This window comes from Gallinula chloropus (assembly GCF_964237585.1).
Source record: "Gallinula chloropus genome assembly, contig: HAP1_SCAFFOLD_94, whole genome shotgun sequence".
NCBI lineage: Eukaryota > Metazoa > Chordata > Aves > Gruiformes > Rallidae > Gallinula > Gallinula chloropus.
In genome coordinates, this window is record NW_028168154.1 from 233,162 (window position 1) to 362,427 (window position 129,266).

At 45.0% G+C, this 129,266-nt stretch overlaps 2 protein-coding genes and 1 long non-coding RNA gene across 3 annotated transcripts; all 3 read left to right on the forward strand.

Moving 5' to 3' along the window:
- Window positions 1-37,950: 37,950 nt before the first annotated feature.
- Window positions 37,951-63,847, forward strand: LOC311204750 (nischarin-like; the record flags this gene model as incomplete). The annotated part of the gene is given in 17 exon segments (XM_084281117.1): window positions 37,951-38,235; window positions 43,046-43,129; window positions 43,878-44,060; window positions 48,378-48,426; window positions 49,967-49,977; window positions 49,981-50,130; window positions 51,686-51,781; window positions 53,285-53,380; window positions 53,928-54,080; window positions 54,655-54,723; window positions 55,124-55,309; window positions 55,510-55,638; window positions 56,042-56,155; window positions 56,959-57,067; window positions 60,243-60,364; window positions 61,207-61,262; window positions 62,494-63,847. Coding segments are annotated over 17 exon segments (2,784 nt in total). The 3' UTR covers window positions 63,386-63,847.
- A 3,720-nt stretch (window positions 63,848-67,567) lies between these two features.
- Window positions 67,568-86,330, forward strand: LOC311204754. Its single transcript, XR_014618110.1, has 3 exons — window positions 67,568-67,613; window positions 72,589-72,724; window positions 86,224-86,330. It is a non-coding gene; the product is annotated as an uncharacterized lncRNA (long non-coding RNA).
- A 22,516-nt stretch (window positions 86,331-108,846) lies between these two features.
- LOC311204751 (nischarin-like) lies at window positions 108,847-122,713 on the forward strand (the record flags this gene model as incomplete). The annotated part of the gene is given in 12 exon segments (XM_084281118.1): window positions 108,847-108,996; window positions 110,553-110,648; window positions 112,154-112,249; window positions 112,791-112,943; window positions 113,514-113,582; window positions 113,980-114,123; window positions 114,125-114,169; window positions 114,370-114,498; window positions 114,902-115,015; window positions 115,819-115,935; window positions 120,074-120,132; window positions 121,360-122,713. Coding segments are annotated over 12 exon segments (2,064 nt in total). The 3' UTR covers window positions 122,252-122,713.
- Between the last annotated feature and the right edge of the window lie 6,553 nt (window positions 122,714-129,266).

The window sequence follows — 129,266 nt, forward strand, 5'->3', positions numbered from 1 at the left end:
TTAATGAGGCAAGCGATGGCATTTCTATAGCATGCAAGTGACAGCCTGCTGCTCCGGCTGAACAACACACATTAACAAGGCGAGGTACCTGCTAAGGGCACAACTAAGCCCTGCTGAATCAAGTCACCATGACATACCTTGCCTTGACAGGACTCATTTAGCAGCATTCCCACACCACGTATTTGCTGCAGGGTGTATCCAAGCCTTGGTGCATCACTATTAATTCTGGAGCCACGACCATTTACACCAGCGCTGACTTGGGCTTGGCCATTTGATCTGCCCAAAAACCCGCTGTCAACGGGAGAGCACAGAGCCTACAGCCACCACACACCGGGCAGCTCAAGCATCACTTCTCCTTGCTAATGTAAACACCCTGAATTGAGAGCACTCAGGATGAAATCAACATTTATTAGGCTTTCTAAATTCCAATTAGAAGCCTCAGATGTGATGTTACCGGGGCTACAGATAAATGTTTAATAAGCCAAAGTCACTATATCAATAAGCGACAAGTACATTGTTACATTATGAATCGCTCCTGCACAGCAATCCTCTTTCCCACAGTTTTTATAGAGGTATTTTGTATGCTCAGCTGATGCCATCCCTGCAAACACAACTACTTCACTTCACAGTTCTGGAGACCTCTGACTCATATGCTGCTTGAAATTACCATCCTAGAGCAAATCAGGGGACTGGCTTGATGTATATTCAGTAAATAAGGAACCACTGGGAAGCACGACAGTGTTTGGATTAGGATGCCTACAACAGTGATGAAGCTGAAAGGGCAGCCTCCACCTGCTACAAACTACAGTCGTGTTATAAATGGAATTTGTAGAGCATCTTTCTCCAGTCAGTTTAGAAATCACTTATTTTTATTGCATACTGACTGACAGTACACTAATTGCTCTCACTCATAATAAGAGGAGGACACACTAATACACATCATATATCCAAATAGCCTAAAGCAAGCAACAAATATGCACCATAAATATCGAGTGAGGGTTGACTCTGAAGCCATACAGCACTTTCACATTACTTGGCACCCTACACCACAGCTCAGCATCGCTTCACCCTGAGGTAAGCGGAAGGCTCCTTGCAGAATCCAGTCTACAGCTGCACCACGCAACAAGGCAACTGGATTGGGGTCCAAAGTTCCCCAAAGTCAACAAATACAATTCGAAGTCACTGAACAGATCTGCACTACCAGCGTAAACTCAGACAAGTGTCACTACCAGCCTCCTTCCCTCACTTGAGCAAGGGGCAGATTCATACGACATGAGCCTGTACAGACACCACCAGCTAGATAAACCACAGCTCACACAGAGAAATGGCTGCATGGAACAAGCAATTTACTCAAATAGAAAAAAGGTGAGCAGCATTTGTGGCTAAACACTAGAAGATTCCCAAGAGCTGAGGGTGGAGGGGGGGCATCTATCTCACACCTGGGCTCAGCAGCACCTGTGAGCAGAGACAGTCTGATCTACCCTGTAAGGCAGAAATCAGCAATTGCAATGCAGACACTAGAAGCAAAACAGCCTATTTCCAAGCTAAGACGGCCCCGATATTAAGGCAGGTACTAAACAAAGCCTGAAAAAGTTTACCTTAAAGGATGCAGTTTCTTCCTCCAGCATCACAGCTCCCTTGCAGCTGGCACTGCCTTGCCAAAGGGGCACTGCCACAAGCACTGCGATGCCACTGGAAGAAGCTCAGACAACAGCTCACTTGAACACACAAGTGCTGCTGTGACAACAGCAGCCACAGAACACAACCCCATCCTGAGCCCAGGCACCGACACACAGCCAGGGAGTCTCAGCAAGCAGGGAAACTGGTGCAGCACCTCGCAATGAAGAGGACAAGCAGCGAGCCAAAGACACAAGCACAGGTTGTAGGGCACAGGTTTTAGAGCTGCTCAAGCAAAAAGGGTCACCTTGAGAAACAAAGCCAACTAATGACACCAGCCCTTTCCATGGAGGACAACACAGATTGTTTGAAGTACTATGTGCCATGCAGGGGAAGCAGCTGAACAGCCAGACTGCCGCAGAGATCCCACAACTTTCTCCTCCACAACACGGATGCTTTAAGAATTCAATTACTGTGACTGTAATAAGATTAAAGCATTTGCCCAAAAAACCCCAACAGTTACCAGTTTTGGTTTCAGGGCTATTTAAACTGCAGCTTATTTCTTTAGCATTGAGAAATTAATAGTTCGCAATCACTTCTAATAATTTCCAACGGGCTTCACATTAGGAAGGAGGAGGTTGAACTTAATCACCTGAAGTTATAGTGTTGCTACAGCAAAAGGACCAAAGCATTACCTCCATATAAACTGGCTCTGTTATCACCAGATAAGAATCCTGTCCTCAGTTCCTCTGCCATCAACTATCCCAGTTGCTTCAGCCTTATCTAAACAGCATTTCTATTGCCTGAAAAATAATTTCTAGGTCCATAATCCCTTGTTGAGTGCTACAAAATTAAGCTACAAAATTAAGGGGGAAATCCGTTCTAAGATAACCTTTTAGCAATGCTTAACAAAGGCAAATAACCGTTCCTACAGCATCTCAGATAAATACTTCAAGTTTTCATGCATTGAGAACTCACTGGAACGAGCTCCGATGTTTAGGTACAGACCAGGCATCTCATTTGGGCAAACACACAGGTACCAATATTTAGTCTGTAAATCCCCCAAGGCGTTTCCGTGCTTCCCAGAAAAAATCCGGGGAGCATCATCACCCCAGCGGGGATGTAGCACTGCCAAGGAACTCCTGGACCTCACACACAAGAGGCTCCAACCTTTGCTTCCGAGGCTGCCTCCGCGACACTGGAGCAACGCCCAGCCACGGGCTTACTCCGAGGTTACGCTCGGGGGAGCCCCGGACCACCCGTCCCACCGCCAGCCCAGCGCACAGCCGGTTATCCCCACCACCCAGGAGCGTTTCGAGAAGTTGGGGAGGAAGCCCAGGAGCTCCTAGAAAACCATCGCTCCTGCCGCAAGCTCAACCCCGCGGGCTGCGGGCGGAGGCTAGAAAGGTCGCCCGGGGCTCGGGTGGGGAAGCGGGGGGGCTCCTACCTCGCTCGTTACCGGCGCCCGCCCCGGGAAGCGCCCGGCCGCGGGCAGCGGGGCCGGAGGCGGCGGGGCCCGTCGGGGCGCTCCGCGGGGATGGCCGCCGGCACCACGGCGCCACCCGGGGGCCGCGGGGGGAAGCGCCGGCTCCCTTCGCAACCGCGGCGGGACGCGCCCCCGGCCCCCGCCGACGGCCCCGAAGCCGCGGCACGGGAGGAACCCGGAGCCGGGAGGAACCAGGGGGGAAGGAGCCGCGTCTGCCCCGCGGGCGGCACTTCCACCGCTCGCTCTCCGCGCTCCGGAACGCGGGGCTGGGGAGGGGGTAACAACCCTCCGAGCCCGTCCCACCCCGCCGGCGGCTCCCACCTGTTACCGCGCCCAGGCGGGGGGTCCGCGGAGGGCGGCGGCAGCATCCGGAGGGCTGCCTAGCCCCGAGCGAGCGCGCCCCGCGGAGCGGACGGCAGCAGCGGCGAGAGGCGCGGCGCCCGCGGGCTCTCTCCCCCTCAGCCCGGGCGGGGACGGCGTCGCTCCGCAGGGCGCGGGAACCTCGCGGGGCAGGGCGGTGCGCAAAGCCGCTGCGGGGCGCTCCCCCGCGGCACTCACCTGGGAGGGAAGCGGGGCGGCGGGGCGCGGCTGCCCGGGACGGGAGCGGCGGCGGCCGAGGACGCGGCGCGGGCCGGGCCGGCCCTATTTCTGCTCTCTGGGCCGGAGCCGCCTGACGTCAGCGCCGCATTTGCATATTCCACCCAATCGCCGGCACCTGTGCGGGCACGCGGGACCGCCCCCTCGGGGCACGCGGCGGGAGGGGGCCGTCGGGGCGCCGCGGGGCGGGGGCAGCGCGGGGAGCGGCGGGGGGAGCGGGCAGCGGGGCACCAGCTCCTTTCCCTTCCGCTCCCCTCCCCTGGCGGCACCGACTGCCGGGTGCGGGGTTGCGAGAGGGGCTGGGGGGACTGCTTGGACACCCTACCCCGCCGGGAGCCTGAGGCCGTCGGTGGGCTAAAGACCCGGGGGTACCCCCTTGGGGTGCGCAGTACCTCGGGGTGCTGCTGCCGATCCCCCCCCCCCTTCCCGGCAACCCCAGCGTCCGTCCCCGGGAGAGCCGCTCAGAGCAGTGCGGGACCCAGGCTCATCTGGGGCCGGGCGAGAGGCGACCACCGACCCCTCGCGATGTGTCTCTAAAACTGGGGTGTCCTTGTGGGGCACCGAATTTCGCCCGGTGGGACCCTGTAACCCCCCCACGACCGTGCACGGCAACCGCGCAGCGCAGAACACGCAGCTTGCAAAGCGCTCCTTCTTTCCCCACGGACCCCTGGCTCCACAGGAAGGCAAACACACCGCTGCCCATCCATTCTCCTGTGCAGCATCACGTCTGCATCCAAAAACACAATCAAAATAAAGTAAAATACCATTTCCCCATTTTTTTTTTTTTAAAAGGGATGTTTCCAGGAAGGGAGGGCACAAGGGGACTGCAGAAGCGAAGAGGATTTTTGGGGGGGTCCTTGATTGCAGAGGCAGGAGGTGAGCAGTCTAAAAGCCCTTATAAAACACACTGGGTTTTGTGTTTCTTCCCTATAAAGACTCTTAACAGCTGGATCCCGATGAATTAAATGGGATTTGACATTGGCTTCGGCGTGAAAAGGATGGGACCCATCAGATGAGGGCTTAGAAAGACACAGAAACCACGTCCAGTCCAGAAGAAAAGCCATGCCATGAAGTTACAATCGAGATTTTTCTTTGCCAGGAGCACCAAGTGATCAGACAGGTGGTTTTTTCCATGATTTTTCACACCTTTGGGTCCAGCCTGTTAAATGCAGCACCTCCAAAATACTTTCAGTGTATTAAGAAAATGTAAAAAAAAAATTAGCTTATTCTAGCCAAACGGCTTGTAGAGACTGTTTTAGGAAGGCAACGATCTTGAAATTGCTGATTTAAGGTTTGGATTAAAAAGAAATCACAAATGTAATAAACCGGGGAGTATCCAGGGTGAATTGTGGGTGGGTAATATAAGGGAGGGCTCTGCAGTGTCTTGACAGAAGAAATGAGTGCATATTTCACAGCTGGCCTGTAGGTTTAAGAGGTCTGAGGCTTTAAAAAAATGAAATAAAATAAAGCTGAAATCTAATCAGAGACAAATAGGTTATTTTCAGTGAGATCTTTCTCCCGAGAGAAAAAAATTGGAGATGGTATCGGCGGAGACAACTCTTCCCCATTTCCTGAGGTGAAGGAAGAAAAGTCTGCCCGCTTACCAACATCACTTACGCTATGAGAAGATGTTTGTGCTGTCAATTTAGCCATTTCTCTGTCTCTCTTGAAGGCAGACACAAGCACGACGTGTGCATTAGCAGACATCTGAGGTACCCGCACAGCCCCTATTTATTTATACCCACGCCTGCTTGGGGATGCAGAGTCGGGAGGCGACCGTGTTCCGCCGCCACCGCCAGCTTGCAGAGGTGATGCTCGCGACTGCATTTGTAGCAGTCGGCATATTTTCCTCGCTTTACACCGTCTGATGCAGGCTGAAGTGCCCAGGCTGGACTTGCTGTGCTTCTGCCAAGACAAAGCTCGGCATGGCAGTGCTGGAAGGCTGCTGCGACCTCTTCATGTCATCAGCTGAGGGGTCCCTGGTCCCGGCGTTGAGTCCCCGGGCTCACCTACCTGCAGCTGGGATCGCAGGGAGAGGGATGGCTAAACGAGGAGAGCACTTACCCTGCACAGAGGGTGCGTGGGGCGGTTGGGCTCACGTAAAGCGCCCGTCTGCTCCCCCATCAGTTATCAGATGCCAAAGGCGACCATGTTCCTAAGCCAGGTCTCCTGGATGCACACACCTCCTTTTCCCACCGTGAGCACAGTCAGGTACCAACAGTCATTTTAGCATCTTCTCTCGCACGCTTGGGTCCTATGTGATCCCCTGGTCTTTTGGTTGTGATGTGTTCCAACCTCCTGAGAATACCATTTATAAAAATCAATCAGCAAGCATCCCCTCCTCACCCCCTCACCCTCCATCCAACTCCACCCCCCTCCTCTTCAAACACCTTTTTAAAGGTCCTGAGACCTTCTAAAAGCCCTGTGGAAGCCTGGATGCATCCCAAGGGCAGTTTCTGAAAGGGAGCTGTGGGAGCTTTGCTGAGGGATGATGTCTGCTGTCCCCCCACCGTGCTGGTTCACCCACCTGCAAAGGCTGGGAGAAGCCAACAGCTCTGTTATAGGACTGGGGAAATAAACTGCTTGCTCCAGAGCAGGCTGGCAATGAAAAACTGATAAATTCCTCATCTAAAAGCCTGGGTGAGCTTGAAGCAAAATAATTGTTGCTTTCCTTTGAACTGGGAATTGGAGGGGCCCAAAAAACAGTGATTGGAGGCAGAAGGAAAAGATAAATGAACGATTTTAAAGACAGATTTGAGGAGAAGATTCCTATGCAGAAAAAGGGGGAAATCAAGTTTTCAAGTTTTTTTCTCTCAAAATACAGGATAACCAGTTTGCTGAAAGGGGAATTAAGCATCCTCTGCTCCTCTCAGTTTAAAAATAGATATTAAAACCAGAAAACAAGCAAGAAAGTAAAAAAAAAACAAAACCCCACCCTGGAAGTTTAGAGGGATGGAAGCTGCTGAAGTATGTTTCATGTAACAGAAGCAAACCCAAGGTCTGTGAAGAAGGAGAGAGACCTCCTGGGCCAGCCGCGGTCTCGCGTTCTTGGGTGAGAGGAGCTGGAAATGTGCAACTTGTTGTCAGCTTTGACTGATGCGACTTCAGGAAGTTGATGAGAAATTTTAAACAACAGATTGGCAAGGCAGAACTCCGTGTCACTGAAGATACGATAGCATTCGAGGGTGACCACGGCGGTTAGTTTAAGGGAAAGAGTTTTGAAGAACAGATGGTCTTCTCTTATTGGGCTTTTTTTTTGTTTTTAATTAAAAAACCCCTCCAAACAAACTCACAACACAACAGAGCGATGCACTAAGACTCCCTGATTTCTACCAGTAAAGGAATTAACTGGCAACCCTCTGAGCCTCCTGAAGTACTTCCAAAATCTTCCTCAGAAGGGGAGGAGAAGGGTTCATCTTCAAAAATTCAAACTTTGAATGACAGCGGATCACCCACCCACCCCTTGTCCAGTCCTGCTCTCTAAATGCAGTAATTAAACACGAGTTTTTAAAAGAACATTGTATTCACTGCAAGCAAGGAGCTGAGGAGGTAATAGGACAACAAGATTCATGCTCATCACTTTTAGTTATTTGAACCGAGAACCTAAATCAGACCTGATTAAAATAGGAACTCAAACCCAGATTCAACCAAAACTGGAGATATTAAACAAATACAGATGTGACAAGAGTCGTGATTCAATTATTAGGAGTCCATCTTTTAATTGCTCATTAAGATGACAGTGTGTATCTTTGCCTACATACATTTAGCAAAGCCTTTTCACTTTGACAGCGCATAAAATTACCCACGCCAACTGTATATCTCTTACTCTTTATGTCAACTTTAGAGTCGCTGGTTTTTCATTATCCTCTTGGCCACAAATTAATAAGGAGGAACAAATTTAATAGCAGCCTCAAACCTTTAGAGATTATCTCAGCCTTGTGTATCTGTGCCAGTTAAATTGCCATTTCTTTCTGCTTAAATTTAATGTGGTCATCTTGATACAAACACACACATATTTAACGCTGCTCTCAGGGCACAGTACTGGCACACCGAGGGGCTGCTCTGAAAAGCTGACGTGGAGCTCCAACTTGAACTTCTCCAACCTCATCACCCTCCCTTTAAGATGTGACAAATGGTCCTGGAGCACCTCCCCTACAAAGAGAGGCTGAAGGAACTGGGTTTGTTCAGCCTAGAGAAGAGAAAGCTGTGGGGGGACCTCACTGCAGCCTTCCAGTCCCTGAAGGGAGCAGAGAAACAGGACTTGGTGCAGGAGTTCCTGGACACAGGTTTTCTTCCCATAAACAAGGTATGTTGGGAAACAACCTTTTATTTCAACATCATCTGCTGAAATGCAATTCAATTCCCTAAGCTGGCAGAGAAACTCTGGGAGGTTTGCTGGTCCACAGTACAACACGGAGCTTGCTAACACTGACGGGTACTGTTGAGAGCAACGCATGTGTAAACAGGAATAAAAGTCTTGCAGGTTCTGGGGGTCTGAAACAACAAACAAGCAGTTGTCACCATTTGTCAGCTTCAGGGTTAAACAGATTTCTGGCAGGAGAAAGCCAAGTTCCAGAAGATCAGTATATGGAAAAGACAGCACCAGCTTCAAGGCAGAAGGGATGTGCTGGCAATTTCCTCTCAATTCCTGACAAGGCATCTCAAACACAGCTGGCAGATCTTCAGTCAAAACCAAACAGGAAGCAAACTGCTTGAGGCCTTGATGAATGTGAATAGAGAAACTCCAGAGAATTTTGACTATTGCAACACTCTCCACTGCTCCCTGGTCAGAGGGCCGAGGATCTGAAGTAGTGCTGAACTCAGGAGTCTCATCTCCTTCGTGAAGCCCCATTTCAAAAGAGCCATCTTCTTTGTCTGTGGTCTTGGTGTCACCCAGAGGGCTCCCTTTCTCCTCTGTAAAGCAGGAGGGGGGGGATCTCTGCACAGTCTGCACTATCAAGGCAGAAAGGTGCTGGGTAAAATCTTGGTTTGTGGCAGTGTGTGACATACAATGAAAAGGCAAGATGACAGTGTTACAGGGGTCAGGCACTGCACGCTGTTCTTCCTCTGAAGGATCCAAACTGCAAAAGAGATAACAAGGCAAAGTACGAGCCTGAGTTTCAAAACAGTCACAGCTACCTACAGCTCATGGTGCTGCTGCTGCTGCTCTGAACTTTGAGGTATAATCTTGTTACTGCAGTTACATCAGCCTAATTTCATAAAACATCTTAAACAGTCAAGAATGCATAGGTTGCAGTTGTATTCATTTCTGTATTTCTTTTATACATTTACAGCATTTAGTTGATAGAAATATTCCTAATTCATATTATTCCTTTGTCCTGCCACTGAATTTTCAAGATGCTTTCAGATCATCTTGTGTCTATACATTGTTTTGTCTGTACATAGTAACTATTTAATTTGTTAGATCAAAAATAGCATGGCCAGTAGGTCTGGGGAGGTGATTGTGCCCCTGTACTGGGCGCTGGTGAGGCTGCAGCTCGAGTGCTGGGTCCAGTTCTGGGCTCCTCACAGGACATGGAGGTCCTGGAGCAAGTCCAGAGAAGGGCAACCAGGCTGGGGAAGGGGCTGGAGGGCAAATCCTCTGAGAAGCAGCTGAGGGAGCTGGGGGTGTTCAGCTTGGAGAAGAGGAGGCTGAGGGGAGACCTTCTCCCCACCTCCACTGCCCAGCCAGGAGGGTGCAGAGAGGTGGGAGATGGTCTCTTCAGCCAGGGGACAGGAGATGGGACAAGAGGCAATGGGCTCAAGCTGTGCCAGGGCAGGGTCAGAGCAGATGGGAGGGCAAAGTTCTTCCCTGGCAGAGTTGTGGGGCTGTGCACAGGCTGCCCAGGGAGAGGCTGAGTCACCTTCCCTGGATGGGTTTATAAAAAAGGGTAGATGAGGTGCTCAGGGATCTGGTTTAGCTTGGGACAGGAACAGTTGGACTTAATGATCTTAAAGAGCTTTTGCAACCTTGTGATTCTGTGATCTTCATACTGTGCACAGCCACTGGTTGAGAGGCTGGGAGTGTGCAATTTATCAGAAGTTAAAAATAAAGTGTTCAGCTCATCTTCCATTTCCCAAACCCAACAGGCACTTTGCAAATCACTGGCTTGAAGCCACTGACTTTATTCCAGGGTTCAAAGGTTACAAAGACTTTATACTCTTACCACTGATTTCGCTTGAAAACAACTAGAGGCAGCGTGCAACCAGACACACTGGTTTGCCTTAAAGCCGGGTTTGAAATGCACCATCCACTATTGGGACTCAAAAAGCTGATGGGGGTTTAAGCCAGAGCTCAGGAGTCTCACTTACCACATCTGGGGTCACTTCCATGTGCTTTACAGGAATCCAACAGAGAGGCAGGTGCCTACAGAACAAAGAACCATCAGGCAGTGGCAGCTGCTGCCAGATTTCAGCAGAAGTGAAAAGCAAAGTTAACGTTGGCTCCTGCTTTTTAAGGCCAGCAGCTCCCTGCTGAGTCCTGACTGCTGTACCCGTGGGCAGCTGAGCAGCTGACCTGTGAGGATGCTGACACACCAGGATTTTAGTTCAGGCTGGGCACTCTGAGGCAGCCAGGAACGCAGTGAGAACAGATGTGGCCTGTAGGCCTTTCAGCACACTACAGACTTCAGCAGCAGCGCACAGCCAGGCGAAAAGGCAAAGGCCCTGGAGAAAGCCCAGCCACGCTGGCAGCAGAGGCAGAGTCCCTCAGGGCTGGCTGTCTCATGCCCTGAAGCCAGGCATATGAAGGGCATTTCCTATATCAAAAATGACATCACAACGCAGAAGTTAAACAGCTGGAGTTTGAAGGAGACCAATTAGGCCAACACCTATTGCCAGAGAGAAGGTTCTTCCACTCTCTGAGGAAGAGACCTGTCTTCCAAAAGGTGCTGAACTGCTCAGTTCAGAGAGCAGTTCAGCATCTCAGAGCACACTGAATGAGACACTAATGCCAGGTAAACATCTCAGTCCTGACAGCGACAATTCTCTGGTGAATTCAGATCATGCACTCACTTTACAAGGTGGACCAAACCCACCACTCAAATTTGGGGCTACCTCCTTTCTCAATTATAACAGCTCAGAGAATGAAAATACCTTTGCTGTGGATTACTATAACAACACAAGTTTAATATCAGAAATTAGCTTGAAAAAAACCCCCAACCCTACCACATTAAAAATGCCATAAAATAAACACAAGTGTAGCAATTACCTGATTTTTACATCCAGAGTCTGGTATTTCAAAACATCTCTGGGGAACTGTATAGTCTGTAGGAGTCAAACTACCAGATTGCAAAAGACTGCTGGGCTAGGACTGTTTCTTCACAAATTATTTCTAGAAGAAATAAAAAGACCTTTTAAAATTGCTGAAGTAAAACCAAAATGAATGTCTAATAGTGTCTGTCAAACAACTAGAATTAAGATTGTATCATCAAAATGTGACCATCAGTCATTAAAGCTGCAGGGTCTCTTCACAGAACAGCCAGGACAGAACAAAACCAGGCACAATTTTAATATCCTTAAGTGCACTGAAAGGTGCACTGAAGACTGCTAAAGCTCATTTTTTAAGCTAACCACCAATTTAAATCTCAACATCTTGTGTGAGAATTCTCCATGTGATTTAGTTTTAACAGAACTGGTCCATTTCCTTGAAACTTGCCCTGAGTGTTATCAAAGCATTGCCAGGCTGGCAAAGCCACAGCAGAGCAGTCTGTGAGCTTCACAGCATTCACTCCCATTTTTGCAGGCGCCAAGCAAACAAGTAGAAGATCTGTAAAACCTTTAACCTGGTTCAGGAGGTCCTGTCCCTCAAATGCCACTCAAGGAAATGATCTTCCCTTGATCAGAACCTTTCTGAAGGATCCCAGCCTGACTCGTCATTACAAACTGATCAGGAATGCAGTATACTGAAATATTCTCAGGGACATTGGGCTTTTTGCCTGTTTGATATTCACAGCCTGGCAGGAATGCAACCCAGCACCCCAGTTCTCAGCATCAGCACAGAGCCGGCCCGCTCACGCGTGTACAATGTACGTGCAAATAAACAACAGAATCCCAATCACAGAATCCCAGCCTGGGCTGGGCTGGAAGGGACCCCAAGGGTCACAGAGCTCCAACCCCCTGCCACAGGCAGGGACACCAACCTCCAGGCCTGGAGCTACACAAGGTTGCCCAGGGCCCCAGCCAACCTGGCCTTGAACACCCCCAGGGATGGGGCACCCACCCCCTCTCTGGGCAGCCCCTGCCAGCCCCTCACCACTCTCTCTGGAAAGAACTTCCCCCCAATATCTGTCCTAAACCTTCCTTCCTTTAGCTTTAATCCATCCCCCTTGTCCGGCCATTGTCTGCCCTTTCAAAAAGCTGATTCCCCTCCTGTTTCTCTGCTCCCTTCAGGGGCAGGAAGGCTGCAATGAGGTCCCCCCACAGCCTTCTCTTCTCCAGGCTGAACCATCCCAGCTCCCTCAGCCTCTCTCCGTAGGGGAGCTGCTCCAGCCCTCTGATCATCTCCGTGGCTCCTCTGACCCCTCTCCAACAGTCCCACATCTTTCTTGTCCTGGGGCCCCAGCTCTGGGCACAGGACTCCAGCTGGGGCCTCCCCAGGGCAGAGCAGAGAGGGACAATCCCCTCCCTGTCCCTGCTGCCACCCCTTTTCTGATGGGAGTCCAGGATACCATTGGCCTTCCAAGCTGCAGGAGCACACAGCTGGCTCATGCTGGCAATGCATGTGAGCTGCTTCCTCAGGCATAAGAACTCCTGCCTGTATCTTTCTGGATTGATGGCAAAGTTTAGTAGATGACACCAAACCATCTCTCAGGCAGAGGAAGCACAAGAGAGATTTACTGCTTGAACAAAGCAACCGTGTTAGCCAGAAGGAAACTCAAATTGACAAGAAAACCAGAACAGGGCAGCATTATTGCTGGATTTCTCTTCTCTATATATGTTTAATCTTTGCCATAAGCCATTTGGAAGACATGTTTAAGTTGAATAAAATGCTAGTGAAACAGATGGTGTCTAGAGAAAGTGCAGAGAAAACAATTCACAGAAATAGTGCATCAGAAAAGGAATTCCATTATTCCTGATTTCAGGTCTAACAATGAAATAAATTGCCCAGCATAGTTCCTTTTTTAAAAAAATAGACTTCTCAAAATCAGTATTTTGAAAACAACCCTTGATAGCTAGGTATGTAGCAAAGAATTCATTTCTGTTGTTAAAGCTGAGGAATGTCCTAATCCTGTCCTACTCCTTGCTATCCCACTATATATTAATACATTTATAAATATCCCACTATATATTTATATCCCACTTTTATATTTATTTTTATAAATATAAAAGCCCTTCCTCAAGACTCTACTACAGGAATCTTATGGAAAAGGACCACAGTCAGTAACCCCAGTCTTACACCAGTTTTCCTGTAAAATTCCCAAGTAGTTCAGAAAGATCTTGGTATTTTTTCCAAGACTCATGTGCTCCTTAAACATCTGCAATAATGGAAAAAGATGCTTGACCAATAAGTAACACCTAAACAGTCACAGCCACTGCTAGCATGCATCTTTACAGCTAGCCCTGCATAAAACCACAGGCTGCCCTATAGCCAAGCTGTCTCACTCCTGCAACTTCAATGCTTGATGCTTTAAAGCCAGCGTTGGCTTAATTTGGGAGAACCTGGCATTTCACCTGCAGGTGAAAAGTTATCCAGAAGGGCTCCAAAGGCAAATCAAGCACATAAATAGCAACTAAACCTGCATCTAAATTGCTTCTCCTTTAATTTAAACGCTGTCACTTCATTTTTACTGAGTGATCTAAGACCTCTACTGATTCTGCAGAAATGCCAGGAACAGACTCTTTCCAAAGACCTCTTCCCCCACCCACCAATTCACTGCTAAGAGTAAGCTGTTTCGCCCCAAATTATGGAGACTGTCATCACTTTTCTAAATGGTTACAAAGTCATCCCCAACCAGATATACCCTACTGCATTTTAAGCTTTCATTCAGGCAAAAGCAAAAGCATCTTTATCTCTTCTCAGACACACATGAATTTCCCAGTCAGTCAGTCCCACGGGCCCCTGCAGAAGATGCAGGACACGCCACTGTTCTACGTTCTAATGCAGTGGGTACCCTTGGTTGAAGCATCCAGTGAAATGGGATTTTCAGGTAAGGTCAGCAGGTGCTGTGGAACACAACAGTGTGCTGAAATCACAGGCTCAGTCTGAACCCAAACTCCAGAACTGCCTCTTACTCATCTCCTTTTCCGACCTCCATTCTGGCCTGACAGAAACACAGCCCTTGCCAACAGCAGTAATGGAACAGATGCTCCAGCTCCCCTTGTGCAGACCAACAAGCAGAGAAGCAGTTTTAGAACGTGCCTACAGATGCCACAGTTCCCTTGAAGGCATGTATCTAGACTAGCAAGAGAGATACAGTCCTCTGCTGCTGCTTTCTGCAGTAAAAGCATCCCCGTGCCCCAACTTCTGTTCGAGTTAATTAACACCACAGTGAACATCAGGTCAGCTTTGCCAGGTCACATGTCACTTGCACTACGCCAAAGCTGCCGGGTCTGTCTGCTCTGTCTTGATAAGCCCCATATCCCTACACAGAACATCCAGGTACATCAGTGCAGCCCAGAGACGCAGAACCCAGAGGCTCAGCCCAGCAGCACGATACATACATGATTACCTTGGCTGGAGCTGACAGGACGAGGCAGAGAGGGAGAGGAAGGACGAACAGGAACAGAAGAACAGTTTGGTTTGGAGCTGGCAGAAGTGAGCCTGAAGTCCTCACTGATCTAATAAAGAAAGTAGGCAATAATTAAAGAGAAATCCTAAACACACGGGACACGTCAGAACCTGAACTGCACTAAGTCTACAAAGATTTCCCAGTTTGAGTAAAAAGAACGTTAGTACCAAATGTGTTGGGTTTCTGAGGGGTGCCACACGTTGGTGCTCACACCCTCTCAAGTTCCCATTTCCCACTAAGCAGAATTCCACTAAGAATTCGTTTAGAGAAGTCATTCTGATCACTGATCCCTGCACTGACAAAACCAGCAACAAGTTTCACAAACCACAACGACAACAGGATTCTTAGGCTGCAGGGGCATCACAGCTCCTGATAATACAACTTATTTCCAGAACAAGATTAACCCACTGCACAGCAGACAGGAGAACAGGACAATTCAGACTTCTGATCCTTTCCCATTGCTCAATACTCGCAAGAAGAAAGTCTGGGAAAATCATTTCAGTCCTCTGCAACACAAGCACTGATCTCACACCTCAGCACTCTTTGTATAAGATGGAAAATACGGCTGTTGAGGTCAGCTGCATATTTATTGTGTGTACCATTAGGCCATTTTCTCTTTTCCTCCCACTTCCTCTATCCCAAGCCAGCAGAAAAAGGAACATCCTGAAACTGCATTGAAATCTAAATAGGAGAAAGAGGTGATGTTCAAACCTCACACTGCAGTAAAGCACAAACACTGCACTCACTTCCATGACAAGTGAGTTTAAGGAATTCTGCTCAAAGCCAATCTGGAGAGGACTCACAGGCTTCTTTTGCACACAGCACGTTCTGCTCTCACAGCACCCAACTCACCTTTTTATCAGAGCTGCTCAGTTTGTGTTTCACCTCCTTGGCTTTCTGAATGGCTTTCAGCACTTCCACTGTGTCTGGTTCCTTTTCTGTGGTGATAGTGTTATCCAGACAGACCTAAAAATGTTAAAAACATCCAGAAATACAGAAAACAAGGCAGCTCTGTAACTTATTGTTACTTATGTCATAAATAAATAGTTTGATGCAGATGCTGTGCATGTCTGTAACCCTGTAAACAAGGTAATGACCACGTCAGACCTCATGACTTGAATGCAAACTCAGAAGGGCTTGGGAAGCTCCACACCCCACTGGCACAGGCACCTTCCAACAGGAACACCCTGTTACCCAATGAAAGCAGGGCAAGCTCTCCCTTAGATCTGAGGAGCACACCCAGCAGCGTATACATGGTTCCATTCCCTACAGATGTACTCCAACCCCCACTAAAAACTCCTCAGGCTTGTAGAGCATTCACACAACTTTCCTTACCAGGCTTTAGAAAGAAAAAGCTGTTCTTACATACCTCTGAAGCCCTGTCCCCAAACTGAGCCAGTACTTTGGTCCCATAGTCAGGGAAGATGCTCAGTGGGTTGCTGGATAACACCACCTTTTCTAAGCACGGGAGGTTTCCTATATTTTTTACTTCATCAATCTGAAAGTTTTTCAGTAAAAGGATGAATACACAGATTGGCTAAATGAGAACACCACCACAGTCTAAGCATTTCTTGACTAAATTACATACAAACAGTAACCAGGAAAAAAAATTCTCTCCAGCCACTTTATTTGCACTTTCACCCTCTAACAGAAATCACTTGTGTTCTAAAGCAATCTGACACTAAAATCAGTAGTTACCTGTTCGATTTTGTTGTTGCTCAGATCCAAGTTGACTAAAGAGTACAGCTTGTTAAGACCACACACCTTTCCAGCTGATTTCCTGCTAGATTCAGAGTTTTGATGTTTCCCAGTCTTGTGTGAACACCTTCCAGCGATGTCAGCTTGTTGTAGGATAAGTCCAGGTGAACAAGGTTGTAAAGATGCTACGAGAGCACAGAAAATCCAGGTCACACACCAATTTGCTAAAATTGAACCATATCAAAGGCTTGTCCATTTGCTCATGCTGGATGCTGCCCAGCTGACAAACACAACACGAACTTGCTCATTACACAGGATTAAGCCTGCAGGGAAGGGAACTTCCTCCACTCTATTTTTCCCAAGCCATTGACACAGCCAGCAACGACTGAATTTAGTGAACTACGTGTTGCATGTCGGTGTTGGCAAGTAAGAAATGCACCCTTACGAGGGCTTGATGCTAGGAAGCTATTTGGGCTTAAACTCTTCTCTGCAAGATGAGTGGCAAAATCCTTTAGCAAAAGGATTCTGTGTTGGAAGGTCCTGGGCAGCCTGGCAAACATCACCTTCAAAAGCATCCCTTACCTGTAAGTTTTCTACCAGAGACACCCCATTGTGACTCAGGTCCAGGAACTCAATCTTGGGAATTAATTTCTAGAAGGGAAAAGGTGCACATGTTAAATGCGTTTTAGCTTAGAAACCTGGCTGTACTTCCTTCACCAACCAACTAACAACTAACAGGCAAAGGGAAGGGAACTCTCCAAGGCACAGACCCTCTTCTCAGCTTTCAGCAGTAAAAAGCGTTCTGCACCCATTCTAGTGCAGCCAGAGTGCAGACTCCTGCTCGTGAGAGAACCAGATTACTCTGATGAGCACGGTCACGTTTGCATTTGAAACCTGGGTTCTCACTGAAGACAAGCAAGTTGCCCCCAGTTTAGCCCCACTAACTACAGATCAAACTCATTAAGAGGCCTTTCCAGCTCATCAAACAGGCCTGTCTGTATTACACAGAACCCTGGATAAAGATTACAGAAGCAAAAACCAGAGTAAGTTGAGCAGTGCATTGATCTCCACATCATTACCTTGTGGAGCTCAAGCACGGACAGTGCAAGGGGAAATCTTTCAGAAGAGAGATACATGAAGAAATTGCAAAATCCCTGCTGAGTCATGTGCCACAGAAGACCAGCCATCCTTTCCCCCCACACACAAATGAAGAAAGATTTCTTACCACTGAATCATCAATTTGAGAGATGCTGTTGTGACTCATATCCAAGGTTGTTAATGTTCTCCAAGTTGGGATAACTGCTGTCACTGGACAGCTTGAAGTTGCATCCTCTGGCTCCCACTGATCAAACTCAGAGGCCTCTGGCACCAGGATTTCCTGTTAAAGACAAGCACCCTAAAAATATGGTACCTGCATCTTCGGTGAAAGCCCATGGTTTCACAAGCAATCCAAATGACCTTATGAAAGAAAGATCCCTAAGCCTTATCATCACCCAGATTAAAGGTCTTAAAGCAGGAGCTGAGTGTGTCAGAATTATTTTAGATCCACAGGGAGGGAGTCCCAAACACTGGCAGCCAACCCAGGCTGGAGAATGGGAAGGAAGAGAGGGACTGTGAAAGGTACGCTCCTCAGACCCTTGCCAAATCACAGCCCAGAGAAGAAGCCACACGCATTCAGCTCTCGAGGAGTAACAGAAGCACATTCCAATCAAAGCATCAGAAACATCCCTGTGAAGGGACACATCTCATCACTTCAAGTCTGTTCTGAGAGGCCAGCAAACCCTTTCTGCTTCCCAGCTTTAAGAGCAGAACCTGCAACAGGCAGGACAGAAAAGGACCAGGGCTCCACATGGGGATTCCCCCACCACAGGCGTGATTCTCGCACGCGCTTCGAACGCCCATCAGAAACTCCCTCTCACCTTCATCCATGTTGCCGAAAACCGAACACTCGTTGTGGCCAGAGCATGTTTGGATGAGGTCAGCCCTTTGAGAAGCTTCCCCCCACAATGACTGAGCTATTGGAAAAACATGACAGTCAGAAATGGCAGAACAAACACGGGACACAGCAGAGGCAACTGAAAGCTTCAAGGACGGATTCCCTCCCAGTCCGGAAAGTAGTTACAGCACTGCCTTCAAATCTGGGACTATCAGGTCAGACAGCCCAACATTTGGGAAAGCTACAGCAAGAAATTAGGGGCACAACTACAGAAAAACTAATTCCCAAATATTTCTTTGCACAAAACATCTTCTCTAGGCACTTTCTACCCTCCCTGGGCATTCCCCCAGGTTCAACCGCCCAGGCAGTTGAACAGGGCGCAGTGTTTGACTGTCACCAACCGCAGAGGTGGGTACCTCAAGCTGTGCAGCTCGACCTGCAAACACAGTTACTGCTGTATCCCACCTTCTTTACTGCAAAGAATAAACAACAACTGTCCGGGGAAGGGAAGATGCCCAGCTCAGCAGTTCATACACCAATGAGCTCATTACACAGACTAAGTTTGACATTATAAAAGTCTTTTCTGCAGTTCAATGTGACTCAAGCTCTGTCTAGCAAATGGGTCCTTCTCTGGGCACATTGTGCAACAACAACCAGTTCCCACAGAACTCCTGCTGCCCCTGGAAGCATCTCTCCAGATCACCACTGTTTGGTTTTGGGCAGCAGTTACGATGAGATGAAAATGCAGGTCTGCTGCCAGCCCATCCAGAACTTTTCAGGAACCCACAGGCACAAAAGTCTTCAAAACAAAAACCTTTTTTATTCTCCCCACACTAAGCAAAGCTACTCCTGAAATTATCCATGCTAGACACACTCCCAACACCAGCCCACTGAAGTTTCCTTCCCACGCTAAGATGTCAGGAAGTCCCTGACTTGGGGACTGCACTGCAGCTCTGAACCAGCACAGCCTCTCCTATCAGTGAGACAGCAGGCATGTCCAACAAAAGGTCCTGAACCCAACAGAAGGGAGCACAGGGTAAGGGCTGTGTGACACAACCAGGCATTCCCACTCTGGAAAGATCTGAAAGGGATGAAAGAGGTTTGGAACACTCCCAGTGGAAGCCCTGTGATCCACACTGAGAGCAGAGCAACAAAAAAATGCCGCAAATTCTCAAGCCAGAAGCGCTGCACTCAAGTGAACCTTCTCAAGCAAATTCACATCAATTCAGAAATCCCTGCTGCTTCCCCAACAAGAAGTACTTTGTAATAAGAGCTCCCATTAGAACCCATCTGTTGGAGCTTCACAGGGACAGAAAGCCACCCTGGGGTAGCTTCTGCATACACTGGAAATGACACACATCCTTTGGGAAGACATGCACAAGCTCTTCTGAATATTTACATCTGGCATCCGTATTGCCAAGTCCTGAGAAAAACCCCACACTGTTTCCCAAATAAAATACTCCTCCTGAACACTGCATGCCCCAACCCCAGCACCAAAGCAAAGCAATTACCAAGCCTAAGAGACATGCACCAGACCTGGCATTTACAGAGCCCCTCAAATTACAGGCAGTAGCTCAGTTGTACCTCTGTTTGATGAAGAGATTTGAAAATTGACAGGTCAAACGGCAACAGATGCTCCTGAATCTTACTGGTTCCAAAAGGTCCCCCTGTTCCAGTGACCTGGTCATCAACAAGGAAGAACAGTCAGTGTACACAACCCAACCTGTGCTCACTTCAGACAGCTGTGCACGGGCAAGAGCACAAGTACAGCAGCTGGGACAGCCACAGCTCCAACCCCTTTGTCAAACACGGGATGATACAGGAAACTTGCAGATTAACTCTTCAGCAGAGAAAACCCAAACCATCAGTTACACTCCAGCTAAGTGCTTTGAACTGCAAATGAAGGATTCTTTGTCTCCATCTCTCTCCAAGAGTACAGTCCAAACTGGACTCTAATCCAGTCTATTGGAACACTATTTTACAGGACTGGGTCAGCACACCTTAAGACCTTCTTTGACTTTTTTTTTCCATTGATGAAAATTGTAGTGGCTTTAAATATTTCAAGCCTGTTGAGGTTCATGGGACTATGGTAGTTCAGGACAAAGGAAGCCTCTCTATGGATATGGATTTGTCTGAACTCAACTGTCCTGAACATTTCAGTAACATTGTATATAGGAGGACTGGAGCTAGTGCAAGTGTGAGAACTGAATTTGTAATGGAACATGCAAATCATCTGATTTTATTTTGCACTGGATTGAGAACTCTACCAAGGTAAGCAGGATGGTATGATAGTGCTGTGACGTGTTGTACCAGGTTTATGTGAGATCTGGTACAGCATCACTCTGCCAAGTCATGCATCTCCTTTATGTGATGATGCATCCTTGTAGGCTACAGATGGGAACCAAAGTTCAGTTGCCTTCTTATGTATTCACAATCAAGTTCATCTATACATGTATTAAATTTCACAACATTTTAAGATCCAAAGTACAGATACTCCACCTTCTCTGACATCGAGCTATATCAGTTTTCTATACACAAGTAAGATTATACTTAATGATATCAATACAACAAAGATGAAAGGAAGCAAAAGCAACACATTGCACCTCAAAATAGAAATAATAGAACTCATTGAGTATATGATATTAAAATTGGGATATATGAAATAAATTTACCATTGTTCTTTAATGTCGTTAACCTATAATAATAAATGCCACTTTACTAAAATAGTAACAGTTACCTAATACACAAGCTTATACCATTGTTCAAAGTAGAGATGCACAAATGGCATTAGCATATGCTATGGAGTAAGCCTCTATATTAAGCTTCAGTGACGCTTTGCTTTTCCGGAGCTAAAACCAGGATTACACACAGACATAAACTTAAAATGTAATATAATGAAGGAGACTTGGATAAATCATCCCAAGCATTTGGCCCCGTCCACTACAGCAATGTTCTTGGTTTTTAGCAACAAATATCCTTTACCTAAATGTGGCAACACTGCAATTTTATAGCAGTCCATTTTTGGCAATTAGTACTCTTTTTTGGCGTTAATGTTTCCTAAGGTCCTGTTGATTTCTTTTCAGAGAGAGGCAAATCCATGTTTTCTCTATATTAAAAAATGTGGAAAGGAACAAGTTGGGAAAAAAGAAATCTCCCAAAAGCACAATGTCCAGTCAATGATTATCGTTCATATTTAAAGAAAAGATCATATGGAAAAACCTCATTTAAGGGAATGAAAGATAATTGTGAAGATGAATAACACATTAGACAAGAGGAGGAATCACAAAGGATGACAGATTCAAAAGGACTGATGTCTTCATAGCCTTCTCCAAGGATGCAGAGCAAGACCGGTTGTAATTTGCTGACTCTCACGGTGGCAGAGGAGCAGCTTTTAAAGTTGAAGAAGAGCTTAACAAGAAAGTATTAAGACAGAACTCTAATTTAACAGTATCTTCCTTTCTCACACACAGGATTCATGTTCCTAATTAATGCAAATTAGAGTTGAACTCAGTACTATACAGCAATTACTTTTTTTGGCATTACAAAGAGAGTTCTATCTAAGTGCACACAAGGACATGCCTACTGTTTATGCATAATACTATGCTGAAAGGCAATTTTTTAATGTCAGTGTCAGCCCTGCCCTAAAAGTGATTTCAGAAGCTACACATCAGATTCCTTCTACAATCATATTGGTATAGATCTTACATAAGGGTATTAGTACATGAGAACACCCCAAACTGCTTTTTCTTTAACATGATTTGCATGTTCACGTAAATAAGATTTTAAGATTTCTGAGACTTGAAAACTCTGACAATCTGCTAGTGAAAATCACTCATCCATGGGTGAAAGTTGAGGTTCCTTCCTGTCAGTGCTGCGCTGATCCAGAGCTTAGATATCATACTTTAGCTTGATGGACCTTTCATTCTCAGGAAAGTACTTAACAGGTGACTGAAAATAGGATGCAGGCTCTCTCTTCACAAGCAGTCACATGGAGGTGGAAGTTACACCAAGAGATGTTTTAGTTCAATGCAAGAAATACATTTTTTTACAGTGATTTACTTGACCAACCTTCCCAGGGATGTGTCAGAGTCCTCATAACTGGAGGCTTTCAAGATGCAAAAGGAACATCCATCTCCATGCCAATCCGGTTATGATGATGAGATACTTGGTAGATAGAGGTGAGAGGCTCCCTGAATCAGCCACAAATCAGTAGGCTCAAGCTGGTAAGTACAACTGGGGTGCTGTCACACAGCTTGTATTTGAGACAGATCAATCATGCCAGTCTGCAAAAGAGCACACAGACACGTCCTCTGAGCCCTCACAATATGCTTGAGTGGAAGAGAACTGTATGCTTCATGGTTGTAGAAGACACAGGCAAGGCATGTTACATGGGATCGTTAAGAATGGGCCTAGGAGAGCTTCATGGAATTAAAGAGATAAAACTAGGGAGAAATAGGAAGACCTGTCAGAATTTAATCTATTATTTAGTATTATTTCTACCTTTATTCTAAATGAAGTAAAAGAACAGCACAAAGCACAAGGAATAAAGTAAAAGCAACAAGGTTTCCACAGCTAGTTTAAGACAGAGTGCGTTATGAGTTCTGCCCCCTGCCAAGAAACCAAAATTATATATTGATGTACACATCCTTGCTTTTGCAGGAGTAGGATTCTGATGAGCATAAAACATCAGTAGCAGTGAACTGTGTAGGCAGGATGACAGTGTGTCATTTTTGAATTCTTGGTAAACAACTACATATGCTGCCCTCTTGTATACATGAAAATAAATCCCCGTGTCTAAGGTATAGAGGAATCCTTCCTGTGGAAGCAGAACTGGTCTCATCACGTAATAACATCATTATTTTGAAAAAGTTAAATTACTTTTTGATTTACAAGATGAGAGGCCAAAAAGGAATCTCACAAACCGTTACTTTTTCAGAAGCTATAGCTCAGAAATAGTCAAGTGGAATGTTTTTTTAATTTCTATTAATTCCACATTGAATCCTGTACATCCAATTTTAGCCTAGCGCATTTTTACAGCTGAATGTACAGCTGGGACCTCTGGAAATAAGAGCTTTTATTATGGAAATGCTGGCATAGTTTTAGCTAGGGTCGGCACACGTAGCCTACTGTAATGTGCTTTAAAACTTGAGATGGAGACCAGAAGTCTGAGGCTTAACAGTAGCAAACCCTGTATGCCTGAAACACAAGCCTCCCCAAAAATGTCATGCAAGACTGCTGCTCCTGGCATAACTCTCATTGAGTTAAAAGGTCAAAATGAACCTCATTGTGCTTGCTTCAAAAGTAGACAGTAACAGGAAATGTATTGATTTGCAGATACAAATAAAAATTTTCAGAATGAGAAGATGTTGAAGAGCATAACAAGTCACACCTGGGTACATATGAAACTATGTGATTGGTTAAAGAAAATTTAGTTGTGTTAAAATGGGTAAATGCTAATATTTTGAAACTGCTGATTTGGTTACTGACCAAAGATTCCTCAGCCAAAAAAAAAAAAAAAAAGAAAAAGAGTAGTGGAATGTCAAAGCACTTTAATTTCTATGTCTGCATAATTTTATACTAACAGGTGAGACAGTCTGGCCAGGATGAGACGATGGACTGATACTGCAGCAAATGATCTGAGAAAATGAGTTCTCTTTGGCAAGGTTCATAAGGCAGTTGTAAAAATGCCTGATCATCTCATTAATGTGGGTTTAAAACGAGAGTTCAGGATTACGAGTATAAAAAGTGTTGATTATCAGATAAATGGAGTCAGATGGACAATGACATCCCTTCTCATTTTTACTGTGTTTAATGGAAAGTGACTTTGCACACATTTTCTACATATGAATACAGTCCTTTCATTTTCTGTCCTTTCTTATTTCTCACTTTATTCCTTATCTTCCTATTTCTCATTCACCTTCTCCTACGCTTCTCAGCTCAATGCAGCTGTTCATTATGTCTCCCTCCCCCGGTCATTTCACACAGGATAAATTGACACTCTGAGCTCTGCGTTAGTCTGCCATCTCCAGATGCACAAACGCTTGCCTAGCTGGGGCTGTGTAACTAGTAACACACTAGTGCTGGTGTGGACATGGTCTAAATCTAGGAGGATAATCCTTGATCTCTCCCACAGCTGTTACTGGAGGAGAAATGCATTTTCTTGCAATTCTGATGATGGTGGTTGCAAGTGATTACTGCACAGAGCTGTGGAGTGTCTGTTTCCAACTCAGGCATTTGAATAAAGGAATAATGAGAATAAATGCAGAATAGATTTTGGGGAATGCTTTCATGTATACTAAGCGAGGTGTTTGGTCTGAGAAACCTGTCACCCATCCTAAATGTCCACATGGACATCACCTAAACTTCATTAATTTATCTTTACCTTTTCTCTATCCAAGTTTTACCCAATTCTTTAAGACATTTATGATTTCCATGCAGGGAAATTCAGGTCCTTTGGATTGTCCCAATGCTTCCTGGTACAATCTGTGATATAAAAATTCTGCAGTTTTGTAGTTAAAATTTCCCATTTTTTAAATCCCTGTCCTGGTTTCAGTCAGGATGGAGTTCACTTCATTTGTAGCAGCGGATGGAATGCTGTGTTTGAGAGTTAAAATGAAAACAGTGCTGATAACACCCTGATGTTTTTAGTTGTGGTCAAGCAGTCAAGGACTTTCTCAGCTCTTCATATTTCTCTATTAATGAGGAAGGAGGGGACAAAGCCAGGACAGGTGCCCCAAATTGGCCAAAGAGAGTATTCCATGACAATTACGTCCCGCTCAGTATAAAGGGGGGCTGATGGGAGGAGGAGCGGGGCGGCTCCAGGATGCGCGGTTTTGGGGGGATGATCAGGTTCCGGGACGGCTCTGGGTGGCACGGCCTGAGCTGTGGGTTGGGTGAGACACTGCATTGGGTATCAACAGCTTCATATAATTTTGCTCTAAAGTCCTGTCAGCTTTGTTATATTTTATCTTTCTGCTCTTCTAGTAAACTCTCCTTATCCCAACCCACGGGCTTTTGGTTTCTTGGTTTTGGGTTGTTATTTGCCCCTTCCTTCTCCCTTCCCTTTCCTCACCCCCGCCACACACCTCTCCCCCTCCTCTTTTCCTTTAAAGAGCAGGCAGCTGCGTGGATCTCAGCTCTCAGCCGGGGTGAAACCACGACAATCCCTTCATCAGAACCACAGTTTCTGCTCTGAATTGATCAGTTTTGATTGGTTATCATCAACAATGTAGAGATTTCTGCTTGCTCACAGTAGTTTACACCAACACATATAAGTATATATATGTTCTTCAGGCCTTGTTAACATGTCATTTAGAACTCACAAATATGCGTAATGTATTGCAGACATCATTTATGTTCAAATCTTAATCTTAAAGAAGTATAGATTTGCTTCATATTTTAAAATATCATGTATTATACACTGAATTTTACCTATGTTTTCCCAGTTTCAAAGTGTAGCACCTGTAGTAGGTACACTGTGGACTTGGAGGAGATACTGTTTTGAAAGGCTGTAGCAGATGAGCCTTTCTATGGGAGCATTTACACTCCCTTTTTGATCACTGCTTCCCAGAATCTTCTAGAAACTACAAAATGTATTTTAAAAATTAATCATTAGAAAATACTGATGTAAAACTGAAGGTCATAGTTGTGTACAAATTAGTGATAATGAAATCATCAAGTGTGCAGATTAGATGTTCAACAGTGGTAGTTGAACCCCAGTGAGCTCTAGAAGTAAAATAATGCACATTAAAGTGTTTGAATCAGCATGAACAAAAAATGGATGGTCACTCTGGTACCCCTTAGCATAGATTCTCACTAGGCAATAGGTCAGCAGTAAAACAATTCCCAAGAAACCTCAACTTTCTAAATCAGAACTTTTTAGCTAAGTGTATAAGATTAGTACAAGTTATACAGGTTTGCAAATAATGGACATGGGAAATTTATCATGTTTATATTATATCTGAGGAGAGGTGGACAAGCATAAATGTCATGAAGAATATATTCTGAAGTGAGAAATATTTTTAAATAGTGGATTTTTATACACACAGCATGAAAAGAAGTAAAATGATATGAAACCAAATTTTATATATCTTGTTGTACAATGAGCCAGTAAAATCAATGGTATTTGGCAAATATGTGTGTATGTGTGCATGTGATTGGCTTAAATATATGTTCAGGTATTTGGGTGAGAAGCCTCGTTTGTGCTTGCCAAAAGCTACATAAATCCCAGCTCAGGTACAAGATGAAGATGGTGGAGCCAGTTTTTCCAAGCCAGAGAAGTTGGGTGCTTATTTTAGCCTGGAATGATTTAAAAAGTGACACTACATCAGTACTAAAAGAATGCTAAAGCAATATAGCTAGAGTCAGCATCTCGTCGTGGTTATTCCCAGTTGAAAAGTGCACTGATAACAAAGAAAGGGAAAGTTACTTACCAATAACCAATTTCTTTTGAGCTATCTTGTACGCATATCTTGCTTTGCAAGTGATCATTTACTAAGGCTCTTGAAGTCAAGGACTTTTTTTCCCCCCCTTCTTTTGCACTATCTAGAGAGATTACATATTTTCCAGTCTCTGTACTCATTTCATTCTCAGACATGAAAGACATGCCTGCAGTAAGACCTTCCCTTAGCTATCAACTACATGTTTCTCCAACATAAAGAGACTTCCAGAGAAAACACAGGGAGATCTGGAAGTGAATGCATGAATCTCAGAAGAATCTCAAGCACTGTTAAATATCCCTTTCTTATTTGAGTGTTTGCTTCATGAACATTCATGCCCTCTTGTGTGTTTGTAGGAAGATGTTTAGACTCTCCGGTGAAGACTGGCTTAACTTCTGGACATTCATTCATAGAATTAGTCTGAGGTTTAGAAACTACTCTCCTGAGTGCTGATATTCATTCATTTCCTTTTGAAGGTAGTGAGCAAGATACTTCACTGGATATATGCAGGTCTATAGATTTTGAATGATTGCACATCCCTGTTGAATCAATAATCCACAATTAATGTTTCATGTTCCTCAAGAATTCAGGAAATCAGATAGAAGTTTAAACCCAGTTCTTATTTATTTAGAATCTAATTTATCATATATGAACTCAGTTCCAATATTTTCTTTCATAGCCATTAAGAAAAACAAATACCCACATAGGTAAGAACTGAGACGGAATCAAATCTTTTAACCATTTTAATGTATCCAGTTTGGTATCTTTAAATGTAAATATATTTACATATATATTTGTTGCACAAATGATATGGACTTGTTCTTTTAGTTAATTGAGAAGTATTTATCACTCATTTTGTCTTATATGAATTGTGTTCAGTAATTCCATAGAAATGTTTCCTACAATTTCAAGCTTCTGAGCAGTTTTTAAATAATTATAATTTGATTAAGCCATCACCTTGGCATATTCCTTCCCTAACTGGAATCCTCTGCTCTCAATGACATTGGGCAGGGATACAAGAGAGAACATTTACTCATAGGTTAATAAAAAACCTCAAGATCTGACATTTTGTGAACTATCAACTTCAAAAATTGTTTTATGACATTGGGAATGCAGTAGTTACACTTGGCTTCAGACTAGTTCAAATATTAGACCTTAATATGACAGTATTGCTAACTTTTTTTAGGTTTCTCAAGATGTTCCTAAAATTCATACTTACACGTATGGTCTTCACACAATACACATAAAATTTTATTTTGTTTAAATTCAGACTCCCTGTAGCCTGGTTCCAAAGACCCAATGCCTGTTTGCAGCTGGAGTGCATTACGTGATTCCATCTTCTACTTCAGTTTAATATAAAAAACCCCTGTTACAAAAATCCAGTTTAAACTTTCTAGGAAGTCTTCACAATGCCAAACAAAACACAGTAAATGGGAAACTTCCTTAAATTACATTGATACTTCTGTCTCAAAGACTGTTTAGGTACACACAATGTAACTCTGCAGAATGAATTCACATGAATTTTAGTCCATTATGCATATATTAGTCTGATTCATGCATTTCTGTAGCTTCTAGGGTAAGAAGCTATTTAAAGCTTACTTTTCTGGAAAAGGGTTTGTTTTTTCTCAGCTAGCCACATTTCTCTGTATCTCTGTGTTTCACTACGCTGTGGTACAGTATAGGGTGAAGGTTAAGCCCTAAAAGTTACTGAAATGCATTGTGTCAGTGACAGAATACTCTCGTTACTAGAAACTAGGCACTTTATTTTGTTGCCTTTATTTCAGGCAGTGTGAAACTTGGGGTTTTGAGTTGCTGTTAAAAGCTACACAAATTCTTTTAATTAAATAATTATTTTGCTGATAGTATCCAATCTGATGTATGGCTGAAAGTTTAGCTGCTATTCAGGGTTGAAGCCATTTTGTCCTTAGTGTTAACCTAGTTTTCATAACTTTTTCACTGTGGTAGAGTTAGCTCAATGAGAGGAGAATATCTGTAACAAGTAGACAGTATTCCAGATTACAGATCAAATCTGATTAGCTCAGAGTAATTACTTTGAAATATTTTTTGGGTTTTATCCATTTTTTTATCCCCAGATAAAAAATGTATTTCTTTGTCCCTGAATCTAGCAATGGCAAGGACAAAAATTACACAAACCCCAGTGATGCTTGCAGTAGGCAGCAATGAAGGAAATGTTTTCACTAATTTGAAAAAAAAATAATGAGCAAGACCTTATTTGATGTTTTGGTTAGAAGACCAGATAGTATTTAGGGTTTTATTAACCATATAATTCCGCTAATATCCAATATTCAACTCAGGCCTCAATATTATATAAATGACTTTGAACTTCATGCCTCAAATTTATAAGATAAAATATACAAACAACCATGAGACCTCCAAAAAGTTAACTTAAATTATATTGGAGTCAAGATTTCTTTACTGTTTCATAATCTGTCTTTGCCATGTTGCTTCTGATTGTGGCCACCTGACTTGACCTGCTGTCACTCAGACAGTCTTCAGACTGTCTGGGGGTGTTTTTTATCATTTTAATCACAGGGCATTATCGAAAATATTTGAGTGTAGATGAAAATGAAATGTTTTGTGGATTGTATCAGCTGACCATATTGTAATTGTAAGAGGTTCTAGGAAATTTTAGTTTTTCCTAAAATATCATAGTTTTTCAGATAGTAATGTTTATTTTAATTGTACTTGTAATTCTTTCTTCATCAGTTGAAAGACTTCAAGATAAAATCACCATGCACCCACAGTTACAGATTTTTTGTTTTTACAGGATTGTAAAGAAAAGATATATGGGGTTTTTTTGGTAAAGGTCCTAAAATGTATTTTCTATAAGTCAAGAACACTGACTAGTACTTAGTGGTTTTTTAAGATATTAGAGATCTTAGTCCCTCCATACAGTTGTCATGCCTCAAAAGTCATGCATCTCCTCTAATTCCCCAGCACCTGTCTCCCCTGACTAATCATCACCCGTGAATGGGCAATTACTGTATTTTAAAAAACAAAAGCCTTCTTTATACAATTACTGGGTGCTCCTTAGTCATACCTGTGCAACTTGTTTTTCAGGGGGGGTATTTCTGAAGCTTCCCTCTGCCTGTAAACATCTGACAATATAGTAGGAGGATCTCTAACAGGAGGACTGTGACTGTTTCTGTGCTCAAAATCTATTTCATGGAAGCAATTTATTTTTTTTTTCCATTTAAACTAATTGAGGCCTTTGTGAGAATTCCACGACACAATCTCATGAAAAAATTGACTAAGGGAGGGAAAACAAAACCTGTGATAAATGGTAAATTTCTGTATATGTTAAAGGTCATAATATGGTTCTGGGGGATGGTTCTCATCTTGATAAACAATTCGGAAACATGAAGAACTTGTGTAAGAGCAGAGTAACTTCAGAAAGAGAGAATTGAAAGAGAACCATGATAAGATTCAACATCAGCAATTTCAAAGCCTAATGAAAATATTTTCCTATTTGTCAGATAAAGTGATCTTATCCTTTTACTCAAAGCACCTTGTTGTACCAAGGTACCATGATCTAACTCTACTGGAGTCTAGAATGCCTAGTCACAAACACCAAGCCTCTACTCAGCCAGATGTATGCAAGATCCCTTTTGGAAGCCACATGCATATAGTAATGCCCTGTACTCAAGATGTCTTACTAAGAACTGCAGTGGCTGTTAGTTTCCAGGATAAAAGCTGACTTGTGTTGCTAAACTCAGGATGCTTTTACCAGAGACCAAAACCATTGAAAGGGGAAATGTCAATCATCTGGATGATCCAAATTTTATTCATGGCACCTGCAAGTCTCTTTCAAACCACATAACATCACTTCCCATTGACAAATATTAACAGCTGAATAAGAATTGAAATGGGAAAACATGGGAAAATTATGATCTTGGGAAGTCAGAAACATTTGGCAATTAACTAATTTAGGACTTTTGAGAACATACGTCCTCCCACCACCAAATGATCATGATGAAATTTTTTGTCTGTCAGACAGGAAAAATGTCTACTGTACCAATATCTTCCTCAATCCATTATTGAGATATTGGTACTGTTGGGTTTGGGTTTTTTTCCCACTATTTATTGTTTAAAATTGTGGACTTTGGGGTATTTTATTTCACTTTTTTTGCCATTTTGATCCTTGAATAACAGAACTGAAAACAGAAATGCTGACTCAATGTCTTTAACAGTGACTGAAAAAAAGAGATGTGTAAAAATATTAAAGTTGCATAATCTTCTAAATTAATGTCACATTGAACTAACAAACCAAATAAAATAAGGAGGGTAACACTTTGAGTATTAGTAGACTAAGCTACAGTTTTCTTTTATTATCCCTACTGCATTATAATTCCAAAAGACAGCATTTTTTTGTTTCTTATATGAAAACCAAAAGAAATCAGTAATATTCTCAGAAAAGATTTTTTCTTTTTTTTTTTTTCTTTTTAGAGTGTTTCCATTAGGTCAATTAGAAATTCTAAGTAAGTATCTGAAGTATGGGACACAGGGGGAAATGGACAGCCCCTTTTCAGTTGTCTGTGGAGACAGAACCAAGGGCAATGGCCTCAAGTAGGAACATGGGAAGTTCTGCACCAATATGCAGAAGAACTTCTTCCCGTTGAGGGTGACAGAGCCCTGGGACAGGCTGCCCAGAGGGGTTGTGGAATCTCCATGTCTGGTGATATTCAAGACCCATCTGGATGCCTCCCTGTGCAACCTGTCCTAAAGAACCTGCTTTGGTATGGGGGGTTGGACTCGATGATCTCTCGAGATCCCTTCCAACCCCTGTGATTCTGTGATTCTGTGAAGTTTATGTAGTTTTAGGGACAATCTGTGTATTATTTCCTGTATTGTAGGAAAGAAGTACACAAGATTTGTCCAGGCTTTCACAGGTAAAATCCTGAAACGATATACAAAATTAGTTTATTCATCAAGATAATATGGAAGGACTCACTGAAAGAAGAGTTAAAATATTTTTGTTTCTAAATATGTTAAAGTTCAATTCTGTCCGTGACCAATCCTATATTGCCTAACAATATTGAAGCAATATTAAACTGCTGGAGATTGCTATAGAAGTCATATAGTACCTGCTTTCCAGAGATTATATGTTAGTATGTCTTCCAAAATAAGGTTTCAGTTCTTTTACCACTCTATCCATCTTTGAATGGAATAATATGTTAGATACTTACAAGGGAACGTGGGGTCAACAAATGACAGTTTTACAAAAATATCATAGAAATACAGTATGGGATTTAAAAAAACAAAAGCCAAATCTAATTCCATGTTCTGACTACACTAGTCACACCACTTTCAACAGTAACACTACTTCAAATAGGAGATTCTGTCTGCTGGGGACAAGAATGGCCAATGTGATGATGCAAGGAGTCAGAATAAGCCTAATATTTCTTTCAGAAATAATTATTAGCTTTTGATTTCTGATTTGTTCAGAGACTTGATGTTGCAGTTCAGGAAAGCATTCACCAGAGTTTTGGAAAAGACAAGCATGGTGGAACACAAAAATCTTTTCATCTTTGGCCTGATTCAGTATCTCCATCCCTGTGAAGGTAGCCAGTTTCATATTCATGGGCATGAGAAAGAAGGAATTTGCAGCAAGGCTTGAGTCAGATGGAAAAATCACTTTGTGAAATTAGACCTACTGAATATTGTAGGATTCCTATAGATGAGTCAAGTAGTTAACTCATACATAAATGCTTACCACTGTGTTATCTCGGTTAACCTAATGGTTTTTCTCCTTTTTGTTTTGAATTGTGGATTCATAATAATTTACACACATCTTTTGAGATCTGTATTGCAGCATCTTACATTAGCTCTCTCCTTCTGAAATTCCCCATTCTGGGCTTTATCTATATAGTGTAAATGTAAAGTTAAAATGTTATACTTAAAGGAAAAAGTCTGAAACCATTTTCATGTTAGTCCTATATAACTATGTCATCATGTAGCTTAAAATATCCTCTCTGAAATTAACTGATGTGTTGCAGCAAATTGTTCTCTGGGTGGGCAGAAAGAAATTCTATTAAAGCTAATGAAAAATGCACATCTGTGGCACAAGACCATATCTCCAGAAGATAGAAGCAGTATGTGGAATAACTTTCTTTCAAATTTAAGCCTGATCACTGAGCTCTTCCTATGAGAGAGGCAAGCTCATCAGACTTTGGAGAAGTCTGGGAAAGTTTGATACTCTGAAAAATCTTGAAGCAGAAACCTTGTCAAAATAGTGAGCAAATCAAATTAAGTAAAGAATTAGGTTGGTTTTTTTTTTTTTTTTAATATGGCTTGATTCTGACACATAATTTTAATTATTTCTTTTTAATTTCAAATATTCTGAACAAGTTGCACCCAGTCCTCACAAAGCAGAATGACTTTGTTAAGCCTAAATCTCAGGTTTCACCATGTTAAGAAGTACTTTAGATACATTACATACACATAAAATCATTGTTTGTAATTTACAAAGGACAGAGAATCCATTAGTAATATTAGGATCTGTGCTTTCATGAAGGAGGTGTAGTGTTGGTACATTAGAAGATGGATTTACTAGTGGAGCAGAGCCAAACATCTGTGTTTCACTGCATACATTAGTTTTGGTCCCAGAAAACCAGGAACCAACAGAACTGAGCAGAGAACATCAAACTCTACCAGTCAAATATTGCTAGGTTTTTCTTTACAGAGCTTTTTTTAACATGTCAAGGAATAAAAAGTCAATGATGCCTTTAGTATAACCATTATTTTTGTGATGGTTTTAATACAAAAGGATTCTTGTCATTCTGTGGAACCTCTTCATGGCAAGTATGTTTTTATCAGAAAAATATGCTTCTCCCCATCCCTCCCATGATATACACAGTGCTCAAATCTTCTTCGTTTGCTTTCTCATACTCAAAGGTTCACTCAGAGGTCTTTGGAAAGCTGAAGCGCTGTTTTAGCCAGATAGAGGTTGAGCTTAGTCCTTACGACTGGACCCTGAATTAACTTCTGGACTTCTGAGGAATAAATTTGCAACTCTTAGAGATTCATTTTGGCCTAAGATAGCTTGCAAAATTAATGAAAGCCAGGACATTATTTCAGAATGAGATAAATGTTCCTCTTCAAATGGATGTTGTGGATGTCCATGGCAGTGTTCAAGGCCAGGGTGGATAGGCCTTTGGACAACCTGATCTAGTGGAGGGTGTCCCTGTCCATGGCAGTGGGGGCTGGAACTAGATGATCTTTGAGGTCCCTTCAAACGCAAACCATTCTGTGATTCTGAGATTCTAAATAGAGTGCTTATGACTAATAACCAAGAATATTCATTGCTACAGACACTAGAGACAGCTTTCTGAATATGGCCTTTCTTCATTACTGTGTCTCTGTATCTATGATTACCTTATCTGTAATTCTCCTGTAATTGTTGATAATCTCTTAGAGACCAGCCCTCTAACTTTGGCACAGACTGTAAGCAGGAGTCACCACTGAATATTTCTGTCATTAAGATTTCCTCTGCCAAGGCTCACACACACTGTATTTTCAGAAAAAAAAAAGTATAGTGCCTTTTCTTGAATGCAAGATGGGAACTTGGGGGACAAAGTCCGTCACACTGTAAGTGATGACAAGGTGCATAGGTGTCCCTAAGTGCATAGGACATGATGAGATGCACCTAGGAATCCCAAAGGAATTGGCTGATGTAGTTGCCAAGCCACTCTCCATGATACTTGAAAAGTCATGGCAGTCAGGTGAAGTCCCTCATGACTGGAAGAAGGGAATAATTACAGCCAGTTTTTTTAAAAGGGTACAAAGGACAATCCTGGGAACTATTGCCCTGTCAGCCTCACCTCTGTGCCTGGGAAGATTATGGAATAGGTTCTTCTAGAAGCTATGCTAAGGCACATGGAGGACAGGGAGGCAATTCAAGACAGCCAGGGTGGCTTCACCAAGGACAAGCCCTGCTTGACCAACCTAGTGGGTTTCTACAATGGAGAAAAGAAAGCTCTGGGAAGACCTTATGGCAGCCGTCCAGTACCTGAAGGGGACCTGCAGGAAAGCTGGGGATGAACTGTTTATAAGGGCATGTAGCAACAGAGGCAATGGTTTTAAACTAGAGCAGGGTAGGTTTAGGTTGTTCATTATAAGTTCTTTATTAGGAGGGTGATGAGACACTAAAACAGGTTTCCCAGAGAGTTAGGGGAGGCCTCATCCCTGGAGACTTCAAGGTCAGGCTTGATGAAGCTCTGAGCAATCCAATCTAGTTAAAGGTGTCCCTGCCTACTGCAGGGGGACTGGACTAGATGACCTTTAAATGACCCTTCCAACCTCACACATTCTATGATTCCGATGGAAGTGAAGTACTTGAAAGCTGTTTCTTCTTCCTTCTGACTCTGTTCCAGCTGTTTGATCCCATGTCTGTAAGTTATATATCATTAACTACAAACCAGCAGAAACAGTGTTTGAGGTCAATCTGTATGTCACTTATTTTTAGCTTTTTTTGGCACCATAATATAACTACCCAGCTCAAAATAAGTGCAATTACCTATGTTTCTTCAGATCACAAGGTCTCACTTCACCATAATTTGCATGAAAAATAGTATATACTCTTTTTTTTTTTTTAAGAAAAGAAGACAGGATTACAAGGAAAAAAGAATAGATGCATAACACAAGCAACATAAACTATTTTATTTCCATAGTGGCTTTTTATCTTGCCTTTCTCTTATGTCTTGCCTTTTCTATTCATATAACAAGACAAATATGATGACAATTTATTTGTTTTCATAGTCAGTAATTCTGGGATTACTTTTTAACTTTGGGATTTTTTTTTTTAACTGTGGGAGAACAGGGGTAAAACCAAGAAGTATATTTCATCTGGCAAAGTAGGGTTTTTTTTATTGTTTGTCTTTTTTATTATTCAATTCTTAGACATTTCAAGAGTAGACATGAAGTTTATGAGTCTAAATGTTGAAAGTAAACAGAATTCAAGCTTCTACATTTTAAAAACACTTTTAAAACCAGAACTTCAACTCCAAAGTCCTATAAAAGTTTTGTGTATTTTAACCATTCTCTCTTCTGCAATATTAATTGAGTTTAACCAAAATATTTAAATACTGGATTTATTAGCAATTTAGGAAAAACATTTTCAGATATTTAAAAATAAAATGTCCATTCAGTTTTCTAGTAACATATTGACTGAAATCAGAATCGTCATTAAACTAGTATTTGGGATTTCCAGTAACTCATCCTTTGATGTATGAATGTAAATACCACTCATTATCAATGTTCATGACAATTAGAAGACTGCTTTGTGTTACCTGCTACAGAAAAAAACAGTAGAGGAAAGAAGCTATGCTTCCAAAGGAAACACATAGTCCAGAATTAAAATCCTGGACCCTGAATGCTCCAATAAATCAGCTCTGCCTCACATCATGTCCTGACTAAGGCCACTGTTCACCTTTTCCAACAATTTTGTGCTTTATTGCATAGACTGAGGAATCTAGAAAACTTCACAGATGTACTTTATGATACAATGTATAAAATTTAGAATGTATAATAAATAATATAGAATATCAAGTGTGCAATTATACTATATAATCCACAGTGTACATATAGCTATACCGAATATAACATGTATAGAATATATGTGGCACATGAGATATACATAAATATATATAACTTTCAATATATTTATATGCACACATTTACTATATAGGATATCATATGTAACAGTCTCATCCTTTAAAACCATTTAAGTTTATAACTTCTGATAAGGCTCACAAGCTAAACATTGACATCACATAATTGAATATTTTACCAGGCAACATAAACCTCAATTGGTGGAAGAAATTTAGCTGCAATAAATATCTTTAGCTTCATCTTTTACTTTGGTTGAAACTCCTGGAACATCAATGTTAGAACTGATTTCACTGGGGAAAAGACATTATCCACTGGAAAAGATTTATGTCAACACACCAATTTTCTATTCTTTTTTTTTCTGCCCTGAGCTCAAGTGAAAGACAGACAGCTGTACACTGTAACACCTTGAGTAACGTGGCATCTTAGATTGTAGAAAGATATTTTCATTGTCAGGTCACAAGTACAATTGATCACTGTTACAAAACATTCGGTAACACTGGAATATCCAGCTCAGGAAGAATTTTGTTCTTATTGCTGCTATACGTAGTTTTAAGGCAGCAAGAACCTTCTGTTTCCCCAGTGAGGTAGAACAATTAACCTTCTTAACATGCCACTCTGGTGCAGGCATTCACCTGTAGCAAAGCCAGGATCCCGTCTCCATCTCCTCTGGTGTCTAAGTTGGGATAATGTTTTCTTAGTGTGAAAAAAACAGTTTGACAATTTGGAGGCTCCAGCCCTGCTACCAGCACCGCTTCTGAGATTTTTGAATAGTATTCCCCTTCTTGCCAGTCCTCCAGCTTCTCTAACTTTCTTCTTATGCTCCCCCAGCCCCCGGATTTAGCTACAAATTGTCCATTTTCAGTCTCCCGGGGGTCCTGCCTGATTCTGTCTTTCCCAAATTCTCGGTCCAGCTTGTCTAATCATTCCCTTCTCCTCAGCAATAAACAAAATCCCTAAAATGGACTGTATTTCTTCCCAGGGAGAAGTATTAGGGCCTAGGAATTGGTCCAGTTTTTCGGCTACTCGGAGGGGATCATCTAACAGGGTCCCCACTTCTTACACCTGCAGCCGGAGGTCGGTCTAGTGCCGGTGCTGCTGATGGTGGAGGCGCAGGGGCAGCGCTGGTACCGCTGGAAATGCCACGACTCCCGGAGGGGCAGCCGCCGCCGGGCTTGGCAACGGCTCCCATGGATCTTCAAGCCCTTCTCCTGCTTTTAGTGCAAACATTGAAGCTGGAAAAGGACGTCAAGTCCTGACTGCACAATCCCTCTCCTCCTGACTAAAAGGCCTTTGTGAATTTACACGCCTGTTTGTCCAGCTGGGGGTTTCAAAGGAGCCAAAACCAGCCCAAAGGACAGGCAGCCTCACAAGCCCCTCTGGCCATCCCACACACAACACTGAACTCAGTTTCATTTACTTTTTCCTTCTCTGGGGCCCCGATCATTCCAATTTTTAATCAGCATTTCTAATGGACGTTGGGTAATTTGCTCCCTTTTCTTCTGGTCCCGGGGTCTGTCGTCTGACCCACCTCGGAATTTCACTCCGGCAATTCCTACAGCCCTCGGTTACCCGTAAGAGTGTCTTGCAGGGGGCTGGGGACCTGTCACCCCCCCGAGTCCTATAGGACTCGCTTTGGCCCTTCCCTGACGAGTCCCTGGCGGGAGATCGGAGCCGCGGTCAGAAGAACCTCCGCACTCGCTTCGGAACCACGTTCCGTCTCAGTCGCACTCTCACACACACAGGCAACCGAATCCCACCCAACCCGACGCTACACGCAAAATACTTATGACTCTGTCGTCTTCACTCGGCCCCAACCCCATGGGCCGGGCCCACGGACACGGCTCCTGCCGGCCTCGCTCGGGCAGCCGAACGGAACCCGCCTCACGCTGCATGACTGGCGTCTCCTTTGGGTCTCTGCGCGCACAATTCCGGGCACAAAAACCTGCTGCAGCCGGCAAGGGAGCTCGTAAAAATCCGATTCTCAGGTTCAGGATGGCGTTAGTCCCGACCCGAGCAGGAGCCACCGAATGGCGCGGCGCCCCTCCTAGATCACCTCAGCGTTCAGTACTAGAGCCATCCCGGACGAGCCCCCAGCTGTTACAAGTGACTCGGTCCCAAACAGGATTAGAACCAAACGGAACGATTTATTAAACGAACAAAGGCGAGCAGACGGCACCGGGCTGCAGGCGCAGCGCCGGCTGCTGCGGGAGGCTCCGCTCCGCCAGGCTCCGCTCCGCCAGGCCGCACCCCGTACAGCCCCAGCCCCTGGCTTAGATCTCTTCCAGGGCCAGCACCGCCCGCAGGCCCCACTGACAGGCTGGAGCGCCCGCCAGGACACCCCCACCAGGCATCCTTTAGGGCAGCTTTAGCTTTTGTCTTGCTAACAAAGTCAGGCAGCTGGTTCTGCAGACTTGAGGCAGATTTCAGGAGCCTTCCTATTCTTCTGTTCCTCTTCATCACCTCCTCCTCAGAGACAAGTTGTTTCTCCTCAGGTATCACAATGCACACAATGTGCTAACACTGTGGTCCTTTAGGCAAAGCTTTGCACATCCTTTATCTAGTTTGTTGCTGCTTCAACATCCTTCATTCAGCACATGCAAGAATCTTAAACTGTCCCTCCCAGGCCCCTGGCCATACAAGGGTAGGTCATGATGCACCCCCAACACGATTCCATATTAACACGAATCAGATGGACATATATCACACTAGGGAAGCAATTGTACCAGCTGGAGCATCTAAACATGCTGCAGTCCAAGAGCAGAAGTTCACCTCGAGGCTGTTAAATGCAGCAGAGCTTTGAGGCTGCAGATACCTGTCGCTGGCTGCAGCGTAACACGGAGCCAGGAAACTCCAGGGAGGGAAAGTTGCCATTAAATATTGCTTTGAAGTTTCAGTGAGTGGGGGTGGTGGCACGAAGCCTAATGCGGTCACTGGACTGCTGTCAAGTGCTGGCTCTGCCGGAGACCCCATGGCCAGGGCTGGAGACCCCATGGCCAGGGCCAGAGACCCCATGGCCAGGGCTGGAGTCCCCATGGCCAGGGTCGGAGACCCCATGGCCAGGGCCGGAGACCCCATGGCCAGGGCTGGAGACCCCATGGCCAGGGCCGACTCACCTAAAGCAGTTGGATGGCAGGTTTTCTGGCACCCCCATGGCTGCAGTCATTCAGCATTTCCAACTCACTGTTCCATTTCAATGTGTTAGAAATGCCAATGGTCCTAAAGAAAGGACTTGAGGTAGAAACATTAGTGAAACAGTAATTTATTATACATTCCTGCAAGAGCGTGTGACCTAACTAAGTAGGCACAGCTTTGGTCAGAGTTTGTAGCACTGTGGAAAATGCTGGGAAATGTTGCTTTTGCAAATTGAAAAGGGTTATTGTATTTTCTGTAGAAGAATTTATATATAGAAACTCTTGATTAACTGAACCAAACTAAACTTTATTGGTGTACAGAGCTGTAACAACAATAGAAACCAGCCACCACCAAAACCAAAACCAAAACCAAAATAGCAACAGCTCCTAACAGTGCACAGAATTCTATCAGACGGCATCTGCAACCCTGCGAGGAGAAGCATGGGGCCTCTGCCTAGAAGGAAAGTGTTATAAATTGAGACTACAATGGATCATAATCCAATTAGAATTTTATTAATTATAGCAAGTAGAATATGAGCAAAGACAGCGCTGGACGGCAGGAGAGTCTGCGCTCCGCCAACTGCCGTGCTGATCAGTTCAAACAGTCCCTTTTTATATATTTTTTACTTCCGTGTTCATGAAGTAGTGGAGATACTCTGCGCATGCTTCAGTTGTTGTTAGGGGGTCGTTTTCTGCCTCTTGGTGGTCTTTGAGGCCGGAGTAAGAAGTCTTCCTCCTTTGTCCTATCTGTGGTTCCTGGACATCTGGCGGTTATCTTGCACAAGCGGTATCTGGTTTAGTTTGTGCAAGCAATTGTGGTTATCTTATCCTGGACAAGCGGTGTCTGGTAGCTTGCATAAGCAATTGCACATTTTTGGTAGCTGCTGGCATAAGTGATTTCATATTAAGCTTAGCATAAGCCTTAATAAAAAATACTCTGGTCCATAGTTCCTCACAGTTATTTTTACAAAATAAGATGTGGTGACCGATTTCGAAATGTGTCAGCAGATGTTGTGACGGGTTTCGAGATACAAGTCAGCAACCTCCCTGATATTAGAACTAATATTAGAAGCTAAGTGGTTTCCTGTCATTCATACCTTGTTTCATTGAACAAAATATTAACCCATTCACCACAGTATCATTACTTGGTTGAAATACTGATTGCGGGAAAAGACTGAGACGTTGAAAGTTTGATTGATGAGTGAACTGCATTTGAGAAGCAAGGGGTTCCAGGGAAAATTCCAAGGAAGCCAGTGTGAAAATATTTGGATGTTCAAAAGTTGCCTGAATTGTTTCATCAGTCTGCTAAGGTGCTTTAGCTACAATACCACTTCTTTGTTTACTGAGGCGAAAGGGGTTGCACAGTCACCTGGACTGTCAGCAATTCCCCAGCGGCCTTGCCCCTGGCCTGAAACCTTGTGGCACAGGCACACGGGAGGTTTTGGACGGCACAAACGCGGGAATCTGGTAACCGTGTCCAATGCCATGTACCCCGTGAAATCAAAATGGACAACAGCCCAGGATATACAGCACAAACAATACAAACCTCTTTCCAATTGTGGGACATTACCTATGTTACAGGGACACCACATTGGCCTGCAGGTCAGGCCATGGTGGAACGTATGAATCAAACTCTCAAGTGTTTTTGCTTCACAAACAAAAAGGGGGAGAGAAGGACATCTCTCCAGCTGATCAATTAAACAAAGCTCTGTATGTTTTGAGTTGTTTATGTCTGCCACAGAACAGCTTGGTACCTCCAATGTGAAATATGCAGGAGGTTTAAAAGAAGGTTTAAAAAAAAAAAAAGAAAAGATGAAAAGAAAAAAAGTCAATGTCAAGTGTTAGTAAAAAATTAAATTACAGGTAGTAATTTGGGGAAAGGAGATCTGGCTGTGTCATTACAGATGCCATGGATCCAGAAAAAAGCAAGCCTGTGTGAACCAGGCGGAGATCCTGATCCCAGTAACTTATGTCAAGTGTTCCAACTGCAGCCACAATGGACTATGAGTTTTGCTGTGGGACATATGGAACTAACTAACAGTCTTTGAAATATGTATGTATTTATGGTAAATGAAAATTAGGGAAATGGTGATTTCTGCACAGCCTAAGAACACAGACTGCAATGGGTGGTGCCTGCACGAAAAGGTGAGGCTGGTGTTATCTGACTCCTGAAACTGTCAAGACACTCAGCTGCAGGTGTGGATTCTGTAAGACTTTACAGAATCAAGCAGCAACTGATTTTTGTTGCTGGGTCACAGACATGGTTGTGAAAATTTTGAAAGGCATGTGCTGCATGAATGTGTCCACTCTTAGTCAATCCATGCCAGCATTCAGAAATTAATAGATCAAACACAAAAGATACAGGAAAATGGATTCTTTGGATTGGACAATTGGTTTCAGGAGTGGGGAATTTCAGGATGGATATTGTCAATGGTCAAATCTGGATTACATAGTCCCTGACAATATCCTTGAATTTCCTATGAAACAGCAAAGTTATTCACATTGAGAAGTATTTGGTGATCACATCTTCAAAACACTACGGCCTTGAAGGCAGAGGTAGGGACTGCCTTACACCAAGGAGGAGTTGTAGGAAGGTATTGGGAAGTAAGTGAACGTGTCGTTATTATCCATAATAAATGGTCAACACAGAAGGTGTGCAGATAACTTTTAGACATAACAGATAAATTAACAATGCAAACAGTGTGTGTAGCCAATTAGTAGTTTTTAGCTTGCTCCATTTTACAGTGTGGTTTTTCGTTTATGGGATGTTTTTTAGATTTAGTTATATAAGGACTTAGGGTTTTTTTGTAGATATTTTCGCCTTAGTGTTATTTTTGACAAGTCTTGCAAAAGAAAATATCACTCTCAGTGAAGGAGGTTCTTTTTGCTTAACAGGAAGGGGGAGATGTGTCCTGCAGCTTGAGAAACAAAGGCTCAAGCACTGCCAGGTGAAGAGATAACGGGATGGAGCCTTCAGGCCATGAACCTCGGGGAAACTAAACAAGGTGGCAGCATCGTTGCCGGCCCCCTGCTGGGACAGGCTCCAGGAAAAAGTGTCCTCTATTGTTAAGGTGTAGCTGCTGTCTGAGGAGGGTTTAGAAGTTCTATTGGCATGATAAGATAGAGATGCTGCTGTGACAGCAAAACGTTGACCAATCAGATGTAGCCCAGGAACAGGGTGTGTTTGACAGAAAGCAGCCGTCTGCAGAGCATATAAACAGGAATGGTTCTTTGCAATAAATCGACTCTTGCTGCATCAAGCTGTGTCCCGTCTCTCTCCGTCGCAGCATTGCTTTAGATAACTGCAGTGATTCCTTGGGCATGATTGTAACCCTCAGGAAGCTGAGGAATAAAAACTTAACATCCAAGCAGCCAAAGGGCTTGTCCAGATTTCTGAAAGGTTCCATTTCTGCGTAGCTGTGACATGACAGCAGGATGCTCGCCAAGTTCCTCCACCTCTTGTGGAAATTGGGAGGCTGAAGAAAGGATGCTGCTGTTCCAGGCTTGTTGTGAGTAGCTATGCATACCAGCTTAACCTAGCAGAGATCTTTAGAAAACGTTGTGGCTTAGATGCTAACCTTTGGGTATCAAAAATAAAAGCAATTGCTTTATGTGCTTTGTGAATGAGATTAGGGATCCTACATCAGCAGAGTCACCTTAGAGTTCAGATTAGCTTTCGGGTAACTACAATACTTCCAGAAGGTAGAACCACAGAATTTCTCAGCTTCTCTTTAGGACATGCTTTGCTTGCATTGTCCCTTACTTTAATTTCTTCCTTTCAGGTGTACATTATTCAGGTCAGTGCTGGCAATCATCAGTGGACAGCCAAGCATCGTTACAGTGATTTCCATGACCTGCATGAGAAGGTAAGGTGGTTAAAGCTCTGGCCTCAGTCTCTTCCAAAATATTGTACAGTTTTTGTAGTGGTTATATGGGACAAAAATATTTTCCTCAAAGAGCAAGAATATCTGCCAGATGCCATCTGAAGTGCAGACTGAATCCTTTGTATGAGCAGTGTTACTTGCCCCTCTTACACTCCCCTCTTGAACTAGGGGAAGTTGGCCTGAACAACTTTAGCCTTGGGCAGAAGCTTCCATCAGGGAGAGTGGAGTTTTACCTAGAGTTATTAAACTTTTTGCCAAGAGATGTTTAGGTGTTTATGATGAGCTGATCTGGTAATCTGAAGCTGGATTCACGCAAAGACTCTCTCTTAGGAAGGGTGGCTGATAAAACTGACCTTAGGCAGTAGCATGGGTTAGTTACCAACCAGTGCTGAATAAACAGGTAGTGAAAATGAGGGCAAATCTATCATATTCAAAACTGGGCAGCTTTTTCAGCTATGCACTAGTAATTCTGTGGCTTTATCAACTTCATTACATTCTGCCCTGTGGTAACTGTGAGCAATTATCTCAGAAAACACTATTATTCAGCTTCTCACAATTTTATAAAACGGTCTTTCTGAAAAATACCGAAGTCAGTAGGTAAAGTTACCAAAGTAACTGTATTGGTTTTGTTCTACCAGGATTGAGCAACATGCTCTTAATGTGTTCTGTCACATCTTATGTGTGAGTTCAGGTTGTGAGTTGGGTCGTAACTCTGGTCTTTGTCTTTCAGCTTGTTTCAGAAAAGAAAATAGATAAAAATCTCCTACCTCCCAAGAAGATTATTGGGAAAAATTCCAAAAGCCTGGTGGAGAAAAGGCAAAAGGAGTTGGAGGTCTACCTGCAAACTCTGCTAGTCAAGTTCCCTGTCACTGCTCCGAAAGTTTTGTCACACTTCCTACACTTTCATTTCTATGTAAGTTATGTTTTTAGCATATAAAAACGGAGGCCTGAGGGTCTTGCTTGGAGAGACCTGTGTGGAATCTTCACAAAGTAGCTGGAGCTGCTCTTTTTCTGCCTTTTGCACGATGCAACAAAGCATATTTTTCAGATTTTTGACAGCACTTTTTGTTGCAGTAGGTGCTGTGCTGACAAGTAGTGTGGGTAGGGACTCAAAGAGGAGGAAATAAATGCTGGCAGGGTAGCTGGAGGCTGTGAATAAATCTGCAGCTGAATTGGTTGTTAGGCTGAAGTCAGTAGTGCTGGCTCTCTGAAGGAGCATTGCAGAAGCGATCCACATGCACCCCTACTTAGTGGTTACTGCTTAGATCTGTGGTTCATTCTTGGAACAGTTTCCAGTAGCCTGAATGAAGAAAAATGGTGCTTCTCCATGAGAAGCTCACTGATGGAGTGGCCTCTAGAGAAACAGCTCCAGCCAGCAGACAGAATGTTAGAGTAAAGGAAAATAAGCAGTGGCTTGCTTTTGTGTTCAGATTGTGATTTGTTCATTCATCTCTTGTGGATAATTGGGCTTTTTTACAGTATGGCATCGTGTTGTAAGGGGGAGATTGAACTTCATGAAGAGGAAAATGCACTGGAGAACTCTGTGGAAAGGAGGACCAGTAATTGCTTCAGGGTGGGATGTGCTGAGATGGCTCTTCATGGTTTCATATAAAGGCTTCAGAAGTAGTGGGTCATTAGATGCGTTGATAAAGCTTTAGCAACAAAGAAGAACCTGCTTTTGTTGTATTCCATGAATGTAATTACCCTGCTGAGGCCTGAGTTTGACTTGCATAAACTGTTCATGGTGCTGCTATTGCCCTGCAGATGTGAGCAAGGAGGACTAGTTTGTCATGAGGGAGCTTTTGTAAGTTGATTGGTGGTTTTAAATCTGTTAAATGTGTGTGATAACATAGGGAGAATTCTGTTAAGATGAAGCAAACTTCCGGATCACCAGGAAGTTTCTCTCTTAAATGGTGTCTGTTTCATTAACGTTTTGGTCCAGTAACTTCAACAAAGATTTTTATGCAGGCAGAAATTCTTCCAGTCATTCTCACTTTTCAGTTGGATGATTTCTTTCTTGCTGTAATGTTCATCCCTTTTCACTTCTTCAAAGCACTGCTGTTACTTGCATATGAATGCTTCCATGCTTGTGTATTGTGTTTGTGTATTATCATAGAATGACAGAATCCAAGACTGGTCTGGGTTGGAAGGGACCTCAAGGGTCACAGAGCTCCAACCCCCTGCCACAGGCAGGGACACCAACCTCCAGGCCTGGAGCTACACAAGGTTGCCCAGAGCCCCATTCAACCTGGCCTTGAACACCCCCAGGGATGGGGCACCCACCCCCTCTCTGGGCAGGCTGTTCCAGCCCCTCACCACTCTCTCTGTAAAAAGCTTCCCTCTAATATCTAATCTAAACCTTCCTTCCTTTAGTTTTAATCCATAAATGAGTGAAGCTGTTGTTTAATCTGCATTTCTTTGTTTAGGGGAGTCTGGCTTGAGGTAGAAATGCAATTGTTTGGGACTTGAGAGTACTTTTTAAATATTTACCAAAAGTAGTTAGCTATTCAGCAGAAAAGCTAAATATTTGCCACAGGAATTCAACTGGGGAATAATCTTCCTGCAGAACTTTGGTCTTCTAAAATATCTTTACAATATTAGCCCATGTGCATGCTTGAGGCTTCATAATGCCTGATACTGCCTCCTTAGTTTATATAGGAAGGCTGGTGATGGCACCAAGCTGTGTGACACGCTGGAGGGAAGGGATGCTGTCCAGAGGGACCTTGACAGGCTTGAGAGTTGGGCCTGTCCTGAAGGTCAACAAGGCCAAGTGCAAGGTCCTACCCGTGGGTCATGGCAATGCCGAGCACAGCTCCAGGCTGGGTGGAGAACAGATGGAGAGCAGTCCTGAGGAGGAGGACTTGGGGATGTTGGGGGATGAGGAGCTCATAGTGAGCTGGCAGTGTGCACTTAGAGCCCAGAAAGCCAACTGTGTCCTGGGCTGCTTCACAAGAAGTGTGACCAGCAGGTCAAGGGAGGGGATTCTGCCCCTCTGATCTGGAGTGACGCCCCCTGCAATGCTGCATCCAGCTCAGTGGTCCCCAGCACAAGACAGGCGTGGAGCCCTTGGAGCAAGGCCAGAGAAGGCTGGAGCACCTCTGCTATGGAGGCAGGCTGAGAGAGTTGGGCTGGTTCAGCCTGCAGAAGAGAAGGCTCTGGGGAGACCTTATAGCGGCCTTCCAGTCCCTGAAGGGGCTACAGGGAAGCTGGAGAGGGACTGGTGACAAGGGCAGGGAGGGACAGGACAAGGGAGAATGTTCTTAAGCTGGAGGAGGGGAGAGTTAAATTGGGTATTAGGGAAAAAAAATCATCTTCCCAGGGACAGTGATGAGGCCCTGGCACAGGGTGCCCAGAGAAGCTGGGGCTGCCCCTGGATCCCTGGCAGGGTTCAAGGCCGGGTTGGATGGGGCTTTGGGCACCCTGGGCTGGTGGGGGGTGTCCCTGCCCATGGCAAGGGGTTAGAACCAGATGGGCTTTAAGGTCCTTTCCAGCCCAAAGCTGCCTGGGATTCTGTGATTATTTTTTTTCTTGTCTATTCTTATTTGTAACATTTCCAGTAGGGATTATTTAATCTTATTCCCTAGGTTAATGGAACTAAACTGGTGTAGAAATAACCACAGTAAATACACTACAAGTGCTTTGCAGCCTTTGTGTTCCAGGGGAAAGCTGTGTCTGGCTTGGCAGAGAGCAGCAGTTGGATGTGACAGCAGTGTACAACCTTATTGTTGCTTTGGTGTTGAACAGGGGTGTGCAGTGATATGGGGGTGCTTACTTCCTTGCAGTGTCTTATACTTTGTCATCTTAGATTTGGTTTCTTAACTTCCAGATAGAAGCTTTTAAAAGAAAATAATTGAGTACCCAGAAGCTGCTGTTCAGAGACACCTGCAAACAATGGATTTCTGTGGGATTGGTGCATATAAGAGAGCGAAGACAGAGGCCTGTTGTAGGTCTGACAGAGGACTAGAGCTCCTTTTCTGTGGGCTACAATACTCCACGTCATGACCTTGTTTCGATTATAAAGGTAGGAAAATTCTGCTGTGTCCCCCAGATGATGAAGGGAACACAGAGCCTGGGTTTCAGTCAGATCTCTGCATGCCAGGTGAGTGTAACTGGCTTTATCCAATAACAGAACTGTTGGATTTTGTTCGGAATGCAGCTTCGAGCTGCTTCTCCAAACTGTTCCTCCTCAGTGAGTGGGGTTTCAGTTATACTAAGAATGTGCTTGTCTGAAATGTTTGCCTCATCAGATGAGCTGAACTGTGCTGCAGATGGCCCATGGATTTATTTCCTTGTCATGAATCATGAGGGGTTTGTCAGTGAAGTAAACTCCTCAAATACTCATTTCATGATGATCAGTAATGCCTGTTTGTCCTTTGCAGCTACCTTAAAATGAGATGTGTGTGCCTAAACTATCACAGGTAGTTTTTTGTTCTTCTCGTGAGCCTTAGAGAGAGCTCTTGGAAGAGCTCAGAACTATTTCTGGACTTCTACAGAGCATTTGCTTTTTATGAAGTATGGGAAATACCTGTACCGACCTTTGTGCTCCTTTAGATTTTAAAAGAACAAATTCCCACAGGGAGAATTTTCCAGGCTTTTTCTTTTCCTCCTGGAGCCGTCAGTGTGTAGAAAGGGGGTTGAGCACTGTGTAGGTCCAGAAGGGCAGAGAAGATAGAGGATGGTGAACAGGGACTTTGAATTCTTCTTCAGCAAGGAGGTTAAGTCCAGAAGACTAATTTTTACAGATCTCTTCTTCCCTGTAGACTTGTTAATCTAAAGTTATCATTGTATTAGTGATGCTCTAAAGGAAATGTTGAGTGCTTAATTGTCCTGGTTTTGGCCAGGACATTCATGCATTAGGTTAGTCTAATGTTAAAATTTGAAGAAAACTGTACTGGTAATAGTTTCTTTAAAACCAGGCTTTGTTTGGCATTGGGCTGATGATGGTCAGTAAGAATTGCTCTAGTTGCTGTTGCCCTTTTTGAAAACATGCAGCGTGTGATTATTTAAATGTAGTTCAGTATCTTCCATCTTGGAAATGAAGAACCTATGAAATGAAATAATTTGATGAAGTATTTTCAAGTTACAAAGAGAATCTATAAGATGTGATGAGAGTTGATTTCTATTTTTAAAAGTCCTGTACCACAGCAAAAAAGGGAGACTTATTTTGGCCAAGGATACACTTTGAACTGTAAGTATGTAACACTTCATTGCAATGGTTTAATCTTTGCAGGAGATCAATGGGATCACTGCTGCACTGGCTGAAGAGCTCTTCCACAAAGGTAAAGAACCTGTAAGAATTTAACTGGGGATGGTTCCCTCCATGTGCATGCGTGTGTATACCTGTGAGATTTAATCTCCAGACCATGAGATCTGAGTCTTTCACATCAGACTGAGCCTTGTTCTTCCTCTTCACCTGTTTCTTGCTGTTTGTGCTTTGATCCAAGCTGTATTTGAGGAGGAACTGTCACAGAAGCACAGCTGCTTTTGGAAATAAATCAGAAATTGATGAATTCCTTGGTATGTTTTAGTGCAACCAGTCAGGAAGTTTGTGTCATTTCAGTGAGCCTTGATAGAGTGTGTTGAATGCATCACTTCACCTGTCTTAATGTTGTTCTTCCAGAATTCAGGAAACATGAGACCTTCTGGTCAGTTAATGAAAGGATGTGCTTTTCTGAGGCTGAGAGCTGAAAATGAAATGCACTACTGCAACATCTCTAAGTGGCTCCCCAGGAGCAGGAGGCGTGTGAAATGATTAACCCATGATGGCTTTGTTTTAAGGGACAGGAGGCTGAATGCTGTGCTGTGATTCTGGCTGGCTGAGGTGATAGGTGAAGCGTGGTTCAGATTGTTCTGGCACAAAATTAACTTTAGGTGAAGCCACTTCAGAGGGGGCACTCAGCAAATTGTGGAACACTTTAAGGAAGGTCCTGAAGAACTGTTCCCTGACTCTGTAGTGCCTGTAGCCTCACTAGTGCCAAAATCATTGATGTCTGACCGCTGTATGTGAGTGGAACCTTGTGGTGATGTGCAGCTGGACTCTGGGACTTGCTCCCACTGAAGCCAAAGGGAGTTTTAGTCTTTGGAGAACTCTGCTTATCAGGAAAGCCGATGCTCTCCTGTCTGTCAGGTCAAACTGGTGTCCTTAAAAGTTAGAGGAGGAAGATGTTAATTCCACGTGTGCATGTATTCTGACTGCTGTAATCCACATTTGCTCTTGGGATGCTGTCAGAGGAGGCTTTTGGATGCTGTTTCCTAGTGTTCCTGGAAAGAAATGGGATTGTAAAAATATTGCCAGAGAATGCATTTCCTGCCCTGGGAGCTTGCTCTGGTGGTAGTGTGGTGAAAGTCCTCAGACTGTCCAAGAAGATGCTGCAGCTTTGCACATCAGCAGCTTAGCAAAGGATGTCAGGTTTGTCTGTTAGATGGTAGGTGCTGCTTTTTCTGGTTAGAATAAGTCTGAGCTGCTATTGAACTTAGGGATATCTCAAAGTTTAGCAATTTGTATGTTATATAAATGAACTTTGTCTGGTTCCAGCCCTGTTAAGAGGGAAATTTGCCATTAGTTGCGTTGGGAGCTTAAGGCTTGAATGCAGAGAGTGCCTGTTTGAACACTTGGGTTATTCTGGTGTTAAAGAAAATTTATCTGAATTCAGTGCTTCTAGTTTAGAAGCAGAAAAGACATTGTTTTGGTGCCTTAATCATGAGCTTAGAATATAAATGACAGAGATGAAATCGCTGACATTAGGTTTTGCAGGTACCATTTACTCTTTGGTAACTGGGGCAGCGTTGTGTTTGATACCATCATCCTGTGTTTTTCAGGAGAGCAGCTCTGAATGGCTGGAGAAGTCTTCAACATCAGACCCTTGCAGCCATATGCTGTCACTCTACAGTTGCTGCAGGGGAAGCCTACGTGTGCTAATGGAGATGCCAAAACTGATCTAGGTCATATTCTAGATTTTACCTGTCGACTCCAGTATTTCAAGGTGAGCCATGTTTGCACAAGTACTGGCGGTGTTTCTGCCAGAGTGATGGGATTCTTGGCATGCTTCTGGAGCCAGGTTTGAATGCACAAGATCTTTACTGGCAGTAAACACCTGTAAGCATTTAGAGCTGGGTGTTAAACAGGTGCTTATTCTACCAACCTTCAACATAGTTCTCTAAGAAAGATGTTGATTCTGCCATGTGATGTCATCTCTTCAGCGGTGCCCTCTAGGGTTTCTGTGACAGAGCCTTACTGGGTGCTAATAGGCATGGGGAAGCAGGAAATATTCATTTCAACCTTGCATTCTTTGACAACACTATGGCTAGGCCAGTGCATACAGATGCATACATGCATGTGTGTGTAAGTCCTGTCCCCTTTCTCACCTTTAACTGTATTGGAAAGTTTAAAAAACCCCCAAACCAAACTAACAAAACCATCAGTTTTAGAGATGAACGGCCCAGAATTTCTAGGACAAATGCCATTACAGAACAAATGTAAAATGGCCTCAGATAATTTTTTGTCTGGAACCAGTTTGATATTTTGTTCTTCTACCAAATCAGTGAATTACAAAGACTTTTGCTGAGTAGCTTTTTTAACACTGCTTGCTACAGGTCAGTGTCTTTTCAGCCCTTTTATTACATGAAGAATTTCCTTGTAACTGTGTGGTATGTTCAAAGATGAAATGAAGTAGTGGTTTGGGGAAGGTGCACTGGAGGGCTTGGGAAGTTTAGAAAGCAAAACCGCAGCTCTACTGTTATTCCTGTGGATCTTCAGTTGCCTTTGCCATCCTCTGTGTGTAGAACCTGTTGTTCAGAGGATTCTCTGGCTGGAGAAGAACATATGATTTAGAAAAATATTATATAGAGCATATTATTTAGAAAAATACTTGAGAGTTTCTGGCCCTTCTGAAAGCTTGTGAGTGGGAGCCTTCAGAGTTTATCAGATATACGTAAGACCAAAAAAAAACCCCAAACCTTAAGAGATTTCTCCCAAAATTTTATTCACAGCAACCAGAACTGCAACCGCCTGCCTTTTGCACTGGTGCCATGTGCTCTGGCCAGAATGCTATGGGCACATGGGAAAACTAGATGCCTTTTTATGAGATGGTCTAATGCTTTCTTCAAACCCATCTTGTCAGTGCCTTGGACTTCATCCCCTGGGCTGGAATTGAAGACAGTTCTGTCCTGGAGGATCCAGGTGTTTCAGGGAAGCTGGTTTTAGTGAGTGCCACTCTGGCTTGATCAGCTGTGGATGAAGCCTTGCTCAGTCTTGTCTGTGGGATTTGAGTGCCCCATGTGCTACAAAATACAAGCACCAGGTGGCAGCTTAAGTTCAGTGCCTCAAGTTCAGAGCACTTAGCTGGAGTAACTGATGGTTTGGGTTTTCTCTGCTGAAGAGTTAATCTGCGAGTTTCCTGTATCATCCCGTGTTTGACAAAGGGGTTGGAGCTGTGGCTGTCCCAGCTGCTGTACTTGTGCTCTTGCCCGTGCACAGCTGTCTGAAGTGAGCACAGGTTGGGTTGTGTACACTGACTGTTCTTCCTTGTTGATGACCAGGTCACTGGAACAGGGGGACCTTTTGGAACCAGTATCATTCAGGAGCATCTGTTGCCGTTTGACCTGTCAATTTTCAAATCTCTTCATCAAACAGAGGTACAACTGAGCTACTGCCTGTAATTTGAGGGGCTCTGTAAATGCCAGGTCTGGTGCATGTCTCTCAGGCTTGGTAATTGCTTTGCTTTGGTGCTGGGGTTGGGGCATGCAGTGTTCAGGAGGAGTGTTTTATTTGGGAAACAGTGTGGGGTTTTTCTCAGGACTTGGCAATACGGATGCCAGATGTAAATATTCAGAAGAGCTTGTGCATGTCTTCCCAAAGGATGTGTGTCATTTCCAGTGTATGCAGAAGCTACCCCAGGGTGGCTTTCTGTCCCTGTGAAGCTCCAACAGATGGGTTCTAATGGGAGCTCTTATTACAAAGTACTTCTTGTTGGGGAAGCAGCAGGGATTTCTGAATTGATGTGAATTTGCTTGAGAAGGTTCACTTGAGCGCAGCGCTTCTGGCTTGAGAATTTGCGGCATTTTTTCGTTGCTCTGCTCTCAGTGTGGATCACAGGGCTTCCACTGGGAGTGTTCAAAACCTCTTTCATCCCTTTCAGATCTTTCCAGAGTGGGAATGCCTGGTTGTGTCACACAGCCCTTACCCTGTGTTCCCTTCTGTTGGGTTCAGGACCTTTTGTTGGACATGCCTGCTGTCTCACTGATAGGAGAGGCTGTGCTGGTTCAGAGCTGCAGTGCAGTCCCCAAGTCAGGGACTTGCTGACATCTTAGCGTGGGAAGGAAACTTCAGTGGGCTGGTGTTGGGAGTGTGTCTAGCATGGATAATTTCAGGAGTAGCTTTGCTTAGTGTGAGGAGAATAAAAAAGGTTTTTGTTTTGAAGACTTTTGTGCCTGTGGGTTCCTGAAAAGGTCTGGATGGGCTGGCAGCAGACCTGCATTTTCATCTCGTCGTAACTGCTGCCCAAAACCAAACAGTGGTGATCTGGAGAGGTGCTTCCAGGGGCAGCAGGAGTTCTCTGGGAACTGGTTGTTGTTGCACAGTGTGCCCAGAGAAGGACCCATTTGCTAGACGGAGCTTGAGTCACATTGAACTGCAGAAAAGACTTTTATAATGTCAAACTTAGTCTGTGTAATGAGCTCATTGGTGTATGAACTGCTGAGCTGGGCATCTCCCCTCCCCCGGACAGTTGTTGTTTATTCTTTGCAGTAAAGAAGGTGGGATACAGCAGTAACTGTGTTTGCAGGTCGAGCTGCACAGCTTGAGGTACCCACCTCTGCGGTTGGTGACAGTCAAACACTGCGCCCTGTTCAACTGCCTGGGCGGTTGAACCTGGGGGAATGCCCAGGGAAGGTAGAAATTGCCTAGAGAAGATGTTTTGTGCAAAGAAATATTTGGGAATTAGTTTTTCTGTAGTTGTGTCCCTAATTTCTTGCTGTAGCTTTACCAAATGTTGGGCTGTCTGACTGATAGTCCCAGATTTGAAGGCAGTGCTGTAACTACTTTCCGGACTGGGAGGGAATCCGTCCTTGAAGCTTTCAGTTGCCTCTGCTGTGTCCGTGTTTGTTCTGCCATTTCTGACTGTCATGTTTTTCCAATAGATCAGTCATTGTGGGGGGAAGCTTCTCAAAGGGCTGACCTCATCCAAACATGCTCTGGCCACAACGAGTGTTCGGTTTTCAGCAACATGGATGAAGGTGAGAGGGAGTTTCTGATGGGCGTTCGAAGCGCGTGCGAGAATCGCGCCTGTGGTGGGGGAATCCCCATTTGGAGCCCTGGTACTTTTCTGTCCTGCCTGTTGCAGGTTCTGCTCTTAAAGCTGGGAAGCAGAAAGGGTTTGCTGGCCTCTCAGAACAGACTTGAAGTGATGAGATGTGTCCCTTCACAGGGATGTTTCTGATGCTTTGATTGGAATGTGCTTCTGTTACTCCTCGAGAGCTGAATGCGTGTGGCTTCTTCTCTGGGCTGTGATTTGGCAAGGGTCTGAGGAGCGTACCTTTCACAGTCCCTCTCTTCCTTCCCATTCTCCAGCCTGGGTTGGCTGCCAGTGTTTGGGACTCCCTCCCTGTGGATCTAAAATAATTCTGACACACTCAGCTCCTGCTTTAAGACCTTTAACTTTAATCTGGGTGATGATAAGGCTTAGGGATCTTTCTTCCATAAGGTCATTTGGATTGCTTGTGAAACAATGGGCTTTCACCGAAGATGCAGGTACCATATTTTTAGGGTGCTTGTCTTTAACAGGAAATCCTGGTGCCAGAGGCCTCTGAGTTTGATCAGTGGGAGCCAGAGGATGCAACTTCAAGCTGTCCAGTGACAGCAGTTATCCCAACTTGGAGAACATTAACAACCTTGGATATGAGTCACAACAGCATCTCTCAAATTGATGATTCAGTGGTAAGAAATCTTTCTTCATTTGTGTGTGGGGGGAAAGGATGGCTGGTCTTCTGTGTCACATGACTCAGCAGGGATTTTGCAATTTCTTCATGTATCTCTCTTCTGAAAGATTTCCCCTTGCACTGTCCGTGCTTGAGCTCCACAAGGTAATGATGTGGAGATCAATGCACTGCTCAACTTACTCTGATTTTTAGTTCTGTAATCTTTATCCAGGGTTCTGTGTAATACAGACAGGCCTGTTTGATGAGCTGGAAAGGCCTCTTAATGAGTTTGATCTGTAGTTAGTGGGGCTAAACTGGGGGCAACTTGCTTGTCTTCAGTGAGAACCCAGGTTTCAAATGCAAACGTGACCGTGCTCATCAGAGTAATCTGGTTCTCTCACGAGCAGGAGTCTGCACTCTGGCTGCACTAGAATGGGTGCAGAACGCTTTTTACTGCTGAAAGCTGAGAAGAGGGTCTGTGCCTTGGAGAGTTCCCTTCCCTTTGCCTGTTAGTTGTTAGTTGGTTGGTGAAGGAAGTACAGCCAGGTTTCTAAGCTAAAACGCATTTAACATGTGCACCTTTTCCCTTCTAGAAATTAATTCCCAAGATTGAGTTCCTGGACCTGAGTCACAATGGGGTGTCTCTGGTAGAAAACTTACAGGTAAGGGATGCTTTTGAAGGTGATGTTTGCCAGGCTGCCCAGGACCTTCCAACACAGAATCCTTTTGCTAAAGGATTTTGCCACTCATCTTGCAGAGAAGAGTTTAAGCCCAAATAGCTTCCTAGCATCAAGCCCTCGTAAGGGTGCATTTCTTACTTGCCAACACTGACATGCAACATGTAGTTCTTGACTAAATTCAGTCGTTGCTGGCTGTGTCAATGGCTTGGGAAAAATAGAGTGGAGGAAGTTCCCTTTCCTGCAGGCTTAATCCTGTGTAATGAGCAAGTTCATGTTGTGTTTGTCAGCTGGGCAGCATCCAGCATGAGCAAATGGACAAGCCTTTGATATTGTTTAATTTTAGCAAATTGGTGTGTGACCTGGATTTTCTGTGCTCTCGTAGCATCTTTACAACCTTGTTCACCTGGACTTATCCTACAACAAGCTGACATCGCTGGAAGGTGTTCACACAAGACTGGGAAACATCAAAACTCTGAATCTAGCAGGAAATCAGCTGGAAAGGCTGTGTGGTCTTAACAAGCTGTACTCTTTAGTCAACTTGGATCTGAGCAACAACAAAATCGAACAGGTGACTACTGATTTTAGTGTCAGATTGCTTTAGAACACAAGTGATTTCTGTTAGAGGGTGAAAGTGCAAATAAAGTGGCTGGAGAGAATTTTTTTTCCTGGTTACTGTTTGTATGTAATTTAGTCAAGAAATGCTTAGACTGTGGTGGTGTTCTCATTTAGCCAATCTGTGTATTCATCCTTTTACTGAAAAACTTTCAGATTGATGAAGTAAAAAATATAGGAAACCTCCCGTGCTTAGAAAAGGTGGTGTTATCCAGCAACCCACTGAGCATCTTCCCTGACTATGGGACCAAAGTACTGGCTCAGTTTGGGGACAGGGCTTCAGAGGTATGTAAGAACAGCTTTTTCTTTCTAAAGCCTGGTAAGGAAAGTTGTGTGAATGCTCTACAAGCCTGAGGAGTTTTTAGTGGGGGTTGGAGTACATCTGTAGGGAATGGAACCATGTATACGCTGCTGGGTGTGCTCCTCAGATCTAAGGGAGAGCTTGCCCTGCTTTCATTGGGTAACAGGGTGTTCCTGTTGGAAGGTGCCTGTGCCAGTGGGGTGTGGAGCTTCTCAAGCCCTTCTGAGTTTGCATTCAAGTCATGAGGTCTGACGTGGTCATTACCTTGTTTACAGGGTTACAGACATGCACAGCATCTGCATCAAACTATTTATTTATGACATAAGTAACAATAAGTTACAGAGCTGCCTTGTTTTCTGTATTTCTGGATGTTTTTAACATTTTTAGGTCTGTCTGGATAACACTATCACCACAGAAAAGGAACCAGACACAGTGGAAGTGCTGAAAGCCATTCAGAAAGCCAAGGAGGTGAAACACAAACTGAGCAGCTCTGATAAAAAGGTGAGTTGGGTGCTGTGAGAGCAGAACGTGCTGGGTACAAAAGAAGCCTGTGAGTCCTCTCCAGATTGGCTTTGAGCAGAATTCCTTAAACTCACTTGTCATGGAAGTGAGTGCAGTGTTTGTGCTTTACTGCAGTGTGAGGTTTGAACATCACCTCTTTCTCCTATTTAGATTTCAATGCAGTTTCAGGATGTTCCTTTTTCTGCTGGCTTGGGATAGAGGAAGTGGGAGGAAAAGAGAAAATGGCCTAATGGTACACACAATAAATATGCAGCTGACCTCAACAGCCGTATTTTCCATCTTATACAAAGAGTGCTGAGGTGTGAGATCAGTGCTTGTGTTGCAGAGGACTGAAATGATTTTCCCAGACTTTCTTCTTGCGAGTATTGAGCAATGGGAAAGGATCAGAAGTCTGAATTGTCCTGTTCTCCTGTCTGCTGTGCAGTGGGTTAATCTTGTTCTGGAAATAAGTTGTATTATCAGGAGCTGTGATGCCCCTGCAGCCTAAGAATCCTGTTGTCGTTGTGGTTTGTGAAACTTGTTGCTGGTTTTGTCAGTGCAGGGATCAGTGATCAGAATGACTTCTCTAAACGAATTCTTAGTGGAATTCTGCTTAGTGGGAAATGGGAACTTGAGAGGATGTGAGCACCAACGTGTGGCACCCCTCAGAAACCCAACACATTTGGTACTAACGTTCTTTTTACTCAAACTGGGAAATCTTTGTAGACTTAGTGCAGTTCAGGTTCTGACGTGTCCCGTGTGTTTAGGATTTCTCTTTAATTATTGCCTACTTTCTTTATTAGATCAGTGAGGACTTCAGGCTCACTTCTGCCAGCTCCAAACCAAACTGTTCTTCTGTTCCTGTTCGTCCTTCCTCTCCCTCTCTGCCTCGTCCTGTCAGCTCCAGCCAAGGTAATCATGTATGTATCGTGCTGCTGGGCTGAGCCTCTGGGTTCTGCGTCTCTGGGCTGCACTGATGTACCTGGATGTTCTGTGAAGGGATATGGGGCTTATCAAGACAGAGCAGACAGACCCGGCAGCTTTGGCGTAGTGCAAGTGACATGTGACCTGGCAAAGCTGACCTGATGTTCACTGTGGTGTTAATTAACTCGAACAGAAGTTGGGGCACGGGGATGCTTTTACTGCAGAAAGCAGCAGCAGAGGACTGTATCTCTCTTGCTAGTCTAGATACATGCCTTCAAGGGAACTGTGGCATCTGTAGGCACGTTCTAAAACTGCTTCTCTGCTTGTTGGTCTGCACAAGGGGAGCTGGAGCATCTGTTCCATTACTGCTGTTGGCAAGGGCTGTGTTTCTGTCAGGCCAGAATGGAGGTCGGAAAAGGAGATGAGTAAGAGGCAGTTCTGGAGTTTGGGTTCAGACTGAGCCTGTGATTTCAGCACACTGTTGTGTTCCACAGCACCTGCTGACCTTACCTGAAAATCCCATTTCACTGGATGCTTCAACCAAGGGTACCCACTGCATTAGAACGTAGAACAGTGGCGTGTCCTGCATCTTCTGCAGGGGCCCGTGGGACTGACTGACTGGGAAATTCATGTGTGTCTGAGAAGAGATAAAGATGCTTTTGCTTTTGCCTGAATGAAAGCTTAAAATGCAGTAGGGTATATCTGGTTGGGGATGACTTTGTAACCATTTAGAAAAGTGATGACAGTCTCCATAATTTGGGGCGAAACAGCTTACTCTTAGCAGTGAATTGGTGGGTGGGGGAAGAGGTCTTTGGAAAGAGTCTGTTCCTGGCATTTCTGCAGAATCAGTAGAGGTCTTAGATCACTCAGTAAAAATGAAGTGACAGCGTTTAAATTAAAGGAGAAGCAATTTAGATGCAGGTTTAGTTGCTATTTATGTGCTTGATTTGCCTTTGGAGCCCTTCTGGATAACTTTTCACCTGCAGGTGAAATGCCAGGTTCTCCCAAATTAAGCCAACGCTGGCTTTAAAGCATCAAGCATTGAAGTTGCAGGAGTGAGACAGCTTGGCTATAGGGCAGCCTGTGGTTTTATGCAGGGCTAGCTGTAAAGATGCATGCTAGCAGTGGCTGTGACTGTTTAGGTGTTACTTATTGGTCAAGCATCTTTTTCCATTATTGCAGATGTTTAAGGAGCACATGAATCTTGGGAAAAATACCAAGATCTTTCTGAACTACTTGGGAATTTTATAGGAAAACTGGTGTAAGACTGGGGTTACTGACTGTGGTCCTTTTCCATAAGATTCCTGTAGTAGAGTCTTGAGGAAGGGCTTTTATATTTATAAAAATAAATATAAAAGTGGGATATAAATATATAGTGGGATATTTATAAATGTATTAATATATAGTGGGATAGCAAGGAGTAGGACAGGGTTAGGACATTCCTCAGCTTTAACAACAGAAATGAATTCTTTGCTACATACCTAGCTATCAAGGGTTGTTTTCAAAATACTGATTTTGAGAAGTCTATTTTTTTAAAAAAGGAACTATGCTGGGCAATTTATTTCATTGTTAGACCTGAAATCAGGAATAATGGAATTCATTTTCTGATGCACTATTTCTGTGAATTGTTTTCTCTGCACTTTCTCTAGACACCATCTGTTTCACTAGCATTTTATTCAACTTAAACATCACTTCCAAATGGCTTATGGCAAAGATTAAACATATATAGAGAAGAGAAATCCAGCAATAATGCTGCCCTGTTCTGGTTTTCTTGTCAATTTGAGTTTCCTTCTAGCTAACATGGTTGCTTTGTTCAAGCAGTAAATCTCTCTTGTGCTTCCTCTGCCTGAGAGATGGTTTGGTGTCATCTACTAAACTTTGCCATCAATCCAGAAAGATACAGGCAGGAGTTCTTATGCCTGAGGAAGAAGCTCACATGCATTGCCAGCATGAGCCAGCTGTGTGCTCCTGCAGCTTGGAAGGCCAATGGTATCCTGGACTCCCATCAGAAAAGGGGTGGCAGCAGGGACAGGGAGGGGATTGTCCCTCTCTGCTCTGCCCTGGGGAGGCCCCAGCTGGAGTCCTGTGCCCAGAGCTGGGGCCCCAGGACAAGAAAGATGTGGGACTGTTGGAGAGGGGTCAGAGGAGCCACGGAGATGATCAGAGGGCTGGAGCAGCTCCCCTACGGAGAGAGGCTGAGGGGGCTGGGATGGTTCAGCCTGGAGAAGAGAAGGCTGTGGGGGGACCTCATTGCAGCCTTCCAGTCCCTGAAGGGAGCAGAGGAACAGGAGGGAATCAGCTTTTTGAAAGGGCAGACAATGGCCGGACAAGGGGGATGGATTAAAGCTAAAGGAAGGAAGGTTTAGGACAGATATTGGGGGGAAGTTCTTTCCAGAGAGAGTGGTGAGGGGCTGGCAGGGGCTGCCCAGAGAGGGGGTGGGTGCCCCATCCCTGGGGGTGTTCAAGGCCAGGTTGGATGGGGCCCTGGGCAACCTCGTGTAGCTCCAGGCCTGGAGGTTGGTGTCCCTGCCTGTGGCAGGGGGGTTGGAGCTCTGTGACCCTTGGGGTCCCTTCCAGCCCAGCCCAGGCTGGGATTCTGTGATTGGGATTCTGTTGTTTATTTGCACGTACGTTGTACACGCGTGAGCGGGCCGGCTCGAGGTAAGATCATTTCCTTGAGTGGCATTTGAGGGACAGGACCTTCTGAGCCAGGTTAAAGGTTTTACAGATCTTCTGCTTGTTTGCTTGACGCCTGCAAAAATGGGAGTGAATGCTGTGAAGCTCACAGACTGCTCTGCTGTGGCTTTGCCAGCCTGGCAATGCTTTGGTAACACTAAGGGCAAGTTTCAAGGAAATGGACCAGTTGTGTTAAAACTAAATTACATGGAGAATTCTCACACAAGATGTTGAGATTTAAATTGGTGGTTAGCTTAAAAAATGAGCTTTAGCAGTCTTCAGTGCACCTTTCAGTGCACTTAAGGATATTAAAATTGTGCCTGGTTTTGTTCTGTCCTGGCTGTTCTGTGAAGAGACCCTGCAGCTTTAATGACTGATGGTCACATTTTGATGATGCAATCTTAATTCTAGTTGTTTGACAGACACTATTAGACATTCATTTTGGTTTTACTTCAGCAATTTTAAAAGGTCTTTGTATTTCTTCTAGAAATAATTTGTGAAGAAACAGTCCTAGCCAGCAGTCTTTTGCAATCCAGTAGTTTGACTCCTACAGACTATACAGTTCCCCAGAGATATTTTGAAATACCAGACTCTGGATGTAAAAATCAGGTAATTGCTACACTTGTGTTTATTTTATGGCATTTTTAATGTGGTAGTGTTTGGTTTTTTTGCAAGCTAATTTCTGATATTAAACTTATGTTGTTATAGTAATCCACAGCAAAGGTATTTTCATTCTCTGAGCTGTTATAATTGAGAAAGGAGGTAGCCCCAAATTTGAGTGGTGGGTTTGGTCCACCTTGTAAAGTGAGTGCATGATCTGAATTCACCAGAGAATTGTCGCTGTCAGGACTGAGATGTTTACCTGGCATTAGCGTCTCATTCAGTGTGCTCTGAGATGCTGAACTGCTCTCTGAACTGAGCAGTTCAGCACTTTTTGGAAGACAGTTCTCTTCCTCAGAGAGTGGAAGAACCTTCTCTCTGGCAATAGGTGTTGGCCTAATTGGTCTCCTTCAAACTCCAGCTGTTTAACTTCTGCGTTGTGATGTCATTTTTGATATAGGAAATGCCCTTCATATGCCTGGCTTCAGGGCATGAGACAGCCAGCCCTGAGGGACTCTGCCTCTGCTGCCAGCGTGGCTGGGCTTTCTCCAGGGCCTTTGCCTTTTCGCCTGGCTGTGCGCTGCTGCTGAAGTCTGTAGTGTGCTGAAAGGCCTACAGGCCACATCTGTTCTCACTGCGTTCCTGGCTGCCTCAGAGTGCCCAGCCTGAACTAAAAACCTGGTGTGTCAGCATCCTCACAGGTCAGCTGCTCAGCTGCCCACGGGTACAGCAGTCAGGACTCAGCAGGGAGCTGCTGGCCTTAAAAAGCAGGAGCCAACGTTGACTTTGCTTTTCACTTCTGCTGAAATCTGGCAGCAGCTGCCACTGCCTGATGGTTCTTTGTTCCGTAGGCACCTGCCTCTCTGTTGGATTCCTGTGAAGCACATGGAAGTGATCCCCAGATGTGGTAAGTGACACTTCTGAGCTCTGGCTTAAGCCCCCATCAGCTTTTTGAGTCCCAATAGTGGATGGTGCATTTCAAACCCGGCTTTAAGGCAAACCAGTGTGTCTGGTTGCACGCTGCCTCTAGTTGTTTTCAAGCGAAATCAGTGGTAAGAGTATAAAGTCTTTGTAACCTTTGAACCCTGGAATAAAGTCAGTGGCTTCAAGCCAGTGATTTGCAAAGTGCCTGTTGGGTTTGGGAAATGGAAGATGAGCTGAACACTTTATTTTTAACTTCTGATAAATTGCACACTCCCAGCCTCTCAACCAGTGGCTGTGCACAGTATGAAGATCACAGAATCACAAGGTTGCAAAAGCTCTTTAAGATCATTAAGTCCAACTGTTCCTGTCCCAAGCTAAACCAGATCCCTGAGCACCTCATCTACCCTTTTTTATAAACCCATCCAGGGAAGGTGACTCAGCCTCTCCCTGGGCAGCCTGTGCACAGCCCCACAACTCTGCCAGGGAAGAACTTTGCCCTCCCATCTGCTCTGACCCTGCCCTGGCACAGCTTGAGCCCATTGCCTCTTGTCCCATCTCCTGTCCCCTGGCTGAAGAGACCATCTCCCACCTCTCTGCACCCTCCTGGCTGGGCAGTGGAGGTGGGGAGAAGGTCTCCCCTCAGCCTCCTCTTCTCCAAGCTGAACACCCCCAGCTCCCTCAGCTGCTTCTCAGAGGATTTGCCCTCCAGCCCCTTCCCCAGCCTGGTTGCCCTTCTCTGGACTTGCTCCAGGACCTCCATGTCCTGTGAGGAGCCCAGAACTGGACCCAGCACTCGAGCTGCAGCCTCACCAGCGCCCAGTACAGGGGCACAATCACCTCCCCAGACCTACTGGCCATGCTATTTTTGATCTAACAAATTAAATAGTTACTATGTACAGACAAAACAATGTATAGACACAAGATGATCTGAAAGCATCTTGAAAATTCAGTGGCAGGACAAAGGAATAATATGAATTAGGAATATTTCTATCAACTAAATGCTGTAAATGTATAAAAGAAATACAGAAATGAATACAACTGCAACCTATGCATTCTTGACTGTTTAAGATGTTTTATGAAATTAGGCTGATGTAACTGCAGTAACAAGATTATACCTCAAAGTTCAGAGCAGCAGCAGCAGCACCATGAGCTGTAGGTAGCTGTGACTGTTTTGAAACTCAGGCTCGTACTTTGCCTTGTTATCTCTTTTGCAGTTTGGATCCTTCAGAGGAAGAACAGCGTGCAGTGCCTGACCCCTGTAACACTGTCATCTTGCCTTTTCATTGTATGTCACACACTGCCACAAACCAAGATTTTACCCAGCACCTTTCTGCCTTGATAGTGCAGACTGTGCAGAGATCCCCCCCCTCCTGCTTTACAGAGGAGAAAGGGAGCCCTCTGGGTGACACCAAGACCACAGACAAAGAAGATGGCTCTTTTGAAATGGGGCTTCACGAAGGAGATGAGACTCCTGAGTTCAGCACTACTTCAGATCCTCGGCCCTCTGACCAGGGAGCAGTGGAGAGTGTTGCAATAGTCAAAATTCTCTGGAGTTTCTCTATTCGCATTCGTAAAGGCCTCAAGCAGTTTGCTTCCTGTTTGGTTTTGACTGAAGATCTGCCAGCTGTGTTTGAGATTCCTTGTCAGGAATTGAGAGGAAATTGCCAGCACATCCCTTCTGCCTTGAAGCTGGTGCTGTCTTTTCCATATACTGATCTTCTGGAACTTGGCTTTCTCCTGCCAGAAATCTGTTTAACCCTGAAGCTGACAAATGGTGACAACTGCTTGTTTGTTGTTTCAGACCCCCAGAACCTGCAAGACTTTTATTCCTGTTTACACATGCGTTGCTCTCAACAGTACCCGTCAGTGTTAGCAAGCTCCGTGTTGTACTGTGGACCAGCAAACCTCCCAGAGTTTCTCTGCCAGCTTAGGGAATTGAATTGCATTTCAGCAGATGATGTTGAAATAAAAGGTTGTTTCCCAACATACCTTGTTTATGGGAAGAAAACCTGTGTCCAGGAACTCCTGCACCAAGTCCTGTTTCTCTGCTCCCTTCAGGGACTGGAAGGCTGCAGTGAGGTCCCCCCACAGCTTTCTCTTCTCTAGGCTGAACAAACCCAGTTCCTTCAGCCTCTCTTTGTAGGGGAGGTGCTCCAGGACCATTTGTCACATCTTAAAGGGAGGGTGATGAGGTTGGAGAAGTTCAAGTTGGAGCTCCACGTCAGCTTTTCAGAGCAGCCCCTCGGTGTGCCAGTACTGTGCCCTGAGAGCAGCGTTAAATATGTGTGTGTTTGTATCAAGATGACCACATTAAATTTAAGCAGAAAGAAATGGCAATTTAACTGGCACAGATACACAAGGCTGAGATAATCTCTAAAGGTTTGAGGCTGCTATTAAATTTGTTCCTCCTTATTAATTTGTGGCCAAGAGGATAATGAAAAACCAGCGACTCTAAAGTTGACATAAAGAGTAAGAGATATACAGTTGGCGTGGGTAATTTTATGCGCTGTCAAAGTGAAAAGGCTTTGCTAAATGTATGTAGGCAAAGATACACACTGTCATCTTAATGAGCAATTAAAAGATGGACTCCTAATAATTGAATCACGACTCTTGTCACATCTGTATTTGTTTAATATCTCCAGTTTTGGTTGAATCTGGGTTTGAGTTCCTATTTTAATCAGGTCTGATTTAGGTTCTCGGTTCAAATAACTAAAAGTGATGAGCATGAATCTTGTTGTCCTATTACCTCCTCAGCTCCTTGCTTGCAGTGAATACAATGTTCTTTTAAAAACTCGTGTTTAATTACTGCATTTAGAGAGCAGGACTGGACAAGGGGTGGGTGGGTGATCCGCTGTCATTCAAAGTTTGAATTTTTGAAGATGAACCCTTCTCCTCCCCTTCTGAGGAAGATTTTGGAAGTACTTCAGGAGGCTCAGAGGGTTGCCAGTTAATTCCTTTACTGGTAGAAATCAGGGAGTCTTAGTGCATCGCTCTGTTGTGTTGTGAGTTTGTTTGGAGGGGTTTTTTAATTAAAAACAAAAAAAAAGCCCAATAAGAGAAGACCATCTGTTCTTCAAAACTCTTTCCCTTAAACTAACCGCCGTGGTCACCCTCGAATGCTATCGTATCTTCAGTGACACGGAGTTCTGCCTTGCCAATCTGTTGTTTAAAATTTCTCATCAACTTCCTGAAGTCGCATCAGTCAAAGCTGACAACAAGTTGCACATTTCCAGCTCCTCTCACCCAAGAACGCGAGACCGCGGCTGGCCCAGGAGGTCTCTCTCCTTCTTCACAGACCTTGGGTTTGCTTCTGTTACATGAAACATACTTCAGCAGCTTCCATCCCTCTAAACTTCCAGGGTGGGGTTTTGTTTTTTTTTTACTTTCTTGCTTGTTTTCTGGTTTTAATATCTATTTTTAAACTGAGAGGAGCAGAGGATGCTTAATTCCCCTTTCAGCAAACTGGTTATCCTGTATTTTGAGAGAAAAAAACTTGAAAACTTGATTTCCCCCTTTTTCTGCATAGGAATCTTCTCCTCAAATCTGTCTTTAAAATCGTTCATTTATCTTTTCCTTCTGCCTCCAATCACTGTTTTTTGGGCCCCTCCAATTCCCAGTTCAAAGGAAAGCAACAATTATTTTGCTTCAAGCTCACCCAGGCTTTTAGATGAGGAATTTATCAGTTTTTCATTGCCAGCCTGCTCTGGAGCAAGCAGTTTATTTCCCCAGTCCTATAACAGAGCTGTTGGCTTCTCCCAGCCTTTGCAGGTGGGTGAACCAGCACGGTGGGGGGACAGCAGACATCATCCCTCAGCAAAGCTCCCACAGCTCCCTTTCAGAAACTGCCCTTGGGATGCATCCAGGCTTCCACAGGGCTTTTAGAAGGTCTCAGGACCTTTAAAAAGGTGTTTGAAGAGGAGGGGGGTGGAGTTGGATGGAGGGTGAGGGGGTGAGGAGGGGATGCTTGCTGATTGATTTTTATAAATGGTATTCTCAGGAGGTTGGAACACATCACAACCAAAAGACCAGGGGATCACATAGGACCCAAGCGTGCGAGAGAAGATGCTAAAATGACTGTTGGTACCTGACTGTGCTCACGGTGGGAAAAGGAGGTGTGTGCATCCAGGAGACCTGGCTTAGGAACATGGTCGCCTTTGGCATCTGATAACTGATGGGGGAGCAGACGGGCGCTTTACGTGAGCCCAACCGCCCCACGCACCCTCTGTGCAGGGTAAGTGCTCTCCTCGTTTAGCCATCCCTCTCCCTGCGATCCCAGCTGCAGGTAGGTGAGCCCGGGGACTCAACGCCGGGACCAGGGACCCCTCAGCTGATGACATGAAGAGGTCGCAGCAGCCTTCCAGCACTGCCATGCCGAGCTTTGTCTTGGCAGAAGCACAGCAAGTCCAGCCTGGGCACTTCAGCCTGCATCAGACGGTGTAAAGCGAGGAAAATATGCCGACTGCTACAAATGCAGTCGCGAGCATCACCTCTGCAAGCTGGCGGTGGCGGCGGAACACGGTCGCCTCCCGACTCTGCATCCCCAAGCAGGCGTGGGTATAAATAAATAGGGGCTGTGCGGGTACCTCAGATGTCTGCTAATGCACACGTCGTGCTTGTGTCTGCCTTCAAGAGAGACAGAGAAATGGCTAAATTGACAGCACAAACATCTTCTCATAGCGTAAGTGATGTTGGTAAGCGGGCAGACTTTTCTTCCTTCACCTCAGGAAATGGGGAAGAGTTGTCTCCGCCGATACCATCTCCAATTTTTTTCTCTCAGGAGAAAGATCTCACTGAAAATAACCTATTTGTCTCTGATTAGATTTCAGCTTTATTTTATTTCATTTTTTTAAAGCCTCAGACCTCTTAAACCTACAGGCCAGCTGTGAAATATGCACTCATTTCTTCTGTCAAGACACTGCAGAGCCCTCCCTTATATTACCCACCCACAATTCACCCTGGATACTCCCCGGTTTATTACATTTGTGATTTCTTTTTAATCCAAACCTTAAATCAGCAATTTCAAGATCGTTGCCTTCCTAAAACAGTCTCTACAAGCCGTTTGGCTAGAATAAGCTAATTTTTTTTTTACATTTTCTTAATACACTGAAAGTATTTTGGAGGTGCTGCATTTAACAGGCTGGACCCAAAGGTGTGAAAAATCATGGAAAAAACCACCTGTCTGATCACTTGGTGCTCCTGGCAAAGAAAAATCTCGATTGTAACTTCATGGCATGGCTTTTCTTCTGGACTGGACGTGGTTTCTGTGTCTTTCTAAGCCCTCATCTGATGGGTCCCATCCTTTTCACGCCGAAGCCAATGTCAAATCCCATTTAATTCATCGGGATCCAGCTGTTAAGAGTCTTTATAGGGAAGAAACACAAAACCCAGTGTGTTTTATAAGGGCTTTTAGACTGCTCACCTCCTGCCTCTGCAATCAAGGACCCCCCCAAAAATCCTCTTCGCTTCTGCAGTCCCCTTGTGCCCTCCCTTCCTGGAAACATCCCTTTTAAAAAAAAAAAAATGGGGAAATGGTATTTTACTTTATTTTGATTGTGTTTTTGGATGCAGACGTGATGCTGCACAGGAGAATGGATGGGCAGCGGTGTGTTTGCCTTCCTGTGGAGCCAGGGGTCCGTGGGGAAAGAAGGAGCGCTTTGCAAGCTGCGTGTTCTGCGCTGCGCGGTTGCCGTGCACGGTCGTGGGGGGGTTACAGGGTCCCACCGGGCGAAATTCGGTGCCCCACAAGGACACCCCAGTTTTAGAGACACATCGCGAGGGGTCGGTGGTCGCCTCTCGCCCGGCCCCAGATGAGCCTGGGTCCCGCACTGCTCTGAGCGGCTCTCCCGGGGACGGACGCTGGGGTTGCCGGGAAGGGGGGGGGGGATCGGCAGCAGCACCCCGAGGTACTGCGCACCCCAAGGGGGTACCCCCGGGTCTTTAGCCCACCGACGGCCTCAGGCTCCCGGCGGGGTAGGGTGTCCAAGCAGTCCCCCCAGCCCCTCTCGCAACCCCGCACCCGGCAGTCGGTGCCGCCAGGGGAGGGGAGCGGAAGGGAAAGGAGCTGGTGCCCCGCTGCCCGCTCCCCCCGCCGCTCCCCGCGCTGCCCCCGCCCCGCGGCGCCCCGACGGCCCCCTCCCGCCGCGTGCCCCGAGGGGGCGGTCCCGCGTGCCCGCACAGGTGCCGGCGATTGGGTGGAATATGCAAATGCGGCGCTGACGTCAGGCGGCTCCGGCCCAGAGAGCAGAAATAGGGCCGGCCCGGCCCGCGCCGCGTCCTCGGCCGCCGCCGCTCCCGTCCCGGGCAGCCGCGCCCCGCCGCCCCGCTTCCCTCCCAGGTGAGTGCCGCGGGGGAGCGCCCCGCAGCGGCTTTGCGCACCGCCCTGCCCCGCGAGGTTCCCGCGCCCTGCGGAGCGACGCCGTCCCCGCCCGGGCTGAGGGGGAGAGAGCCCGCGGGCGCCGCGCCTCTCGCCGCTGCTGCCGTCCGCTCCGCGGGGCGCGCTCGCTCGGGGCTAGGCAGCCCTCCGGATGCTGCCGCCGCCCTCCGCGGACCCCCCGCCTGGGCGCGGTAACAGGTGGGAGCCGCCGGCGGGGTGGGACGGGCTCGGAGGGTTGTTACCCCCTCCCCAGCCCCGCGTTCCGGAGCGCGGAGAGCGAGCGGTGGAAGTGCCGCCCGCGGGGCAGACGCGGCTCCTTCCCCCCTGGTTCCTCCCGGCTCCGGGTTCCTCCCGTGCCGCGGCTTCGGGGCCGTCGGCGGGGGCCGGGGGCGCGTCCCGCCGCGGTTGCGAAGGGAGCCGGCGCTTCCCCCCGCGGCCCCCGGGTGGCGCCGTGGTGCCGGCGGCCATCCCCGCGGAGCGCCCCGACGGGCCCCGCCGCCTCCGGCCCCGCTGCCCGCGGCCGGGCGCTTCCCGGGGCGGGCGCCGGTAACGAGCGAGGTAGGAGCCCCCCCGCTTCCCCACCCGAGCCCCGGGCGACCTTTCTAGCCTCCGCCCGCAGCCCGCGGGGTTGAGCTTGCGGCAGGAGCGATGGTTTTCTAGGAGCTCCTGGGCTTCCTCCCCAACTTCTCCGAAACGCTCCTGGGTGGTGGGGATAACCGGCTGTGCGCTGGGCTGGCGGTGGGACGGGTGGTCCGGGGCTCCCCCGAGCGTAACCTCGGAGTAAGCCCGTGGCTGGGCGTTGCTCCAGTGTCGCGGAGGCAGCCTCGGAAGCAAAGGTTGGAGCCTCTTGTGTGTGAGGTCCAGGAGTTCCTTGGCAGTGCTACATCCCCGCTGGGGTGATGATGCTCCCCGGATTTTTTCTGGGAAGCACGGAAACGCCTTGGGGGATTTACAGACTAAATATTGGTACCTGTGTGTTTGCCCAAATGAGATGCCTGGTCTGTACCTAAACATCGGAGCTCGTTCCAGTGAGTTCTCAATGCATGAAAACTTGAAGTATTTATCTGAGATGCTGTAGGAACGGTTATTTGCCTTTGTTAAGCATTGCTAAAAGGTTATCTTAGAACGGATTTCCCCCTTAATTTTGTAGCTTAATTTTGTAGCACTCAACAAGGGATTATGGACCTAGAAATTATTTTTCAGGCAATAGAAATGCTGTTTAGATAAGGCTGAAGCAACTGGGATAGTTGATGGCAGAGGAACTGAGGACAGGATTCTTATCTGGTGATAACAGAGCCAGTTTATATGGAGGTAATGCTTTGGTCCTTTTGCTGTAGCAACACTATAACTTCAGGTGATTAAGTTCAACCTCCTCCTTCCTAATGTGAAGCCCGTTGGAAATTATTAGAAGTGATTGCGAACTATTAATTTCTCAATGCTAAAGAAATAAGCTGCAGTTTAAATAGCCCTGAAACCAAAACTGGTAACTGTTGGGGTTTTTTGGGCAAATGCTTTAATCTTATTACAGTCACAGTAATTGAATTCTTAAAGCATCCGTGTTGTGGAGGAGAAAGTTGTGGGATCTCTGCGGCAGTCTGGCTGTTCAGCTGCTTCCCCTGCATGGCACATAGTACTTCAAACAATCTGTGTTGTCCTCCATGGAAAGGGCTGGTGTCATTAGTTGGCTTTGTTTCTCAAGGTGACCCTTTTTGCTTGAGCAGCTCTAAAACCTGTGCCCTACAACCTGTGCTTGTGTCTTTGGCTCGCTGCTTGTCCTCTTCATTGCGAGGTGCTGCACCAGTTTCCCTGCTTGCTGAGACTCCCTGGCTGTGTGTCGGTGCCTGGGCTCAGGATGGGGTTGTGTTCTGTGGCTGCTGTTGTCACAGCAGCACTTGTGTGTTCAAGTGAGCTGTTGTCTGAGCTTCTTCCAGTGGCATCGCAGTGCTTGTGGCAGTGCCCCTTTGGCAAGGCAGTGCCAGCTGCAAGGGAGCTGTGATGCTGGAGGAAGAAACTGCATCCTTTAAGGTAAACTTTTTCAGGCTTTGTTTAGTACCTGCCTTAATATCGGGGCCGTCTTAGCTTGGAAATAGGCTGTTTTGCTTCTAGTGTCTGCATTGCAATTGCTGATTTCTGCCTTACAGGGTAGATCAGACTGTCTCTGCTCACAGGTGCTGCTGAGCCCAGGTGTGAGATAGATGCCCCCCCTCCACCCTCAGCTCTTGGGAATCTTCTAGTGTTTAGCCACAAATGCTGCTCACCTTTTTTCTATTTGAGTAAATTGCTTGTTCCATGCAGCCATTTCTCTGTGTGAGCTGTGGTTTATCTAGCTGGTGGTGTCTGTACAGGCTCATGTCGTATGAATCTGCCCCTTGCTCAAGTGAGGGAAGGAGGCCGGTAGTGACACTTGTCTGAGTTTACGCTGGTAGTGCAGATCTGTTCAGTGACTTCGAATTGTATTTGTTGACTTTGGGGAACTTTGGACCCCAATCCAGTTGCCTTGTTGCGTGGTGCAGCTGTAGACTGGATTCTGCAAGGAGCCTTCCGCTTACCTCAGGGTGAAGCGATGCTGAGCTGTGGTGTAGGGTGCCAAGTAATGTGAAAGTGCTGTACGGCTTCAGAGTCAACCCTCACTCGATATTTATGGTGCATATTTGTTGCTTGCTTTAGGCTATTTGGATATATGATGTGTATTAGTGTGTCCTCCTCTTATTATGAGTGAGAGCAATTAGTGTACTGTCAGTCAGTATGCAATAAAAATAAGTGATTTCTAAACTGACTGGAGAAAGATGCTCTACAAATTCCATTTATAACACGACTGTAGTTTGTAGCAGGTGGAGGCTGCCCTTTCAGCTTCATCACTGTTGTAGGCATCCTAATCCAAACACTGTCGTGCTTCCCAGTGGTTCCTTATTTACTGAATATACATCAAACTAGCCAGTCCCCTGATTTGCTCTAGGATGGTAATTTCAAGCAGCATATGAGTCAGAGGTCTCCAGAACTGTGAAGTGAAGTAGTTGTGTTTGCAGGGATGGCATCAGCTGAGCATACAAAATACCTCTATAAAAACTGTGGGAAAGAGGATTGCTGTGCAGGAGCGATTCATAATGTAACAATGTACTTGTCGCTTATTGATATAGTGACTTTGGCTTATTAAACATTTATCTGTAGCCCCGGTAACATCACATCTGAGGCTTCTAATTGGAATTTAGAAAGCCTAATAAATGTTGATTTCATCCTGAGTGCTCTCAATTCAGGGTGTTTACATTAGCAAGGAGAAGTGATGCTTGAGCTGCCCGGTGTGTGGTGGCTGTAGGCTCTGTGCTCTCCCGTTGACAGCGGGTTTTTGGGCAGATCAAATGGCCAAGCCCAAGTCAGCGCTGGTGTAAATGGTCGTGGCTCCAGAATTAATAGTGATGCACCAAGGCTTGGATACACCCTGCAGCAAATACGTGGTGTGGGAATGCTGCTAAATGAGTCCTGTCAAGGCAAGGTATGTCATGGTGACTTGATTCAGCAGGGCTTAGTTGTGCCCTTAGCAGGTACCTCGCCTTGTTAATGTGTGTTGTTCAGCCGGAGCAGCAGGCTGTCACTTGCATGCTATAGAAATGCCATCGCTTGCCTCATTAAGTGGCCATTATGCTTCGTTATAGGTCTGCCATAGCATCCTCTGCAGCTGCTGTGAAAGGTCAGCACTTCCCTCAGCTGCCATGGAAATGGTGCCAGGCCTGGAGATGCCTTTGGTATTTTCAATGTGAGCAGTAATGACACGATCTGCTTGTCCGGTTCCCCCCAAAAGTTGGGATGAAGTATGGAGCTTGCCAGGCTGAGCTGCCAGGGCATCAGTGCGGGGCCATGCGTGTGTGCAACGCGTGGTAGCTCAGCCTGACTGGTGTCCAAGTAACTGCACTCTGTTTTCTTCCACATTAATTAAAAAACCCCATGTGAGACAAGAACTTCTGCTCCAGGTGGTTGCTCTTGTGGTAGCAGGTCCTCACTGGCATCTTGCTGGTCTCCTGCAGCATTGTCCTCTGAACCTGAGGAGAATGATGATATTTCTGCCACGCTGCAGAAACTGGGCTGGCCTGAAGGTCTGAGGGTATGGGTGTGTGTCCTGGACCGTGAGTGACGTGGTGCTGGTGGGTTGTCCAGAGATGGGACCAAGTCACTTGCTGGGTTCTGCAGTACCATCGTGTTGTGCTTGATGTGGTTTGGTTTTGCCTGTGGTAGTGTGACTGGAAGAGTTGGTCAAGAACCTATCTGAGTTTTGGAGTTTTAGAAAGCAGGCATTTGTTATCGCAGCACTGGGTGTGCAGGGTATCACTCTAACCTAATGTGTGTACCTTCACTTGGGAGAGAAAAAGCTTGTATCATCCCAGTACATGCATTTTAATTTCATTTCCTGGAACTAATAATATTTACATATTCATTACATGAGTGCCTTCGGGTCTCTGAGGGCCTCCTGTGAGGGTCTGTGGTGGTCTCTGTTCTTTGACTGTCCTTTTCCATAAACCTTGCTTTCCTTTAAGCATGCATGGGGTGGGTTAATCCCAGTGGCTTTTTTTCTTCATTACCTAGTTTGGCCTCATTTCTTGCTAGTGTATCTGCATCCTTCTGCCCGGGCTGTGAAATCCTGTCCATGGTTGTGTTCTCACTGAAGGCTCCTTGCATTCTTCCTTAGTTCCCAATTCATGATGTTTCTCCTCCAGTGTCTGGTCACCACACGAGCTGTTTCACAGCAATAGCTCATAAATACACAGATGGGTGTGAAAAGGGAACATAGGGGTTTTGCTGGGTGTTTGTGGGGGCTGCAGTGTCCCATCAGCACTGACCTGGTGTGGAGAGGCACCGTCAGCCGAAGCTTCTGCCATGCTGTTGTATCTGAGCTGGGTTTTGGTGTGAGATGATTGCTTTACGACTGTTCTCTTGTTTTCAACAGGTGTGAAATGATGAAATCAAGAAGCTTTTGGTTGTCTTTAGTATTGCTTGGGGTTTTCCCGTCGGTCACCAGGGGATGGATGGACGCAGACAGGAGCAGGAGGCTGTATTCGGATGCGGGGAGGCTGCATCAAGAGGTACTGTACACCGGCTGCTGCAGCAGCTGCGACTCCTGTGTGTGTGTGTGCGTGCTCTGTTGGGGTCTCCACACCACAGAAAACAAGTGAGGGCTTATCCATGTGTGCTTGTTTTAAACACTTGGTGGGGTGGTCAGTGAAGAAACAGTGAGGCAGAAGCTCTCGCGCTTTGTGTGCTGACATCCTTCTGGGAGTGAGGTGGGGGAGCTGGCTGCTGGGGAGATGCTGTCTCTGCCCTGAAGGACCTAGTGGTATGCTCTGTCCTGGGGCTGCTGGGGCCAGTGAAACTGTTTAATGAGCAAACTTTGCCCTGGCTTTTAGTTTGGGTTGCTGGACTTTGCTGGACTTCTGGTTGGAATGGGGGGGGGGGCGGGGTGGGGGGGGTGGGGAAGAAAAAAGTATTCCTTAAAGGAAGAGTGAGTTCTGAGGGAACCATCAAAGTTACTGCTCAGAGTGTTTCCCTCCTGATATTCTGACATCAAATCCCTGTGAAGGACAAAGCAATTGGAAAGGGACCAAGGGAGAAGGGTGGCTGCAGTAAGGGATGAAGATCTTGAGGTGCCCTCTCCAGTGGGATCATGCCAGGTTCAACAGGAAGGTGGGACTCCTGTGTTTGTGTGGGGCAGCGATGGGCTCTGCAGTGCTTGGTCCCTGGGCTTGTAGGAGTGGAGAAGCAGCTCAGGTTGTTGGTGCTGGAGGTGACAGTGTTGGCTTTTGTTGTGGTGATGAGGATGGCACAGGTCCCAGCATGGTGGGTGCCTTCCTGCCCCAGCGCTGGCAGCACAGTGTGGGTAAGCTCAGACCTTCACGTGTCCAAGCCATGCGGATAAGGCCATAAAGATCTAGAAAAGTGATTCTTCATGGGAAGAAAATGATGAATGCTGAAACAATTTTAGTTATTTAATTAGCTCCTGATTAGTATGGGCTTGCTAAACAATTGCTTCAATGCCTGGAAGTGGGAGGTGGTGGGGGAGGCAAGGAGACTTCGGTTATTGTTTTAACTGCCACTGCTTGGAACACTTGGTTACCAGCAGAGACATCAGTCAGTGCCAGGCTAACGATGAGCCTTGATGGATTCATGCTGCAATTGGATCTGTTTAAGCCTCAGGACTTCTGTTCTGGTTAGAGAATCCCGTTTCTCCCAGTCACATCCCATCTACAAATACTGCTGTTGTGTGTGTCATTTCAATAAAGCCATTTAAGCCAATTAAAAAGCTGCTTTTTCCTGCTTAGCAGGACTTGAAACATCATTTTGGTGGAATTGGAGATTCTGAGGTCTGTCTTGGGTGTATTTTTTCCTTGAGGTATCCATCTTCTGTTCTGTCAAAGTGAAGAGAACCAGTTCCCTTCCACACTGCCACTGCTTTGTTGCTGTCTGTACTTGGGTAGCACGTGGCTGTTAAACATGCTTTGGGATTGTCTCAGCTCACTTTTGCTTTTCTATTAAAAATACTCAAATATTTTGCAGACTTCTGCAGTGAAAATTTCTTTCATTCTTCATTAAAATGTGTTAGTTTTGATTTTTCTGGAAAGTTACTCTGAGGAATTAAATTCATTACTCAGATGATTTACTTTAACATAAACTGTAGAGCTATTACGCTGCTTGAAAGATGTTAATTCCCTTGATTTTCCTCTAAAAACCCATGAAGTTCTTGTACCAATTACTTGATCTTGCTTGAGGTGAAAGGATCTGAGCAAGGAATATATTTGTTCTGATTTGCCCAGAATTTAACATTTTTAATGTGCAGAGAGCACAGTTGAAGTCACTTGAAGGGATGTAAGTTATAATGCAGGGCTTTTCTTGAAAAAAAAAAAAAACCTGTACAGAAAGCTTTTTCCACAAGGTGTTTGTACAGTGTGGGACTGAGCACTAAGATGAATCGGGGAGCCCTGAACTTAGCTCTCGGGTAGGTCAGTGACATTGAGAGAAAGGTGGTTTTCTCTCAAAAGGTGTTTATTTTCTCTTTCAGACCATAATTTAACCCTGATACCTTCTGAATAATAAAAATTGCCTGAAATCCTTTTCTAGTGATCACAGAATCACAGAACTGTAGGGGTTGGAAGGTTCCTCCAGAGCCCGTGGGGTCCAACCCCCTGCCAAAGCAGGGTCCCTAGGACAGGGCACACAGGTCGGTGTCCAGACAGGGCTAGAATCTCTCCAGAGAAGGAGATTCCACACCCCCTGGGCAGCCTGTCCCAGGGCTCCCTCGCCCTCACTGGGAAGAAGTTCTTCCCCAGATTGGGGTGGAACTCCCTGTGCTGCAACTTGAGGCCATTGCCCCTTGTCCTGTCCCCACAGACACTGAGAAGGGGCTGCCCATGTCCCCCTGTGTCCCACCCTTCAGCTATTGATACCCATTGATCAGATCCCCTCTCAGGCTTCTTTTCTCCAGGCTGAACAGCCTCAGCTCACTCAGCCTTTCCTCACAGGGGAGATGCTCCAGGCCCTTCATCTCTGTAGCCTCCTCTGGACTCTCTCCAGGAGATCCCTGTCTTTTTTTATCCCAGGGAGCTCAGAACTGGACACAACACTCCAGGTGGGGCCTGACCAGGGCAGAGTAGAGGGGGAGGATCCCCTCCTTTGACCTACTGGCCACACTCCTTTTGATGCCCCCCAGGATCCCATTGGCCCTGTTAGCCACCAGGACACACTGTTGGCTCATGGGCAGCTTGTCATCCACCAGGACCCCCAGTGATGTTGGACTTTGCTCAGTTTGGAGATCCTTATTCAGGAGAAGTATTTGTAAGTTACTGAATTGGTGCTTTGATTAATAAGTAATTTCATTAATATGCTGTTAAACCATTGAATCACAAACAGAAAAGCTCCTAGCAATTTGTTAAAATCACTTAAAAATATGTAAAGGGTTAATTTCCAGGTCAAATAATTTGAAGTGTGCTCTGATCTAAAATTCCTATGAGTTTCATCAAAGCAAATCTTGGGGATGGGTCACTGACCTTCACTAATACTTGCTCTGATCTACGGAGGAACAAGTTTACTGAATCAAAAACATTGCTTAATTTATGTTTGGATTGCTAAATTGATTTCTTCATGGTCTGTGGTAGAATGATTGCAGTTGTGCTCTGCATTTGTAAAGGAAAAGTAAGTCTTGGGGCCAAAGACTGGGATATAGAGCCCTGCTGCATGAGGAATTGACTCTAACACAGCAGGGATGTGTGTTTTTGGATACTCAGCCTTCTGTGTCTCAAACTGTTTGGGGGGGGGGGGGGCTGTTCCTGGGAAGAGGTAATAAGCAGTCTGAGACTCCATAGGAGTAGAATGGGCTAAACCAGGACACCTAGTTTAAAAAAGGGCTGATGTTAGTATTTATTGGAAAAGCCTTAATTTACCTGATCTGTATTAATTTTGGAGAACACTGCTGTCACCTGTGTTGTGAAATTTCTCTTCCCCTCTTCGGAGGTGCTGGAAAGCTCTTGAAGCCCTTGGTTGCTGCATGTGGACCTCTGTGGAGTGAAGTGGTGCAGCTTCCCAGGGTTGATCCATCATGGGACTAAATCTGGTGGAGTTGGAGGAGTATGGGCCAAAATATCTAAGAGGGAGCTCACTGCTGTAGGGAGGTATTTTTGGAGGGGCTTTGCATCTGCTTTCAAGGCTGCTTCCATGCTCAGGGTGGATGCTGTAGGGGTGACCACTTCTCGTGGACAGCTCTGTGCTGGCTTGGAAGGGCTCTGAGTTACCTGTGCAGCACCAGGTGATGTAACCTGGAGTCACAGCTCCTTTCATGAAAGGAGCTTTCAAATGTGGCTCTGTGAGCTGCTGCCATTGTTGGTGGCTGATAGGACCTTCTGGTGCGAGCATGGCAGCAGAGATATGGATAGCCTGGGTCTGAAGTAACCCTGGAGCTACACCTCCAGGAGAACTTGGCCAGGCAATCCTGATGGAAAGCCAGAGGTACTGCTCCCCTCAGTCCCTGTGAGGTAGCTCAGACTGATTCTTCAACCCATTGGGGCATTTTACAAAGAGCATCTTCTTAAATCCTGAAATTGGACAGCAAGCCTTTCTGCTCTTCCCTGCTTTCTGCAAGTGCAGGAGCCAAGCTGGTTTTGCTGTGATGCTTGGGGCAAGTCCCTCATCTCTTCCCAACCCTTGGTGCAGCAGAGCAGTGCTGTAAGTCTTTGTCAGCCCTTCCAGCAGCAGGGCTCCCATCTGCTGCAGGGAGCTCCACCAGCACGTCAGCACAGCTCTGTGTCTCAGAAATGAAGTTCTGTAGTCTTTTTTCCAGGGCACTGCTGGCAGGTAGCCTGGATATCCTAGCTGGATAGTGTGAGAGCAGAGAATCACCCTGTGTTGGTATGTGTATAGTTGGTTTGTGCTGAATTGCTAATGGAGATGTTGGGATGTCACTGATGGCTCCTGAGCAGTGGTGGTACAGGCTGGCAGGCTGCACAACCAGAACTGCTCTGTGCTTCTGCAGAAATCCTTAATTGCTCTCATTTGGCTTTCAGGCCACACCCAGGGCTTGCTACCCACATTCCTGATGAAGTCTTAGGAGACCCAGGTGCACAGCACCCCACGCTCCTGGGGGCTCCTCAGTGCAGAGCTCAGAGGGGTGCTCTGGGTGCTCTCACAATACCGGTGGCTCTTGCACCTCCAAGTGCTGCCAAGCTTCCTTCTTCCCCTTTGCTTTCTCCCCTCTCTGTGCTGTGAGATGTTCAAACTTCACTAATGCACCTTAAATGGCCCCTGTAAGGAGTCAGGCACAGTTGGTGTGCTGTGGGATGCCAAATTTGGACACTGACAGCACAGTCCAAGGGCAGACTAGACCAGCTGTGCCAGTATTTCAGTTCCTTGGCCATTTTTACCCATTATGTTTGTTACCTTATCTGGCTTATGTCTTAAATTATATCTGCAACCCCAGAGCATCACGTGTAGTTACACCCACGCTTGGGTTTGTGCTCATGAATGCAGCAAATGTGCATTTAAGTACTGTAACGCTCTTACTGGCATTTGGAAGGTACTGGCTGTGTAGGGTATCTGTTGTTTTTGGTTTAGTCACTGCTTGTGTGGCACCTGATGGCTTAAAACCTCCCAAGTAATAAATGTCACCTTAACCTTTGCTGTGACCGTGCTCACTGGGTCCTACCAGCCTGTCTGTGCCATCCTGCACAGGCCAAAGCAGCCTTCTGGAGTCCACTCAGCCTCAGCTCTGCTTGTCCAAGAGTCTCAATTACTGATGAAATTTCTAATTACCTTCAGATTGGCAAATGGTGCTTCACTTAATGGTGATCTTCAGCTGCAGTGGTGGTTATTCCAGGTGGCTGGGGAGTGACGGGGATGATTTTGGGCTCCTTCTCCCACTGATGTTGTATTTCCCAGTCTGACACACTACAAAGTTGTGCAAAACTGCAGAGGGTTTTGATAAAAGCTTTCCCTTATAATTCAGATCAGTGTAATTTCAAAGCATGAGCTTGGAATAAGGCAGACACAGTGTATCACTTTTATATGCAGTTGAAGATCTAATATCCTGGCATTATTTTAAGAGTTGTTAGTAATATATTCTCTGCCATGTGTGTGCTCCTCCAGCTTGTGAGGCAGCTTGGAGAAAGGAAGGGAAGAATGAAATTTGAATTAAAATCAACTGGACTACAGCCTGCTCCTGTTTTAAACATTGAGGGTAAAGGGACAGAACACCTAGATTTATTCTGTATCACTTTGTGTACTGATAAATTCACTCCTTGTTACACCCCCATTTATGCGGTATATCTAACAGGCTGTAATTGCTGTCTGTAGACTGTTTTAAATCTTAACTAATGTATTATTTGTGTGGAGATGAGAAGCTTTTCATAGTCTTTGGATGCACGTGTTGGGGTCCTTCCTCTGCATCCCCAAACCCCTTCCCCCTGTACCTAGAGGGTTTAGTAAATGCTGTATCTTGTGGGACAGTCCCCCAGGGGTGGGGTGGTCAGTAAATGCTGCATCTTAGGAGATGCTCTTGCCTGAAGTACTAGGATATCTGGAGGTTGGGTACTTGGAAGCTGGCAGGTACCATGTGCTTGATTATCAGGGTAAAAGTGGAACAGTTCTAGTTTGTATAGATGGTTCTGGTTTGATAGTGAGTGGCAGGGACTGTCGGGAGGCCTCTAGAGCACGGCTTCAAGATGAAGTTGATTCAGAGGAATCAACTATTTAAAGGGGCAGATGCTGGCAGGACAAGGGGATGGAGTGGAGCTGGAGGAGGGAAGGGTGAGATGAGATATTGGGCGAAGCTCTTTACAGAGAGCGTGGTGAGGGGCTGGACAAGCTGCCCAGAGAAGGGGTCGGTGCCCCATCCCTGGGGGTGTTCAAGGCCAGGTTGGATGGGGCCCTGGGCAACCTTGTGTAGCTCCAGGCCTGGAGGTTGGTGTCCCTGCCTGTGGCAGGGGGTTGGAGCTCTGTGACCCTTGGGGTCCCTTCCAAGCCAGACCAGTCTGGGATTCTATGAAACCCTCCTGTATGTGGTCTCTTAAAGGAGGTCAGACTGGTATTTTTTAAACCTCTGGTAAGATGCAGTGTGTTACCTCTTGGTGTCCTGCACTGCCCAGCCTGCTGTGGGTTATCCCCTCCTAGCTGAGCAGGACCACCAGCTGCTGCAGGGATGTCCTCCTCCAAAGCAGTGCCCTGGGTACTGATGACCCTGAATTTTTGTGCCAGAGCTGGTGTTGGATGCTGTCCCTAGGGAGCTGAGGGACTGTGGGTTTGGGATGCTCAGCTCTGCCTTGACCAATCTGACCCCAGGAATCCAATTTCTGTAAGTTTTTCTCCTGTCACAGTTGAGCAACTGTGAGTAAATGCTGGTGTGTTCCTGGAGGAGAGAATGAGACCAGAGTGAAACATCTTGCAAGTAAAGAAACTAAGGGAATTTTAACTTGGCTGTGAATGGCAGAGGATTATGCTGTCTGATATTCTGTACAGATGCTACTTAATGTTAGAAGACTAAATATTGACTTTTTTCACCAATATAGCATATTTTCCCTTCCAGAAAGGCTCAGGCAGTAGCTTATAAAGGAAGACAAGTCTGCTTAAAGTCCTTTCTACCATCATGCAGAAGGATTCTCAGCTTCTTAGATCAGAAAGGGTACATCGGTAAATCTGGGGTTTCTGAAATGGGCATCCCCTGAGCTTCCCTGTGACAGCGCGGAAATTTATGGAGCTATACCTGGGTTTCTCATCTAAAGTCCAGAAATAGTAATGAGTAAAATCAGAGATGCAGCAATTATCTCAATTAGCTACCGTATGGGTGAGCAGATGATGCTGTGTGATGTGAGACATCAGAGCTGCTCTCAATGTTTATACCAGACAGGACAAATCTAAACTGCTTTCCTCTAAACAGTAGCACATGATTTGTATTTTTTCCTTGTGCCTGGCTCAAACAAAAAATAAAGTGGATGTTCTCTGCCTCATTAGCATCTTTTTTGAAAATAAACTGTGTTTGTGGTTGTAAACAGAAAATCCTGATTCCCCAACTAAGCTGCATATTAGTCATAGCCACTGCAGTGCTACTGCCTGTGTGTGGAGGCTCTCCTAGCCCTGCATGGGGTGTCAGTGAGATTTTCTTGACCCCTCACTTGAGATAAGGAAGAACACCCTTTGAAGGGGGGAAGGGAAATCCCTGTGATGCTAATCTATTAATAGGAACAGCCATTTCTTTATTAATTTGCTAAATGAGCCCAGGCTGTCTATTTGGAAGGTACAGAAGTTAGGCTGGTCCTGAGAGCAGGTCCCTGGGGACTTGGTGTGTGCAGAGGTAACATCTAATTTAAGTGATAGAGCTGGTGTGAGCCCAGCCACATGTTCTGAGTTTGATTTATCCCCTTGCAGTCTCCTCCCCAAAGTGCTGGCGAATGGCTGTGCTGTACTCTGGCAATACAGGGAACTTGTGGGTCTGGAATCTGTCACCAGTTCACCTGCATCTCTCCCATCTGCCACTTTGGTTGGGTTTTGGTGAAGCTCCCTGTGTTGGCCTTTGCTTCTGGGCATAGAGAAGGGCTCCTTTGGATTTAAACACCTTGGTGTTAAAGGGCTGGATACAGAACTGGATGTGATGTTATCTTACTGCTCGCTGTACGTGAGGCTGGTACCTGGTTGGTACCTGACTTGGTGGCATGTGTTAAGCATCATCCTCGTGGGCTCAGACTAAGAGGAGGATGAGTGTACAGCTGCAAATCCTTGTAAACATTGGGCTGCAAGTGGAGGAAGTTGGGGAGAGAAAGAGGGGCTACAAGGAGATGCTGTGAAGATTTGCTCCTTAAAATAGTACATTGAGCTGTTGCTCAGCGATTCCTGCTTGGGATGTGCCTCTGTCTGGAGTCCAAAACCTCATCCTCTGGCTGTAGTCAAAGGAGAACTAGGTAAAAACAGCAGGCAGGTTCTTGGCTTTCCAGATTTCAAGCCTAATTGTGACTGTTTAATTATTAACAATGCTCTTCTGGTTATAGTGCAGGAAATCACATGTGGGGACAAAAGGATAAGCAGCCCTTACAGAAAACCCAGGAAAGGGACCTTTTCCCCTCCCTATTGGTACATTGTCCATGTGCATTACAGAGTCACAGAATCATAGGGGTTGAAAGGGACCTCCAGAGCTCATGGGGTCCAACCCCCTGCCAAAGCAGGGTCCCTAGGACAGGTCACACAGGTTGGTGTCCAGATGGGGCTGGAATCTCTCCAGAGAAGGAGACTCCACACCCCCTGGGCAGCCTATATTGTGTGCCCATTGCAAGCCAAGTATAAAGTACCATGTAGTTACTGCATTGCCCAATCATGCTTGTCTCTGTGTGCCTTTCAGAGCAGTCTTTGAGGGCAGGGAGCCTTCCCCCACTCTCCACCCAATCTTGCTCTGCCTGGTCTGCAGCCCCCTGGGTCAGTGTGGGGCTGAGTGGGCACATATCTCCAACCAAGTGCCTGACAAACCATGTGTGGCTGTGACTGTCAAGTGACTGGGGTATTAGCACTAGGTTGGCATGTTTGTATACAAAAGGCTGTGTACTATGCTCTGCACCTTAGTGTCTGGTCCACAGTTGTAGGATCCAAGTTAACAGATTGCTCTTAATCATGCGTAACAGCTCCTGTTGAACGATGATGAACATCTACTGATGTAGTGTGTGCACCAAGCAATCATCAATTCTGGGCACCTAGGGATTGTTGTGAACAGGCTGTAGATGGTTAATGTTGCCTACCTAAAGGCTGGATTTTTTTTTCTGGAGTTGAGAGTTTCAAAAGCAGCTTGTTTGTGTATGTGCATCTCATTCCCAGTCGCATGGTTGTTTCAGAGAAACTCTGCCTTGTCCTGTGTTTTCCACAGACAGTCCTAGATTTGCTTTGTTCCTGAATGACCTCCCCTTGCTCATGCTGCAGTAATAATTTGGTGTAGCTGGAGCATCTGCGTGATGTTTTGCTCTGCTCATTCCTTGGCAGGAGAGGATGTGTGGATGCTATTAATAGAGATTGCCCTTGAGGTGTGGGAATAGGATTTCTACGTGACAAACAAGTCACCACAGCTTGGCACAGCAGTGTCTTGAGCTTCATAGGTTGTTATTTTCCAAATCAGAAATTAGGCCTTCAGTGCATTGCTCTTGCTGTAGTTACAAATCTAAGAGGAACAAGCATGGAGACATTCCTTGCCCACTCTATTGACTCGAGTGCAGCTTGAAAAGATCAACTGCTGACTAGCATTGGTGGGGTAAAGCTCATCTGAAGTGATGACACCAGAGAATTTAGTGTTCTTAGTGTAGTGGTGGCTCTTCTGAGTTCCCTTGGGCTTCACTTGCTAAAGGTATTAAAGAGCAGCACCCCAAAGGCTGTGCACAATGGTGCTGAATGTGACTGTCTGGTGAACTTGAGTTTACTCAGCCACAGGAGGGTTAAAGCCAAATCTTCCCTTAGCCAAGAGCGTAGAAACACCCAGGAATTTGGTGGAAACTGAAGTAAAACAAAATGTGGGAGGAAGAAAATCTCTGACTGTAAGGTATCTTGGTGGAAATGGGAACCTGAGCTTGGAAGTTCCCTTCCAGCCAGGTCAGGAGACAAGGAGTCTCTTCCAGCAGCAGATGTGCCCATGCTGTCTCTTTTCCCTGCCCTGTACAGCACACAGTCTCTTTGTGGGTGTAGAGGGCACATGTAGATGTGTGTTTATATGGATGTGTTTAAAGGCTTTATTTACACTGATGACAGACAACCTGAAAGCAGTTTTGCTGCTTGTATCCATCACCAGTGACTCTCAGAAACTCCATTTGCAGCACCATGGCTCCCAAGCACTGCACTGTATGTACTGTATAGCTCATTCCCTCCATGTAGCTGTGTTAGCTCTGCACAATGGGGTGTCCCCCCACACCCCACCGTTGGTCCTGAACAAGATCTCACTCCAGATCTCACTCTGCTCATCAATGGGGCCGTGGTTTGGCAGGAGTCAGGAGCCTGGAACACAGAGAGGCTGTTAGGGATGTGTAGGTGCTGTCTTCTGGAAGGCTGGCGTTCCCTCTTTGTAGGAGCAGAGAAGGGTTTTGATCAGAAGTGATGTTAAATGGCACAAGGTTCAGTTAGACATGCCACACGTGGCAGTGATGGGGGAGTGGGCTTTTATTTTTGGCCCTCCTAATCCAGGTAGGGTTAGTAATGGTACCTGATGACACTGTCTGCTCCTGTGCCTTACCACTGGGCTGATCTGGAGATGTGTTGTTTTTCTTTGATAGTGACACCTCTGAAGCGATGCTGGAGCAAACATACTACATTGATTTCCATGTTACAATGATGAGGCACTTCAGGCAGAGAACAGAGGGCCCTTTTGTTCTGTGTTCAATTAACTAACATTAAAAAGGAGGAAAATAGGTGCTAGAAGCCAGCCTTGACAAATAAAACCCTTGTATGGCGTTAATGATGTGCTATTTGAAGTGGTATTCATAGAGAAGCCTTAGAGAAGGAGGAATGAGGAATCTGAAACAAATTTTTTCCCTTCAAAGCCTATGATTTATGCTCTGATAAAATGAGATTTGCAGTCATTAAATGGTGTCCATGAAATAAGTCTCATTTATAACCATCTGCTCTATGGCTTCTGCAGGGAAGTACTCCTCCTCGGGCAACGCGTCGGGAACTTGAGTGTCAGTTTTATCAAAATAGTTTAGTTCTCTACCAGTAACACTATTAAAACCCCTCTGATTTTTTTTTTCTTTTACTAGAGAGCAGTTTCTTACGCTTCAAAGATGATGACTGCTCCTTTTTGGTGGAGAGATGGCCTGACTCACCATGAGCAGCACGGTGCTGTGCCTCTGGCCGGCTGTAATGTCTCTTAGGGATGTATTAGGTCATGAATGGAAAGGTCTGATGCTCGACATGCCCTCGAGAAGAAAAATTAGCATCATTCCCTCCTTTTCTGTGAGGAGAGAAATGATTTAGCTGAGGCAAACTAAGAAAAATGAGTCCTTGCTGTAGCTTTGCTTTAGAGAGGGATGGAAACCAGAGTTGTGTGTCTACCTGGAGCCTTTGTGGCTCCTCTTTAAGCTACTCTTGAGGCTACTCTAAGCCCTGCTGTGGTTGCCAGGTATTTTTCCCATTTTTATGAAACTTTTGTAGCTCTCAATGCCTTTGGTGTTTTCCCCATGGGAGGGGATGTTCTGGGGGACACACCAAGGTGATAAGTGCTGTCTTGCAGCCTGACCTCTTTTCTCCCATTGCATTTCTAACAAGCTTTTCCTCTGAATCCTGCACCTATTGTTTGGGGTCGTTTACACTCATCAGAGCTTATAATTATAAGGGGAACAGAGTAAAAGAAGGGGAAACTTTGAAGCCCAGCCTTTGTTTGTCCTGATGTCTGTGTAGCTCTTTTCATGGAAAACCAGGAGGGTGTTTAATACAACAGAGCTGACACTTGAATTTTTTTTTTTTAATAGACTGTGATTGTCTTATTTTCTTTTGATCAATGTAATAGTTGTAATTAGTTTTAGTGTTTCTAAGCTTTTGAACTGCAGAGAATTCAAACAGCTTGTTAAAGTGAGGGGACTCCAGGGGAACTTTTAAAAGGACTCTTCCCTCTTGCATAAATTACATGTACACAGGCTTAACGATAGCAGGCTGCATCTGAATTTTTTTTTATCCAGTGCCCCACCTCTCAAACTAATATTTGGAAAAGCTCTGAGAGGTCCCTGGAGTATAACTGCCTGAGCAGCTCAGAGCTTTACTGCCTAAAGAGGATAAATGCTTTGAAGTCTGTGCTAATCCTGAATGCCATTTTACATATTTCTCAAGATCTCTGAGGTAGCAGCATCCTACAGGGAATAACAACTTAGTGTTTTTATAAGCAAATACCCATTTTTGCTTTGTTTATCCCCCTCAGTTGGCTTGGAGGGTGCCAAGGAAACGGTTTCTGCTGTTCTGATCCTTCTTGGCTTTGGCAAAACATTTGGCTTTTAAGGAATAAAACCAGCTTGCTGGTCACTTGTGGGAGTGAGAAGCAGCATCTCCTGCTTACACAGCTGGTGGCTGTGGGCAAAGAAAACTGTGGCTGGAATTGAGCAGAGGTGGTCCAGGAAATGCGTGATGTGCTCTGGTCCCCTGGGCTGGAGGATTCAGTGTCTGGAGCTGGGCATCCACGCAGCTGCCTGCTCCTTAAAGGAAAATAGCAGGTTAAAGGGAAGGGGGGGGCGGGGGGGGGCTGACGGGAGGAAGGCCTAGGGCAGCTCCGGGACACGCGGTTCTTGGGGGACGGTCGGGTGCCAGGACGGCTCTGGGTGGCACGGCCTGAGCTGTGGGTTCAGTGAGAAACTGCATTGTGTATCAACAGCTTCATGTATTTTTGCTCTAAAGTCCTGTTAGCGTTGTTATATTGTATCTTTCTGTTATCTTAGTAAACTATCCTTATCCCAACCCACGGCAAACCCTGTGCCACAAGGTTTCACGCCAGGGGCAAGGCCGCTGGTGAATTGCTGACAGTCCAGGTGACTGTGCAACCCCTTTAGCCTCAGTAAACAAAGAAGTGATATTGTAGCTAAAGCACCTTAGCAGACTGATGAAACAATTCAGGCAACTTTTGAACATCCAAATATTTTCACACTGGCTTCCTTGGAATTTTCCCTGGAACCCCTTGCTTCTCAAATGCAGTTCACTCATCAATCAAACTTCCAACGTCTCAGTCTTTTCCCGCAATCAGTATTTCAACCAAGTAATGATACTGTGGTGAATGGGTTAATATTTTGTTCATTGAAACAAGGTATGAATGACAGGAAACCACTTAGCTTCTAATATTAGTTCTAATATCAGGGAGGTTGCTGACTTATATCTCGAAACCCGTCACAACATCTGCTGACACATTTCGAAATCGGTCACCACATCTTATTTTGTAAAAATAACTGTGAGGAACTATGGACCAGAGTATTTTTTATTAAGGCTTATGCTAAGCTTAATATGAAATCACTTATGCCAGCAGCTACCAAAAATGTGCAATTGCTTATGCAAGCTACCAGACACCGCTTGTCCAGGATAAGATAACCACAATTGCTTACACAAACTAAACCAGATACCGCTTGTGCAAGATAACCGCCAGATGTCCAGGAACCACAGATAGGACAAAGGAGGAAGACTTCTTACTCCGGCCTCAAAGACCACCAAGAGGCAGAAAACGACCCCCTAACAACAACTGAAGCATGCGCAGAGTACCTCCACTACTTCATGAACACGGAAGTAAAAAATATATTAAAAGGGACTGTTTGAACTGATCAGCACGGCAGTTGGCGGAGCGCAGACTCTCCTGCCGTCCAGCGCTGTCTTTGCTCATATTCTACTTGCTATAATTAATAAAATTCTAATTGGATTATGATCCATTGTAGTCTCAATTTATAACACTTTCCTTCTAGGCAGAGGCCCCATGCTTCTCCTCGCAGGGTTGCAGATGCCGTCTGATAGAATTCTGTGCACTGTTAGGAGCTGTTGCTATTTTGGTTTTGGTTTTGGTGGTGGCTGGTTTCTATTGTTGTTACAGCTCTGTACACCAATAAAGTTTAGTTTGGTTCAGTTAATCAAGAGTTTCTATATATAAATTCTTCTACAGAAAATACAATAACCCTTTTCAATTTGCAAAAGCAACATTTCCCAGCATTTTCCACAGTGCTACAAACTCTGACCAAAGCTGTGCCTACTTAGTTAGGTCACACGCTCTTGCAGGAATGTATAATAAATTACTGTTTCACTAATGTTTCTACCTCAAGTCCTTTCTTTAGGACCATTGGCATTTCTAACACATTGAAATGGAACAGTGAGTTGGAAATGCTGAATGACTGCAGCCATGGGGGTGCCAGAAAACCTGCCATCCAACTGCTTTAGGTGAGTCGGCCCTGGCCATGGGGTCTCTGGCCCTGGCCATGGGGTCTCCGGCAGAGCCAGCACTTGACAGCAGTCCAGTGACCGCATTAGGCTTCGTGCCACCACCCCCACTCACTGAAACTTCAAAGCAATATTTAAGGGCAACTTTCCCTCCCTGGAGATTCCTGGCTCCGTGTTACGCTGCAGCCAGCGACAGGTATCTGCAGCCTCAAAGCTCTGCTGCATTTAACAGCCTCGAGGTGAACTTCTGCTCTTGGACTGCAGCATGTTTAGATGCTCCAGCTGGTACAATTGCTTCCCTAGTGTGATATATGTCCATCTGATTCGTGTTAATATGGAATCATGTTGGGGGTGCATCATGACCTACCCTTGTATGGCCAGGGGCCTGGGAGGGACAGTTTAAGATTCTTGCATGTGCTGAATGAAGGATGTTGAAGCAGCAACAAACTAGATAAAGGACGTGCAAAGCTTTGCCTAAAGGACCACAGTGTTAGCACATTGTGTGCATTGTGATACCTGAGGAGAAACAACTTGTCTCTGAGGAGGAGGTGATGAAGAGGAACAGAAGAATAGGAAGGCTCCTGAAATCTGCCTCAAGTCTGCAGAACCAGCTGCCTGACTTTGTTAGCAAGACAAAAGCTAAAGCTGCCCTAAAGGATGCCTGGTGGGGGTGGCCTGGCGGGCGCTCCAGCCTGTCAGTGGGGCGGCTGGCGGTGCTGGCCCTGGAAGAGATCTAAGCCAGGGGCTGGGGCTGTACGGGGTGCGGCCTGGCGGAGCGGAGCCTGGCGGAGCGGAGCCTCCCGCAGCAGCCGGCGCTGCGCCTGCAGCCCGGTGCCGTCTGCTCGCCTTTGTTCGTTTAATAAATCGTTCCGTTTGGTTCTAATCCTGTTTGGGACCGAGTCACTTGTAACAGCTGGGGGCTCGTCCGGGATGGCTCTAGTACTGAACGCTGAGGTGATCTAGGAGGGGCGCCGCGCCATTCGGTGGCTCCTGCTCGGGTCGGGACTAACGCCATCCTGAACCTGAGAATCGGATTTTTACGAGCTCCCTTGCCAGCTGCAGCAGGTTTTTGTGCCCGGAATTGTGCGCGCAGAGACCCAAAGGAGACGCCAGTCGTGCAGCGTGAGGCGGGTTCCGTTCGGCTGCCCGAGCGAGGCCGGCAGGAGCCGTGTCCGTCGGCCCGGCCCATGGGGTTGGGGCCGAGTGAAGACGACAGAGTCGTAAGTATTTTGCGTGTAGCATCGGGTTGGGTGGGATTCGGTTGCCTGTGTGTGTGAGAGTGCGACTGAGACGGAACGTGGTTCCGAAGCGAGTGCGGAGGTTCTTCTGACCGCGGCTCCGATCTCCCGCCAGGGACTCGTCAGGGAAGGGCCGAAGCGAGTCCTATAGGACTCGGGGGGGTGACAGGTCCCCAGCCCCCTGCAAGACACTCTTACGGGTAACCGAGGGCTGTAGGAATTGCCGGAGTGAAATTCCGAGGTGGGTCAGACGACAGACCCCGGGACCAGAAGAAAAGGGAGCAAATTACCAAACGTCCGTTAGAAATGCTGATTAAAAATTGGAATGATCGGGGCCCTAGAGAAGGAAAAAGTAAATGAAACTGAGTTCAGTGTTGTGTGTGGAATGGCCAGAGGGGCTTGTGAGGCTGCCTGTCCTTTGGGCTGGTTTTGGCTCATTTGAAACCCCCAGCTGGACAAACAGGCGTGTAAATTCACAAAGGCCTTTTAGTCAGGAGGAGAGGGATTGTGCAGTCAGGACTTGACGTCCTTTTCCAGCTTCAATGTTTGCACTAAAAGCAGGAGAAGGGCTTGAAGATCCGTGGGAGCCGTTGCCAAGCCCGGCGGCGGCTGCCCCTCCGAGAGTCGTGGCATTTCCAGCGGTACCAGCGCTGCCCCCTGCGCCTCCACCATCAGCAGCACCGGCACTAGACCGACCTCCGGCTGCAGGTGTAAGAAGCGGGGACCCTGTTAGATGATCCCCTCGGAGTAGCCGAAAAACTGGACCAATTCCTAGGTCCTAGTGCTTCTACCTGGGAAGAAATACAGTCTATTTTAGGGATTTTGTTCACTGCTGAGGAGAAGGGAATGATTAGACAAGCTGGACCAAGAATTTGGGAAAGACAGAACCAGGCAGGACCCCCGGGAGACTGAAAATGGACAATTTGTAGCTAAATCCGGGGGCTGGGGGAACATAAGAAGAAAGTTAGAGAAGCTGGAGGACTGGCAAGAAGGGAAATACTACTCAAAAATCTCAAAAGAGGTGCTGGTAGCAGGGCTGGAGCCTCCAAATTGTCAAACTGTTTTTGTCACACTAAGAAAACGTTATCCCAACTTAGACACCAGAGGAGATGGAGACAGGATCCTGGCTTTGCTACAGGTGAATGCCTGCACCAGAGTGGCATGTTAAGAAGGTTAATTGTTCTACCTCACTGGGGAAACAGAAGGTTCTTGCTGCCTTTTAAAACTATGTATAGCAGCAATAAGAACAAAATTCTTCCTGAGCTGGATATTCCAGTGTTACCGAATGTTTTGTAACAGTGATCAATTGTACTTGTGACCTGACAATGAAAATATCTTTCTACAATCTAAGATGCCACGTTACTCAAGGGGTTACAGTGTACAGCTGGCTGTCTTTCTTACCCAGGTGTGTGCAGATGAGCCCAGTAATACCGTATCCGTAGGGAGGCAACAGCAACGAGCTACATCTTCACAGCTTTGCAGGCGCTGGACATGCTGCTGGCTGTAGGGGAGGTGGTGTGACAGCCGGTCACGGGGAGTCTGTATAATCCAGGTCGCTGGGTCCTGAGTGGCAGCCCAAGGAAACTTGCTTGAAACATCTCGCACACCCTGGTGTCTTTATAAATCTTTTAATTGCATAACGTCCTTCTGACTTCGTGGCTGTGGGGTTTTTTCTGTGCACTGTGGGCCTCTTTCCTGGGTTGCTCACAGGACATTGTGGAGTCTGGTTTGATTTGTTACGAATGGGCTGGAAATAAAATCTTCCCAGCCACGATGCCATTTGTGTTGGGTTTAAAGAGGTTTGCTAGGGAGTTGTTTGGAAAAATGAAACTGGGCTTGATGATGCTTTGTTTCAGCTCTCTGTGCCTGGCCTCTTGTTCATTAGAGATGTGAATTTGTTCCTGGTTTAGTGCTTTGTCATGGTAAGGAAAGCCACCCCTAAGGTGGGACAACCTTTTGGATAGGAATGTTGTGGTTCAAAGTTCTGAAAGCTGACCCGAGGCTGCTGCATCAGCCAGGAGAGGGGATAACAGTTTGCTCAGTCGTTAACAGATCATTCTGAGCAAATGCCCCCTAACTCCCGAGAGGGATAGAACTCTTTGCAAGGGGAGATGGCTGAGCCTGCAACTGCAGCATGTGCCTGAGGAGCACTTCACTCGGAGGTTTCTTTACAATCAGGCTTCTAAACTGGTGTTAAGATGAGTGAAGTGACTTTCTGCTGGCTGCCAGTAGCGCCTTCGATTTGGGAACTGCAGGTAGGTCAAAATTCTGCAATTTTGAAGCTTAATATGGGGATGTCTCTGTGTTTGGTGTTTGCTTTATTTTTGAGAGAGGGACATCTTCTGCTGTAAAGGCCAAAGGCATGTAGCCAGATGTGTAATATTTTAGCAGAGTATAATGATAATTATGGGTCTGCACTTTTGACATGGCAAAAAAATCCATATAAAATAAGATGAGAACTCATGAGTCAAGTTTGTTTTTTTTTTAAAGTATGTTTGATATTGTTCAGGTATTTATCAAACCAGGAAATAAACCCACTGCTATAAAATGGTAAATTATGAGGTAAGGTTTTATTTTCTTTTCCTCTAACTTCATAATCAAGTATAAACAACATAATTAGGGCCCCCATAACACTATTTCATGAGGGGCAGATATGAAGAACACCCAAGAATGAGTAAGGGATCAATCAGAATGCTATTACAATATTGTTTGCATTTTCAGATAGGTTCTTTGGATACCCAAGTGAGAATTTATGAAATACTGCCTATTTGTATATTCCTTTATAGTTTATTTGAACATATAATAAATATGAACTTTGGTCTCCATGAAAGAGAATTAATTTTCCCGACCTTATTGTAGGTACTTAGTGAAAAAAATATGCCTCACCTATGTAGTCTTCTGTAAGGGAACAAATTCAAAGTCTTTATTATGAAATACTCTAGTGGGAAAACAGCAAATTATGGTCATGAAAAGATCACTATAAAGAACTTGTCTATTTTGCTGAGATACCAAATTTATTGATGCTTCCACGATCTGCAGCCAACCTGAGAGCAGCCACAGCACATTATGTAAACTTGGAAGTGCTGTAACTTTCCCACAGACAATTCTTTTTCTTCCACTTGAGCTCAGGGCAGAAAAAAAAAAAAAGAATAGAAAATTGGTGTGTTGACATAAATCTTTTCCAGTGCATAATGTCTTTTCCCCAGTGAAATCAGTTCTAACATTGATGTTCCAGGAGTTTCAACCAAAGTAAAAGGTGAAGCTAAAGGCATTTATTGCAGCTAAATTTCTTCCACCAATTGAGGTTTATGTTGCCTGGTATAATATTCAATTATGTGATGTCCATGTTTAGCTTGTGAGCCTTATCAGAAGTTATAAACTTAAATGGTTTTAAAGGGTGAGACTGTTACATATGATATCCTATATAGTAAATGTATGCATATAAATATATTGAAAGTTATATATATTTATGTATATCTCATGTGCCACATATATTCTATACATGTTATATTCGGTATAGCTATATGTACACTGTGGATTATATAGTATAATTGCACACTTGATATTCTATATTATTTATTATACATTCTAAATTTTATACATTATATCATAAAGTACATCTGTGAAGTTTTCTAGATTCCTCAGTCTATGCAATAAAGCACAAAATTGTTGGAAAAGGTGAACAGTGGCCTTAGTCAGGACATGATGTGAGGCAGAGCTGATTTATTGGAGCATTCAGGGTCCAGGATTTTAATTCTGGACTAGGTGTTTCCTTTGGAAGCATAGCTTCTTTCCTCTACTGTTTTTTTCTGTAGCAGGTAACACAAAGCAGTCTTCTAATTGTCATGAACATTGATAATGAGTGGTATTTACATTCATATATCAAAGGATGAGTTACTGGAAATCCCAAATACTAGTTTAATGACAATTCTGATTTCAGTCAATATGTTACTAGAAAACTGAATGGACATTTTATTTTTAAATATCTGAAAATGTTTTTCCTAAGTTGCTAATAAATGCAGTATTTAAATATTTTGGTTAAACTCAATTAATACTGCAGAAGAGAGAATGGTAAAATACACAAAACTTTTATAGGACTTTGGAGTTGAAGTTCTGGTTTTAAAAGTGTTTTTAAAATGTAGAAGCTTGAATTCTGTTTACTTTCAACATTTAGACTCATAAACTTCATGTCTACTCTTGAAATGTCTAAGAATTGAATAATAAAAAAGACAAACAATAAAAAAACCCCTACTTTGCCAGATGAAATATACTTCTTGGTTTTACCCCTGTTCTCCCACAGTTAAAAAAAAAAATCCCAAAGTTAAAAAGTAATCCCAGAATTACTGACTATGAAAACAAATAAATTGTCATCATATTTGTCTTGTTATATGAATAGAAAAGGCAAGACATAAGAGAAAGGCAAGATAAAAAGCCACTATGGAAATAAAATAGTTTATGTTGCTTGTGTTATGCATCTATTCTTTTTTCCTCGTAATCCTGTCTTCTTTTCTTAAAAAAAAAAGAATATATGCTATTTTTCATGCAAATTATGGTGAAGTGAGACCTTGTGATTTGAAGAAACATAGGTAATTGCACTTATTTTGAGCTGGGTAGTTATATTATGGTGCCAAAAAAAGCTAAAAATAAGTGACATACAGATTGACCTCAAACACTGTTTCTGCTGGTTTGCAGTTAATGATATATAACTTACAGACATGGGATCAAACAGCTGGAACAGAGTCAGAAGGAAGAAGAAACAGCTTTCAAGTACTTCACTTCCATCGGAATCATAGAATGTGTGAGGTTGGAAGGGTCATTTAAAGGTCATCTAGTCCAGTCCCCCTGCAGTAGGCAGGGACACCTTTAACTAGATCGGATTGCTCAGAGCTTCATCAAGCCTGACCTTGAAGTCTCCAGGGATGAGGCCTCCACTAACTCTCTGGGAAACCTGTTTTAGTGTCTCATCACCCTCCTAATAAAGAACTTATAATGAACAACCTAAACCTACCCTGCTCTAGTTTAAAACCATTGCCTCTGTTGCTACATGCCCTTATAAACAGTTCATCCCCAGCTTTCCTGCAGGTCCCCTTCAGGTACTGGACGGCTGCTATAAGGTCTTCCCAGAGCTTTCTTTTCTCCATTGTAGAAACCCACTAGGTTGGTCAAGCAGGGCTTGTCCTTGGTGAAGCCACCCTGGCTGTCTTGAATTGCCTCCCTGTCCTCCATGTGCCTTAGCATAGCTTCTAGAAGAACCTATTCCATAATCTTCCCAGGCACAGAGGTGAGGCTGACAGGGCAATAGTTCCCAGGATTGTCCTTTGTACCCTTTTAAAAAAACTGGCTGTAATTATTCCCTTCTTCCAGTCATGAGGGACTTCACCTGACTGCCATGACTTTTCAAGTATCATAGAGAGTGGCTTGGCAACTACATCAGCCAATTCCTTTGGGATTCTTGGGTGCATCTCATCATGTCCTATGCACTTGGGGATACTCAAGTTTCAAGGTCACGAACCTTGTCTTCACTTACAGTGTGACGGACTTTGTCCCCCAAGTTCCCATCTTGCATTCAAGAAAAGGCACTATACTTTTTTTTTTTTTTCTGAAAATACAGTGTGTGTGAGCCTTGGCAGAGGAAATCTTAATGACAGAAATATGCAGTGGTGACTCCTGCTTACAGTCTGTGCCAAAGTTAGAGGGCTGGTCTCTAAGAGATTATCAACAATTACAGGAGAATTACAGATAAGGTAATCATAGATACAGAGACACAGTAATGAAGAAAGGCCATATTCAGAAAGCTGTCTCTAGTGTCTGTAGCAATGAATATTCTTGGTTATTAGTCATAAGCACTCTATTTAGAATCTCAGAATCACAGAATGGTTTGCGTTTGAAGGGACCTCAAAGATCATCTAGTTCCAGCCCCCACTGCCATGGACAGGGACACCCTCCACTAGATCAGGTTGTCCAAAGGCCTATCCACCCTGGCCTTGAACACTGCCATGGACATCCACAACATCCATTTGAAGAGGAACATTTATCTCATTCTGAAATAATGTCCTGGCTTTCATTAATTTTGCAAGCTATCTTAGGCCAACATTAATCTCTAAGAGTTGCAAATTTATTCCTCAGAAGTCCAGAAGTTAATTCAGGGTCCAGTCGTAAGGACTAAGCTCAACCTCTATCTGGCTAAAACAGCGCTTCAGCTATTCCAAAGACCCCTGAGTTAACCTTTGAGTATGAGAAAGCAAACGAAGAAGATTTGAGCACTGTGTATATCATGGGAGGGATGGGGAGAAGCATATTTTTCTGATAAAAACATACTTGCCATGAAGAGGTTCCACAGAATGACAAGAATCCTTTTGTATTAAAACCATCACAAAAATAATGGTTATACTAAAGGCATCATTGACTTTTTATTCCTTGACATGTTAAAAAAAGCTCTGTAAAGAAAAACCTAGCAATATTTGACTGGTAGAGTTTGATGTTCTCTGCTCAGTTCTGTTGGTTCCTGGTTTTCTGGGACCAAAACTAATGTATGCAGTGAAACACAGATGTTTGGCTCTGCTCCACTAGTAAATCCATCTTCTAATGTACCAACACTACACCTCCTTCATGAAAGCACAGATCCTAATATTACTAATGGATTCTCTGTCCTTTGTAAATTACAAACAATGATTTTATGTGTATGTAATGTATCTAAAGTACTTCTTAACATGGTGAAACCTGAGATTTAGGCTTAACAAAGTCATTCTGCTTTGTGAGGACTGGGTGCAACTTGTTCAGAATATTTGAAATTAAAAAGAAATAATTAAAATTATGTGTCAGAATCAAGCCATATTAAAAAAAAAAAAAACCAACCTAATTCTTTACTTAATTTGATTTGCTCACTATTTTGACAAGGTTTCTGCTTCAAAATTTTTCAGAGTATCAAACTTTCCCAGAGTTCTCCAAAGTCTGATGAGCTTGCCTCTCTCATAGGAAGAGCTCAGTGATCAGGCTTAAATTTGAAAGAAAGTTATTCCACATACTGCTTCTGTCTTCTGGAGAGATGGTCTTGTGCCACAGATGAGCATTTTTCATTAGCTTTAATAGAATTTCTTTCTGCCCACCCAGAGAACAATTTGCTGCAACACATCAGTTAATTTCAGAGAGGATATTTTAAGCTACATGATGACATAGTTATATAGGACTAACATGAAAATGGTTTCAGACTTTTTCCTTTAAGTATAACATTTTAACTTTACATTTACACTATATAGATAAAGCCCAGAATGGGGAATTTCAGAAGGAGAGAGCTAATGTAAGATGCTGCAATACAGATCTCAAAAGATGTGTGTAAATTATTATGAATCCACAATTCAAAACAAAAAGGAGAAAAACCATTAGGTTAACCGAGATAACACAGTGGTAAGCATTTATGTATGAGTTAACTACTTGACTCATCTATAGGAATCCTACAATATTCAGTAGGTCTAATTTCACAAAGTGATTTTTCCATCTGACTCAAGCCTTGCTGCAAATTCCTTCTTTCTCATGCCCATGAATATGAAACTGGCTACCTTCACAGGGATGGAGATACTGAATCAGGCCAAAGATGAAAAGATTTTTGTGTTACACCGTGCTTGTCTTTTCCAAAACTCTGGTGAATGCTTTCCTGAACTGCAACATCAAGTCTCTGAACAAATCAGAAATCAAAAGCTAATAATTATTTCTGAAAGAAATATTAGGCTTATTCTGACTCCTTGCATCATCACATTGGCCATTCTTGTCCCCAGCAGACAGAATCTCCTATTTGAAGTAGTGTTACTGTTGAAAGTGGTGTGACTAGTGTAGTCAGAACATGGAATTAGATTTGGCTTTTGTTTTTTTAAATCCCATACTGTATTTCTATGATATTTTTGTAAAACTGTCATTTGTTGACCCCACGTTCCCTTGTAAGTTTCTAACATATTATTCCATTCAAAGATGGATAGAGTGGTAAAAGAACTGAAACCTTATTTTGGAAGACATACTAACATATAATCTCTGGAAAGCAGGTACTATATGACTTCTATAGCAATCTCCAGCAGTTTAATATTGCTTCAATATTGTTAGGCAATATAGGATTGGTCACGGACAGAATTGAACTTTAACATATTTAGAAACAAAAATATTTTAACTCTTCTTTCAGTGAGTCCTTCCATATTATCTTGATGAATAAACTAATTTTGTATATCGTTTCAGGATTTTACCTGTGAAAGCCTGGACAAATCTTGTGTACTTCTTTCCTACAATACAGGAAATAATACACAGATTGTCCCTAAAACTACATAAACTTCACAGAATCACAGAATCACAGGGGTTGGAAGGGATCTCGAGAGATCATCGAGTCCAACCCCCCATACCAAAGCAGGTTCTTTAGGACAGGTTGCACAGGGAGGCATCCAGATGGGTCTTGAATATCACCAGACATGGAGATTCCACAACCCCTCTGGGCAGCCTGTCCCAGGGCTCTGTCACCCTCAACGGGAAGAAGTTCTTCTGCATATTGGTGCAGAACTTCCCATGTTCCTACTTGAGGCCATTGCCCTTGGTTCTGTCTCCACAGACAACTGAAAAGGGGCTGTCCATTTCCCCCTGTGTCCCATACTTCAGATACTTACTTAGAATTTCTAATTGACCTAATGGAAACACTCTAAAAAGAAAAAAAAAAAAAGAAAAAATCTTTTCTGAGAATATTACTGATTTCTTTTGGTTTTCATATAAGAAACAAAAAAATGCTGTCTTTTGGAATTATAATGCAGTAGGGATAATAAAAGAAAACTGTAGCTTAGTCTACTAATACTCAAAGTGTTACCCTCCTTATTTTATTTGGTTTGTTAGTTCAATGTGACATTAATTTAGAAGATTATGCAACTTTAATATTTTTACACATCTCTTTTTTTCAGTCACTGTTAAAGACATTGAGTCAGCATTTCTGTTTTCAGTTCTGTTATTCAAGGATCAAAATGGCAAAAAAAGTGAAATAAAATACCCCAAAGTCCACAATTTTAAACAATAAATAGTGGGAAAAAAACCCAAACCCAACAGTACCAAAATCTCAATAATGGATTGAGGAAGATATTGGTACAGTAGACATTTTTCCTGTCTGACAGACAAAAAATTTCATCATGATCATTTGGTGGTGGGAGGACGTATGTTCTCAAAAGTCCTAAATTAGTTAATTGCCAAATGTTTCTGACTTCCCAAGATCATAATTTTCCCATGTTTTCCCATTTCAATTCTTACTCAGCTGTTAATATTGTCAATGGGAAGTGATGTTATGTGGTTTGAAAGAGACTTGCAGGTGCCATGAATAAAATTTGGATCATCCAGATGATTGACATTTCCCCTTTCAATGGTTTTGGTCTCTGGTAAAAGCATCCTGAGTTTAGCAACACAAGTCAGCTTTTATCCTGGAAACTAACAGCCACTGCAGTTCTTAGTAAGACATCTTGAGTACAGGGCATTACTATATGCATGTGGCTTCCAAAAGGGATCTTGCATACATCTGGCTGAGTAGAGGCTTGGTGTTTGTGACTAGGCATTCTAGACTCCAGTAGAGTTAGATCATGGTACCTTGGTACAACAAGGTGCTTTGAGTAAAAGGATAAGATCACTTTATCTGACAAATAGGAAAATATTTTCATTAGGCTTTGAAATTGCTGATGTTGAATCTTATCATGGTTCTCTTTCAGTTCCCTCTTTCTGAAGTTACTCTGCTCTTACACAAGTTCTTCATGTTTCCGAATTGTTTATCAAGATGAGAACCATCCCCCAGAACCATATTATGACCTTTAACATATACAGAAATTTACCATTTATCACAGGTTTTGTTTTCCCTCCCTTAGTCAATTTTTTCATGAGATTGTGTCGTGGAATTCTCACAAAGGCCTCAATTAGTTTAAATGGAAAAAAAAAAATTGCTTCCATGAAATAGATTTTGAGCACAGAAACAGTCACAGTCCTCCTGTTAGAGATCCTCCTACTATATTTTCAGATTTTTACAGGCAGAGGGAAGCTTCAGAAATACCCCCCCTGAAAAACAAGTTGCACAGGTATGACTAAGGAGCACCCAGTAATTGTATAAAGAAGGCTTTTGTTTTTTAAAATACAGTAATTGCCCATTCACGGGTGATGATTAGTCAGGAGAGACAGGTGCTGGGGAATTAGAGGAGATGCATGACTTTTGAGGCATGACAACTGTATGGAGGGACTAAGATCTCTAATATCTTAAAAAAGCACTAAGTACTAGTCAGTGTTCTTGGCTTATAGAAAATACATTTTAGGACCTTTACCAAAAAAACCCCATATATCTTTTCTTTACAATCCTGTAAAAACAAAAAATCTGTAACTGTGGGTGCATGGTGATTTTATCTTGAAGTCTTTCAACTGATGAAGAAAGAATTACAAGTACAATTAAAATAAACATTACTATCAGAAAAACTATGATATTTTAGGAAAAACTAAAATTTCCTAGAACCTCTTACAATTACAATATGGTCAGCTGATACAATCCACAAAACATTTCATTTTCATCTACACTCAAATATTTTCGATAATGCCCTGTGATTAAAATGATAAAAAACACCCCCAGACAGTCTGAAGACTGTCTGAGTGACAGCAGGTCAAGTCAGGTGGCCACAATCAGAAGCAACATGGCAAAGACAGATTATGAAACAGTAAAGAAATCTTGACTCCAGTATAATTTGAGTTAACTTTTTGGAGGTCTCATGGTTGTTTGTATATTTTATCTTATAAATTGGAGGCATGAAGTTCAAAGTCATTTATATAATATTGAGGCCTGAGTTGAATATTGGATATTAGCGGAATTATATGGTTAATAAAACCCTAAATACTATGTGGTCTTCTAACCAAAACATCAAATAAGGTCTTGCTCATTATTTTATTTTCAAATTAGTGAAAACATTTCCTTCATTGCTGCCTACTGCAAGCATCACTGGGGTTTGTGTAATTTTTGTCCTTGCCATTGCTAGATTCAGGGACAAAGAAATACATTTTTTTATCTGGGGATAAAAAAATGGATAAAACCCAAAAAATATTTCAAAGTAATTACTCTGAGCTAATCAGATTTGATCTGTAATCTGGAATACTGTCTACTTGTTACAGATATTCTCCTCTCATTGAGCTAACTCTACCACAGTGAAAAAATTATGAAAACTAGGTTAACACTAAGGACAAAATGGCTTCAACCCTGAATAGCAGCTAAACTTTCAGCCATACATCAGATTGGATACTATCAGCAAAATAATTATTTAATTAAAAGAATTTGTGTAGCTTTTAACAGCAACTCAAAACCCCAAGTTTCACACTGCCTGAAATAAAGGCAACAAAATAAAGTGCCTAGTTTCTAGTAACGAGAGTATTCTGTCACTGACACAATGCATTTCAGTAACTTTTAGGGCTTAACCTTCACCCTATACTGTACCACAGCGTAGTGAAACACAGAGATACAGAGAAATGTGGCTAGCTGAGAAAAAACAAACCCTTTTCCAGAAAAGTAAGCTTTAAATAGCTTCTTACCCTAGAAGCTACAGAAATGCATGAATCAGACTAATATATGCATAATGGACTAAAATTCATGTGAATTCATTCTGCAGAGTTACATTGTGTGTACCTAAACAGTCTTTGAGACAGAAGTATCAATGTAATTTAAGGAAGTTTTCCATTTACTGTTTTGTTTTGCATTGTGAAGACTTCCTAGAAAGTTTAAACTGGATTTTTGTAACAGGGGTTTTTTATATTAAACTGAAGTAGAAGATGGAATCACGTAATGCACTCCAGCTGCAAACAGGCATTGGGTCTTTGGAACCAGGCTACAGGGAGTCTGAATTTAAACAAAATAAAATTTTATGTGTATTGTGTGAAGACCATACGTGTAAGTATGAATTTTAGGAACATCTTGAGAAACCTAAAAAAAGTTAGCGATACTGTCATATTAAGGTCTAATATTTGAACTAGTCTGAAGCCAAGTGTAACTACTGCATTCCCAATGTCATAAAACAATTTTTGAAGTTGATAGTTCACAAAATGTCAGATCTTGAGGTTTTTTATTAACCTATGAGTAAATGTTCTCTCCTGTATCCCTGCCCTATGTCATTGAGAGCAGAGGATTCCAGTTAGGGAAGGAATATGCCAAGGTGATGGCTTAATCAAATTATAATTATTTAAAAACTGCTCAGAAGCTTGAAATTGTAGGAAACATTTCTATGGAATTACTGAACATAATTCATATAAGACAAAATGAGTGATAAATACTTCTCAATTAACTAAAAGAACAAGTCCTTATCATTTGTGCAACAAATATATATGTAAATATATTTACATTTAAAGATACCAAACTGGATACATTAAAATGGTTAAAAGATTTGATTCCGTCTCAGTTCTTACCTATGTGGGTATTTGTTTTTCTTAATGGCTATGAAAGAAAATATTGGAACTGAGTTCATATATGATAAATTAGATTCTAAATAAATAAGAACTGGGTTTAAACTTCTATCTGATTTCCTGAATTCTTGAGGAACATGAAACATTAATTGTGCATTATTGATTCAACAAGGAAGTGCAATCATTCAAAATCTATAGACCTGCATATATCCAGTGAAGTATCTTGCTCACTACCTTCAAAAGGAAATGAATGAATATCAGCACTCAGGAGAGTAGTTTCTAAACCCCAGACTAATTCTATGAATGAATGTCCAGAAGTTAAGCCAGTCTTCACCGGAGAGTCTAAACATCTTCCTACAAACACACAAGAGCGCATGAATGTTCATGAAGCAAACACTCAAATAAGAAAGGGATATTTAACAGTGCTTGGGATTCTTCTGAGATTCATGCATTCACTTCCAGATCTCCCTGTGTTTTCTCTGGAAGTCTCTTTATGTTGGAGAAATATGCAGTTGATAGCTAAGGGAAGGTCTAACTGCAGGCATGTCTTTCATGTCTGAGAATGAAATGAGTACAGAGACTGGAAAATATGTAATCTCTCTAGATAGTGCAAAAGAAGGGGGGGAAAAAAAGTCCTTGACTTCAAGAGCCTTAGTAAATGATCACTTGCAAAGCAAGATATGCGTACAAGATAGCTCAAAAGAAATTGGTTATTGGTAAGTAACTTTCCCTTTCTTTGTTATCAGTGCACTTTTCAACTGGGAATAACCACGACGAGATGCTGACTCTAGCTATATTGCTTTAGCATTCTTTTAGTACTGATGTAGTGTCACTTTTTAAATCATTCCAGGCTAAAATAAGCACCCAACTTCTCTGGCTTGGAAAAACTGGCTCCACCATCTTCATCTTGTACCTGAGCTGGGATTTATGTAGCTTTTGGCAAGCACAAACGAGGCTTCTCACCCAAATACCTGAACATATATTTAAGCCAATCACATGCACACATACACACATATTTGCCAAATACCATTGATTTTACTGGCTCATTGTACAACAAGATATATAAAATCTGGTTTCATACCATTTTACTTCTTTTCATGCTGTGTGTATAAAAATCCACTATTTAAAAATATTTCTCACTTCAGAATATATTCTTCATGACATTTATGCTTGTCCACCTCTCCTCAGATATAATATAAACATGATAAATTTCCCATATCCATTATTTGCAAACCTGTATAACTTGTACTAATCTTATACACTTAGCTAAAAAGTTCTGATTGAGAAAGTTGAGGTTTCTTGGGAATTGTTTTACTGCTGACCTATTGCCTAGTGAGAATCTATGCTAAGGGGTACCAGAGTGACCATCCATTTTTTGTTCATGCTGATTCAAACACTTTAATGTGCATTATTTTACTTCTAGAGCTCACTGGGGTTCAACTACCACTGTTGAACATCTAATCTGCACACTTGATGATTTCATTATCACTAATTTGTACACAACTATGACCTTCAGTTTTACATCAGTATTTTCTAATGATTAATTTTTAAAATACATTTTGTAGTTTCTAGAAGATTCTGGGAAGCAGTGATCAAAAAGGGAGTGTAAATGCTCCCATAGAAAGGCTCATCTGCTACAGCCTTTCAAAAGAGTATCTCCTCCAAGTCCACTGTGTACCTACTACAGGTGCTACACTTTGAAACTGGGAAAACATAGGTAAAATTCAGTGTATAATAAATGATATTTTAAAATATGAAGCAAATCTATACTTCTTTAAAATTAAGATTTGAACATAAATGATGTCTGCAATACATTACGCATATTTGTGAGTTCTAAATGACATGTTAACAAGGCCTGAAGAACATATATATACTTATATGTGTTGGTGTAAACTACTGTGAGCAAGCAGAAATCTCTACATTGTTGATGATAACCAATCAAAACTGATCAATTCAGAGCAGAAACTGTGGTTCTGATGAAGGGATTGTCGTGGTTTCACCCCGGCTGAGAGCTGAGATCCACGCAGCTGCCTGCTCTTTAAAGGAAAAGAGGAGGGGGAGAGGTGTGTGGCGGGGGTGAGGAAAGGGAAGGGAGAAGGAAGGGGCAAATAACAACCCAAAACCAAGAAACCAAAAGCCCGTGGGTTGGGATAAGGAGAGTTTACTAGAATAGCAGAAAGGTACAATATAACAAAGCTGACAGGACTTTAGAGCAAAAAATCTATGAAACTGTTGATACCCAATGCAGTGTCTCACCCAACCCACAGCTCAGGCCGTGCCCCCCAGAGCCGTCCCGGAACCTGATCATCCCCCAAAACCGCGCATCCTGGAGCCGCCCTGCTCCTCCTCCCATCAGCCCCCCTTTATACAGAGCAGGACGTAATTGGCATAGAATACTCTCTTTGGCCAATTTGGGTCACCTGTCCTGGCTTTGTCCCCTCCTTCCTCATTAATAGAGAAATATGAAGAGCTGAGAAAGTCCTTGACTGCTTGACCACAACTAAAAACATCAGGGTGTTATCAGCACTGTTTTCATTTTAACTCTCAAACACAGCATTCCATCCGCTGCTACAAATGAAGTGAACTCCATCCTGACTGAAACCAGGACAGGGATTTGAAAAATGGGAAATTTAACTACAAAACTGTAGAATTTTTATATCACAGATTGTACCAGGAAAATGAAGGTTATCAACTGCTGTTCCAATCAATACTGTACTCCCTATGGGATGAACATGTGCAGAGGACCCAAAAGTTCTCTGTGGTACAGCATTAATCTTCTACATGCAGTACAGCTAATGTTGACAGAGCTGTGGCTGTTGTCAGGCCTACTAATGACTTTTGAGTTTTTGACTTCATCTGCCTTCTAGTGATTTGCTCTCTGAAGATAAGTTTGATGAGGAAAAGATAAAAAGTCATCAGCACCTTTAGTTTACAGAGACAGAAACAATGCTGAGTAATTACAGATTATTTTTCTCTAAGAATGTTTTGAGAAATCATATTCCTAAATAATTTCAGAAAATTAGGTAGAAATAATGAAATAATGACCAGACTGTCTCACCTGTTTGTATAAAATTATGCAGACATAGAAATTAAAGTGCTTTGACATTCCACTACTCTTTTTTTTTTTTTTTTTTTTTTTTTTGGCTGAGGAATCTTTGGACAGTAACCAAATCAGCAGTTTCAAAATATTAGCATTTACCCATTTTAACACACCTAAATTTTCTTTAACCAATCACATAGTTTCATATGTACCCAGGTGTGACTTGTTATGCTCTTCAACATCTTCTCATTCTGAAAATTTTTATTTGTATCTGCAAATCAAGACATTTCCTGTTACCATCTACTTTTTAAGCAAGCACAATGAGGTTCATTTTGACCTTTTAACTCAATGAGAGTTATGCCAGGAGCAGCAGTCTTGCATGACATTTTTGGGGAGGCTTGTGTTTCAGGCATACAGGGTTTGCTACTGTTAAGCCTCAGACTTCTGGTCTCCATCTCAAGTTTTAAAGCACATTACAGTAGGCTACGTGTGCCGACCCTAGCTAAAACTATGCCAGCATTTCCATAATAAAAGCTCTTATTTCCAGAGGTCCCAGCTGTACATTCAGCTGTAAAAATGTGCTAGGCTAAAATTGGATGTACAGGATTCAATGTGGAATTAATAGAAATTAAAAAAACATTCCACTTGACTATTTCTGAGCTATAGCTTCTGAAAAAGTAACGGTTTGTGAGATTCCTTTTTGGCCTCTCATCTTGTAAATCAAAAAGTAATTTAACTTTTTCAAAATAATGATGTTATTACGTGATGAGACCAGTTCTGCTTCCACAGGAAGGATTCCTCTATACCTTAGACACGGGGATTTATTTTCATGTATACAAGAGGGCAGCATCTGTAGTTGTTTACCAAGAATTCAAAAATGACACACTGTCATCCTGCCTACAGAGTTCACTGCTACTGATGTTTTATGCTCATCAGAATCCTACTCCTGCAAAAGCAAGGATGTGTACATCAATATATAATTTTGGTTTCTTGGCAGGGAGCAGAACTCATAACGCACTCTGTCTTAAACTAGCTGTGGAAACCTTGTTGCTTTTACTTTATTCCTTGTGCTTTGTGCTGTTCTTTTACTTCATTTAGAATAAAGGTAGAAATAATACTAAATAATAGATTAAATTCTGACAGGTCTTCCTATTTCTCCCTAGTTTTATCTCTTTAATTCCATGAAGCTCTCCTAGGCCCATCCTCAACGATCCCATGTAACATGCCTTGCCTGTGTCTTCTACAACCTTGAAGCATACAGTTCTCTTCCACTCAAGCATATTGTAAGGGCTCAGAGGACGTGACTGTGTGCTCTTTTGCAGACTGGCATGATTGATCTGTCTTAAACACAAGCTGTGTGACAGCACCCCAGTAGTACTTACCAGCTTGAGCCTACTGATTTGTGGCTGATTCAGGGAGCCTCTCACCTCTATCTACCAAGTATCTCATCATCATAACCAGATTGGCATGGAGATGGATGTTCCTTTTGCATCTTGAAAGCCTCCAGTTATGAGGACTCTGACACGTCCCTGGGAAGGTTGGTCAAGTAAATCACTGTAAAAAAATGTATTTCTTGCATTGAACTAAAACATCTCTTGGTGTAACTTCCACCCCCATGTGACTGCTTGTGAAGAGAGAGCCTGCATCCTATTTTCAGTCACCTGTTAAGTACTTTCCTGAGAATGAAAGGTCCATCAAGCTAAAGTATGATATCTAAGCTCTGGATCAGCGCAACACTGACAGGAAGGAACCTCAACTTTCACCCATGGCAGTGTACACTTAGAGCCCAGAAAGCCAACTGTCCCCTGGGCTGCTTCACAAGACGTGTGACCAGCAGGTCAAGGGAGGGGATTCTGCCCCTCTGATCTGGAGTGACGCCCCCTGCAATGCTGCATCCAGCTCAGTGGTCCCCAGCACAAGACAGGCGTGGAGCCCTTGGAGCAAGGCCAGAGAAGGCTGGAGCACCTCTGCTATGGAGGCAGGCTGAGAGAGTTGGGCTGGTTCAGCCTGCAGAAGAGAAGGCTCTGGGGAGACCTTATAGCGGCCTTCCAGTCCCTGAAGGGGCTACAGGGAAGCTGGAGAGGGACTGGTGACAAGGGCAGGGAGGGACAGGACAAGGGAGAATGTTCTTAAGCTGGAGGAGGGGAGAGTTAAATTGGGTATTATGGGAAAAAAATCATCTTCCCAGGGACAGTGATGAGGCCCTGGCACAGGGTGCCCAGAGAAGCTGGGGCTGCCCCTGGATCCCTGGCAGGGTTCAAGGCCGGGTTGGATGGGGCTTTGGGCACCCTGGGCTGGTGGGGGGTTTCCCTGCCCACAGCAAGGGGTTAGAACCAGATGGGCTTTAAGGTCCTTTCCAGCCCAAAGCTGCCTGGGATTCTGTGATTATTTTTTTTCTTGTCTATTCTTATTTGTAGCATTTCCAGTAGGGATTATTTAATCTTATTCCCTAGGTTAATGGAACTAAACTGGTGTAGAAATAACCACAGTAAATACACTACAAGTGCTTTGCAGCCTTTGTGTTCCAGGGGAAAGCTGTGTCTGGCTTGGCAAAGAGCAGCAGTTGGATGTGACAGCAGTGTACAACCTTATTGTTGCTTTGGTGTTGAACAGGGGTGTGCAGTGATATGGGGGTGCTTACTTCCTTGCAGTGTCTTATACTTTGTCATCTTAGATTTGGTTTCTTAACTTCCAGATAGAAGCTTTTAAAAGAAAATAATTGAGTACCCAGAAGCTGCTGTTCAGAGACACCTGCAAACAATGGATTTCTGTGGGATTGGTGCATATAAGAGAGCGAAGACAGAGGCCTCTTGTAGGTCTGACAGAGGACTAGAGCTCCTTTTCTGTGGGCTACAATACTCCACGTCATGACCTTGTTTCGATTATAAATGTAGGAAAATTCTGCTGTGTCCCCCAGATGATGAAGGGAACACAGAGCCTGGGTTTCAGTCAGATCTCTGCATGCCAGGTGAGTGTAACTGGCTTTATCCAATAACAGAACTGTTGGATTTTGTTCGGAATGCAGCTTCGAGCTGCTTCTCCAAACTGTTCCTCCTCAGTGAGTGGGGTTTCAGTTATACTAAGAATGTGCTTGTCTGAAATGTTCACCTCATCAGATGAGCTGAACTGTGCTGCAGATGGCCCATGGATTTATTTCCTTGTCATGAATCATGAGGGGTTTGTCAGTGAAGTAAACTCATCAAATACTCATTTCATGATGATCTGTAATGCCTGTTTGTCCTTTGCAGCTACCTTAAAATGAGATGTGTGTGCCTAAACTATCACAGATAGTTTTTTGTTCTTCTTGTGAGCCTTAGAGAGAGCTCTTGGAAGAGCTCAGAACTATTTCTGGACTTCTACAGAGCATTTGCCTTTTGTGAAGTATGGGAAATACCTGTACCGACCTTTGTGCTCCTTTAGATTGAAAAAGAACAAATTCCCACAGGGAGAATTTTCCAGACTTTTTCTTTTCCTCCTGGAGCTGTCAGTGTGTAGAAAGGGGGTTGAGCACTGTGTAGGTCCAGAAGGGCAGAGAAGATAGAGGATGGTGAACAGGGACTCTCCACAAAGGTAAAGAACCTGCAAGAATTTAACTGGGGATGGTTCCCTCCATGTGCATGCATGTGTATACCTATGAGATTTAATCTCCAGACCATGAGATCTGAGCCTTTCACATCAGACCGAGACTTGTTCTTCCTCTTCACCTTTTTCTGCTGTTTGTGCTTTGATCCAAGCTGTATTTGAGGAGGAACTGTCACAGAAGCACAGCTGCTTTTGGAAATAAATCAGAAATTGATGAATTCCTTGGTATGTTTTAGTGCAACCAGTCAGGAAGTTTGTGTCATTTCAGTGAGCCTTGATAGAGTGTGTTGAATGCATCACTTCACCTGTCTTAATGTTGTTCTTCCAGAATTCAGGAAACATGAGACCTTCTGGTCAGTTAATGAAAGGATGTGCTTTTCTGAGGCTGACAGCTGACAATGAAATGCACTACTGCAACATCTCTAAGTGGCTCACCAGGAGCAGGAGGCGTGTGAAATGATTAACCCATGATGGCTTTGTTTTGAGGGACAGGAGGCTGAATGCTGTGCTGTGATTCTGGCTGGCTGAGGTGATAGGTGAAGCGTGGTTCAGATTGTTCTGGCACAAAATTAACTTTAGGTGAAGCCACTTCAGAGGGGGCACTCAGCAAATTGTGGAACACTTTAAGGAAGGTCCTGAAGAACTGTTCCCTGACTCTGTAGTGCCTGTAGCCTCACTAGTGCCAAAATCATTGATGTCTGACCGCTGTATGTGAGTGGAACCTTGTGGTGATGTGCAGCTGGACTCTGGGACTTGCTCCCACTGAAGCCAAAGGGAGTTTTACTCTTCGGAGAACTCTGCTTATCAGGAAAGCCGATGCTCTCCTGTCTGTCAGGTCAAACTGGTGTCCTTAAAAGGAAGAGGAGGAAGATGTTAATTTCACGTGTGCATGTATTCTGACTGCTGTAATCCACATTTGCTCTTGGGATGCTGTCAGAGGAGGCTTTTGGATGCTGTTTCCTAGTGTTCCTGGAAAGAAATGGGATTGTAAAAATGTTGCCAGATAATGCATTTCCTGCCCAGGGAGCTTGCTCTGGTGGTAGTGTGGTGAAAGTCCTCAGACTGTCCAAGAAAATGCTGCAGCTTTGCACATCAGCAGCTTAGCAAAGGATGTCAGGTTTGTCTGTTAGATGGTAGGTGCTGCTTTTTCTGGTTAGAATAAGTCTGAGCTGCTATTGAACTTAGGGATATCTCAAAGTTTAGCAATTTCTATGTTGTATAAATGAACTTTGGTTCCAGCCCTGTTAAGAGGGAAATTTGCCATTAGTTGCGTTGGGAGCTTAAGGCTTGAATGCAGAGAGTGCCTGTTTGAACACTTGGGTTATTCTGGTGTTAAAGAAAATTTATCTGAATTCAGTGCTTCTAGTTTAGAAGCAAAAAGGACATTGTTTTGGTGCCTTAATCATGAGCTTAGAATATAAATGACAGAGATGAAATCGCTGACATTAGGTTTTGCAGGTACCATTTGCTCTTTGGTAACTGGGGCAGCGTTGTGTTCGATACCATCATCCTGTGTTTTTCAGGAGAGCAGCTCTGAATGGCTGGAGAAGTCTTCAACATCAGACCCTTGCAGCTATATGCTGTCACTCTACAGTTGCTGCAGGGGAAGCCTACGTGTGCTAATGGAGATGCCAAAACTGATCTAGGTCATATTCTAGATTTTACCTGTCGACTCCAGTATTTCAAGGTGAGCCATGTTTGCACAAGTACTGGCGGTGTTTCTGCCAGAGTGATGGGATTCTTGGCATGCTTCTGGAGCCTAGTTAGAATGCACAAGATCTTTACTGGCAGTAAACACCTGTAAGCATTTAGAGCTGGGTGTTAAACAGGTGCTTATTCTACCAACCTTCAACATAGTTCTCTAAGGAAGACGTTGATTCTGCCATGTGATGTCATCTCTTCAGCGGTGCCCTCTAGGGTTTCTGTGACAGAGCCTTACTGGGTGCTGATAGGCAGGAAGGAGGCAGGAAATATTCATTTCAGCCTTGCATTCTTTGACAACACTATGGCTAGGCCAGTGCATACAGATGCATACATGCATGTGTGTGTAAGTCCTGTCCCCTTTCTCACCTTTAACTGTATTGGAAAGTTTAAAAAACCCCAAACCAAACTAACAAAACCATCAGTTTTAGAGATGAGTGGCCCAGAATTTCCAGGAAAAATGCCATTACAGAACAAATGTAAAATGGCCTCAGAGAACTTTTGTCTGGAACCAGTTTGATGTTTTGTTCTTCTACCAAATCAGTGAATTACAAAGACTTGTGCTGAGTAGCTTTTTTAACACTGCTTGCTACAGGTCAGTGTCTTTTCAGCCCTTTTATTACATGAAGAATTTCCTTGTAACTGTGTGGTATGTTCAAAGATGAAACGAAGCAGTGGTTTGGGTAAGGTGCACTGGAGGGCTTGGAAAGTTTAGAAAGCAAAACCACAGCTCTACTGTTATTCCTGTGGATCTTCAGTTGCCTTTGCCATCCTCTGTGTGTAGAACCTGTTGTTCAGAGGATTCTCTGGGTGGAGAAGAACATATGATTTAGAAAAATATTATATACAGCATATTATTTAGAAAAATACTTGAGAGTTTCTGGCCCTTCTGAAAGCTTGTGTGTGGGAGCCTTCAGAGTTTATAAGATATATGTAAGACCAAAAAAAAAACCCCAAACCTTAAGAGATTTCTCCCAAAATTTTATTCACAGCAACCAGAACTGCAACCACCTGCCTTTTGCACTGGTGCCATGTGCTCTGGCCAGAATGCTATGGGCACATGGGAAAACTAGATGCCTTTTTATGAGATGGTCTAATGCTTTCTTCAAACCCATCTTGTCAGTGCCTTGGACTTCATCCCCTGGGCTGGAATTGAAGACAGTTCTGTCCTGGAGGATCCAGGTGTTTCAGGGAAGCTGGTTTAGTGAGTGCCACTCTGGCTTGATCAGCTGTGGATGAAGCCTTGCTCAGTCTTGTCTGTGGGATTTGAGTGCCCCATGTGCTACAAAATACAAGCACCAGGTGGCAGCTTAAGTTCAGTGCCTCAAGTTCAGAGCACTTAGCTGGAGTGTAACTGATGGTTTGGGTTTTCTCTGCTGAAGAGTTAATCTGCGAGTTTCCTGTATCATCCCGTGTTTGACAAAGGGGTTGGAGCTGTGGCTGTCCCAGCTGCTGTACTTGTGCTCTTGCCCGTGCACAGCTGTCTGAAGTGAGCACAGGTTGGGTTGTGTACACTGACTGTTCTTCCTTGTTGATGACCAGGTCACTGGAACAGGGGGACCTTTTGGAACCAGTAAGATTCAGGAGCATCTGTTGCCGTTTGACCTGTCAATTTTCAAATCTCTTCATCAAACAGAGGTACAACTAAGCTACTGCCTGTAATTTGAGGGGCTCTGTAAATGCCAGGTCTGGTGCATGTCTCTCAGGCTTGGCAATTGCTTTGCTTTGGTGCTGGGGTTGGGGCATGCAGTGTTCAGGAGGAGTGTTTTATTTGGGAAACAGTGTGGGGTTTTTCTCAGGACTTGGCAATACGGATGCCAGATGTAAATATTCAGAAGAGCTTGTGCATGTCTTCCCAAAGGATGTGTGTCATTTCCAGTGTATGCAGAAGCTACCCCAGGGTGGCTTTCTGTCCCTGTGAAGCTCCAACAGATGGGTTCTAATGGGAGCTCTTATTGCAAAGTACTTCTTGTTTGGGAAGCAGCAGGGATTTCTGAATTGATGTGAATTTGCTTGAGAAGGTTCACTTGAGTGCAGCGCTTCTGGCTTGAGAATTTGCAGCATTTTTTCGTTGCTCTGCTCTCAGTGTGGATCACAGGTCTTCCACTGGGAGTGTTCAAAACCTCTTTCATCCCTTTCAGATCTTTCCAGAGTGGGAATGCCTGGTTGTGTCACACAGCCCTTACCCTGTGTTCCCTTCTGTTGGGTTCAGGACCTTTTGTTGGACATGCCTGCTGTCTCACTGATAGGAGAGGCTGTGCTGGTTCAGAGCTGCAGTGCAGTCCCCAAGTCAGGGACTTGCTGACATCTTAGCGTGGGAAGGAAACTTCAGTGGGCTGGTGCTGGGAGTGTGTCTAGCATGGATAATTTCAGGAGTAGCTTTGCTTAGTGTGGGGAGAATAAAAAAGGTTTTTGTTTTGAAGACTTTTGTGCCTGTGGGTTCCTGAAAAGTTCTGGATGGGCTGGCAGCAGACCTGCATTTTCATCTCATCGTAACTGCTGCCCAAAACCAAACAGTGGTGATCTGGAGAGGTGCTTCCAGGGGCAGCAGGAGTTCTCTGGGAACTGGTTGTTGTTGCACAATGTGCCCAGAGAAGGACCCATTTGCTAGACAGAGGTTGAGTCACATTAAACTGCCGAAAAGACTTTTATAATGTCAAACTTAGTCTGTGTAATGAGCTCATTGGTGTATGAACTGCTGAGCTGGGCATCTCCCCTCCCCCGGACAGTTGTTGTTTATTCTTTGCAGTAAAGAAGGTGGGATACAGCAGTAACTGTGTTTGCAGGTCGATCTGCACAGCTTGAGGTACCCACCTCTGCGGTTGGTGACAGTCAAACACTGCGCCCTGTTCAACTGCCTGGGCGGTTGAACCTGGGGGAATGCCCAGGGAGGGTAGAAAGTGCCTAGAGAAGATGTTTTGTGCAAAGAAATATTTGGGAATTAGTTTTTCTGTAGTTGTGTCCCTAATTTCTTGCTGTAGCTTTACCAAATGTTGGGCTGTCTGACCTGATAGTCCCAGATTTGAAGGCAGTGCTGTAACTACTTTCCGGACCGGGAGGGAATCCGTCCTTGAAGCTTTCAGTTGCCTCTGCTGTGTCCCGTGTTTGTTCTGCCATTTCTGACTGTCATGTTTTTCCAATAGCTCAGTCATTGTGGGGGGAAGCTTCTCAAAGGGCTGACCTCATCCAAACATGCTCTGGCCACAATGAGTGTTCGGTTTTCGGCAACATCGATGAAGGTGAGAGGGAGTTTCTGATGGGCGTTCGAAGCGCGTGCGAGAATCGCGCCTGTGGTGGGGGAATCCTCATTTGGAGCCCTGGTCCTTTTCTGTCCTGCCTGTTGCAGGTTCTGCTCTTAAAGCTGGGAAGCAGAAAGGGTTTGCTGGCCTCTCAGAACAGACTTGAAGTGATGAGATGTGTCCCTTCACAGGGATGTTTCTGATGCTTTGATTGGAATGTGCTTCTGTTACTCCTCGAGAGCTGAATGCGTGTGGCTTCTTCTCTGGGCTGTGATTTGGCAAGGGTGTGAGGAGCGTACCTTTCACAGTCGCTCTCTTCCTTCCCATTCTCCAGCCTGGGTTGGCTGCCAGTGCTTGGGACTCCCTCCCTGTGGATCTAAAATAATTCTGACACACTCAGCTCCTGCTTTAAGACCTTTAATCTGGGTGATGATAAGGCTTAGGGATCTTTCTTTCATAAGGTCATTTGGATTGCTTGTGAAACAATGGGCTTTCACCGAAGATGCAGGTACCATATTTTTAGGGTGCTTGTCTTTAACAGGAAATCCTGGTGCCAGAGGCCTCTGAGTTTGATCAGTGGGAGCCAGAGGATGCAACTTCAAGCTGTCCAGTGACAGCAGTTATCCCAACTTGGAGAACATTAACAACCTTGGATATGAGTCACAACAGCATCTCTCAAATTGATGATTCAGTGGTAAGAAATCTTTCTTCATTTGTGTGTGGGGGGAAAGGATGGCTGGTCTTCTGTGGCACATGACTCAGCAGGGATTTTGCAATTTCTTCATGTATCTCTCTTCTGAAAGATTTCCCCTTGCACTGTCCGTGCTTGAGCTCCACAAGGTAATGATGTGGAGATCAATGCACTGCTCAACTTACTCTGGTTTTTGCTTCTGTAATCTTTATCCAGGGTTCTGTGTAATACAGACAGGCCTGTTTGAGCTGGAAAGGCCTCTTAATGAGTTTGATCTGTAGTTAGTGGGGCTAAACTGGGGGCAACTTGCTTGTCATCAGTGAGAACCCAGGTTTCAAATGCAAACGTGACCGTGCTCATCAGAGTATTCTGGTTCTCTCACGAGCAGGTGTCTGCACTCTGGCTGCACTAGAATGGGTGCAGAACGCTTTTTACTGCTGAAAGCTGAGAAGAGGGTCTGTGCCTTGGAGAGTTCCTGCCCTTTGCCTGTTAGTTGTTAGTTGGTTGGTGAAGGAAGTACAGCCAGGTTTCTAAGCTAAAACGCATTTAACATGTGCACCTTCTCCCTTCTAGAAATTAATTCCCAAGATGGAGTTCCTGGACCTGAGTCACAATGGGGTGTCTCTGGTAGAAAACTTACAGGTAAGGGATGCTTTTGAAGGTGATGTTTGCCAGCCTGCCCAGGATCTTCCAACACAGAATCCTTTTGCTAAAGGATTTTGCCACTCATCTAGCAGAGAAGAGTTTAAGCCCAAATAGCTTCCTAGCATCAAGCCCTCGTAAGGGTGCATTTTTTACTTGCCAACACCGACATGCAACACGTAGTTCACTAAATTCAGTCGTTGCTGGCTGTGTCAATGGCTTGGGAAAAATAGAGTCGAGGAAGTTCCCTTTCCTGCAGGCTTAATCCTGTGTAATAAGCAAGTTCATGTTGTGTTTGTCAGCTGGGCAGCATCCAGCATGAGCAAATGGACAAGCCTTTGATATGGTTCAATTTTAGCAAATTGGTGTGTGACCTGGATTTTCTGTGCTCTCGTAGCATCTTTACAACCTTGTTCACCTGGACTTATCCTACAACAAGCTGACATCGCTGGAAGGTGTTCACACAAGACTGGGAAACATCAAAACTCTGAATCTAGCAGGAAATCAGCTGGAAAGGCTGTGTGGTCTTAACAAACTGTACTTTTTCTTTAGTCAACTTGGATCTGAGCAACAACAAAGTCAAACAGGTAACTACTGATTTTAGTGTCAGATTGCTTTAGAACACAAGTGATTTCTGTTAGAGGGTGAAAGTGCAAATAAAGTGGCTGGAGAGAATTTTTTTTCCTGGTTACTGTTTGTATGTAATTTAGTCAAGAAATGCTTAGACTGTGGTGGTGTTCTCATTTAGCCAATCTGTGTATTCATCCTTTTACTGAAAAACTTTCAGATTGATGAAGTAAAAAATATAGGAACCCTCCCGTGCTTAGAAAAGGTGGTGTTATCCAGCAACCCACTGAGCATCATCCCTGACTATGGGACCAAAGTACTGGCTCAGTTTGGGGACAGGGCTTCAGAGGTATGTAAGAACAGCTTTTTCTTTCTAAAGCCTGGTAAGGAAAGTTGTGTGAATGCTCTACAAGCCTGAGGAGTTTTTAGTGGGGGTTGGAGTACGTCTCTAGAGAATGGAACCATGTATACGCTGCTGGGTGTGCTCCTCAGATCTAAGGGAGAGCTTGCCCTGCTTTCACTGGGTAACAGGGTGTTCCTGTTGGAAGGTGCCTGTGCCAGTGGGGTGTGGAGCTTCCCAAGCCCTTCTGAGTTTGCATTCAAGTCATGAGGTCTGACGTGGTCATTACCTTGTTTACAGGGTTACAGACATGCACAGCATCTGCATCAAACTATTTATTTATGACATAAGTAACAATAAGTTACAGAGCTGCCTTGTTTTCTGTATTTCTGGATGTTTTTAACATTTTTAGGTCTGTCTGGATAACACTATCACCACAGAAAAGGAACCAGACACAGTGGAAGTGCTGAAAGCCATTCAGAAAGCCAAGGAGGTGAAACACAAACTGAGCAGCTCTGATAAAAAGGTGAGTTGGGTGCTGTGAGAGCAGAACGTGCTGGGTACAAAAGAAGCCTGTGAGTCCTCTCCAGATTGGCTTTGAGCAGAATTCCTTAAACTCACTTGTCATGGAAGTGAGTGCAGTGTTTGTGCTTTACTGCAGTGTGAGGTTTGAACATCACCTCTTTCTCCTATTTAGATTTCAATGCAGTTTCAGGATGTTCCTTTTTCTGCTGGCTTGGGATAGAGGAAGTGGGAGGAAAAGAGAAAATGGCCTAATGGTACACACAATAAATATGCAGCTGACCTCAACAGCTGTATTTTCCATCTTATACAGAGAGTGCTGAGGTGTGAGATCAGTGCTTGTGTTGCAGAGGACTGAAATGATTTTCCCAGACTTTCTTCTTGCGAGTATTGAGCAATGGGAAAGGATCAGAAGTCTGAATTGTCCTGTTCTCCTGTCTGCTGTGCAGTGGCTTAATCTTGTTCTGGAAATAAGTTGTATTATCAGGAGCTGTGATGCCCCTGCAGCCTAAGAATCCTGTTGTCGTTGTGGTTTGTGAAACTTGCTGCTGGTTTTGTCAGTGCAGGGATCAGTGATCAGAATGACTTCTCTAACCGAATTCTTAGTGGAATTCTGCTTAGTGGGAAATGGGAACTTGAGAGGGTGTGAGCACCAACGTGTGGCACCCCTCAGAAACCCAACACATTTGGTACTAACGTTCTTTTTACTCAAACTGGGAAATCTTTGTAGACTTAGTGCAGTTCAGGTTCTGACGTGTCCCGTGTGTTTAGGATTTCTCTTTAATTATTGCCTACTTTCTTTATTAGATCAGTGAGGACTCCAGGCTCACTGCTGCCAGCTCCAAACCAAACTGTTCTTCTGTTCCTGTTCGTCCTTCCTCTCCCTCTCTGCCTCGTCCTGTCAGCTCCAGCCAAGGTAATCATGTATATATCCTGCTGCTGGGCTGAGCCTCTGGGTTCTGCGTCTCTGGGCTGCACTGATGTACCTGGATGTTCTGTGAAGGGATATGGGGCTTATCAAGTCAGAGCAGACAGACCCGGCAGCTTTGGCGTAGTGCAAGTGACATGTGACCTGGCAAAGCTGCCCTGATGTTCACTGTGGTGTTAATTAACTCGAACAGAAGTTGGGGCACGGGGCTGCTTTTACTGCAGAAAGCAGCAGCAGAGGACTGTATCTCTCTTGCTAGTCTAGATACATGCCTTCATGGGAACTGTGGCATCTGTAGACACGTTCTAAAACTGCTTCTCTGCTTGTTGGTCTGCACAAGGGGAGCTGGAGCATCTGTTCCATTCCTGCTGTTGGCAAGGGCTGTGTTTCTGTCAGGCCAGAATGGAGGTCAGAAAAGGAGATGAGTAAGAGGCAGTTCTGGAGTTTGGGTTCAGACTGAGCCTGTGATTTCAGCACACTGTTGTGTTCCACAGCACCTGCTGACCTTACCTGAAAATCCCATTTCACTGGATGCTTCAACCAAGGGTACCCACTGCATTAGAACGTAGAACAGTGGCGTGTCTTGCATCTTCTGCAGGGGCCCGTGGGACTGACTGACTGGGAAATTCATGTGTGTCTGAGAAGAGATAAAGATGCTTTTGCTTTTGCCTGAATGAAAGCTTAAAATGCAGTAGGGTGTATCTGGTTGGGGACGACTTTGTAACCATTTAGAAAAGTGATGACAGTCTCCATAATTTGGGGCGAAACAGCTTACTCTTACCAGTGAATTGGTGGGTGGGGGAAGAGGTCTTTGGAAAGAGTCTGTTCCTGGCATTTCTGCAGAATCAGTAGAGGTCTTAGATCACTCAGTAAAAATGAAGTGACAGCGTTTAAATTAAAGGAGAAGCAATTTAGATGCAGGTTTAGTTGCTATTTATGTGCTTGAGTTGCCTTTGGAGCCCTTCTGGATAACTTTTCACCTCCAGGTGAAATGCCAGGTTCTCCCAAATTAAGCCAACGCTGGCTTTAAAGCATCAAGCATTGAAGTTGCAGGAGTGAGACAGCCTGGCTATAGGGCAGCCTGGGGTTTTATGCAGGGCTAGCTGTAAAGATGTATGCTAGCAGTGGCTGTGACTGTTTAGGTGTTACTTATTGATCAATCATCTTTTTCCATTATTGCAAATGTTTAAGGAGCACATGAATCTTGGAAAAAATACCAAGATCTTTCTGAACTACTTGGGAATTTTACAGGAAAACTGGTGTAAGACTGGGGTTACTGACTGTGGTCCTTTTCCATAAGATTCCTGTAGTAGAGTCTTGAGGAAGGGCTTTTATATTTATAAAAATAAATATAAAAGTGGGATATAAATATATAGTGGGATATTTATAAATATATTAATATATAGTGGGATAGCAAGGAGTAGGACAGGATTAGGACATTCCTCAGCTTTAACAACAGAAATGAATTCTTTGCTACATACCTAGCTATCAAGAGTTGTTTTCAAAATACTGATTTTGAGAAGTCTATTTTTAAAAAAATGGAGCTATGCTAGGCAATTTATTTCATTGTTAGACCTGAAATCAGGAATAATGGAATTCATTTTCTGATGCACTATTTCTGTGAATTGTTTTCTCTGCAGTTTCTCTAGACACCATCTGTTTCACTAGCATTTTATTCAACTTAAACATGTCTTCCAAATGGCTTATGGCAAAGATTAAACATATATAGAGAAGAGAAATCCAGAAATAATGCTGCCCTGTTCTGGTTTTCTTGTCAATTTGAGTTTCCTTCTGGCTAACATGGTTGCTTTGTTCAAGCAGTAAATCTCTCTTGTGCTTCCTCTGCCTGAGAGATGGTTTGGTGTCATCTACTAAACTTTGCCATCAATCCAGAAAGATACAGGCAGGAGTTCTTATGCCTGAGGAAGAAGCTCACATGCATTGTCAGCATGAGCCAGCTGTGTGCTCCTGCAGCTTGGAAGGCCAATGGTATCCTGGACTCCCATCAGAAAAGGGGTGGCAGCAGGGACAGGGAGGGGATTGTCCCTCTCTGCTCTGCCCTCAGGAGGCCCCAGCTGGAGTCCTGTGTCCAGAGCTGGGGCCCCAGTACAAGGAAGATGTGGGACTTGTGGAGAGGGGTCAGAGGAGCCACGGAGATGATCAGAGGGCTGGAGCAGGGGCCCCTACAGAGAGAGGCTGAGGGAGCTGGGCTGGTTCAGCCTGGAGAAGAGAAGGCTGTGGGGACCTCATTGCAGCCTTCCAGTCCCTGAAGGGAGCAGAGAAACAGGAGGGAATCAGCTTTTTGAAAGGGCAGACAATGGCAGGACAAGGGGGATGGATTAAAGCTAAAGGAAGGAAGGTTTAGGACAGATATTGGGGGGAAGTTCTTTCCAGAGAGAGTGGTGAGGGGCTGGAAGGGGCTGCCCAGAGAAGGGGTGGGTGCCCCATCCCTGGGGGTGTTCAAGGCCAGGTTGGCTGGGGCCCTGGGCAACCTTGTGTAGCTCCAGGCCTGGAGGTTGGTGTCCCTGCCTGTGGCAGGGGTGTTGGAGCTCTGTGATCCTTGGGGTCCCTTCCAGCCCAGCCCAGGCTGGGATTCTGTGATTGGAATTCTGTTGTTTATTTGCACGTACGTTGTACACGCGTGAGCGGGCCGGCTCGAGGTAAGATCATTTCCTTGAGTGGCATTTGAGGGACAGGACCTTCTGAGCCAGGTTAAAGGTTTTACAGATCTTCTGCTTGTTTGCTTGACGCCTGCAAAAATGGGAGTGAATGCTGTGAAGCTCACAGACTGCTCTGCTGTGGCTTTGCCAGCCTGGCAATGCTTTGGTAACACTCAGGGCAAGTTTCAAGGAAATGGACCAGTTCTGTTAAAACTAAATCACATGGAGAATTCTCACACAAGATGTTGAGATTTAAATTGGTGGTTAGCTTAAAAAATGAGCTTTAGCAGTCTTCAGTGCACCTTCCAGTGCACTTATGGATACTAAAATTGTGCCTGGTTTTGTTCTGTCCTGGCTGTTCTGTGAAGAGACCCTGCAGCTTTAATGACTGATGGTCACATTTTGATGATGCAATCTTAATTCTAGTTGTTTGACAGACACTGTTAGACATTCATTTTGGTTTTACTTCAGCAATTTTAAAAGGTCTTTGTATTTCTTCTAGAAATAATTTGTGAAGAAACAGTCCTAGCCAGCAGTCTTTTGCAATCTGGTAGTTTGACTCCTACAGACTATACAGTTCCCCAGAGATATTTTGAAATACCAGACTCTGGATGTAAAAATCAGATAATTGCTACACTTGTGTTTATTTTATGGCAGTTTTAATGTGGTAGTGTTTGTTTTTTTTGCAAGCTAATTTCTGATATTAAACTTATGTTGTTATAGTAATCCACAGCAAAGGTATTTTCATTCTCTGAGCTGTTATAATTGAGGAAGGAGGTAGCCCCAAATTTGAGTGGTGGGTTTGGTCCACCTTGTACAGTGAGTGCATGATCTGAATTCACCAGAGTTGCAGAGAATTGTCGCTGTCAGGACTGAGATGTTTACCTGGCATTAGTGTCTCATTCAGTGTGCTCTGAGATGCTGAACTGCTCTCTGAACTGAGCAGTTCAGCACCTTTTGGAAGACAGTTCTCTTCCTCAGAGAGTGGAAGAACCTTCTCTCTGGCAATAGGTGTTGGCCTAATTGGTCTCCTTCAAACTCCAGCTGTTTAACTTCTGCGTTGTGATGTCATTTTTGATATAGGAAATGCCCTTCATATGCCTGGCTTCAGGGCATGAGACAGCCAGCCCTGAGGGACTCTGCCTCTGCTGCCAGCGTGGCTGGGCTTTCTCCAGGGCCTTTGCCTTTTCGCCTGGCTGTGCGCTGCTGCTGAAGTCTGTAGTGTGCTGAAAGGCCTACAGGTCACATCTGTTCTCACTGCGTTCCTGGCTGCCTCAGAGTGCCCAGCCTGAACTAAAAACCTGGTGTGTCAGCATCCTCACAGGTCAGCTGTTCAGCTGCCCACGGGTACAGCAGTCAGGACTCAGCAGGGAGCTGCTGGCCTTAAAAAGCAGGAGCCAACGTTGACTTTGCTTTTCACTTCTGCTGAAATCTGGCGGCAGCTGCCACTGCCTGATGGTTCTTTGTTCCGTAGGCACCTGCCTCTCTGTTGGATTCCTGTAAAGCACATGGAAGTGACCCCAGATGTGGTAAGTGAGACTCCTGAGCTCTGGCTTAAACCCCCATCAGCTTTTTGAGTCCCAATAGTGGATGGTGCATTTCAGACCCGGCTTTAAGGCAAACCAGTGTGTCTGGTTGCACGCTGCCTCTAGTTGTTTTCAAGCGAAATCAGTGGTAAGAGTATAAAGTCTTTGTAACCTTTGAACCCTGGAATAAAGTCAGTGGCTTCAAGCCAGTGATTTGCAAAGTGCCTGTTGGGTTTGGGAAATGGAAGATGAGCTGAACACTTTATTTTTAACTTCTGATAAATTGCACACTCCCAGCCTCTCAACCAGTGGCTGTGCACAGTATGAAGATCACAGAATCACAAGGTTGCAAAAGCTCTTTAAGATCATTAAGTCCAACTGTTCCTGTCCCAAGCTAAACCAGATCCCTGAGCACCTCATCTACCCTTTTTTATAAACCCATCCAGGGAAGGTGACTCAGCCTCTCCCTGGGCAGCCTGTGCACAGCCCCACAACTCTGCCAGGGAAGAACTTTGCCCTCCCATCTGCTCTGACCCTGCCCTGGCACAGCTTGAGCCCATTGCCTCTTGTCCCATCTCCTGTCCCCTGGCTGAAGAGACCATCTCCCACCTCTCTGCACCCTCCTGGCTGGGCAGTGGAGGTGGGGAGAAGGTCTCCCCTCAGCCTCCTCTTCTCCAAGCTGAACACCCCCAGCTCCCTCAGCTGCTTCTCAGAGGATTTGCCCTCCAGCCCCTTCCCCAGCCTGGTTGCCCTTCTCTGGACTTGCTCCAGGACCTCCATGTCCTGTGAGGAGCCCAGAACTGGACCCAGCACTCGAGCTGCAGCCTCACCAGCGCCCAGTACAGGGGCACAATCACCTCCCCAGACCTACTGGCCATGCTATTTTTGATCTAACAAATTAAATAGTTACTATGTACAGACAAAACAATGTATAGACACAAGATGATCTGAAAGCATCTTGAAAATTCAGTGGCAGGACAAAGGAATAATATGAATTAGGAATATTTCTATCAACTAAATGCTGTAAATGTATAAAAGAAATACAGAAATGAATACAACTGCAACCTATGCATTCTTGACTGTTTAAGATGTTTTATGAAATTAGGCTGATGTAACTGCAGTAACAAGATTATACCTCAAAGTTCAGAGCAGCAGCAGCAGCACCATGAGCTGTAGGTAGCTGTGACTGTTTTGAAACTCAGGCTCGTACTTTGCCTTGTTATCTCTTTTGCAGTTTGGATCCTTCAGAGGAAGAACAGCGTGCAGTGCCTGACCCCTGTAACACTGTCATCTTGCCTTTTCATTGTATGTCATACACTGCCACAAACCAAGATTTTACCCAGCACCTTTCTGCCTTGATAGTGCAGACTGTGCAGAGATCCCCCCCCTCCTGCTTTACAGAGGAGAAAGGGAGCCCTCTGGGTGACACCAAGACCACAGACAAAGAAGATGGCTCTTTTGAAATGGGGCTTCACGAAGGAGATGAGACTCCTGAGTTCAGCACTACTTCAGATCTTCGGCCCTCTGACCAGGGAGCAGTGGAGAGTGTTGCAATAGTCAAAATTCTCTGGAGTTTCTCTATTCGCATTCGTAAAGGCCTCAAGCAGTTTGCTTCCTGTTTGGTTTTGACTGAAGATCTGCCAGCTGTGTTTGAGATTCCTTGTCAGGAATTGAGAGGAAATTGCCAGCACATCCCTTCTGCCTTGAAGCTGGTGCTGTCTTTTCCATATACTGATCTTCTGGAACTTGGCTTTCTCCTGCCAGAAATCTGTTTAACCCTGAAGCTGACAAATGGTGACAACTGCTTGTTTGTTGTTTCAGACCCCCAGAACCTGCAAGACTTTTATTCCTGTTTACACATGCGTTGCTCTCAACAGTACCCGTCAGTGTTAGCAAGCTCCCTGTTGTACTGTGGACCAGCAAACCTCCCAGAGTTTCTCTGCCAGCTTAGGGAATTGAATTGCATTTCAGCAGATGATGTTGAAATAAAAGGTTGTTTCCCAACATACCTTGTTTATGGGAAGAAAACCTGTGTCCAGGAACTCCTGCACCAAGTCCTGTTTCTCTGCTCCCTTCAGGGACTGGAAGGCTGCAGTGAGGTCCCCCCACAGCTTTCTCTTCTCTAGGCTGAACAAACCCAGTTCCTTCAGCCTCTCTTTGTAGGGGAGGTGCTCCAGGACCATTTGTCACATCTTAAAGGGAGGGTGATGAGGTTGGAGAAGTTCAAGTTGGAGCTCCACGTCAGCTTTTCAGAGCAGCCCCTCGGTGTGCCAGTACTGTGCCCTGAGAGCAGCGTTAAATATGTGTGTGTTTGTATCAAGATGACCACATTAAATTTAAGCAGAAAGAAATGGCAATTTAACTGGCACAGATACACAAGGCTGAGATAATCTCTAAAGGTTTGAGGCTGCTATTAAATTTGTTCCTCCTTATTAATTTGTGGCCAAGAGGATAATGAAAAACCAGCGACTCTAAAGTTGACATAAAGAGTAAGAGATATACAGTTGGCGTGGGTAATTTTATGCGCTGTCAAAGTGAAAAGGCTTTGCTAAATGTATGTAGGCAAAGATACACACTGTCATCTTAATGAGCAATTAAAAGATGGACTCCTAATAATTGAATCACGACTCTTGTCACATCTGTATTTGTTTAATATCTCCAGTTTTGGTTGAATCTGGGTTTGAGTTCCTATTTTAATCAGGTCTGATTTAGGTTCTCGGTTCAAATAACTAAAAGTGATGAGCATGAATCTTGTTGTCCTATTACCTCCTCAGCTCCTTGCTTGCAGTGAATACAATGTTCTTTTAAAAACTCGTGTTTAATTACTGCATTTAGAGAGCAGGACTGGACAAGGGGTGGGTGGGTGATCCGCTGTCATTCAAAGTTTGAATTTTTGAAGATGAACCCTTCTCCTCCCCTTCTGAGGAAGATTTTGGAAGTACTTCAGGAGGCTCAGAGGGTTGCCAGTTAATTCCTTTACTGGTAGAAATCAGGGAGTCTTAGTGCATCGCTCTGTTGTGTTGTGAGTTTGTTTGGAGGGGTTTTTTAATTAAAAACAAAAAAAAAGCCCAATAAGAGAAGACCATCTGTTCTTCAAAACTCTTTCCCTTAAACTAACCGCCGTGGTCACCCTCGAATGCTATCGTATCTTCAGTGACACGGAGTTCTGCCTTGCCAATCTGTTGTTTAAAATTTCTCATCAACTTCCTGAAGTCGCATCAGTCAAAGCTGACAACAAGTTGCACATTTCCAGCTCCTCTCACCCAAGAACGCGAGACCGCGGCTGGCCCAGGAGGTCTCTCTCCTTCTTCACAGACCTTGGGTTTGCTTCTGTTACATGAAACATACTTCAGCAGCTTCCATCCCTCTAAACTTCCAGGGTGGGGTTTTGTTTTTTTTTTTACTTTCTTGCTTGTTTTCTGGTTTTAATATCTATTTTTAAACTGAGAGGAGCAGAGGATGCTTAATTCCCCTTTCAGCAAACTGGTTATCCTGTATTTTGAGAGAAAAAAACTTGAAAACTTGATTTCCCCCTTTTTCTGCATAGGAATCTTCTCCTCAAATCTGTCTTTAAAATCGTTCATTTATCTTTTCCTTCTGCCTCCAGTCACTGTTTTTTGGGCCCCTCCAATTCCCAGTTCAAAGGAAAGCAACAATTATTTTGCTTCAAGCTCACCCAGGCTTTTAGATGAGGAATTTATCAGTTTTTCATTGCCAGCCTGCTCTGGAGCAAGCAGTTTATTTCCCCAGTTCTATAACAGAGCTGTTGGCTTCTCCCAGCCTTTGCAGGTGGGTGAACCAGCACGGTGGGGGGACAGCAGACATCATCCCTCAGCAAAGCTCCCACAGCTCCCTTTCAGAAACTGCCCTTGGGATGCATCCAGGCTTCCACAGGGCTTTTAGAAGGTCTCAGGACCTTTAAAAAGGTGTTTGAAGAGGAGGGGGGTGGAGTTGGATGGAGGGTGAGGGGGTGAGGAGGGGATGCTTGCTGATTGATTTTTATAAATGGTATTCTCAGGAGGTTGGAACACATCACAACCAAAAGACCAGGGGATCACATAGGACCCAAGCGTGCGAGAGAAGATGCTAAAATGACTGTTGGTACCTGACTGTGCTCACGGTGGGAAAAGGAGGTGTGTGCATCCAGGAGACCTGGCTTAGGAACATGGTCGCCTTTGGCATCTGATAACTGATGGGGGAGCAGACGGGCGCTTTACGTGAGCCCAACCGCCCCACGCACCCTCTGTGCAGGGTAAGTGCTCTCCTCGTTTAGCCATCCCTCTCCCTGCGATCCCAGCTGCAGGTAGGTGAGCCCGGGGACTCAACGCCGGGACCAGGGACCCCTCAGCTGATGACATGAAGAGGTCGCAGCAGCCTTCCAGCACTGCCATGCCGAGCTTTGTCTTGGCAGAAGCACAGCAAGTCCAGCCTGGGCACTTCAGCCTGCATCAGACGGTGTAAAGCGAGGAAAATATGCCGACTGCTACAAATGCAGTCGCGAGCATCACCTCTGCAAGCTGGCGGTGGCGGCGGAACACGGTCGCCTCCCGACTCTGCATCCCCAAGCAGGCGTGGGTATAAATAAATAGGGGCTGTGCGGGTACCTCAGATGTCTGCTAATGCACACGTCGTGCTTGTGTCTGCCTTCAAGAGAGACAGAGAAATGGCTAAATTGACAGCACAAACATCTTCTCATAGCGTAAGTGATGTTGGTAAGCGGGCAGACTTTTCTTCCTTCACCTCAGGAAATGGGGAAGAGTTGTCTCCGCCGATACCATCTCCAATTTTTTTCTCTCAGGAGAAAGATCTCACTGAAAATAACCTATTTGTCTCTGATTAGATTTCAGCTTTATTTTATTTCATTTTTTTAAAGCCTCAGACCTCTTAAACCTACAGGCCAGCTGTGAAATATGCACTCATTTCTTCTGTCAAGACACTGCAGAGCCCTCCCTTATATTACCCACCCACAATTCACCCTGGATACTCCCCGGTTTATTACATTTGTGATTTCTTTTTAATCCAAACCTTAAATCAGCAATTTCAAGATCGTTGCCTTCCTAAAACAGTCTCTACAAGCCGTTTGGCTAGAATAAGCTAATTTTTTTTTTACATTTTCTTAATACACTGAAAGTATTTTGGAGGTGCTGCATTTAACAGGCTGGACCCAAAGGTGTGAAAAATCATGGAAAAAACCACCTGTCTGATCACTTGGTGCTCCTGGCAAAGAAAAATCTCGATTGTAACTTCATGGCATGGCTTTTCTTCTGGACTGGACGTGGTTTCTGTGTCTTTCTAAGCCCTCATCTGATGGGTCCCATCCTTTTCACGCCGAAGCCAATGTCAAATCCCATTTAATTCATCGGGATCCAGCTGTTAAGAGTCTTTATAGGGAAGAAACACAAAACCCAGTGTGTTTTATAAGGGCTTTTAGACTGCTCACCTCCTGCCTCTGCAATCAAGGACCCCCCCAAAAATCCTCTTCGCTTCTGCAGTCCCCTTGTGCCCTCCCTTCCTGGAAACATCCCTTTTTAAAAAAAAAAATGGGGAAATGGTATTTTACTTTATTTTGATTGTGTTTTTGGATGCAGACGTGATGCTGCACAGGAGAATGGATGGGCAGCGGTGTGTTTGCCTTCCTGTGGAGCCAGGGGTCCGTGGGGAAAGAAGGAGCGCTTTGCAAGCTGCGTGTTCTGCGCTGCGCGGTTGCCGTGCACGGTCGTGGGGGGGTTACAGGGTCCCACCGGGCGAAATTCGGTGCCCCACAAGGACACCCCAGTTTTAGAGACACATCGCGAGGGGTCGGTGGTCGCCTCTCGCCCGGCCCCAGATGAGCCTGGGTCCCGCACTGCTCTGAGCGGCTCTCCCGGGGACGGACGCTGGGGTTGCCGGGAAGGGGGGGGGGGATCGGCAGCAGCACCCCGAGGTACTGCGCACCCCAAGGGGGTACCCCCGGGTCTTTAGCCCACCGACGGCCTCAGGCTCCCGGCGGGGTAGGGTGTCCAAGCAGTCCCCCCAGCCCCTCTCGCAACCCCGCACCCGGCAGTCGGTGCCGCCAGGGGAGGGGAGCGGAAGGGAAAGGAGCTGGTGCCCCGCTGCCCGCTCCCCCCGCCGCTCCCCGCGCTGCCCCCGCCCCGCGGCGCCCCGACGGCCCCCTCCCGCCGCGTGCCCCGAGGGGGCGGTCCCGCGTGCCCGCACAGGTGCCGGCGATTGGGTGGAATATGCAAATGCGGCGCTGACGTCAGGCGGCTCCGGCCCAGAGAGCAGAAATAGGGCCGGCCCGGCCCGCGCCGCGTCCTCGGCCGCCGCCGCTCCCGTCCCGGGCAGCCGCGCCCCGCCGCCCCGCTTCCCTCCCAGGTGAGTGCCGCGGGGGAGCGCCCCGCAGCGGCTTTGCGCACCGCCCTGCACCGCGAGGTTCCCGCGCCCTGCGGAGCGACGCCGTCCCCGCCCGGGCTGAGGGGGAGAGAGCCCGCGGGCGCCGCGCCTCTCGCCGCTGCTGCCGTCCGCTCCGCGGGGCGCGCTCGCTCGGGGCTAGGCAGCCCTCCGGATGCTGCCGCCGCCCTCCGCGGACCCCCCGCCTGGGCGCGGTAACAGGTGGGAGCCGCCGGCGGGGTGGGACGGGCTCGGAGGGTTGTTACCCCCTCCCCAGCCCCGCGTTCCGGAGCGCGGAGAGCGAGCGGTGGAAGTGCCGCCCGCGGGGCAGACGCGGCTCCTTCCCCCCTGGTTCCTCCCGGCTCCGGGTTCCTCCCGTGCCGCGGCTTCGGGGCCGTCGGCGGGGGCCGGGGGCGCGTCCCGCCGCGGTTGCGAAGGGAGCCGGCGCTTCCCCCCGCGGCCCCCGGGTGGCGCCGTGGTGCCGGCGGCCATCCCCGCGGAGCGCCCCGACGGGCCCCGCCGCCTCCGGCCCCGCTGCCCGCGGCCGGGCGCTTCCCGGGGCGGGCGCCGGTAACGAGCGAGGTAGGAGCCCCCCCGCTTCCCCACCCGAGCCCCGGGCGACCTTTCTAGCCTCCGCCCGCAGCCCGCGGGGTTGAGCTTGCGGCAGGAGCGATGGTTTTCTAGGAGCTCCTGGGCTTCCTCCCCAACTTCTCCGAAACGCTCCTGGGTGGTGGGGATAACCGGCTGTGCGCTGGGCTGGCGGTGGGACGGGTGGTCCGGGGCTCCCCCGAGCGTAACCTCGGAGTAAGCCCGTGGCTGGGCGTTGCTCCAGTGTCGCGGAGGCAGCCTCGGAAGCAAAGGTTGGAGCCTCTTGTGTGTGAGGTCCAGGAGTTCCTTGGCAGTGCTACATCCCCGCTGGGGTGATGATGCTCCCCGGATTTTTTCTGGGAAGCACGGAAACGCCTTGGGGGATTTACAGACTAAATATTGGTACCTGTGTGTTTGCCCAAATGAGATGCCTGGTCTGTACCTAAACATCGGAGCTCGTTCCAGTGAGTTCTCAATGCATGAAAACTTGAAGTATTTATCTGAGATGCTGTAGGAACGGTTATTTGCCTTTGTTAAGCATTGCTAAAAGGTTATCTTAGAACGGATTTCCCCCTTAATTTTGTAGCTTAATTTTGTAGCACTCAACAAGGGATTATGGACCTAGAAATTATTTTTCAGGCAATAGAAATGCTGTTTAGATAAGGCTGAAGCAACTGGGATAGTTGATGGCAGAGGAACTGAGGACAGGATTCTTATCTGGTGATAACAGAGCCAGTTTATATGGAGGTAATGCTTTGGTCCTTTTGCTGTAGCAACACTATAACTTCAGGTGATTAAGTTCAACCTCCTCCTTCCTAATGTGAAGCCCGTTGGAAATTATTAGAAGTGATTGCGAACTATTAATTTCTCAATGCTAAAGAAATAAGCTGCAGTTTAAATAGCCCTGAAACCAAAACTGGTAACTGTTGGGGTTTTTTGGGCAAATGCTTTAATCTTATTACAGTCACAGTAATTGAATTCTTAAAGCATCCGTGTTGTGGAGGAGAAAGTTGTGGGATCTCTGCGGCAGTCTGGCTGTTCAGCTGCTTCCCCTGCATGGCACATAGTACTTCAAACAATCTGTGTTGTCCTCCATGGAAAGGGCTGGTGTCATTAGTTGGCTTTGTTTCTCAAGGTGACCCTTTTTGCTTGAGCAGCTCTAAAACCTGTGCCCTACAACCTGTGCTTGTGTCTTTGGCTCGCTGCTTGTCCTCTTCATTGCGAGGTGCTGCACCAGTTTCCCTGCTTGCTGAGACTCCCTGGCTGTGTGTCGGTGCCTGGGCTCAGGATGGGGTTGTGTTCTGTGGCTGCTGTTGTCACAGCAGCACTTGTGTGTTCAAGTGAGCTGTTGTCTGAGCTTCTTCCAGTGGCATCGCAGTGCTTGTGGCAGTGCCCCTTTGGCAAGGCAGTGCCAGCTGCAAGGGAGCTGTGATGCTGGAGGAAGAAACTGCATCCTTTAAGGTAAACTTTTTCAGGCTTTGTTTAGTACCTGCCTTAATATCGGGGCCGTCTTAGCTTGGAAATAGGCTGTTTTGCTTCTAGTGTCTGCATTGCAATTGCTGATTTCTGCCTTACAGGGTAGATCAGACTGTCTCTGCTCACAGGTGCTGCTGAGCCCAGGTGTGAGATAGATGCCCCCCCTCCACCCTCAGCTCTTGGGAATCTTCTAGTGTTTAGCCACAAATGCTGCTCACCTTTTTTCTATTTGAGTAAATTGCTTGTTCCATGCAGCCATTTCTCTGTGTGAGCTGTGGTTTATCTAGCTGGTGGTGTCTGTACAGGCTCATGTCGTATGAATCTGCCCCTTGCTCAAGTGAGGGAAGGAGGCCGGTAGTGACACTTGTCTGAGTTTACGCTGGTAGTGCAGATCTGTTCAGTGACTTCGAATTGTATTTGTTGACTTTGGGGAACTTTGGACCCCAATCCAGTTGCCTTGTTGCGTGGTGCAGCTGTAGACTGGATTCTGCAAGGAGCCTTCCGCTTACCTCAGGGTGAAGCGATGCTGAGCTGTGGTGTAGGGTGCCAAGTAATGTGAAAGTGCTGTACGGCTTCAGAGTCAACCCTCACTCGATATTTATGGTGCATATTTGTTGCTTGCTTTAGGCTATTTGGATATATGATGTGTATTAGTGTGTCCTCCTCTTATTATGAGTGAGAGCAATTAGTGTACTGTCAGTCAGTATG